The sequence below is a fragment of the Lactuca sativa genome, chromosome 3 (assembly GCF_002870075.4).
Source record: "Lactuca sativa cultivar Salinas chromosome 3, Lsat_Salinas_v11, whole genome shotgun sequence".
NCBI classification, from domain to species: domain Eukaryota; kingdom Viridiplantae; phylum Streptophyta; class Magnoliopsida; order Asterales; family Asteraceae; genus Lactuca; species Lactuca sativa.
Window position 1 is genome coordinate 36179641 of NC_056625.2, and position 144179 is coordinate 36323819.

At 36.5% G+C, this 144179-nt stretch overlaps 6 protein-coding genes across 11 annotated transcripts; 5 read left to right on the forward strand and 1 right to left on the reverse strand.

The window, feature by feature from the left end:
• Positions 1-27573: 27573 nt before the first annotated feature.
• Positions 27574-29716, forward strand: LOC111917184 (serine--tRNA ligase). Of its 4 annotated transcripts, none has more exons than XM_052769209.1 (4): positions 27574-28056; positions 28139-28906; positions 28980-29220; positions 29378-29716. In XM_052769209.1, the coding sequence occupies exons 1-3, from the start codon at positions 27703-27705 to the stop codon at positions 29187-29189; spliced, it is 1332 nt and encodes a 443-aa protein (XP_052625169.1). In that variant the 5' UTR covers positions 27574-27702; the 3' UTR covers positions 29190-29220; positions 29378-29716. The 4 variants fall into 4 exon arrangements, with proteins under 4 accessions (XP_052625169.1, XP_023768607.1, XP_023768604.1 ...); XM_023912839.3 differs by having other exon boundaries at positions 29390-29716; XM_023912836.3 differs by having other exon boundaries at positions 27575-28056; positions 28980-29232.
• A 3417-nt stretch (positions 29717-33133) lies between these two features.
• LOC111917181 (pentatricopeptide repeat-containing protein At1g11290, chloroplastic) lies at positions 33134-35963 on the forward strand. The gene has a single exon (XM_023912834.3). It carries the CDS (start codon positions 33289-33291, stop codon positions 35731-35733), a length of 2445 nt encoding a protein of 814 aa, XP_023768602.1. The 5' UTR covers positions 33134-33288; the 3' UTR covers positions 35734-35963.
• A 2642-nt stretch (positions 35964-38605) lies between these two features.
• Positions 38606-41886, forward strand: LOC111917182 (tryptophan--tRNA ligase, chloroplastic/mitochondrial). Its single transcript, XM_023912835.3, has 14 exons — positions 38606-38764; positions 39396-39548; positions 39642-39729; positions 39827-39868; positions 39974-40063; positions 40146-40268; positions 40425-40496; positions 40573-40685; positions 40771-40858; positions 40958-41014; positions 41095-41141; positions 41244-41325; positions 41424-41513; positions 41578-41886. Exons 1-14 carry the CDS (start codon positions 38706-38708, stop codon positions 41710-41712), a joined length of 1239 nt encoding a protein of 412 aa, XP_023768603.1. The 5' UTR covers positions 38606-38705; the 3' UTR covers positions 41713-41886.
• Positions 41887-45674: 3788 nt separating this feature from the next.
• LOC111917179 (vacuolar protein sorting-associated protein 36) lies at positions 45675-48443 on the forward strand. Of its 2 annotated transcripts, none has more exons than XM_023912830.3 (9): positions 45675-46404; positions 46494-46712; positions 46813-46906; positions 46986-47043; positions 47149-47218; positions 47314-47449; positions 47532-47616; positions 47843-47900; positions 48000-48443. In XM_023912830.3, exons 1-8 carry the CDS (start codon positions 45754-45756, stop codon positions 47898-47900), a joined length of 1371 nt encoding a protein of 456 aa, XP_023768598.1. In that variant the 5' UTR covers positions 45675-45753; the 3' UTR covers positions 48000-48443. The 2 variants fall into 2 exon arrangements, with proteins under 2 accessions (XP_023768598.1, XP_023768599.1); XM_023912831.3 differs by having other exon boundaries at positions 47843-47896.
• A 476-nt stretch (positions 48444-48919) lies between these two features.
• On the reverse strand, positions 48920-51670 carry LOC111917180 (lipase). 2 transcript variants are annotated; one of them, XM_042900048.2, is made up of 10 exons: positions 51330-51670; positions 51088-51159; positions 50563-50642; positions 50419-50484; positions 50216-50331; positions 50069-50141; positions 49838-49999; positions 49522-49671; positions 49350-49438; positions 48920-49277 (listed from the first exon to the last, which is right to left on the reverse strand). In XM_042900048.2, exons 2-10 carry the CDS (start codon positions 51152-51154, stop codon positions 49070-49072), a joined length of 1011 nt encoding a protein of 336 aa, XP_042755982.1. In that variant the 5' UTR covers positions 51155-51159; positions 51330-51670; the 3' UTR covers positions 48920-49069. The 2 variants fall into 2 exon arrangements, with proteins under 2 accessions (XP_042755982.1, XP_023768600.1); XM_023912832.3 differs by having other exon boundaries at positions 49522-49716; positions 51330-51667.
• A 5963-nt stretch (positions 51671-57633) lies between these two features.
• Positions 57634-62319, forward strand: LOC111917178 (serine/threonine-protein kinase PBL27). The gene is made up of 5 exons (XM_023912829.3): positions 57634-58231; positions 58459-58658; positions 58763-58952; positions 60557-60948; positions 61213-62319. The coding sequence occupies exons 1-5, from the start codon at positions 58102-58104 to the stop codon at positions 61876-61878; spliced, it is 1578 nt and encodes a 525-aa protein (XP_023768597.1). The 5' UTR covers positions 57634-58101; the 3' UTR covers positions 61879-62319.
• The last annotated feature ends 81860 nt before the right edge of the window (positions 62320-144179 follow it).

Genomic DNA, 144179 nt, shown 5'->3' on the forward strand with positions numbered 1-144179 from the left:
TGTGAATTCGCGGCTATGGTGTTGAAAAGTTGTCTTGTTTGTTGTGGGGTTTTACTAAAGACATCTCCACCACTTGAGGCATCAACTAGTCTTCTCTCCATTGGCAACAATCCCTCGTAGAAGTGTTGAATGAGGAGTTGTTCCGGAATTTGGTGTTGTGGGCAACTATAGCACAAGTTGTTGAACCTCTCCCAATAATCATGGAAAGTCTCATTTTGACCTTGGCGGATTCCACAAATCTCATTTCGAAGACTTGAGACTCTTGAGGCGGGATAGAACTTATCGAGGAAAGCTCTTGCCATGTCGGTCCATGAGTTGATCGACCCCGGTGGAAGATAGAATAACCAATCTTTTGCTCTATCGGCCAATGAAAAGGGGAATGCCCTTAGCTTGATTTGGTCATCGGTTGACCCTTGTGGCTTCATGCTAGTGCAAATAATGTGGAACATCTTCAAGTGCTTATGAGGGTCTTCGTTCTCCAATCCATGAAAAGTTGGTAGGTGGTGGACTAAACTTGACTTCAATTCCGAACCTCCTTCCAAAACCGGGTAATTGATACCGGTTGGAGTTTGTGTAACATCGGTCTCCATCATTTGCCTCAAGGTTCTCTCGGGAACTTCTCCTCCGTCCGCCATTACAATTGGTTCAATAATGGGTGGATTTTGTTGTAGGGGTGGTGTTTCGGGAATTTCTTGGCGAGGGTCGGGACTAGAATCGGGTTCTATATCACTTAATGAAGCGGTTTCAACCTCCGGGTCCCCGTGGGGGTTAGAAGTTTGACCACGTTCAACTCGTTTTTCCTTAGCCAAACGCCTTGCTTCTTTTTCGATTTCGGGGTTGTAAATCAAGTCACCTGTACGCTGAGATCTGGGCATAGAGAAACAAATTGATTAAAAATAAACCAATCCCCGGCAACGGCGCCAAAAATTTGGTGGTTGTCGAGGCCAACACAAATAATAACCCTAAATATTACACACTAAAATAGTGTATAGTGGTAAAGGGATCGAATCCACGGAGATTGGTTCAATTTATAACTCTATGAAAAATCTCTTTGTAAAAGTACTTGTAAAATGACAATAAAAATAAAATGGGGGGTTTTGGTGTTTTGAAATACTTGAAACAAACTAGAATCAACTATGATTTAAATAGACAAATGCAACAAAAATAAGAGTTTGATGTAAAATCAATAAGGGAGAGATGGTTGACTTAAAGTTTCCTCACTTTGACTTTTGATGAACATATCATTAGAATCCAATGGTGCAATACTTTGATTTAAATCCTTAATTTGGCTATAGTAATCCAAGGAGCTTGAGATTACCTAGACTTTTCTTAATTGTTGAAATGGCTAGAGAAGCTCATAACAATTTCCTTAGTCAAAGTCACTAATTCCAAATAGCATGTAATTAGTGAAAGTCAACTAGCATTAAGAACCAAAAAGTCACCAAATCCAAGAGGGGTCAAATGCTTTCACCACCATGTTGGAGGAAATGTTTTTATGATTGTGTGAAGCAAAAACAACACAAAAATCATTTGTTGCTTGCTAATTTGAAGATCCTTTACTTAATCAAGAAATTAGCCAACTAATCACCACAAACATATTTAAACTCATGAACTAAAACATACAAGTAGTGATAAGATGTTAAAACACAAAACATTCCCATAAAGATTTAAGAACATGTTCATGGATTCTTCAACATTCAACAAAAGTTCAAAGGATTAACCAAAAGTCAACCAAGATTAGTTTAGCCAAACATGGCTAAACCCAAAGAAACAAAGTTAGAGAAAATTGTACCAAACATTAAGCAAGAATCAAGAGGTAAAAATATGATGTTCTTCAAGTGTTCTTGGCCTTCAAAAGTCTTCAAAACTCCAGAGAGAATCTCCAAAAATCGGATGTTCAAAAGTATGCAAAAGATGGGCACCAACCTTCCTCAAATAGCTCAAAAGAAGGATTCCCGAAATTGCCCCTGCAGGGCCTTGCGCGACCCGCGTGCTACTGCGCGGGTGGGTTGCGCGGGTGGTACCTGACATGGGCTCCTTTGAGATTTTGGGCCTCTAAAGCATATCCCACTAGCCCAGATCGAATCCAATCACCTCCTAGCCCATTTTCTTCAAGTTTTTCTTCATTTAAAGCCCAATTTGACCTCTCTAAATCCTCCAATGCTCGTGAACTCGTCCGATTAATAATTTTCATACGCTTGAATGTTCCCCCGCATCTTTCAAATTTAAAGCTCAATTCTTCCAAGCCTTCAAGCAATTGACAAGTCCACCCCATGAATCACCTTCATAGCCATCAAGCATGAAACCTCCAATTCCCTTCAAGCCCAATCGCCTCGCAAAAGTGCCGCCCCGCTAGTTTCCAAGAAAATCTGCAATAATGCTCAAGAAACTAGAAAGTACCCCGAAATGGTCATAAAAATAACAAAAAGGGAAAATATGCATGAAAGTTAACTAAAATGCGAATTAAATGTACTAAAATAAACTATAAAAATAAGTAAATAAAATGAAGCTATCACTCATCCACCAAACACTTCCTCAACTGAGACACATGGAAAGTGTTGTGGATCTGGCTAAGCTCTGCTGGAAGATCCAACCGATAAGCAACCCGACCCACTTTGGCCAAAACCCTGAAAGGACCAATGAACCTGGGGCCCAGCTTGCCCCTCTTCCGAAACCTGATGACACCCTTCCAAGGTGAGACCTTCAGAAAGACCATATCGCCCACCCGGAACTCCAAGTCTGAACGCCTCCTGTCGGCGTAGCTCTTCTACCGACTCTGCGCAGTCTGCAGTCTACTACAAACCTGTTGAATCAACTCGGTCGTCTTGAGCACCATCTCTGTGCTCCCAATGACCCGCTGACCGACCTCGCCCCAACAAATCGGGGTCCTACACTTCCTCCCATATAGCATCTCAAAGGGAGGTCGATCAATGCTCGCATGATAACTCTTGTTATACGAAAATTCCGCTAACGGAAGATACGTATCCCAACTGCCACCGAAGTCTAGGACACATGCCCTGAGCATGTCCTCGAGAGTCTGAATCGTCCTCTCGCTCTGCCCGTCCGTCTGAGGGTGGAAAGCGGTACTGAAATGGAGACGAGTACCCATCTCGTCATGAAACCGCTTCCAGAATCTGGATGTAAAACGGATGTCTCGGTCTGACACCACCGTTACCGGCACTCCATGACGTGTCACTACCTCACGCACATAGATATCGGCTAACTTTTCCGCCGATATGCTCTCCTGGATCGGTATGAAATGCGCACTCTTCGTCAATCGATCCACTATTACCCAAATCGAATATATCCCACGTGCGGTCCTGGGAAGCTTGGTGATAAAATCCATGGTGATGTCCTACCATTTCCACACGGAAATGTCTAACAGCTGCATCTTGCCGTGAGGCCTCTGGTGTTCTGCCTTGACCTTCCTGCAGGTCAGGTACCTCTCTACATACCATGCGACATCCCGCTTCATGCAGGGCCACCAGTAATCGGGTCGAAGATGTCTATACATCTTCGTCGCCCCTGGGTGGATAGAAAATCGAGACTTATGAGCCTCGTCCATCAAAACCTTTCGTACTCCGCCCCATTACGGTACCCACACTCTCCCATGAAGGGTCAACAACCCTCGACTATCATAATCAAATGAAGCTACTCGGCCCACTATCCTCTCACACTTCTGTCTCTCCTCCTTGAGGCCCTCAACCCGAGCCTCCCTGATCCGTTCCAACAATGGAGTAATCACTGTCATCCTCAGACATAAGTCTCTGATAGGGGCTGCTGACGCCTTGCGGCTCAGGGCGTCGGCCACTATGTTGGCCTTCCCTGGATGGTAAAGGATTTCACAATCATAATCCTTCAGCACATCCAACCACCCCCTCTGTCTCATGTTCAGATTCGGCTGATCCATAAGGTACCTCAAACTCTTGTGATCCGTGTAGATGGTACAACGGACCCCATAAAGGTAATGTCTCCAAATCTTGAGGGCAAACACAACCGCCCCCAACTCTAAATCATGAGTAGGATAGTTAGCCTCGTGAGGCTTCAACTGTCTCGAGGCGTAAGCTATCACATGGCCTCGCTGCATCAATACTTCTCCCATACCTGTGATTGAGGCATCACAGTAGACTACAAAATCCTCTACTCCCTTTGGCAGGGTAAGGATCGGAGCCTCGCACAACCTCCGCCTGAGGGTCTCAATTGCTGCCTGCTGCTCCGGCCCCTAACGAAACACCACCGACTTCTTGGTCAGTCGGGTGAGCGGCACTGCTATCTTGGAGAAATCCTGAATGAATCTTCGGTAATACCCTGCCAACCCTAGGAAGCTCCGAATCTCGGATGGAGACTTCGGGACCTGCCACTTTATCACGGCCTCTATCTTGGCCGGATCTACTAAAATGCCTTTCTGGTTGACGAGGTGACCAAGGAACTGCACCTCACACAACCAGAACTCGCACTTGGAGAACCTTTGCGCAAAGTCTCTCCCTCCTCAGAACTTCTAGCACCTCTCTCAGGTGCTCCTCATGCTGCTCCTGCGTCTTGGAATACACCAAGATATCATCTATGAATACTATCACAGACCGATCCAGCATCGGCCTACACACGCGATTCATGAGATCCATGAACGCGGCTGGAGCGTTGGTGAGCCCAAATGGCATCACCACAAACTCATAATGACCATACCTGGTCCTGAAAGCAGTCTTCTGCACATCCTCATTTCTGACTCGCATCTGATGATACCCGGAACGTAAATCGATCTCAGAAAACCAAGACGCTCCCTGAAGCTGGTCAAACAAATCATCTATCCTCAGGAGTGGGTAACGGTTCTTCACCGTTACCTTATTCAACTCCCGGTAATCTATACACATGCGGTGCGACCCGTCCTTTTTCTTCACAAACAAAATCGGAGCTCCCCAAGGCGAACTACTCGGTCTGATGAAACCTTTGTCTAGCAGCTCCTGCAACTGCGTAGACAACTCCTGCATCTCAGGGGGAGCTAACCGATACGGGGCCTTAGCTATCGGTGCCGCACCCGGAATCAGATCGATCCCGAACTCGACCTGTTTCTCTGGAGGTATTCCAGGCAAATCCTCTGGGAATACATCAGGGTAGTCTCACACTACCGGAACATCATCTACTGCCACCTTACCCTTTTCCTGGGCGTCTACAACATAAGCTATATATCCGGCGCAACCCTGCTGAAAATAGCGCCTCGCTCTCACGGCTGAACAAAAAGCTGGTCCGCGCTGTGGCCTCTCGCCCTGAATCACTAACTCTCCCCCACTGGGAGTGCGAACCCTCACTAGCTGCATCTTACAATCAATCACCGCCCCGTTGGGACTCAACCAATCCATGCCTACTATAACCTTATTCCCTCGCAGGGAAATAGGGACCAAGTCCACCGAAAACTGCTCGTCGAACAACTGAAAAGAACACCCTCTATGCACTCTGGCGACCCTCACGGTCCTGTCATCTGCTATCTCAACCTCTAGTGGACAATCCAGCTCCCCTGGAGCTTTACTAAATCTCTTGCTAAGCGCTAGCGATACAAACAATCGGGTAGCCCCCGAATCAAATAATACTGTAGCAGAAATGCCGTTCACAGAGAACGACCCCGTCACCACATCAGGAGTCGCTCGTGCCTCCTCTGCTGTCATCTGAAAAGCTCTACTCTTCGCCACTGGCGCCTCGGCTCGGCCCTGCCGGCCATCTGTAATCCTCAAAGTAGCAGGGGCAGGTGCAACCACCTTCCCTACTGCAGCTAAACTCAGACACTGGGACCTTTTATGTCCCCTCTGATTGCACTGGAAGCAAATCAGATCTGATGCTGCAATGGCGGTAGCAGGGGCCGTACAATCCCTGCTCAAATGCCCAGTCCGACCGCACTTGTAGCAGTCGGAACTCCCTGCCTTGCACACCCCATCGTGCAATCTCCCACACTTGCCACATCGACCGTGGCTCTGCTGACTCCTGGATCTGTGATCTGAAACCTTGGGCTTTTTGCCCGAACTACCTGTACCCGAAACCGCCTCCGGTTTCCTCTTCTTCTCCATCTCAAGGTCAATCTCCCTCTCCCGAGCCCTAGCAATCATGTCATCCAGCGTTTTATAGCTGGACCGGCTCACAAACTGGCGGATATCGCTCCGCAACATCTCATGATAACGGTCCTTCTTCATCTCCTCATCGGCTGCATACTGAGGAACGAGAAGAGCCCTCTCCCTGAACTTGGCGGTGATCTCCGCCACGGTCTCTGTAGTCTAGGTGAGGTCCTGAAACTCTCTAGCTAACTATTGCACCTCAATAACCGGTGCAAACTCCGCCCTGAACCTGGTAGAGAAATCAGCCCAGGTCATGGCATCTAGCGCTGCATCATCTCCAAAGGTATGTCCGACCTCTTCCCACCAATCCCGTGCCCTGTCCTTCAGAAGATAGGACGCCAATCTAACCTTGTCCCCCTCGGGAAACCTGCTCGTGCGGAAAGCATTGGCCACATCCGCCAACCATCTAGTACTCGCTATGGGGTCCCGCGACCTGTGGTGATCTGGAGCTCCACATGCCCTGAACTCCCTGAACGTAAGTGTGCGCGACCCCATCATGGCCGCCACCTCGGCACGGAAGGTGCCCAACCTCTCATCCATCAGCTCTAGGATACCCTCCTTGATCGAACCGAACATCACAGGAGTCTGCTCCAGTATGATACGAGTAATCTCTGGAGAAAGAAACTCTCTGGTCTACTCATCCATACGCTCGGCCCCCGAACCTGATCCTGATCCCTCCCCGGCACCGATACTGCCGTCAGAAAACTGAAATATCTCAAGGGATCATTGATACTACTACTAGCTTCCTGGTCTTGCCTCAGCCTTCCTTGATTCGAGTACGGATCCTCTGCTTTCAGTAGTACGGGCCCATACTACCTTCCACATCTATCCGTACTTTCCTCAAGAACTGCCTTGACTCCACCAAGTCACTACTACTACTACTGATCTCTGCTACTCTCATCCTAGGCTTGCCCTAGGGAAATCTCTGACTCCACTCAAACCAGTCCTCAACTGCTGAAGGTCTCCTTATAATGCTAATTAGCCATCACCTAAATACCATCACATGTGATGAGGCTTAGATAATCCTTCGAGTAAAAGGCTCGTCCCTACAACGGTTGGACTCAAACAAGAGCTGCGCAATAGTGTCAAATCCAACACTCTGAGATTATTCAACCCTGATCACATGTGATGTGACGTATTCACCTAATGGCTAAGTCCCATCACTTGGAGTCCCACCAAGCACAAAGCAAGCAGCATTCGGACACAAGAAACTACTCAAGCAATTCTATCCTCATAACGAGAAAACTGTACTAGCATACAATGCTAAACCTATGATATCAGGCATAACCTAAACAGGCTATCCTACTGCTGTCTACTTAATACTAGCATGCAATTCTCTTAAAGTTGAACACATATAGCAGGCACATAAGGCATCCTCCTAGATCCTTAGTTCTATACTAGCATGCTGTTCTACTGAAACTGAAACTAAAACTGAAACTGAACTAATAAACTTGTATGGGTAATTTAGGAGTACTTACTTGAGCTCAGCTGATCGCATGCACCACACCCTTATCTCGTTTAAAAATTCTTTTCTTTCTAAGTGCTTTTCAAAATTCTTTCGAAAACATTTTCCTTTTGAAAATCTTTTTGTTTTTCCCTTAGTTTGAGTTCAGATACACCCGGAAGTGTATCCAAATCCCTCAAACCAAGGCTCTGATACCAACTTGAAACATCCCAAAAATACGACCCGAAAATTTCATTTTAAATATAACAAAAATCATAAAACTGAGTATCACATAATGAAACCATGCATTGCGTATCCCAAAACCATACTAAAATACTGTGAGAAAAACTGTGTCACAACTGTATCAAACATATCTAAGAAACTGAATCAACTCCCAAGACAAAAACTGAAGCTGTGGTGTGTGCGATGCCATCACCCCGAGCTCTTCCCATTACTTGCGGAAGTACCTGAAACCAAAAACTGAAACCGTAAGCACGAAGCTTAGTGAGCTCCCCCAAACTACCACATACCACACAATAACAAATAAAGCACATATTGGGCCTTGCCCGCTACATCAGACCGAAGTCCGGAACTAACTGCATCGGATCGAAGTCCGGATCTGACTGCATCGGACCGAAGTCCGGAACTGACTGGGACCTTGTCCCCTGCATCGGACCGGAGTCCGGAACTAACTGCATAGGACCAAAGTCCGGAACTGTCTGAACATAGCATAACATAAACACGTATTTGCTAACATAACACACATACTGCATCGGACCGAAGTCCGGAACACATAGCACAAAACATGCTTGAATCACAAAGACATCAAACACTCTAACTACTGCATCGGACTGAAGTCCGGAACTACTGTTAACTAAACGGGCCGGCATTGTGGCCGTAGACCCGTTCTTACTGGAAGGGAACTCACCTCGTGAACTGGCTGCTGTGTGTATGGCTCTGGAAGCTATCTGCTGCTGCTCTGGTATCTCCCCGGCTACAATTCCATAAACACACTCAATCAAATACTAATCATTGCATTGGGGTAAACTGACTCTTTTACCCCTGCTCAAAGTCAACTCTCCCGGTCAAAGTCAACCTACAGTTGACCTGACTCGCCGAGTTGGGCCGCCAACTCGCCTAGTCTCTATTCTCACTTCTCAACCCTACTCGCTGCTACTCGTCGAGTATGGCATCGACTCGACGAGTTCCCTTTCGATTCAAAAACTCAGGCAATCTGCATCTGACTCGCCGAGTCGTATAAACAACTCGACGAGTTGTTCTTGAGCTAAGAAGATTGCCTTGGACTCGCCGAGTTGTATGAACAACTCGTCGAGTCCCTCCATCACTGAGTCTGACCTTCAACTCACTGAGTCCACTCTACTACTCACTGGTCCCCACTCGTCATCACTCAAAAGGGGAAAATCGAGGACTCGCGACTCGACTCGCCGAGTCGTTCTTCCGACTCGCCGAGTCGCATGCATGCAGCTACTCTAAACTCGATTCTGCTTGAATCCAGCGTTTAAAACTTATAGATTTGGGCTCCCTTAGCTCGATTAACACGTAAAGATTCTATCTTTACGTGCCCATAAGCATCCTTGAAGATTATAAGGCTCAAAAAGCATAATAAAGGCTAGATCTAGGGTTCTCATGCAAAGCAACTTCAAAAAGGCAATAGATTTGTGCTCTACAACTCCTAAATGAACAGATCTAGGGATATCTCGACCTATTAAGGCATCCATACAACTATAAGGTTTGGAAAATACATCAAACTAGCCCTAGAAATGTTCTAATGGAGGTTTAAAGCATAAAACAGAAGGAATCCGAGAAATACCTCAATGAACTTTGATTTTAACCTTGGATCTTTGCTCTACACCTCTTCTCTTTGGTCCTTTCTTCTTTTTCTTCTTCAAGCCTTCAAGAATTCACACAAAAACACTTTAATCAATCAAGGGATGGGTTAAGGGTTCCTCACAGCTCTCTGGGGGTGAAGGAGGCGAGTTTGGGGCACATAACACTGCTTAAATAGTGAGCAAACCCGGGGATTTAGGGTTTCTTCCTGGCAGGCAGACTCGCCGAGTCCCGAATATGGACTCGCTAGGGGTTGACTATGATGAGACCTTTTGTAACACCTAAAAATTTCAAGACAAATTTGAACTTTTCAAAACATTTAAAACCCACAGTTATTACAGACTTGTTTTCATAATAGTCTATATCATAGTTTTTCCCAGAAACATAAATAAAACATGAGGAGCTGTACGATCATGCATTCTCCTTGCCACGATCCCCCGATGTACCTGAAACAATAACTAAAATTGTAAGCCTGAAAGCTTAGCGAGTTCCCCCAAAATACCGATACACTACACACATAACACGTATACAAATAACAACATATATTGGGTCCACAGCTTTACAGACTTGGTTACCCCCTGGACCCATAGTGTGAGTCTGGATTGCCTTACGGTACACAACTCGCATCGGGATCGCCATGGAGCCCATAGTACGAGTCTCCCTCAGCTCGTATCTGGAATGCTCCCCGGTTTGCTGATTAGCGCACAGAGCAGTGTCTCCTCAACCCATCTCACATAATATGTCGACATATAGCATAACTAATGCACATACAGATAATCATACAAAATCACAGGTAGTTCTATAGATCTACCAGACTAGCATACCACTGTCATACATTAATAGCTCAAAATCAACATATCAATAACTACTAGGAATCAAATCCAATGGGCCGGCCTTGGTGCCTTAGACCCCTTAGCATGGTGAGGGTAACTCACCTCACAAGAAGCTCGGAAGATAGTTTCAAACTCCACCGAATGTAACTCCAACTCCAACACCTATATTCACCAATGTCCTTTGCTATAATATCCAATTTACCAAAAATACCCTCAGAAGTCAACTGGTCAACCCTTGGTCAAAGTCAAAGACAACTGCCAAGGTCAACAGTCCATGTTGACCTCAACTCGTCGAGTACCCTCACTACTCCCCGAGTTCCATGCATATCTTGCCAACTCACCGAGTCACTCGTCTGACACGTCGAGCCCAATGCAATCTTCATCGGACTCGCCGAGTCATTCTATTGACTCGTCGGGTCTACGACAATCTTCATTGGACTCACCGAGCCGACCATGCCACTTGCCGAGTCCCTTCGGTCCTTCATCCATACAGATATTTTTTAAGCCATGCTAAGGCTCCATACTGCATATCCAAGCTTCTAGGGCATGTTTATCATGTAAAGTTGCAAACTTTACGTGCATGCAAGGTGCTAATGACTTAAATCAAGATAAAGAAGAGGTTCTAGGCAAAAGAGCTTCACCAACATGCTAAAGACTGAGACTTTATGATGATAAGAGCAAAGATGAGCATAGATATGAAGTTGCAACTTCATATCTTGGTTCATCACTCGAAATGCAACACCAAATGCCCCCAAAATGGACCCAAAACTCAAATATAAAAGGGATATAGCTAGAAGAAGCTCAAGGTGATGACTTGATACCTTCAAATGATGATAAACTGAGGTAGACGTCAGATCCTTAATTGTTCCTTACTCAAAGCTTCTTGATCTTCAAGCCTTTCCTCACCAAGATCCACCTTTCAAGATTAAACACACACAAGTATGGAGAGAAATGGAGATTTAGGGTTTCTGGACTCACAGGGGCTGTAAGGGACTTAGGGAGGCTAATGATTCCTTAAATAGGGTGCAAAGCCCTAAAAATTAGGGTTTCACCCTCCAGCTCCAACTCGTCGAGTCACTCTTCCGACTCAACGAGTTGGTCACTTAACACATGACCCCAAACCCGCTGCTACTCGATGAGTCAGGGCATCCAACTCGTCAAGTAGACCTTGAAACTTGAAAATTAAAGCCATAATATTTATAATTGAGAATCGGGGCGTTACACCTTTTCACTAGTAGCTAAGATTAAATCTATTAGGGTGATGCTAGCCATAGTTGTGTTTCATAACTGTGAAATCTTGCAAATGGATGTCAAAACCACTTTCCTTAATGGGAACTTGGTTGACGATGTTTACATGAGTCAGCCAGAGGGTTTTGTGGATGCTAAGTACCCCAATAGAGTGTGTAAGCTTGAGAAATCAATCTATGGATTAAAACAAGCTTCTCGTAGATGGAATATTTTCTTTGACGACTAAGTTAAAGAGTTTGGCTTCTCTAGAAGTGAGGATGAATCACGTGTATATGTCAAATCTAGTGGGAGTATAGTAACCTTCCTGTTATTGTATGTTGATGAGATACTTCTTATAGGAAATGACATTCCAACTTTGCAGGAAGTTAAGTCTTGGCTTGGAAAATGTTTCGCTATGAAGGATCTAAGAGAGGCTGCTTATATTCTGGGGATATAGATTTTGAGAAACATGAGTAAAAGAATGATTGGACTTTGTCAAAGTACATACTTGGATAAAGTACTAAAACGTTTTAGTATGGAGAATTTCAAGAAAGGAGAGTTGCCTATCCAGAGTAATACCAAACTGAGTAAGACTCAGAGCCCGAGTACTGATGCAGAAATAGTAGAAATGAGTAGAGTTCCATATGCTTCCGTCGTTGGATCTATCATGTATGTTATGTCATGTACTTGTCCTGATGTGGCTTTCGCTTTGAGCATGTCGTTATCAGGGGAATCCGGGTAGAGCTCATTGGATATCGGTCAAGAATATTCTTAAGTATCTGCGAAGAACTAAGGACTGGGTCCTTGTGCTTGGTGGCAATGACGACTTAATAGTAACTGGGTATAGTGACGCCAACTTTCAAACAGAAAGAGATAACTTTCATTCTCAATTTGGTTGGGTGTTTACCCTTAATGGAGGAGCGATAACCTGGAAAAGTTCCAAACAAGAGACAATGGCTGATTCTACCTGTGAATCAGAGTACATAGCAGCAAGTGAAGCATCGAAGGAGGCTATATGGTTGAAGAAATTGATTGGAGACATTAGAGCTGTTCCAACCATCAAGGAGCCAATGAAGATTGTTTGTGATAATGAAGGGGCGGTTGCCTTAACAAAGGAGCCAAGATATCATGGCAGATCAAGGCATATCGACAAAAAATAGCATTTCATTAGACATAGAATATAAGAAGGTTACCTCGTCGTTAATAGGGTATCATCTGAAGCGAATCCAGCAGATCCCCTTACTAAGGGTCTGAGTAGAATTAAGCACGTTCAACATGCTAGGAGCATGGGCCTGAAGGATGATATTAGTTTTAGTAGTTAGATAGTTGTTTAGAAACTTGTGACAAATAAATTTAATTGACATTTGTTGATTAAATAATGGAGAATTATTTATGAGTATTGTTTACTATCTTTTGTCAATTGTTTATTATTGTGTTTCAATTTTTCACGATTTACTTCCAGAATAACCAGATTATTCAAACATCCACAGTCGATCATAGTTTTGGAAGTAGGTAGTGAATAAAGACTGTCATGAATTGGATTGTAGATTGTCTAAGGAGTTTAGACATAGAAATGGTTTGTTGCAACATTCATGAGTAATTTGAAATAAAGATTTAAGTATTGGATTAACTAACTCTTAGAGAATTACTTCATGGAATTTATCACGAGTAATTCTGATATGACAATATCTTATAATCTTTAAACGGAGATATATGCGTTGTTGTTTACAAGTTGGTTGTGCATTAATAATACATAAACGCATCAGTAACTTGATGTTATAAAACGTATTGTTGTGCGTGATTTGATGAGTAAATAGTGCAAGAATATAAGTCAAAGTTTATCTGTTCCTTTTTCCGTAACGGGAAAAGTGATATCTTGGGCCCCTCGATGATTTGGTGTTGACTTATAGTGTCAGGCCCGACCATGACTAAATTGATGTGTTTGATTAATAGTTTTTTGTCAATACAAATTAGAAATCGGGAAACAAAGTATTGGACAATGAAATTGATTCAGTTCCATGTCATTTATTCACATGATATCTTGCAGAACGGAGGATTATATGATCACTTATCTTAGGACACATAGTTGACTAGGTCAGTTTCGACAACGGATTTGAGAGCTACAATTTACTGATCAATTTAGAAGGATATACTGGCAATTGTAGTTATTAGACTTATCCAAGTGGGAGACTGTTGGATTAGGTGTCTAAGCCCATAACTATAATTGATATATACTTGAATTGATAATAGCATAATCATTTTGGGTTTCCCTCAAGACTAGCAACTGGGAAGGATGATTTTGGAGAAAGAGGTTGATTTATTAATCTGATTAATAAATTGAAATAAGTAATTTATTAATAAATTATGAGAATAATATATTAATTAGAAATTGTAATATTAAATTAATATTTAATCAAAAATTAATTGAAATTAATTTTGGGATTAAAAGAATTAATTAAAAGTTCATGGACTGCGTTGTAATTGTTTAATAGTTGAGCAAGAGGCAATCTAGAACCCTCCATAGGCTATGGACGGTTTCTAGAGCCTTAGGGTTTCTAGAATAGTCTCTTATGGATAATTAGGAAAGTGGATAATTACCTGGTTTAAGATTATCTTGGACGCGGGCTTATCTAGGTTTCCTATCTGCATTATAAATAAGGTAATAACCCTAGCATTTTCGGCCACTTCTTCCTAGAGAACTCCAACCAAAAATTTGCCTCCTATATCCTTCTCTATAATCTTCTTTAATTGCTAGTGTTGGGTGTGAGCCATAGAGGCGTGACAATTGTGACGCTTGTTCTTAAAGTCTTAATAACATTAAAGGATTTAGATTGTTATTACTATATAACAATCAAAGGTATGTTTTGTAACCATTATTATGTAATTTTGATTATATAATATTGTTCTATGATTTCTACAATGTTGTTCACATGGTATGTTCAATTAGAGAAAATGTAAATCAATTTTAGGGTTGCATGCACACATAAGATTGTTTGTAATGCACAAAATCCATCGGTGGTATCAGAGCGTAGGTTTAGTTTTCTATTAAATTGATATTAATGTGAACTTGAACAAGGAGGAGAAAACAGAATCGTCATTCTGTTCCTTCAACACGTTGTGGAGTTCTTCCAACACGGCATGTTAGGCTGTGAATCGTCCCAACACGGTGTGGTGATTGCTCACCACAGCGTGTTGAGTTGTTAGATCCTAAGAATTCAATTTTTTCAATTATCACATGGATTGATTATGATAGTTACCTTAATATTGTTTTAATCAAATAAAATCGAATATTTAAAAATTTAATTTGATATCCTTATCTTGAATTCATGATAAGTTTTATTTTTAATTTAACTAATTGAATATTAACTTTGAAATTTTAAAATATAACCTAGTACTTTTGAAAAGTTTTAAAAACACACCCTTATATTATATGTAACATTAAAAGTCTAATATTACTATATATATATATATATATATATATATATATATATATATATATATATATATATATATATATATATATGTGTGTGTGTGTATATATATATATATATATATATATATATATATATATATATATATATATATATATAAAGACAAGTCACTCGAACCGCTAGTACACCTCATTCACGAAGTCGATCTATAACGGGAGTTTAAGGAAGTGACTTATAAAATGACCGTCATTGGGTATTCACTCTTACCCACCGCTCCCTTGATTGGTGGAGGGTCGTTAGCCGAACGGGTTTGATAGGACACTTAATCCTCATTAATAAGTTTAATGATCTATAAAATAACTAAAAACATGTTTTATAAAATTCTCAATCTTAGTTACTTTAGGGTCTCCAGCTCCGATGACCCATATGTCAAATAGAAGATGAACTAATGAATGATTGAAGGGTGGGGTGGGGGGGGGGGGGGTTTCGGGTATATGATTATGGTGGTGAGCCAATTTTTTATTTTATTCTTTTAATTCTTAATAACAAATAAATCAAAAATATATCAAAAATGAAATGAAAAGGGAAAAGTAATGTAACATACACGTTTTGAAATCGTGTTTTGTAATTGTAAAAGTGAATAATATTATGAAATATTATATATATATATATATATATATATATATATATATATATATATATATATATATATATATATGAGTATTGATTTCTAACGGATATGTTTTACTAGATTTGAAGTAAAACTATGTTTGGAATCACTCAGAACGTATTGGAAGTCTTATGGGATTCCAATCAAATGTCAAATAGTAAAATTAACGAAAATATAAATTTTGAAATAAGTAAAATTTTATTATTGAAAGTTATAGATAATTTCGTTAGAAACATTTAGGCGAAAACCTCATCGAAATCCAAGTTATAACGAAGAAGTTATGACCAATCGAAGATCCGCGACAAAACCGGCACGACTTTTAATGACGTAAAAAGTGAGTTTCTGATCAACTACTTTTTAGCCTTGGTGATCTAAATGAAAGTCTTAGTATTTGTTAAACCAAGAATTTTTATAAAAAGAACGCCCAAATATGACTTCGTATGAGGAAGTTATGATTTTTCTAAGTTTTTTAATAGCAGTAGACAGCTAAAAACTCGAAATAAAGATCGAGTGATTTTTAGCCGACACAACCTAAACGAGAATGGAAGATCTCGTCAATAGTAGTACAACGGTAAAAAGTCAAACGAAACCGGACGTCGGATGAAGAAGTTATGAATTTTTAACGGATTTTCCTGACTCGGTCTGTTAAAAATAATAATATTAAAAATAAATTCAAAATCAGCCGACGAAGTCTAAACGAAAGTTGTAGAGCATAATTTCACCTACGCATGCATATAAAGAACGTCAAAAACGGAGCTCGTATGCGAAAGTTATGGATTTTTGAAGATAGGGGCTTAAAAACTGAGAAATCTCGCATGGATAAGATCAAATTTCCGACACATCACCCGGATTCTCGCAAATTGCCCCGTGTCCGACCCGCGTGTCGCAACCTCTCGCATCCGATGACGCAGCCCAATCCGAGACCGACGCGTGTCTTCGCGGTGGAGGCTTCTTAACCTAGCCACCTATCCTCGCCTCGCATCCGACGCCTGGCACCCTCGCATGCGAGCCACGTGCCCCCCCTCAGTCCGAAGTTCACCCTATAAAAGGGAGGTCCAAGACCTCCCAGGTAATTTTGGAAAATTCTCATCTTTCACTCCTAAATTCATATTTTTACCATTTCAAATTCCCCCGAAGACTCGAGATCATACCCAACACCCGAAACATGTTCCGAAGTGCTCGAAGAGCCCGATAAATTTATCTTTTCGGTTTGAAGCTCGACCCTCGTAAGGCCTGGTTTTCAAGAAAGCTCTCGGTTTTCATCGAAGAAAGCTAATCATAGTAACGAAGTGCTGCCCAAATTACTATTTTAACCTTTAGTTAATTCACAGTGAGTTCAATATATAGGAACAATTGTATGTTATGTGTTATATGTGCTATGTGCTTTCCTGTGTTATCTTGATTTTTATATTATAGATCATGTAGAGCGTGTCTCGTATTATTCTGGTATCGGATTTATGCCTTTGGCCATGTAGAACATGTCTCGTATTATTCTGGTATTGGCTTTGTGCTTTTGGCCATGTAGAGCATGACTCGTATAACTTCTGGTATTGACATATATAGGGCTATGTAGGGCTGAAAGCCTGTCTATTCTAGCAAAGTGATGATCCGAAATTGTTATGTCTTATTGATTGTATATCTTTGAATGAAGTCATTGATTGATATGGAAAGCTTGTCACGTGATTCACATATGCCTTTGTTGTTCCTTGTTCCTCTTTGCTTCTGTCATATTAAAGTATATATATAGCATAACGTTATATTGTATCTATTATTGAACTCACTAAGCGTCACCGTTACCCCTCTCAATGTTTAACAAATTGCAGGAGATAAGTAACCAGTATAATCGTTATTGTTGGAAGATTTTGAATAGTTTGAAACTATTGTATTTCGTACTCATGTATGTATTAATTATAGTATCTTGGGAAATTATGTAATATACTAAAACTTAGTTGGTTTGTATCCAGTCTTTTGTAATCACACTATCAATGTAAGATATTATTTATGAATATGCATGTAGCATGTCTTGGAGTAATAATGTTTCAAGTATGAAAGTTTAGGGTCTTTCAAGTACTCATTTTATGTTCGTCAGGGACAGTCCGAGTGAGAAATAAGCATTATAAGGATGGTCCGAGTTATTTTTTGAAATTAGAGACTAAACGTATAATATGATACCAAAACCAGGGATGAATCGTGTAATTTACTCTTAAAAAGAAATTGGTAAGATCACTGGTAAGATCCATTTCATTCTCACCTATGCACAAATTTAGGGGGAGAAATAAACAAAAACCAAACAAAATTCAAAAAAAAAATCCAAAAACAATAAAAAATCAGAAATTGGGAAATGATATTATCAAGTGATAACGGGCAATCTGAATCTGCGTAACGTACTAGAATTGAATTGTCTACGCTCTATGCTCGATGCGTCGGTAGGCACGAAAGATTCTAAATGGACTTGACTAGGAAGATTTGAACTTAAGGAATTCAAGGACTTGACAAATGTTGAACTAGTTAGATCCGTTTAGCCTGACAATACGACTCTCGGATAGGTTGAGCAGGGAGATATACATGGGAATTTACTAGTCACACCAAAAGAACCCGTATCTAGAACTATGGATTCACTTTTCCTCGATGTGCAGATTCTGTCCTTAATTCTGGTATTGATGGGGTGACTGGGGAATTCCAATAAATTAGGTCTGTATAAAGTTATTTTCTTTCTTTCTGTCTGTTATCCATATGTTGCCTCCTCTGCGTGATCGAGAGATCCGACCTGGACTGTAACATATGCAATTCTATCTCTGTGCATCTTCTTTCTATGCAATTTTTTCTATCTGTTAGCCATATACTGTCTCCTCTACGTGACTCAAAATCTGACCTGGTACATAGTATATGCATCATTCTTTTTCTCAATCCCTCTAAAACTTTAGTTAGTCATATGTTTCATCCTCTGCGTGATTGGAAGAGATCCGACCTGGGTGTATAGCATATGCATTCTAAATCTATCTTTTATCTTAATAATTGTCTGATGACCCGGTGTAAGGAGTATTCTGGAAATTCTTGATTACTGGAGCATATCAGGAAGCGGGAAACATATTCTGGTACAATTAAAATTGAACACATACAGATTGTCTGTAGATCTCGCTGCTCAATTTAGGTGGACAACAATATCCCTGGTCGTTGTAAGCTAAATGGTCCCTAGGAAATATATCTACGAGTATAGGATCAATCTACATACTCAAGCTTTTCCTGTTACCATGCCAACCGTTCAGACTTCACAGGTTGTTAATCGTTTTGATGAGGAACCCGCCCATGCTCCCCATGTTGAGGCAATTATACGTGATAGACAATTTGAAGCTGCTGAAAAAGGACAACTCTTGTTTAAGAGGAATTCTGACAAGAATGCACCTGCAGATCAAACATCAATCACCATTACGGATCTTGGAGCTGTTCGCTTTAGAGACACGTATGGTGATAGATCTTAGATCATTTCTTGGGTATTTCATGATCCTCTTAACATGTGGATAGTATGATGAAAGAGCGGCGACACCGAGCTCTACAAAGACCATCATGATTTCAATTCATGGACTAGGGTGGATTTATAAGAGTTGTCACGATCTCCTTTTTCAAATCCCTCGGATAATCCACAAGCAACTCAATTCAAGAATTTTCTAGAAGACCGGGTGAAAAGGAGTTTTCCTTCGATGAAGACTATTGAGTCTATTATCAAGAATTATCTTGATGTCATAGATCCCAAGACTGGTCATCCTCTTCAGGTGGTGATGTGGCCTGCAACCAATTAGGTCAAACAAATCCATGTGCTTCAAAGTTACCCAGATGGATCTCTAAGCTCCATGGAGTACTGGGTTTTCGACGAGACTACAACATCTGCTGTTATCAAGCTTAAAAATGGATGCATATGTCTTTATGATCGAAGGGATTTGCTCCAGTTCAGGAGGTGGGATATTCATCATTTGAGTCTTCATCAAATTATAGTTGCTGAGGAGATTTTTGAGCAAGCAGCAAAAGAGTACACGTCTATGGTTGTCGAGATCATTAATAAACGTATGTGGAACGGGGCGATAGGGCAGGCAAATGTGATGGTGGTCGATAAATATTAACTTCAAGCTAGCACCAAACCAAGGGGGAGATTGAAGGGTCCAATTAATGATTTGGTCTAGGCTTTCGTTGTAATAGGTTCTTTTGGGTCAATATGCAATTTTAGTAGTTTACTTGTAGTTTATGACCATGTCATGAGTGTACGGCCGTAAGCCTGTTTACGGCCGTAAACCCAAGGTCGACCCAAGTCCACTATATATAGTTGCTAGCTAGGTCATTTAATGGTTGTTGATGCCACAGAGTTCGCGGTTGCTATTCACAAGTTGTACCAGACGTTTTCATTAATAGAAGTGTGTTCAAGCTTGTTCTGATTTCTGTTTCTACTTCATTCTTATTATTATTGATTGTCTTGCTTGTTTGATCATAGGTAAGATCCGTTTTAGGACCTTACACTCGGAAGACCGGGAACAATAAATTGTTCCTGATTTAACAGTTGATTGGCTTGAAGAACGATGATGGAAATCCTATTAGTGATCATTTGAAATTCTTCCCAGGGAATTATTAATTAGCTTCCAGGAATGGGTATCAAGTTTGAAGATGAGTTACAAGGTTTATGGCTCCTTGGCACTTTATCGGGTTCTTGGGAAAATTTTAGGACATCCTTGTCCAACTCTGCACCAGATGGCATTATCACCATGGAATTGACTAAAGGAGGTGTTTTAAATGAAGAGATGAGAAGAAAGTCACAATGTTCCTCTTCACATTCATATATATTGGTCACAGAAAACAGGGGAGAAGTCAAAGTAGAGGTCCGGATAACAAAGGGAAGCATCACAGTAAATCTAAAGGAAAGTTTGCTGACTATGAGTGCAATCATTGTGGTAGGAAAGGGCACACAATACGATTTTGCATACAGTTGAAAAGGGAGAACAAGAAGGCAAATTACAACAATCAAAAGAACAGCCACAAGAAAGATGATGGTGGTAATGATACTGTTGAAGTTAACACTGCTACCGAAGAGTTCTTTATTTGTTGTGATTATGATATGGTTAATCTTGCACATGATGATTCGAGTTGGGTTGTTGACAATGGTGCTACTTGTCATGTGACATCACAAAGGGATTTTTACACATCTTACACTCTTGGTGATTTTGGGAATGTTAAGATGGGTAATATTGGGTTATCAAGGATTATTGGAGTCGGAGATATTTGTTTGAAGTTTGAGACTGGGATGGAGTTGGTTTTACACAATGTAAAACATGTTCTAGATATTAGACTTAGTTTTATCTCTGCTGGCTTACTTGATGATAACGGTTACCATAGTACCTTTGGTGGTGGCATTTGGAAACTCACTCGTGGTTCTTTGATCGTGGCAAGAGTTAAAATAAGCTCAAAGTTATACATGACACATCTGAAGATCTCCAAAGAATCGATCCATGCATTGATACATTATAACATGAACGATGTGTGGCTTAAGAGACTTGGTCACATGAGTGAAAAGGGGATGTCTTTATTGTTGAAGAAAAATGTGTTGACCAATGTGCATGATGTGAATTTGAAGAGATGTTCTCGTTGTCTGACAGGTAAGCAAAGTAGAGTTTCCTTTAAGAGCCATCCTGTAACGCCCATAGATCAGGGCTAGTCAATTTAGAGACAATAAGAGTCAAAAATGACTTTTTGATAGAAGATTATTTAGGGTGAATAATCCTAACTAAGTTGTAGTATATGTTACAAGGTTTCCGTGCATATAAAGAACGCCAAAATCCGAGTTATAACGAAGAAGTTATGACCTGTCGAAGTTTCGCGACAGAACCGGCACGACACAGCGCGACGTAAAAAGTGAATTTACGTTAGAGCGATAGTTAGCCTTAGCAATCTAAACGAGAATCGAAGATCTCGTTGTTGGTATCGAAGCGATAAAAAGTTAGGCGAGAACGGACGTCAAACGAAGAAGTTATGAATTTATAACGAAGTTTTCTGTCGCGGCCTATTAAAAATAAATAATAAAAATAAAAGTCAAAATTAGCCGACGGAGTCTAAACGAAAGTTGTAGAGCGTAGTCTCACCTTCGCGTGGATATAAAGAACGTCGAAAACGGAGTTCGTATGAAGAAGATATGAATTTCCGAAGTTTATTAATCATTTTGTATTTAAATTTAAAAGGAAATTCGGAAGCATTATCCGAAGGAGTCACCGGTCTGATCCGAGGTACGCCCCGCGTACTCCGAAGTGTCGACATTCGCAGCAAGTGGCTTCGGATGACGAACGCAGTGACGTTTTTCGGACCAGTACGCCCCGCGAGGCTCCAGCCTCCTATAAATAGGATGCGAGGGCAGCCGACCCAATTGCCAATTTCTTCTCTTCTCTCTCCCGTTTTGCATCGTTTTGCGTGCCAGAAATACCCCGACGCCCCGGTATTATTCTCTAGCCCCGAGGCAAGTCCCGAGGTCCCGAAGATCCCGAGAAGTGCGGTTCCCGAGCCGAAGCTCTGCCCGCGAGAAGTTCGATTTTTGTGGAGATCTTCCAGATCTGCGGTGGATTACTACTTCTGCAAGTCGTAGTGTTGTCCGATCATCGTCTGATCAAGTGAGTGTATACTACCTTTCATAAACACGATAATAATACAAGTATGGTTTGAGTGTATTAAGTATATTGTTGTTTATATGTGTGGGTGTGTAGTTGCTTTCTTCTAACACATCAATATGAAGTATTTGTTATGAAATACGTGCTATGTGTTTATATGTTATTTGTCTATTTGAGATGGACATGGAAATTGGAGTTTTATACAGGTGTTAAATGATTTAAACTGTGTAAGTATTTATATCTACAAAATTTGTTGGGTAGAACAAGGGTAGATGGGATAGTTGGTGACTATGGAGTTAGCGCCTGCTGTTAGATAAACCTTGGTGACTATGGAGTTAGCGCCTGCTGTTAGATAAACCTTGGTGACTATGGAGTTAGCGCCTATTATTAGATAAACCTTGGTGACTATGGAGTTAGCGCCTATTGTATAAACCTTGGCGACGATGTGACTTCGTGCCTATTTGATGAACCTTGGCGACTATGGAGTTAGCGCTTGTTAAGTAAACCTTGGCGACTATGGAGTTAGCGCTTGTTAAGTGAACCTTGGTGACTATGGATTTAGCATCGCTTGAGTAAACCCCGACGACTATGGAGTTAGCGTCTGATAACTATGGATTTAGTACTCGATAGATAAACTTTGGCAGCAATGGATTTCGTGCCGATTCCTTAGGAATAAGTGAATGAAGGATAGTTGGTTCCTAGGGTGAAACCTTAAGAAGATAATGGGGATGGGTATTTGGGTTGATTGTTTGATAATTGAATATAACAAATGTATTATTGTGGGTTGAAAACCCTATATGCTCACCAGGCTCCCAAGCCTGACCCACTCAGTTTTCTTTTCATTACAGGTAATGACACAAGAGTATAAGTCGGCGGACTTGACGAGAGATTTTGGATTATAGATCAGTAGTTGAATAACTATTGTAAGGTCTATTTTATGTTGTTTATGCTTTTGGTATGTAACGAACATGACATCCCGAGGTTTTATTATTTAATAAAAATACATTCTTTTCGAGAACAAATTCCGCAACCGTTTTCTTTAAACGATCACTCTGATTTTGAAAACAAAGCATAAACAAATCGGTCTTTTGTGGCCGTGAAATTGGGGATGTCACACATCCTCCTTCCAGGAAGGAGAATATACTTGATCGGGGTGCATTCCGATGTATGTGGTCCCATGAATACTAGGACACTTGGGGGTTGCTTGTATTTTGTCACATTCATCGATGACTATTCAAGGAAGGTATGGGTTTATACTTTGAAGACTAAAGATCAAGTATTGGATGTGTTTAAGCAGTTTCATGCCTTGGTTGAGAGACAAACTGGGAAGAAATTGAAGTGTGTTCGGATAGATAATGGCGGTGAATACATTGGTCCTTTTGATGCTTATTGTAGAGAGCGAGGTATTCGACACCAAAAGACTCCTCCAAAGACACCACAGTTAAACGGTTTAGCAGAACGGATGAATAGAACATTGGGAGAAAGAGTTAGATGTTTGCTTTCACATGCAAGATTACCTGATTCTTTTTGGGGAGAAGCTTTGAATACAAAGGTACATGTTATTAATCCTACTCCTTGTGTTCCTTTGTCTTTTGATGTTCCTGACAAGGTTTGGAGTGGAAAAAATGTTTCGTATCGTCATTTACGAGTCTTTGGATGCAAGGCTTTTGTGCATATTACCAAAGATGAAAGATCAAAGCTTGAAGTGAAGAAGAATCCATGTATATTCCTTGGTTATGGCCAAGATGAATTCGGTTACAGGTTATATGATCCAGTTATGAAGAAACTCGTAAGAAGTCGTGATGTTGTATTTGTTAAAGATCAGAGTTTAAAAGATATTGAGAAGACAAAGATAGTTCCTCAATATATTGATGACCGTGTTGATTTGGATCCGGTTCCCCCTCAACATTTTGAGCCAATTAATGAAGATGTTCAGACTGATGAACAACATGGTACTGATGACAAAGATGTTCCAGAGCAGTAAGAGTTGGATGAGAATCTTCATTCAGAGTTACCGGTACTTGATATACCACTATTTGCCCCACTTAGGCAGTCTACGAGAGATCGTCATCCTTCCACCCGTTATTTTGTTGATGAGTATGTTTTATTCACTGATGGGGGAGAACCTGATTGTTATGCAGAAGTTATGGAGATGATCATAAAAGAGAGTGGGTTGAAGCTATGCAAGATGAGATGAATTCCTTGCATGAAAACAATACCTTTGAGTTGGTGAAGTTGCCTAAAGGTAAGAGAGCTTTGAAGAACAAGTGGGTATATAAAGTGAAGACTGAAGAACATACCTCACGACCTAGGTACAAGGTTAGATTGGTGGTTAAAGGGTTCCGCCAAAGAAAGGGTATTGATTTTGATGAGATTTTCTCTCCGGTCGTGAAGATGGGTTCCATTCGGGTGATTCTTGGTTTGGCTGCTAGCCTTGATCTTGAGGTTGAGCAAATGGATGTCAAGACAACTTTCCTTCATGGTGACTTGGACAAGGAAATCTATATGGAGCAACCCGAAGGTTTTCAGGTTTAAGGCAAAGAATACTATGTGTGTAGGCTTCAAAAAAGTCTTTATAGGTTGAAGCAAGCACCAAGACAGTGGTACAAGAAATTTGAGTCAGTCATGGGTGAGCAAGGCTACCACAAGACTACTTCAGATCACTGTGTTTTCTTCCAGAGGATTGGTGATGATGATTTCATAATTTTATTGCTTTATGTTGATAATATGTTGATTGTTGGCAAGAATGCAGAGAGAATTATTCAGCTGAAGAAACAACCGAGCAAGTCTTTTGCTATGAAAGACTTGGGGTCAACAAAACAGATTATTGGCATTCAGATTACTAGAGATAGAGCTTCAACGAAGTTGTGTATGTCACAAGAGCAATACATTGAGAAGGTGCTTTGCAGATTCAACATGGATAAAGCTAAAGTGGTTAGTTCGCCTCTAACTACCAACTTTAAGCTGACTAATAGAGATTGCCCTTCTACTAAGAAGGAGATTGAAGAGATGGATAGAGTTCCATATGCATTAGCCGTTGGGTGTCTGATGTATGCCATGGTGTGTACAAGACTAGATATTGACCATGCAGTTGGTTTTGTTAGTCAGTTTCTGTCAAATCCGGGAAAGAAGCATTGGGAAGCAGTTAAGTGGATTTTCAGATATATACGCGGTACTTCCGAATTGGGTATAACATTTGGAAATGGAGCACCTATTCTTATTGGTTATACAGATTCTGATATGGCATGAAATAAGGACAACATGAAATCCACTTATGGATATTTGATGACTTTTGCGGGGGGAGCTGTGTCATGGCAGTCACGACTGCAAAAATGTGTTGCCTTGTCCACCATTGAGGCTGTGTATATGGCAGCAATAGAAGCATGCAAAGAGCTATTATGGCTAGAAAGATTTATACAAGAGCTTGGATTTATACAAAAACACTATGTGGTTCTTTGTGATAATCAAAGTGCCATTCACCTTGCTAAGAAATCTATGTTACACAAAAGAACAAAGCATATCAATGTGAGGTATCATTGGATTAGAGATGCTCTTGAAGACAAATTGTTTGAACTTGAAAAAGTGCATACTGATGATAATGGTTCCGATATGTTGACTAAAGCTTTAGCAAGGGAAAAGTTGAAGATATGTTGCTCGATCGTCGGGATGACGAACTCTTCCTCATAGGCCAAAAAGGGGGAGATTTGTTGGGTTTTCTATTGGGTTTTTTAGCCCATGAGGAAAGCCCACTTATTTAGCTCATGTGTATGTGTGTGTATATATATATATATATATATATATATATATATATATATATATATATATGTGTGTGTGTGTGTGTGTGTGTGTGTGTGTGTGTTACATGCCCTAATTTCACTAACACACACAAATTTTTTTTCAACCACCAAAAGAGTTAGAGAGAGTAAGAAGCAAAATAGGGTTTTTTTTTCTCAATTCCCATTTTTGAACAATAGCTTCCTAACATCGAGACCTTCAGATCCGACGGTTGAATTGTCGACATTTGCTCCAGAGACTCGGGAAGCGTCACTTCTGTTTGCTGCTGGAAATCAGGAACGTTTTTGATGATATTCTTCTTTGTCTTTGCTTATTTGATTCCATATGCTTGATGTGATTTAGTTCCAAGTATATGATGATTATTGTATGCCTATAGTACATCTAGAGAAGACTTTGTATTGCTCTAATATTTGTGATAGTGGATTTGAAGCGGCTCTAGTAGTCTTGTGGTTTTATTCTCCTTTCTTGAGAGATTTCTCCGCTAAAATTCCAGTGTCGTTATTGGTTGATTATTTATAGTTTTGGGTTGATTATTTGATCATATAACTTGCATTGGGGTTGTTTTGTTGCAAGTAAAAAATATCCTATTTGTTTGCATCCTAAAAAGGTTCATTCAAGAAGTGAATAGTTTAGTCAAATGAAGTATTATTCCGCATTGTTGTTTACCGTTGTGGCTGCGTTTTTCCCATAAGACTTGTTTGGGTTCGTGGGTCAACCTGTCAACTTATATATATATATATATATATATATATATATATATATATATATATATATATATAGCAATTAAAAAATAGATATATTTAATTATTAATGAAATATGATTTCCTTCCGTATTCGTAATACTTCAATTCATTGTATTACTTCCGTATTCGTATGTGGCTAATATGCGTTTGTGGTTCCCTAATCAAAAAAGAAAAAAATAAATGTCGTCATTTTTAGATACTCACGTGTCACAAACGAAAAACACATCTACTTATGTTTTCATTTTTCAATTTTATTTGGATGTTAATGACTTTATAATTTTATGAATTTATGTTAATTACTTTAATTATTTTATAATTTATGTTGAAAAAACATTCTTTTTGAAAATGTGTTGCTTATTTATTAAATGGGTTATATGGGTTGGATTCGACACAATAACTTGTAAACCTACGAACCTATAAACTTAAACGGGTTATATAGGTTGGGTTGGGTTGAGATTTCCAACCCACTAACCCTTGACTCGTCAACCCATATATTTTATGAGTTTGATTGAGTTTATGTTTTTTGACACGCGAGCCCGTCAATCCATAACCTACCAACCCAAACTCAACCCGATTACCAACCTACTAATAAGCTAAGCCAACCACTAACTTTTTCATTTGCCCCAAAATATAAACTACTAAAAATAAGCTAAAACAAAAACCCTCTAAGAATAAATACTAAGAGGGTGTTTGACTTAACTTTTCAAACCCCAAAAGTCCTTTTTGGAAAAGTTACAAAAAGTAGGATTTCCTGACTTTTCCAAAAAGTTCATTTTTCTTATATAAAAACTATTTTGACAATTTTTTTTTTTTTTTCTTTTCAAAAAAGAATTTTGGCTGTCTAAGCCAAACACCCTAACATTGGTTGCTAGGAGCTAACATCCTCCGGCCTAAAGCAGTCTCTGTTCTTGGTTCAGCTCTGCTTCTTCTTGTTCTTCTTCGATCTCCATATATGCAAACAAGAGAGACACTTAAATAATGTTGGGAATAAATCTTTTCAGGCGCAATCCAGAGATTATACGCGAATCTCAGCGACGGCGGTTTGCTAATGTTGAACTTGTTGATAAAATCATTCACCTTTATGAAGAATGGAAAAGCCGTCAATTCGAGCTGGAACAGTTTCGAAAGGATTTCAACAAGATCAACAAAGAAGTCGCCAAACTCAGAATTGCAGGACAAGATGCGACTTCATTGATTAAAGATACCGAGGAAAACAAGCAATTGACTGCGAAGAAAGAAGCACAGGTTCAGGAGGCCCAAAGAGCATTGCATTCAAATCTGAATCTGGTTGGAAATATTGTTCATGACTCTGTTCCCGTTAGCAACGATGAGGTGCGTATTCTTTCAATATACATTATGCTTGTTTGACGTCTTGATATTGGAACCCTAGATGTTAACCAAAGAACAAATTTAGGCAGATAACGAGATAGTTAGGAGTTGGGGAGAGAAGAGGGATGAAGCAAAACTGAGAAATCACGTGGATCTTGTCGGTCTTCTTGGAATTGCAGACCTGAAAAGAGGTGCTAGTGTTGCTGGTGGTAGAGGATATTATCTAAAAGGAGATGGTGTGCGTCTCAATCAAGCTCTAGTGAATTTTGGCCTTGATTTCTTGGAGAAGAAGGGTTACACACTGTTGCAGACTCCATTCTTCATGAGAAAAGATATCATGGCCAAATGTGCTCAATTATCACAATTTGATGAAGAACTCTACAAGGTAACAGGTGAAGGAGATGACAAGTACTTGATTGCTACTGCTGAACAACCACTTTGTGCATATCACATGGATGATTGGATCCATCCAACACAGCTGCCATTAAAATATGCAGCATATTCATCTTGCTTTCGTAAAGAAGCTGGATCACATGGGCGTGACACTCTTGGGATTTTTCGTGTTCATCAGTTTGAGAAACTAGAACAGTTCTGCATCACCAGCCCTAATGATAATGATTCATGGGACATGCATGAAGAAATGATGAAAAACTCAGAGGAGTTTTATCAGATGTTGAAACTTCCATATCAGGTAGTGTCTGTTGTTTCTGGTGCTTTAAACGATGCTGCTGCAAAGAAGTATGATTTAGAAGCATGGTTTCCTGCATCCAGTACTTACAGAGAGCTTGTTTCGTGCTCAAACTGCACTGATTATCAATCAAGAAAACTGGAGATTAGATATGGGCAAAAGAAGGTTGGTTTTAATTGTATTTGTAACTTGGAAAATATGTTCTGTTGACTTTGAGGTGTGTGTTTGACTTGTGCAGAGTAATGAGGAGACAAAGCAATATTGTCATTTATTAAATTCTACCCTCACAGCAACAGAGAGGACTATATGCTGTATACTTGAGAACTACCAGAAAGAAGATGGTGTTGAAGTGCCAACAGTGCTACAAGGGTTCATGGGTGGCAAGACTTTCTTGCCTTTTCAATCCACTGTTATCAAAGAAACAAAAGGAAAGAAATCAAAGGCATAAGTTGTTTCATTTTTCAAGCTTACAATTGAAGGTTAGATACTTGGTAAGTTATTTGATTCGGTTAATCTTTAGGTCAATGCTTCTGCTATTTCTTCATGAGATTGGTACTGAAAAGACTTGAATAGGGTTCTTTTAAATGTCCATCTTGATTCATATCTGTGTTGTTAAGTCTGAATACAAGTTTTTAGTTCAACATGCAGATTGGAGGATTGTTGGGAAGACACAAATGGTAACATAGGCAATGAGGACGGATCATAGGAGATAGTTCAATGGCTGCAAGGTTTTCCATGATCTAATTGGAGTCCAAACCACATAACATGAATAAACCACTTTTCTGATATGATATGTTGAAAGCTATATTATTCTTTATGTCTAGTCTATTTATATCAAACTCGGACCAAGTAAGAGATAGTTTTGCTAGTTAAATAGCTGTTACGATTGTTTTAATAGAAACTTTGATTTGGTGTAAACACAATTTTAAACCTTATTTTTAAAGAAAGTTATCTCCGCATGTTGAGGATGAGAAATGCTGTAAATGATGTTTTGGATTCCGCATCAGGCCATCAAGGAGACATTATGACTGACTTTCATCTAATTCAACCTAAACTTGATGAATCACAACATCAACACAACATTTATAATTTTATATGAACTTAGTCCCCATGATGGAGGTGAGAAATTCCACAAAAGAGGCCCACTGTTTAAACCATGACACACCCCCAAAATAGTGATAATGTTCTCTGATTTACCCCCACTCCATGGGCCTTGAATTTGACATGGACTGCCTAGAGTTGACATGGACTGCCTAGAGGATGCATGTACCCCTTTTTTTATATAAACTTGTTACAGTCTTCTTTTACGTCCTTCAACATCATATGTATATTTTAGAATAATATAATTATTCTCTGAGACTTTCTATTGCAAACCATTGTTAAGAAACTAACTATTTTTGTATAGTTGCATATTTGAGTAAAATGATTTAGTGGTTGATTTATAACATAAGGATGATGGAAGAATAATATAACGGGAAATGGATTTATTAAGGTAATTAACTTTTCGGTTTATTCACATCTGGGTAATTTTTTTTTTTGTACACATCTAGGTAACAAACTTTTTGGAAGTGTTCACATATGACCATTATGACCTGCTGTAGCAAGTTACATCCGATCATAATGGTCATATGTGAACACATCTAAAAAGTTCGTTACCTAGACGTATAAAAAAAAAAGATAGTTACCCAGATTTGAACAAACCGAAAATATAAAAGTAAATTACACGAATGGTCCCTGTGGTTTGGGTAATTTGTGTGTTTGGTATCTAACTTATTTTTAACTTATATGACCCCTAATGTTTATTTTTGTTATGCATTTGGTCTTTGTCTTACCTCAAAAGACTATTGTGTCATTTTTAATTTATTTTTTAATTAATTTTCTTATTTATGTATTTATTTTTTATATATTTAAAAAAATTAATAAACCCCACATATCTGTATCTCCTCACCTCAAACTTGAAATTACATTTGAAAATTTTAAGTTGGGTCCCACCAGTCACTATCCCATCTCTCATCCTCATCAACTTCTATTTCCTTTCCATTTTTAATGACATTGACGTCTTTACCATCCCTTCTTTTTTCGGTCCTTCAACTCCGGCGAACCAACACCACAACCCTTCTATTGGGTTGTGGTGATGGAAAATTCAATGGAGAGACAGTGGGTTGTGGTTTCAGGTTTAAGGTGAGGAGATACACATATGTGGTTTCAGGTTTAAGGTGAGGAGACACAGATATGTGGGGTCTATTATTTTTTTTAAATATATAAAAAATAAATACATAAATAAGAAAATTAATTAAAAAATAAATTAAAAAGGGCACCATAGTCTTTTGAGGTAAGATAGAGACCAAACGCACAATAAAAATAAACAATATGGATCATCCGAGTTAAACAAATAAGTTAAGTACCAAACACAAAAATTATCCAAACCACAAGGACCATTGGTGTAATTTACTTTCACCTTTTCAGTTTGTTCACATCTGGGTAACTACCTTTTTTGTACACATCTAGGTAACAACTTTTTAGAAGTGTTCACATATGACCATTATGACCGATTATAACCCGATGTAACCTACTACAGCAGGTCATAATGGTCATATGTGAACACTTCCAAAAAGTTTGTTACCTAGATGTGTACAAAAAAAAGATAGTTACCCATATGTGAACAAACCAAAAAACTTAATTACCTTCATAAGTCCATTTCCTAATATAACTATGCCCAATTATGATATTGTCATGGGTAAAGAAGAGGCAAGATGTAGATAGTTTTACTTCCATGCAAAGAAAAGAAGTTAACAATGATAGAGAACTTGGTTCCATGCTTAGACCTTGGACATTAAGAAGTGTGCATGATTCAATATTAATACTAAGAATAATATCTAATAGTAATAAGTGAACGTTAGGGGTTCTATTCCTGGCGAGCACATGTGGCAGATTTTTCCTAGAACGGTAGCTGAGTTCGGATCCCAGTTAATCCGTGAAGCCCCACAAAGAAAACTGGGTGCAAAGACCGGGGTGGTTATTCTCCTTGGAGAGGTTTTGATCTCGAGTCTTCATGACTAGGTGCCATGGTGGCACGGAGATACTCCGTTGCACCATTGTCGTTTAAAAAAAATTGAAATGAATTATAAAGATAGTTACTAAATTACACACAACAATAGTATAAGTAACTAAGACATACATTACTTAATTATTTTAATTATATGTCTTCATTCCCTCATGTCTTGGAAAGTGTCAACCTTTTCATGCGATAACCTCAAACTATCTTCTCTTCTTCTTAGTCCTATTAGCCATAACAATATGCATCGTCTTTATCGTGGCCGTTAGTTGTCTCTTTTTGATATGTCAAAACCATCACAATCTTTCTTCCCTCAATTTCCGGTGGCAAACATAATTCCTAACTTATTGTTAATTACCACACTCGGTCAACATTGTTCTATTGCATGTACACCATAACATCCTTATTTCCGTAACTTACATTCTCTCTTGTGTTTTTATTTATTTATTAGCCAACATTCAAAGCCATACGACATAGTTGACGTAACTGTCATTCTATGGATTTTCCATTTGGTCTAAAAGATGACCTTCTCACATAATATTCTTATAGTTGGCGTACACTTTAACCATCTCACATTTATGCGTTGAGTAATGTCAATCATTTACTTATTTCTTAACTTTACTAATCTATTATCATTTTCCGACTTCTAAATATCCAACCAACATTTAGTTTCACCCTTGTTTATGCCACAACAAAATATCATCGATAAAAAAACATACACCATGACAAACTTCCTTGAATCCCACGAAAAATATCATGGGCTAAGTGTTATCCATGGCATCACCTTTTTTCCATACTAGAATTCAATCACAAATCCTTGACAACCAATATATAACCACGGCATATTTCCTTGGAATCCATCTATTTGGGTCCTCCAAATCATCTCACATGGTATGTTATCATATGCATTCCCAATATCAACAAACACCGTATGAAAGTGCCTGCTTATTCTTTATATTTATCTATATGACATTGAAAATATGAATTACCTCAGTTTTTTACCCCTTGCTTATGAAGCCGAATTGGTTCTTTATCAGATATTAATCATCACAACCATTATTGATTCAATATATCAAATGATTGGGAGGAAAGGGTTTGTATCCAAGTGGTATCAGTTGTTGGTGAATGTTTCTCGACTATTATAGACTGTGTGTTTAAGTGTCAGGGACAATTATAGATGTAGTGAAGTAGAATAAAACGTGTGTGTTTGCCATACCAAAAAAATCTAAACTTCACGAAATGTTGTAATTGATATAATTTTGAAATATAAATATATAGTGTTACATTTTTTTATATAACTATTTACTTGAAAAAAAAATATAAAACGTACAATGACAAGTTGCTTGAAGATTTGTAAAAATTGGGAAATTGCTTTTGCGGCCTTTCAAATTCCCGTTTCCGGGTAAGATTTTTGTTTTCTGATGATATCTTTGTCTGTGAAGAACAATCAACTGTTCTTGCAATTCAAAGTGAAAATTAACCAAAAGTCGTGATGAGTTCACAGCTACTTCCCGTCGCATCACTCTCTACGACACCGCGATCTTCCTTATCACCGTCATCTTCTCGCATCCAACACACACTCGCTCAAAGAACCCACATTCCAGCTCATGTTTACAAACATCCAGCAGCAATTCTCCTGGAACTCTGCACTTCCATGGAAGAACTTCACCAAATCATCCCTCTTATTATTAAAAATGGTCTCTATGAAGAACATCTCTTTCAAACGAAACTGGTCAGCTTGTTCTGCAAATACGGCAGCTTAACCGAAGCCACCCGTGTTTTCGAACCAATCGAAAATAAAAACGATGCTCTTTATCACACAATGCTTAAAGGGTATGCTCAGAATTCTTCCATTTTTGACGGGCTTTCATTCTATTGTCGTATGATAGAAGACGGCGTGCAGCCGGTGGTGTACAATTTTACGTATTTGTTAAAGGGTTGTGGCGAAAACTGTCTCGTTAAGAACGGGAAACAGGTTCATGCGCAATTGATTTTGAACGGACACGAAGGCGATGTTTATGCCATGACATGTGTCGTCAACATGTATGCAAAGTGTAGGTTGATTGATGATGCCCACAAGGTGTTTGTTAGATTGCCTGAGAGAGACTTGGTGTCTTGGAACACCATTATTGCTGGATACGCTCAAAACGGTTTTGCAGGGAGAGCAATTGAATTGGTCTCACAGATGCAAGATGAACAACTGAAGCCAGACCCCATCACCATAATCTCAGTACTCCCTGCTGTTGGTAATCTTGGCTATTCAACAATCGGAAAATCAATTCATGGCTACATTTTTAGGTCAGGATACGAACGCCTTTCAAATGTTTTAACAGCATTACTTGATATGTATCTAAAATGCGGGTCTTTAAGTATTGCACGCGTTATATTCAACAAGATGAGTGTTAGAAACGTGGTCTCATGGAATATAATGATCGATGGCTATGCAGAAAGTGGTGATTCCATGGAATCACTGATTCTTTTCCAGAAGATGTTGGACGATGGAATCAAACCAACCGGCGTCACCATCATGGCAGCTCTCCATGCATGTGCTGATTCCGGTGATCTTTCCCGTGGCCAATTCCTTCATCGGTTGGCCAATGAACTTGGCTTACAAAACGACATTCCCCTCACAAACTCATTAATCTCCATGTATTCCAAGTGTAAACAAATCGAAATTGCAGGTAAACTATTCAAAAACATGAAAGAAAAAACTAGAGTTTCATGGAACACAATGATACTCGGGTACGCCCAAAATGGTCGTGTAATCGAAGCTTTAAATCATTTTCGTGACATGAAACTTGAAAACATAGAGCCTGATTCTTTCACCATGGTGAGCATCATTTCAGCCATTTCAGAATCATCAATCTTACTACAAGCAAAGTGGATCCATGGAATTGTGACAAGATCTTTTCTTGACAGAAATGTTTTTGTCAAGACTGCTCTTGTTGACATGTATGCTAAATGTGGAGCCATTACTATTGCTAGAAAGCTATTTGATTTGATGGATGAAAAGCATATAACTACATGGAATGCTATGATCGATGGGTATGGGACACATGGATGTGGAAAAGAAGCTATAGAATTGTTCAACAAAATGGAAAATGAAAACATAAAGCCAAATAATATAACATTTTTGTGTATTATTTCAGCTTGTAGCCATTCAGGGTTTATCAAAGAAGGGGTTCGATATTTTTCCATTATGAAAGAAAAATACGCGATTGACCCTACAATGGATCACTATGGAGCCATGGTGGATTTGTTGGGCAGATCGGGCAGGCTTCAGGAAGCATGGGATTTCATTCTAAAGATGCCCGTTGAGCCCGGGGTTAATGTTTTTGGTGCAATGTTGGGTGCTTGCAGGATTCATAAAAATGTAAAATTTGGGGAAATGGCAGCAGAAAGATTGTTTAAATTAAACCCAAATGATGGTGGGTATTACGTGCTTCTTGCAAATTTATACGCATCTGTTTCAATGTGGGACAAAGTGAATGAAATCAGGACAAAAATGGAAAGAAAAGGGATTGTTAAAACGCCTGGTTTTAGCTCTGTTGATTTGGGGAATGAGGTTCATAGTTTCTATTCTGGGAGTTCGTGGCATTCTGATAGTAAAAAGATATATGATTTTCTTGAAACATTGATAGAGAAGATTAAGGGTGCTGGATATGTGGCTGATGTGGATTTGATGCGTGATGTAGAAGATGATGTTGAAGAACACATGGTGAGTGTTCATAGTGAGAAGCTTGCTATTGCTTATGGGCTTTTGAATACACGTCCAGGTAAGACTATTCATATTAGAAAAAACCTTCGTGTTTGTGGTGATTGTCATAATGCCACCAAATTTATATCGCTTGTGGAGAAAAGAGAGATTATAGTTCGGGATTTGCATCGGTTTCATCATTTCAAGGATGGGATTTGTTCTTGTGGGGATTATTGGTAGCTTGGTTTTTGTAGCAACAAAAGTTTCAGAGTTGCTTCACATAAAGACTGTAAAAATGTTAGCATGGTTAAAGACAATCAAATTAGAGTATTTTAGTTTTGTATCTTGGCAAATTTGTACTTGATCTTTCTTTCTTTGATGAACACTGTAAATGGCATTGAGCTATAACTATTCACTCTAATAAAGCTCCATATATACATTCCAAATTCACAATATGGATACTTATTACATTTCAGAACTTGGGTAGTTCTATGTTTGTATAGTGATTATTGCTGAGTACAAGAATAAAAGATTGGAACAAGTTACCTTCTTTTTAATATGACTATTTTGACCCTAAAAATCAAAATCATGATCAATTTTGTAGGCAGCAATAATGAATTCAACAATAGCAATACACAAGTCCCATAAGAATATGGTGAGGATAAGATGTAGGCAACCTCTACCATTGCTATCTCAGGCATAAGGAAAACCCTGAACTCTCACTCAATGATTTCATGCAAATGAAACGTGGGGGAACAGTGGAAAATAAACAGTGGTTTGTGGCATAAGAAAAAAAACCGATACAAACAATAAATCTGAAAGTAAATTGGGACAAAGGTAAGGAGGTAAATAATATACAGATAAACTAGTGTGGATACAAACAAGTTAAGATAAGTCTGAACTCGCCTCAGTGATCTTAAGATGAACTTGAACTTGATTTGATGACTCAAGGAATCTTCAATAACTTAAGGGCTCTCCCTAAAATTTTGAGCTTGGCTCTAGAAAAATTCAAGCTAAATCTGAGAGCTTAAATGAGTCAAAACAAAAACTTGATTTGAAGGTTTGGAAATATTTTTAAGAGCCACATTTAGTAAAACATGTTTAATTCGAGTTTGACAAAAAAAATACCAACATATAAGATTTAGTTCGACTCGTGGTAAGGCAGTCCCCAATGGAGATTTAATGGAGCTTTCAATGAGCAAAATGTTGATGATGTGACATTCAATACATTAAACCTATTATTAATACATTAAACCTATTATTGTGGATCAAGTTCAATGAATCAGAGTTTAATCCCATTAAAGTGTGGTATGAGATTTTGTATTTTTTTTTTTTACCCAATCTAACATAACACATTTGTCATAGAAAAGCAAACATTTTTTTTGTCATAAAGAAACTATATATTATTATTATTATTTGATATAGATATTATATTTATAATTTGATTTATTTTATATTCAAAAATTTATTTTATTAAGTTAATTAATATTACAATTCTAAACAATATATATATATATATATATATATATATATATATATATATATATATATATATATATATATATATATATATATATATCTTAAAACGATAATATCTTATTTATCATAATATGACATAGTGAAATTACATATTAATAAAGCGTTACCAAATATGTTTCATTAAATTATGTCGAAAAACATGATATACTACATTATCACGTAGATTTTAAATTCTAACTTGTATGATTAAATCATCTCGATAACATAGTATTTTTTTATTTAATTTATTATTTGTAACTTTGAATTTCTAACTTGTTATCTTTTATTAATAAATTGTAATTTGTAACTTTTAATTTCTAATTAATATAAAATTCTAGTTTTACGTGTTAATATTATTTATAAAATGATATAATAAAATGCTGATGACAGTCTATTGAACTTTAAGACTATCATCATTGACAATCCGCCGAACTTTAAAACCAACCTAATTCAACTCAACCCAAATATCTATTAAAAACTATTTTCTTTATCTTCCACATACATAACCTAAGTACCTAACTAACCATAAATTTTTATCCACATTAGCAACCTAACCCAACCCAATCCAGTATCTTATTTTTAAAAATGATCAACAATAGTCTCATTTTGTGTGGAATTTTTATTTATGTATTTTAGGAGTATATTTTATTTATTTTTAAAATTAGTACAACATCTATTTTTTTATAACATAAATTAAATATAAAAAAGAAAAAAAAAAAGAAAAAGAGATATAGTGAACTAGGTTGCGGGGGCAAATCGTTCACATCATTTCATTTCTTTCTTTCTTTTTTTTTTTTTTTTTTTTTTTTTAGGGTGACACACAGTGAGTTGTTCACTAAGGCTATCCGGTGTGGGGGTTTCAAACAAGAACAAAAAGCATCCCTACATGGAAGAAACACTGTTCATGGAAGATTAACATAGATTAACGTAAATACGTTAGCCATAACACAAACAAAATTATTCACACAAAAATATCTGTCCTTTTGATGGCAAGAGGATTGACGCACGCAATGACGCATGAAACCATTATTATTAAAGACATTATTGAAGACACATGTCCTTTCGTTGTGGAAGGATTTGTAATTTATTTATTATTTGTCGTTATCGGTAGATTAAATATCAAGTGTCGGTAGATTATCTGTCATTATCGGTAGATAAAATGTAATATGTAGAATGTGACGTAAAGTAGGTAAGATGTAACATAACCCGGTGTCCGGTGGCTTGGCTATGGAATGGTCATGAAGACGATAAATTTGATTGGTTATGAATCTGGTCCTTCACATTCTCTCCTTCTCTCTTCTTCTTTTTGCCCCTTCACTACCAATCCATCGGTAAACACTATTTCCACAACCTAGTGGGTTGGTTGTGGAATGGTAAAATACCTATGTGGCGCCGAGTTGATGTGCTTTTCTGATGGTTTGGGTGTAACCACTCTCCATAGCTCATAGCTGGGGATAGTCTAAGAGTTGGAGCATAAACTTCAATGAATTGGAGATAAGCTAACAAGCTCATTTTCTAGAAATCTTTAAAATAAAAAGGGACTGGAATGTAAAATAACAAACTTCAGGGCTGCAAATGTTCACACCCTCAAACTTTAGTCACACCTCCAGGCTCCAGCAGTACCCTCTTTGGTCTTCATCTTCACCATATCTGTAAACTGAACTCTCGACAGGGAGAGTCTCGAGCGAAAAAAGATGGGCCGCTCCCTTCTTTCTCAGTTCGTCAATATCTCCAGCACTTGTCCACGCTTCATGTATTTCACCTCTCTTTATCTCTCTTTATTGTACCGACTTGGTTACATGCAACGAGTTTCATTCTTAATCGCAAAATAGATATGATTTCTGTCATGAATGTTTCTACTTGTAAACTTTCTATGGACAAGTTAGAATGTATGCTAAATTCGAATTTTTGATGGGTTTATTGCCACATTCCTGATTTTGATGAGGTTTAAAATTAAATTGGGGATATTAAACCGTGAATTTCTGTCTGTTCCGTTTACGAGTAGCCACTCATTGTTCTTGAATATAGAAAGTACAATTGGAGTAGGGCAATGGCTAATTGCTGATAGATTAGAATGTTTCTACTCCTAAGGTGAACATCACTTTGTGTAGCTCAATTAACCATTTCTTGATAAATATATCTCTCTACCCACATGTGTCATTTTTTGTATCATCTTTGCCAGTGAAGTTTTATTCTGAACATTGAAACAATGATGAGCTGAATAGGGCATGTACAGTGAGTTAGTTCTGAAATTTAGTCTAATGCCTTCCATGTGTTTGACATATTGTCTCTGAGAGATGAAGATGTTTGAAAAAGTCTAAAGGTGACTTTTGAACATAACCATTACACAAAAAATGATCCAATAAACTGATTTTTTGAAACAGGTCCTATAGCACTTCAAGTAAATTACAACGAAGACTACATTTGACTCAAGAGAATCATATTCCAATTGTTGGAGGTGTTAGCAGCCAAAGATGCTATTGCAGTGTTGCAACCCCTGAACCTGTTATTTCAGAAACTTCCTCCACATCTATAAAGTAACTATATTAAATCTCCATAAATTGCTGTTTTATATTTTCTTCCCAGATATCCTTAACTAAATCTATGAATCAAAAAAATGTATTTTACAGAAAGAGAATCGTGTCTGGTGTCCAGCCAACAGGATCTATACACCTCGGGAATTATCTTGGTGCAATAAAAAATTGGGTATCACTACAGGTACCAGTTTCATTAATTTATAAATGTTTCTATATGATTTAAAGAATTAATTAACCGATCATTTATTTAAAAAAAAATGTTTTCTTTTTTCTTTCAGGATAAGTATGAGACGCTATTCTTTATTGTGGATCTCCATGCGGTATGTGCACTAAGCATTTTAGGAAATCTGATCTATGCATACTAATCATAATTTATATATTCATCACTTTGTGCTTTTTCATTTGTTTTTGTAACAAAAACACAGATAACTCTACCTTATGATGTCCAACAACTGTCTAAAGCAACTAAAGAAACCGCAGCACTTTATTTGGCATGTGGTGTGGACACCTCAAAGGTCTTTTTTTTTTTTTTTTAATAATTATAATAATAATAATTTAATGTTGCAAACTGAATTTAAAATGTGTGTATACATACAGGCTTCTGTATTTGTTCAATCTCATGTTCGTGCTCATGTAGAGCTGATGTGGCTGCTGAGTGCTGCCACACCAATCGGTTGGCTCAACAGAATGATTCAGTTCAAAGAGAAATCGCGTAAGGCGGTGCGTCTTTATTGTATGCAACAGCTCATTCTCTACAATTCATAATCATATTCTTCATGCCAATTATCCAAAATTAAGGGGCTGATGAAAATAATATTTGCTAATTCAAGATTGTTTTTTGAAATTAATGATTGGTTGTTTTGTTATTGTTTTTAGGGGGATGAAAATGTTGGGGTTGGACTTTTGACATATCCGGTGTTGATGGCTTCTGATATTCTTCTTTATCAGGTTTGACTCATCATTGACCTTACCATTTTCCATTATCCAATATTCATTCCTATAAACACTTAATATATTTTTACAGTCTGATTTAGTCCCAGTTGGTGAGGATCAAAAGCAGCATTTAGAATTGACACGAGAATTGGCTGAACGGATTAATCATTTATATGGTGGTAGGAAATGGAAAAAATTAGGAGGGTAAGTATGACATAATTATCCAGATAGTTGACTTGATGCCATTGACTTATTGACTAAAATTATTATTTTTTTATTGATTTTGCAGGCGGGGTGGTTCGATCTTTAAGGTTCCTGAGCCCTTAATTCCACCAACCGGAGCACGTGTCATGTCCCTTACTGATGGTCTTTCTAAGGTATTTCTTAAACCCTAAACCCTAAACCCAAATATATATATCTTGCAATGATTTAAGTATATATTTGTATTACCTTTGATGTTTTTTTTTTTTATATAGATGTCGAAATCTGCTACTTCAGATCAATCTCGAATTAATTTACTCGACTCAAAAGATGTGAGTGGCCAGACTTTATTGCTACAGTTGTTAATTAGAAACGTTTTATTATATAATTTTTGGTTTTGATATTTTTATAGGCAATTGCAAACAAGATTAAGCGTTGCAAGACAGATTCTTTTCCTGGGTGAGGGATCTAGATCTTTTTCGAGAAAAAATTTATTATTATTATTATTATTATTATTTTATTTTGGATGTGACAAGTGACAAGATCGTTATGGTAAATTAGGTTGGAGTTTGATAATGGTGATAGGCCTGAATGCAATAATCTTCTTTCCATATACCAAATCATTACAAACAGGACAAAGGAGGTAACTAAACTAATTCCTTTTATTTTCATATTCTTAAAAAAAAAAAAAAAAGAAGAAGAGTGTTATCTGTTATGTTTGTTGATGATTTTGTATTGCAGGAAGTTGCACAGGAATGTCATGACATGAATTGGGGGACTTTTAAACCTGTTCTTACTGATGCTTTAATTGATCATCTCCATCCAATCCAGGTTCCTATTCCATTACTAGCTTTTACTTTATGCTTCAAAGATTAAAATGTTTGTTTTTTTGCAGACTCGGTATGAGGAAATCATGTCAGATAGAGGTTATTTGGATGAGGTTTTAGCAGAAGGTGCAAGCAAAGCTGCAGAGATAGCAGATTCTACTCTAAGTAATGTGTATCAGGCAATGGGATTTTTAAAGAGATGAACAAACAATATATATAATAAATTGACCAGTTTTATTTTTTTAATTTTTATACGTTCTTGGTGATTGAAAATGCAAATTAACAAACAGGTTCACATTCTTTTGATGCAATTATATTTGATGTATCATGCAACCTACATTTGGTTCTCTCTGGTTAATTCTATGAAACTTTAGTTACTTTTTTGTATAACATTGAAGTTTTTTTTGTTTGATTGTATCTTGAAAATAGCTAAACATGTGATTTTAATTAGTTGGGATAAACTAAAACCTGCAATTTTACTTAGTTGGGATGCGATTCAAGGTTTTAAGAAATTCAATACTACTATTTTATGCAAGATTCTTCGAGTCCCTTCCTATAAATTTTAAATGACCTGCAATTTTTATTAACTGCCATTTTTACATGAACTATGTTGTAGTTTATTAGTATTTTGAGTTATTTTACATTTAATAGGAGTGCTTTTAGAAGCGCCATCATTCTTGTGTATAGGAGTGGTTTTTCTAATGGTGGGGGAATGTGTGGTTTTTTCTAGGGTGGATGGAGTGTTTGTAGAATTGTAGTATATTGAGTTCACATAATAAGACTTGCGATTTAAAAACAACAAATTTTTAATCTACTATTTTTATTTCAACTAAGCTAGTAAAGCTACTAGCGAGGGAGAATACATTCCAATATTCCATATAGATTTTTTTATTTCACTATTGATGGCCCTAGGTTGCATTTGGAAAGAGACGATGAATGTGTGTTTGTTGAGAACTTCTTTCGTTTTGAATTGATGCTGATTTTTTTTTTTTTTGGTTTTAGAATTTATTTGAAGTTTTTCTAAAAGTTCTGTGTGAAAAACTTGATTAGATGAAGTAATGTCAATTACATTTGTTTTTAGTATTATTTTTGTAAAAAGATAATATGGTAATTTTGTTAGTCATTATATTACATTTCTATTTATATGCACTTGTATATATTAGGGCCATCAGATAGTCCATGTATTATTCTATTTAAAGTCATCAATGTAAAAATATTAGTTATGAAAAAATACTTGGTATCATAGCAAATCATGTTATCTTATCCAAAATATTTCCTTTTTTTCTTCCTTCCCTCCCTCGCACCACCACGCTTCAATCAAGCGTTAAACTACTACTTATGGCTTCGGTCGAGAAAGGTATGAGCTATGGGTCGGTAGGATAATGTTAGGTCAATTCCAACACCCGAAGTAGAGCATACATACGACGATCTTCATGCGTGAATAACGGGAAGGAAAGAAATGGCGGTAGATAATAATGAGAAAAGGCGCCGCGTCTGGGCGGGCGGAATGGATGAGCGAAAGGTGTCATGCCATGGAGTGGGTAATATCCCGAGTCTCATGTAAGACAACTAAATGCACCTCGAGGTGCTGCCAATGAACTGAGGGACCTTCTCGAGCATAGGATAGGTAATTGAGAGATAGAGCTAGCCTATTCGTTATGGGGAATCAATGCTCCGGGCCGAATAGAGCTTACCTACGGCACCTGACTTGCTTTCTCAGGCGCATATTAGCTTAGCTACGCTTAATAGGCCGATTTGCCTTCCTCTTTGTCTCTGGCGGCCTCCTTACCTTACCCCCGCTACACTCTCACTCCAAGCTATGCCTGCTAAGCAAGATGCGACTATAAACGATAGTAGTTACAGTCACTCAATGGATATGCTCGCCTTTGGAATGAAGATGGATGAACAGGCACTTGAGCTTGGAATTGATGAAATTTTACTGTTGATAACAACTCTCTTCCGATCTTTCTCCTTCTTTCATTCTTCTAATTTCTACAACCATATAAAAACCCTACTGAATTACGAACATCAAAGCATATATTTTTTATCTTGGCCGTCTTAATTATGATGTTTGGAGAGAATTATTTGAAACCAATTGCAACAGTTTCGGGGTCTGTGATCATCTTTCTGAACCAAACAACAAAACCTACTCCATCGGACAAATCAAATGGAACCGCATTGACTATGAAGTCATGATGATCTTAAAGAAAAATGGCCCCTCTCCTAATAATGATCTTAAAGGAAAACGCAATGGGTTTTTAAGTGTGGAAAAACTGAGACACTCTTTTGTGATAATAAAGACGTCAAATCTATTTAACTTGACAATGAACCCCACAAAATTTACTAATATGCTTGACAACATCGATGTTATTATCCCCAAGAAGAACCTTGTGAAGAAAACTATAAATGACTTGTCTCCTATGTTCGATTATGTTTCAAGCCTTATTGTAATTGATCGTCTCTTCCTTTGTTTATGGAGACTAGATCCATGTTATTGCTCGAGGAGCAACGAATTAATCAAGTACAAAGTCAAATGGGTAGGTAAACCACTCGGATCACTCATCATCCTAAATTATTCTTGCCACCAATTTCATGGAGGATACTTTGGTGGTCGTTCAGGTGTTGAAAAAACTATGGTGGTCATGGTCATGGGTGTGGCGGTTGCGGTTATGGTGGTGATCATCCAACAAATCAAAAAGAATAAGGAAGTGGTTGGGACATCGTCGAATATTCGACCCACCCTACCAATGTTTGTTGATGGGCCTCGCCACAACCCAACAATAGCTGCCTTAACGCACAACAACAACACTTCGACCACCAATCGACCCATTACGGGTAGCAACAACCTCACAACTAGTCCTTAGGTTCATCTAGTCAAGCTTATTTCTCGAGTTAATCAAACGTACCACCTTTATAGACTTGGTTTGGTGTTCAAGGTTCAAACCCAAATGTTCAAACATCTTTACCGCCACTATTTAACGCCATGTCCTTGAATGATCCTTCAAACTGTTGGGGTACATGGATTTCAATGTCACTTCATACCTAATTGCAACTCTTTTTATGTATTGGTCGGTGACGGATCCACAATACTTGTGATTAAAAAATGACATTCCAATCTTCCATCTGATTCTCATCGTCCTCTTCATTTAAATAAATTTTTTGTTACTCTTCAAATTGTTAAAAATCGTATCTATGTTCATCGTTTTACTCGTGATAACAAATACTATATAAGATTTGAAGAATTTAGCTTTTCTTGAAAGATTATTGAACTCGCCAACTCCTCCACCAATGTGACAATAGTGGAGAACTCTGCCAAGTCACCACCTCCACTTATCAAGCTTGTACTACTCGTGGACCTTTGCTTTGGCATCAAAGACTCGATAATCTCAGCAACCCAATTTTTCAGCATTTGTTATTGAGTCATTCAATTTGATGCAATAATAATATGTCTAATGTTATTTGTCGACCATGTTAGCTAGAAAAACATGTTAGACTTTTTTTTCTTTATCCTAGTATGCCGTTCATTTTCCTTTTGAAATTGTTCACTATGATTATATAGACATCCCCCGATTCATAGTCATAATGGAATAAAATATTATGTCGTATTTTTGGATAAGTTCGCTCGTTTTATGTGAGTGTATTCGATTCCTTAAAACCGGATGCTTTTTTCAAGTTTCTTCATCTCCATGTTTATGTTCAAAATCAATTCAAACGTGACATTAAAACCTTTTAACATGATATATTTCCAATTCTCTTATCCCACAAATTATTTTGCTCCTTATATAAGGATGTCTTATAAATGGTGATTTTTTCAAAATTATAAAACGGCACAAAATCATTAAGAAAAGGGCCACTTTTTTTTTTTATCAAAGGACTTTAAAATTTTAATTAAATAAGAAATGCGTTGTCTAAAATAAAGATTGATTTATGATGAATTAAATTTATTGTTTAGTAATCTGATTTTAAACGTATAGCATAACATCTTAATATTGATTTTAAAGATGTATTTCTTGAAATATAAATACATTTAGAATACGTTGATATTACAAATAAATTATAATATATGTGAATTTTGATTATAAATCTTTAATATGAGATCATAAATGGTTTTAAAATTATATTTTATAAATAGATATTTTCTAAATCATAGAATTTAAAGGAACAGTCTGATCTGATTTATGGAATGCAGTCTCGTGGTTAAATGGTTTGACTCGCGACCCCTGAGACCGACTGTTTAATTGAAGATGGCCGGAAACTGGTTGCTGCCGGCGGAAACCACCAGTAGCGGTCGCCCAGTTCTTCAGCCTGGCGAGGTCGAGTCCTCCCTACAACCCACCGTCGACTTAGTCAATGAAGAAAACCCCAATTTGCCGATTTTCAAGTCCGGTCTTCTCATTCTGACCACCTACCGTCTCCTCTGGCTCCCTAACCCTGAATCAACTACATCCGCTCCGACATCAAAAGCGGTGGCAGTTCCTCTTGCTGCCATCACTCACATATTTCAGTCTAAGAAGTCCATTAAGGGGATGTTTGCCAGTCCTAGGGTTAGGTTCCAGGTATCGGTTACGCCTGATGGAAGAGTACAGGAGAGGGGGTCTAAATCCGCTGTAATTACATTAGTTTTTCGAGGGAAATCGGATCCTGATTCCTTTGTGGGGAAATTCTACGAGGCCTGGAGGGGAAGAGCATGGGTAGGTGCAGTTTCGGCTTCTAGCCAAGGTGAATCGATGCCAGTTGTGTTGGGTGATGGTGGTGGATCAAGTAGCAGCGATACAGGATTCGCGTTGAAAATGCCGGTGGTTGGGGTTTCCGGAATACTGAGAAAGGAGCAAGAAATGTGGGAGAGTACTGATAAGAGCTTGCAGGATGCATTTCAGGACTTGAATGCTCTCATGGTATGTAACGACATCTCATGGTTTTGCACAGATAACTATCGTGAGTGCATATAAGTTGAGTTTGAATTGTTTGTTACTTTGTTCTTCAGACTAAAGCTAAAGACATGGTGATACTGGCTGAAAAGATGAGGCAAAAACTTCTTTCTTCCTCTTCCTCTTCCTCCTCAAGTACTCAAACCAATGCCACAAACGATGAAGAGATGAGTTCCAAAGAAGAGATGCAGGAGTGGTTGTTAAGTGTTGGTATTATCTCCCCTGTTACAAAAGAGTCAGCTGGGGCTTTGTACCACCAACAGTTATCTCGTCAGGTTTTACATCTTCTTTAATTCGTCAGAAAAACATATAATTTCATTACAGAGGATAACTTCCAAATTTGACAGTGCTTCATCTTCTTCATTATAAACTCAGTTGGCTGATTTCGTGAAAATTCCATTAGAGAAAGCTGGGGGAATAATGAATCTCATAGATATCTACTGTCTCTTCAATCGTGCCCGTGGAACAGGTTCTTTACTGTCTGGTATTTCAATCTCTTCATATCATAGAACAACACACTTCTGATTCCTTGTTTTCTTTCGTTACAGAGTTGATTTCACCTGATGATTTGCTTCGTGCATGTTCACTATGGGAAAAGTTTAATGTGTATGTACAAACTACCAATAGCCTTGCATCTCATTCTGCTTTAGAATCAAGACTTATCAAGCTATATTTATCTAAGTCCAGTTACTATGTTGATTTTTATTGCAGTCCAGTTATGCTTAAGAAGTTTGAAAGTGGGGTGATGGTGATCCAGAATAAGTCACACAGTGATGAAGAGGTAAAGAAGTTGTTTTACATGTTACATTGGTTATAAAGGATATGTGGCTTGTGAGGGTTTACTTGAGAATTATACTTGTGGAAAAATGAATGTAGGTATTTTCTAGAATAAGAACACTGGTACAAAAGCCTGATGCCCTGCAAACTGGGATCAGTGCCACTGATGCTGCAAGGATGCTTGGAATTGCTCCAGCTATGGCCAAGGAGCATCTGCTTGCTGCTGAGAGCAAAGGTATTTTATTGGTTTGGATTTTGGAAACAAGTCAGTTTGTTAGATTTTAGTAACAATAGCATAAAAAAAATGCTCTTGTCAGGTTTTCTATGCAGAGATGTGAGCCCTGATGGTTTTCGTTTCTACATCAACATATTTCAAGACATTGATCCCAATGACTTATACTTGTAAGTCAATAACTACACACTTTTATCTTGAATCTACAACAACACATATAGATATAGATATTTTAGTAAACCTGATGTCAAAATTGATATAAACCAATCATGATATAATATAACCTGATGGGAAAATTGGTTAAATTATGGAGACAATTGATAAACATTATGCCTTTCTTTTGTTAACACACCTTATTTGTTTCATGAGTTGTTAAAATTTTTGGTGGTTGTGTAGGGTGAAAGAGTACGGTATATATGATGCATGGAATCGTGCTGCAATTGCTTCCAGGTAGGTAGGTCCCATTTGGTTTTCACTCAAACTCAAATTTATTTAGGAGGTTGTGAGTGACTTAACATAGTTTCTTTACACCTACACAATTGTTATGTTACAGGTAAAAGGCTGGACAATAGGTACAATCACTAAAAGTTCCTCGTGGGGACATTTGTTATGATACAACAGCTTGATATTTCTAGAAGAGTTACATCTGCATTTTGCACTCAATTCAAAGATCCTTCTAGGAGGTTAGAGGTAGGTAGGGAAGAACACCTTTCAAATTTCAATGTTCATCAAGAATCAAGCTTGGCATGTTTTCAAGGACAAAAGAATAAAGTGGTGAAAGATGGTGGATGTAAAAGCATCTTAAGATGATGTTATACTTTTTTTATTTTTTATTATTATTTAATTGAAACAGAATTACAGAAAGGAACATCATTTAACCAGTTGAGTTGAGTGAGTAAATAGTTTTTTTTTTTGGTCAAGTGTTATCTGGGACAAATTGTATGTATTAACAACATTTGGTTTGGTTTTACTTTTTACCGAATGAGTTGACATATCACATATACAGACCATGTTATCAGAAGCGTCATTAAAATCAAACCTTAATGAAGACTATGAGGTGAGGTGTTGTACTATTTTTGAACAAAATAAAGATACTTACTTTTTGCCCCTTGACATATATGACTATATTTAATACAATAACATTGTATTAAATGCTCTGAGGATTTCATTTAATGCGTTCAATATTGTAGTAGTTAAAGGGTTAAAAAGTCCAACTCATCAAGTCAAATTACAACCGGACGAATTAAAGGTCTATCTTTGGAGTTTGAAGACAATTTTTATAAATACAAATACCATTAAAGTTCTCATTGATGATGTCTTTAGACATTTATTCCAAGAAAACCATTTGACTACCATTTTAGACTTGCAGACATTCAAGTCTAGTTCTCAATGCGATAACAATTGCATCAAAGATCATTTATGTGATCTTTGCATTCTCATTATTTATATTTTAGAGAGAGAGAGAGAGAGAGATTTACAATTGTGTCAATAACATCAAAGATTATCAAGAACTGTACATAGATAGATATTTACAATGAATGTCCAAACAAAAACTCACACATAACACAGCACAGCAATTGCCTTGTTAATAATATGCAATGCAATCCCTCTGATGAGCAAATGCTAATCAATCATTTGTGATTGTGTTTTGGTTTTCAAGATCGACTTGGAAGGAGGAGATCTGGACAAGGCAAAATTCCCTTTGTCATCCACTTTCCCATAAGAAGACAGACTAGGGGCCATCACTATCCTGCATTTGCTTGATGTATCACACCCCATTTCAACACCAAAGTATGACAAATGGTCTGATATACTGTTTCCAGATACTGATCTGAAATATTCATTTCTTCATCAAAACATATCCACCAAAAAAATATGTATCAATGAGGGGTTAAATTACTACCTGCTACAATCAGGGTCTTCACCAGAACCATCACATATCTTCTCAACTTCATAAATAAGAAATCCAAATCCAAGATTATACAGCCACACCTGCAAGAATCAGAATATGCATTAGTTATTTAGCCATAACACTAGTCACTAGGGAAGGAAAACAAGTCAAGAATTAACATCACCTCTCTTGGAAAGTGATGATAGGTCTTATGTGGTAAGTGCTGATAATAAGGGGGCAGATGTGGTACCAAATCATGTTCATGTGTCACTCTAAATGTATTTGGTACAACTTCACTATAATAAGATGCAAATGCAGCATTCCCAATTCTTGGCTGCCCAAATGTCATCACCTCAACATTATTCCCTCCATAAATCAGCTGCATTTATTTATTTATTTTTTTTTAAAAAAAAATATATATATATATTCTTCAATTTACCTTCAAAAGATAAAACATATTATATAATCACCAACAAAAAAATATATATTATTATTACTACCGCAAGATCAAGCCCACAAAAAGCAGCCATGGCCCCACCCATTGAATGCCCTGTCACCATAATCTTCAGGTCTCCATACATCTCTTTTGCTCTACTAACACCATCTAAAATTCCAGACCTCACAATTGTATTGTTGTAAGCATTAAAAAACCCATGATGCACCTGAAACAATAAAAGATGAACCAATAAATTATCACAATAGCATAAAAATTATTAAAATAAAACACCCACCTTCCCATCTGTGCATCCAGGATAATCAAAATCAAGCTGTTTCCAGAATAAGTCCTCAATCCAATTCTGTATACTGTAACCATGCCAGTCTTCATGAGAAACGATAATCTATAAATAAAAGACCATGAAATAACAATAAACAAACACCTGGTTTCTTGAGTGCCTCTGAATGCAATAACAATTGCATCAAGATCATCTGCAACCCCAACAAAGGCCTGAAGACAGTTCTCAACATCAACTATCAGCTCTAAAACTTCAAAACCCTGATTCAAGATAACATCAAAATCAGCATAATTTGAAGAGTACTGTTTATCAGTTTTCATATGTTATAATTATAAACTGCCAAGTACCGTGGTCAGGCCATCACATCTTGAACAAGTCCAAGTAAAAAGCTGTGTTAAATCTGACATATATACCTGCATTTTGGTTTATTGTTAATTGTTCTACTTAACTTAATTACTCCATAATGTCTCATAGTGTCATGTTGAGCTTACTGCAGAAGCATATTCCACTAGAATTGTGGCGAGTGTGTGATTGTAAAGTAGTGAGGGAACCTTATTCTTGATTTCAAGTCCTGTGTCCATAAAAAAAACTTGATGAATAAGTAAATTCGTGGTACTTTCTGAGCAAAAAGAAACCCCAACACAGAGATGTAGACATCTACAGATCAAAAAAAGATTCTAAATACATAATCAATGGTGGTTGCTCTTATGTTATCGACTCTCATTCACCAATATTCAATTGAATAAAGTTTTAACCCTAGTGTACTCAAAAAGGGTAAAAACATGGAGAAGAATAATTGAGGTTACAAAAAGTCTTCGTACTGTCACATACATGGCCCCTCACCAAAAGGCAAATGAAAGTTAGTGTATAAAGGCTCCCTACCCCATCTCTAAAGAAGCAAAGAACCTTGGTGAGGTAGCTTTTTGTGTCATTATAAACCAATAATGAACAGGCTAGAAACACGAACACTAGGGCACCGAGAAATCAGAACCTAAGTAAGGTACATCAATTATTACCTCTGCCAGTTGAACCAGCAAATAAGCACATGATAATCAGCAACGTCACCCACCGTCTTCGCTCCATATAAACTGCAAACAAGTTCCAGAACCGTCAAACAAGTGTTGGATTGACCTAAAATCCAAAACCCTCGTTGTAGACAGAAAACAAACGAACAAACCAAACAAGAACAAAAGGTTGAAGATTATGAAATATAACAAGAATTAAATACGCCGCTTCAGGGCAAAATACAAATACAAACCTAATTCCCAGATCGCCTTGGCAACCCTCGAGATATGGGGATGAATTCCAATGACAAATTGGTGATTATGTTGCCCCAATTGTAGTCTTGGATTAAAATTTTTAGTTTTCCGAGAATTTTCAATCTTCCTTCAATTGCTAACGTAAAAACGGAAGATTAATATTGGAAGCTTTGGAGTGATAAGGACGAGAATCAATGGCGTGTGCTTGGTGTTCATCTACCAGATGACTTCTAATAGGGCGGTTTTGAACGGTGAATTGTATTTATAAGCGGTACTATATTCGGTATTTGGTCTTTATGATCGTAACAAATTTTTTTTTTTGGGCTCGTCACAACTTGCAAACAATACCAAAGTACAAATTATTGCATCATACCATAACCTTTTTATAAGTTCGTCATAACATAACCGTTTGTTGTAGACAAATTTTAAAAATGGTCCTTGTTGTTTCTAAAAGGTATCAATTCCAACACAAGGTTTGCTAAGCTAAGCTATTCTGTTGATTGTTAGGCTTGAGGGATTGGTGTTACATATGCCACACCAACTTTTTGCTAGCCCCCTAAGCTTTTGCCAAAAAATTGTTTACCTTGTAATTATAATTATTAGAGCTTGTAATTATTAGAGAGCTGTGGTGTGTTATTTAAATAGATTTGATTTTAAAAAAAAAAAACAAGTTAGAGAGCACCAATCACATCTCTCTCTCTCTCTCTCTCTCTCTCTCTCTCTCTCTCTCTCTCTCTCTCTCTCTCTCTCAACAACGAGTTGAAGTTTGACGAGCCCTTTGGCATGTTTAAGGGAGTGGTTAAGAACCACTTTGTCTAGTCTTATGGTTTCTAAATCTTGCATTGTTAGTCGTTTCGATTGATTAACATTGTTCAAAACATATAAAATGAGCATTTTACCATTTTTTGTATTTTTTTTTGCTTTTACAAGGACCATATGTGTAACATCATCCAAATAAAATATAACCCGCCCCCTTCCTCTGCATATCACCGCCTTTCTCCTTCCCATCCCCCTTTGATCACCTCATTTCTCCTCCGCTACGACGGTTCCTCCACGTCGACGACGACCATGAACTTATTTCTCAAAATCGCAATGACATCGCCAAAAACAACATTTGATCCATCTAGTTCATCATCGATGCTCCCGAAAAACATCACCATCCTTCACCAAAACCATGTTATGACAAATACCTAACGACTTCCAATCATCATTCCTTGCATTGAATCGATGGTGTAATGGTAACAAATAAAGCTCAAAACGAAGTATAGACACTAGTTATGAGCTAACAACGAGTCCTGTCATTGAGGAATTTAGTCACATGTGACATTCTATATGGGGCGCCGACGATGAATGTCATCAAGAAAATCCATATTGTCGATATCTCACTCTTGTTTTTAACACCGACACAGTTAATGAAGGTAGTTCCCCATTATGATTTCTTTTACTTCCTCTGAATCCATCTCGTCATCAATAGTTTGGTCAAAATGCCTAAGTTTTTAGTATGAACAGATATGTACTACAACAAAACCACGTTTCTAATTTAAATCTAAAACTTTTTTTTTTTTAAATCTAATATTATTTTTTTAGTCGATTGATTGGTCGTTAAAGAAAGAATAATGAGATAACCAAATGGAAGGGGGGGGGGGGGGGGGGCAAAAACGTTGATAGGTGGCGATGGGGAGGTGACAAGTTAGATACTATTTAGAGGATGTTATACAAATTGTCTTTATAAAAAGCAAAAAAAAAAAAAATACAAAAAAATGGTAAATTTCTTATTTTGTGTGTTTTTAACAGTGTTAGTCAAGAAGACCAACCATGCAAATTTCAGAAACCATAATAACTAATGGTGTAGTATTTTGTAATGTCCTGAAGTTGGTACCTTTTGAAAACTACAATAATCAGTTCGTGAAATATTGTCTTTATTATATAAAAATGTCTATAAAACTACTTGTCCGACAAAAAAACATATATGTGTTGTCAGCAAAGAGATCATCTATACTTCAACTGTTGTGCAATCTCAAATTGTATTAAATGTCATTATCAAATCTGATTTGAATATTATATTTTATATTTAACTACATATTTAGCTTATAAAAGCAAGTAAAATCTATAAATTATGTAATTTGTAGTTAATTATACCATATGTATAAAACCTCAATAGGATTATCGTTATACCTACACAATCTCCCGATAACTTCATGATTAATCTTTTGTGTTTTAACAAACTCAATCAATCTCAAACCATTCATGAGTAATTATTTAACCATTTAATATATAACAATCTAAGTGTCTAAACTTGCCAAAGTTACAAGACTATCACAAATTGATAATATGTGCAATTAGGTTTTAGCATGATGGAACCTCGTAATCTAAATTCATTAGCCATTATACCTCTTCACCCACAACAATTATTGCGACAACCCCATATTCTATTCTTGCGTTTGTAATACAAACACTAGCATTGCTTCCACGATCCGTTCTTACGAGTATGCTGCGCGTACCCACATATACGCCGAACATACGGCTTGCAATGTGAAACCCAACCACATGGAACCAAATGTGCAAACTTCAATTAGGTTAAGCACTAAAATGGAAATACATGATAATCGAATATTACATGGATTTATGTACGTTTCAAAGATTTAGAAAAGATGAATGAGAACTCATTACCTCTTAAAATCAGACATTGATTTAAGCTCTAATGTTTCTTTCAAATGTGTCATTCTCTATCTCTCTATAACCTCAATCTCGTTCAAATGAAAATAAGAAAAAAAATGTTTGGGGCTTATCTTCAAAAATTTGACATTTAATCATATTTAGTCTTTTTAGTTATCTTTTTTCATTTGACCACCATTGAATTCACTGCATATAATCATTCTCAAATTCCTTTATCTTAGCACATATCCATATTAGAATCGGATTTGTGTATGTTTCATAGATTTAGAAAAGGTGAATAAGAATTTATTACCTCTTAAAATTAGGCATGTATTTAGTGCTTCTTTCAAATTTATCATTCTTTCTCCTTACAACCTCAATCTCTTTCAAATAAAAAAAAAAGATGGTTGAGGCTCATCTTCAAAACTTTGACATTTGATCATATTTAGTCCATATAGGGTCCTTTTCCTTTTTTTTTTTTTCATCATTGCCCACAAACACTTATTCAACATCCTCAAGTTACTAGATTAACCCTAACCACAAATTCCCTAACCCAGGTTCTCCTTTTAGGGTGTTAGTTGGGTAAAATCATGATCAACTATAGAATTTTCACAACATATTAAAGCATCTCCAACTCACCCCGAAACTTCATTTTTTCTCTATTTCTTTTCCTATTCTTCTCCAACCCTACCCCATTTCCACCTCCATTTTTGGAGATACGAATAGTATTCCCCCATATATGGAGGAATTCTATTCATATCTCCAAAAATAGAGGTGAAGTTTGGTTGTAAATTTTAGTCCCTCTCATTTTTATTTTATATATTACTAGTTTATTTTATCTATTAGTTATAATTTAAATGCAATATTTAATATTTATAATATCATGTTATATACAATTTATATTATGTTAAAATATAATATATATTTGTTAAAATCTAATTAGTAAAATGGTGTATTTGACAATATATATAAGTTATAAAAATAGAATATTTTAGGAATATACTTTTTGAGATAAAAAACAGGGTAGAAAATGGAGTAGGGTTGGAGATGAAACACTATTTACACCATTTTTACTCCATTTATGGGGGACAAATGAAGATGAGTTGGAGATGGTCTAAGTGAACCGTTAAGTTCTCAACATTTACCTTTAAATATAAAACTAATTCATAAAATTATTAAATTAACTTTTATTATGACTATTTTGTTCTTTATTTATTTTTATTAAATTTAAAATTTACCTTAAAACTGGTGTTATAGTTTCTTTTAACAAAAATAGATGGTTTAATTAAAATTCTGGGCATTCTCAATCCTATCAAATTTGTTCAAATAAAGACAACAAAACATCCTTGTTTAATATTAGCACTTTCATTTAAACAAAACCAATAACTGTCATTCCCTGGGAATAATCTTTATAATTTGCAAAGTATACATCATTATCTGCGTAATTAGCAAAGAAGACATCATCATATCAATTTAAAATATACCAAGCAAAACAACTAAGCGAAAATGAGGAATGAAATTAGTAAATGGTCGTAACACGTACATATGGAATAAATGGGCTAAAAATACAAATGATGGTACAAGTGAAATAATGTTGAAGTTGGTTGAAACAAAAGTGGAAAGAAGGAATGTAATCTAGAATGAAGAAAAAAATCAAAGCATCAAGCAAATTACATATCAAAGGTAATGGCCTAACCGTCTAGCCATATGGAGTGACTTTCATATGAGAAGTCATGAGCTTAAATATCGATGAAAACATATGTGATTATTTAAAAATAAGTTAGTTACTTTGCCGTTTTACAAAATAAATCAAACAAATTACATAAACAATTTTTATTGCATTTTTCTTCTTCTTTTTCTTATTTTTTTTTTCAAATTTGGTCTAAATGCAAAATGATTATTAAAAAAAAATAGGTCAAAAATTAGATTTAACGACAGAAAGACTAACCATGTAACAAAATAAAACCATAAGCTAACACGATTGATGTAATAGTTCATGTGCTTTACCAAAATTTATACTGTTGGTCTAACTATTGAATTTTTTATATTATTCATCTCTATGGTTTGCATTTATTTACCGATGGTCCTTAAATCGTTAAAATTAAAAACAAAGTTGTTAGTTTTTTTTAGAATGCAAGTATTTTCCTTCTATTCAATATTTTTGTTATTTTTTTGTTTCCGATTTATTTGCTACCATGTTTGTTCATCACCATCCAACATACTATCGTCACCGCTAACCATCAACCACCAACCGCCACTAATCACTATCACCATCCAACATCATTTACAACCACCACCATCACTAATTATCATCATTTCTAACAAACATCAACTCCACCACCACAACCACTGAATTCATGAATGTCGCCACCATCCCCACCACCATAACCACTAATCACCACCACCACCATAGTTTTCTATTTAAATTTATAAAAATCATAAAATATAAACTATAGTTACCGATCAGTTTGACATTTAAGATTCAATCATCACCAACATCACCACCGTCACCACTATCACAAATACCACCACTAGTATTGTGTTCATTTGACCACCACAATCGTTCACCATTTTTAGCTCTAAAACAAAGAAAAAACTGAAAAATATACCTAAAAAATATGAAAACAACCAATTATCAAATTATGAACACCACCATCTTTCAGCGTCACGAGTCCCACCACCATAACCACCAATTACCCAAATATGAATATGAAAACCATAAATTAAATTATTTACAACCTAACACTCATGAACAAACTTGAAAACCAAAACCGATTTATCCGTAAATTGCAACCCAAAATTGAAAACCTACCAACCTGAAGTCGAAAGAAGAAAGAAAGAGATATGGGAGGTAGGTTTTGGTGACCAGAGTCGCAGTTATAGGAGGTGAAAGATACATAGATAATCGACAAGTTTTAATGGGAGAGGAAGACAAATTTGCTTCAAGATGTTGGTGGTTAAAGAGGGTGTGGATTCCAGGGCGGTGCCGAAGCGTTGGAGCTATAACTGCCAACCACAGAGATGTTGAAAGCTAGAGAGAAAAAAATATAGTGATGTGGTTTCCTCCAATTTGATGGGAGTCAGTGACTAGAATAATATTTTTTTAGTGTTTCTTTAAACTATTTTAGAAATGGTCCCCGCATTAGTATTAATAGAAATTGTCAATAAAATAGAGAAAAAAAAAGAAGAGGTATAAAAGTCATTGTACTGGCCTTTAATAGACCAATACAGACAGAATTTTGCAACAATTGCAAATCACATGGATAGTCATGTTAAAAATTCAATAATAAGATCGATAGGATAAACTTGGGAAAAACATAAGGACCAAATATGTAATTTACTTTAAAATATAAAATTATATTAAAATTATGACTTTTTTGAAACGAGACGGACCATTCCTACAATTTTGTCAAATGAAATTTAAACGGAACGAGATAAGGTTTGAAGCATGGTTAAAACTAAAGTGAATGTATGGTGAGCAATACAAAGTGTGAAAGCACATACCGTGTGGGACCCACCCCACCACCCAACACAAAGACCATCGGACCGGAGCCGTTAATGATGACCCGAACCCGTAATTTGCTCGTATTCCGAGAGACAAAAAGAGATGCGAAAGAAATACCCAAAAACAAAACCACACTCCACACTGTTTATGTCCGTAGATTTCGACAACATTACACCAAAATCAACCTCACCTAATTCTCTCTTAACCGCTCCAAATTTACAAAAAACCCATCCTTTTCAGTTTTCACTTACAAGATGATTCTATTTCCACCCCTTTCTTCTTTCTTCACAGCCCATATACAGGATATTATTATTATATTTCTTTAATTTATTTTTCTTTCCCTTCTTTTTCCTCAGTTTCTTCGATTTGTTGATCTGCTTTTTTTGGGTGAGAAATAAGTTACTGTTGATCGGTCACTCATGAGTTAGCTCATGGCCTCCAATCTTTCATTCGCAATCCTAGTGAGAGAGAAGAGAGAGAACGTTTTCGATTTCGATTTCGATTCCTCTAGGCTGAAAGATAGTTAATTTGTATAATTTCCTATGTATAGATTATAGGCTGGGGATATAGAAACCCATCAGATATAATTTGTGGGTTCGTTTGTTTTTGGCATGGGGTGTTTTCCATGCTTTGATTCATCAAACAAAGAAGGAAATGGTGTAAAGGAAGTGTCTAAAAAGGATATTGGGAAAGAAGGTTCGGCTCCTCATCAATCTCATCATGTCAGTAGGGTTAGTTCAGGTAATAAAACACTTTCCCATCTTCGAATTCTCCTTCTTTATGTATTCTTTCTTCTTCTATTCATCTTCAATTTCTAGTCTGATCTGTTGAGTCGATTAGTTTTTTGATTCGATGAGCTGGGTCTCAACAAGATTCTGAATTGGTTCGAAACAATGGTTCTGTTTAAGAATGTATCTCCAAAGATCTGCTTGAAAATTTGGGGATGTCTAATTCCATCATTGTTATAGGAAAATCAAAATCCCGTGTTAGTTTGGATCCTAAGAAGGACCAGATGGTTACAAAAGATGGACAAACAGCAAACATTGCAGCACAAACGTTTACTTTTCGTGAGCTTGCTGCAGCAACAAAGAACTTTCGCCCTGAGTCTATGTTAGGAGAAGGTGGTTTTGGGCGTGTTTACAAAGGTCGTTTGGATAGCACAGGACAGGTGATTTTGAAAAAAAAAAATCATGTCTTTTTTATAACATGTTTAAATGTTGAATGGTTTGTTCTTGTTGTCGGCATTCTGAAAAGAAGTTGTTTACTTTGCAGGTAGTTGCTGTGAAGCAGCTTGATAGAAATGGTCTTCAAGGGAATAGAGAGTTTTTGGTGGAGGTTCTTATGCTTAGCCTGTTACATCACCCAAATCTTGTGAATTTGATAGGTTATTGTGCAGATGGAGATCAACGCCTCCTAGTTTATGAGTTTATGCCTTTGGGATCACTTGAAGATCATTTACACGGTTAGATTTCTCATTTCTCTCACTATTTTGAAATCCATCAATGTTAGTACCTTTATCAAGTGTTTCCCTTTGATCTTGGCTTTCACAAATCACAGTAGGTTGAATGGATGGATTAATGGAAACTGAAAATTCCAGTTACAAGGGTTTGGAATGTTGATCACATTGTAGCTTTTCTAGAATCACTCTTTACATTGTATTAGAGCCTAAAGCCTTAATAATAAGAAGGAAAAGCCTGTTCAAGTGTTGTTCCTTTTTGACTTAATGGAATCGATGGGGACAGGTGGACTTAGTCCTGTATAAGCTATATATGTTTCTTTTTTTACTTAATGCAGAAATAATGAAAAGTTAGAAAAAGAGGTTTTTTCCCATTTGTCCCTTACTTTTTACAAAGTTGCCTTTCTTTTTTTCTTCCATTTCCCCAAATTTGCCGTGATTTTCTCACAAAATTTAAAGCATATTTTTATCTATACAACACTTAATTGGAAAAAATAGAAACAGGGCCTTGCACCATAATCAGACCACTAGCAATCATTTTAGGCAACATAGAACTATTTAAGGATTTACCAAATCTATTGCACTCTTCCACAAAAAGCTCACCTTTGACAAAAATAGCCATCAACCAGTTGTTGTTCTGTTTGACCAACTGAAGATATATATGTTTTGTTGACCCTTGATTTCCATTTGTCAATTATTGTTGTTTTTGTGAGTTGCTTGTGTTAGGCTATCTCATTGCTTAGGTAATAAGTACCTCACTTGTTATGTATGCATATTCTCATTGATGACTTAATCGGCTACTAAAGTTGCTGATTTCGTAATTTTCTTTCCTTTATTTAGAGACTATATATGATAATCCGATTCCATTGCTTTTCCTTGAGTTCATGGTGATTTTGACTATTTTTAAAGATCTTTTGGTTTCATTTAGTTGAATAGCAGACCTAGAGAAGAAACTAGCTCTACCCTAAGTCTTATTTAAGTTATATATTGATAATCATTTTTCTGTTAATAAATTACCAAACAATCAAACTGTTGTTCACTTTATAGACATGTGTGAGAGTATTGTACTATTTACAAGAATTATATATTGAATAGTCATATGTGGTCTGCTTTTGAGGACATATGTTACCATGACTTGCTTTTTGCAGCTTCTCTTCTTCATATTCATCCTAAAATTTTCTATTTGTCAGCCTTAGTTTCTGGAGATATGGTCATGAAATAGCAACATACTTTTCTATTTGTCTCACTTATCTCAAAGTAGAAAGTACCCCACTTTTTTCTTTAGTTAATTACACTTTGACTTTCTTGAGCATCTCATCAATATTTATGTTTAACACAACAACATTCCTAAACCATGTGCTAATGTTAGTTCAAAACATCAACGATACTAAATCATTTGCAAAGTATATCTGTAAATGTTTTGGGATGATTGTTGTATCTTGTTAACTTTTGAACTTTTGCAGATAGTTTAATATTGTTGCATAAAACCAAAATGTTGATCAAAAAGACCATGTTTGATTATTCTCATTAAGCTTCATCAATAATGATCATATGCATATAATAAACATACTTACTTAGAACTTACAGTTATGTTTTTTTTTTTTCTCTAGATCTTCCACCAGACAAAGAACCTTTAGACTGGAACACAAGAATGAAAATTGCTGCTGGTGCAGCAAAAGGTTTAGAATATCTACATGACAAAGCAAATCCTCCAGTCATATACAGAGACTTAAAATCATCCAACATTCTTCTTGATGAAGGATACCACCCTAAATTATCTGATTTTGGTCTTGCAAAACTCGGTCCAGTTGGCGATAAAACACATGTCTCCACCAGGGTGATGGGCACATATGGCTACTGTGCTCCTGAATATGCCATGACAGGTCAGCTCACCTTGAAATCCGATGTTTACAGCTTCGGTGTTGTCTTCCTTGAACTTATAACTGGAAGAAAAGCCATCGACAATACCCGTGCTCCTGGAGAACACAATCTTGTTGCTTGGGTAAGTCATAACTCATATTACTCTCCTTCCTGTGGGCCCCGTTTGTTACATGACATGACATGACAAAACAGGTTGTACTGCATGGGACTTTGAGAGGTTATTTCTTTTTTGCTTAATGGGTTAAGCACTTAATTTGGTTGGCTATAGAAGGATGTTTCTTTTTTACTTAATCTGGATAGAACAACTTAATTGGTTAAGCCAAAAAAAACCTGGCTTAATGTATTAAGAATTAATGTGTTTGACGTATTTATCCAAAAATTGTAGGCACGACCACTTTTCAAGGATAGGAGGAAGTTTCCAAAAATGGCGGATCCATTATTGCAAGGGCGTTATCCAGTGAGGGGACTTTACCAAGCACTTGCAGTTGCAGCAATGTGTTTACAAGAACAAGCTGCAACAAGACCTCTGATTGGTGATGTTGTGACTGCTTTAACATACTTAGCCTCTCAACCCTACGACCCTGAAGCGGCTCGAGCCGAGAGAAGTGCCAGAGGCAGCGGCTCCGGTACACCCAGGAGCCGAGCTGACCGGAGGAACCCCAGTGATGGTGGTCTTGATGACTCCATGCCTCGGGCCCATGGTTCACCTTCCACTTACAAGAACTCACCTGATTACAGAAAGAGGGAGTCTTTGAGAGAGATCAACACCCGTGGTGCTGATCTTGCGGATGGTGAAAGCAGTAATGGTGGTGGTGGCTCTGGCCGGAAATGGGGGGTGGTGGAGGATTCTGATTCTCAGAGGAACAGTCCGGCGAATACCAGTAGCAGAGGCCGGAATCGGGATCTTGAGAGGGAGCGGGCGGTGGCCGAGGCTAAAGTTTGGGGGGAGAATTGGAGAGACAGAAAGAGAACAAACACAACTAGTGGTGGTGGTAGTGGTAGCGGCGGCGGTGGCGGTGGTGGTGGTAGTTTTGATGCTACAAATGAGTGATGGGGTTGAAGGTTGGTGGTTACATGTGTTTTTTTTTTTTTCTGTTTTCTTTTTTTCCTGGCAAATAAGAGTGAGTTCTTATGATCAACTTTAGCTCTACTTGCTGATTGTTCTTCGTATGTTGGTTTAACGATATTGTGGTGGCAGATAAGAGAGGGGAAGTGCAGTTGGGAGGGGTGTTGACTTTTGTAAAAAAAAAAAAATTAAGATTTGCTTTGACTGTTTATGCAACCTTCGTAATTATATCATGGATTTGAGTTAAAAAAAAAAAAAGCTTGGTGGCTCGTGGGTGGGATTTTTTGTTTGTGTTTTTGCGTATCTATGTATGTATCCTCTTGTATCAGATGTCCGTATGGGTACAATTTGAATCGAATTCTGATGTTTCATGTACACTTATCAGTTTTTTTATGTATCTATTATCGGTGATTTTAGTCTCACAAAGTATTTTGTGTTATTGAAATTAATATGTGAGCTAAGGGTTTATAATTTGTACTCGATATATTATATGTTTGGCATGTGCATAGTGTACATATATAAGATCGAATTATAAACCGGTACGGCAAAATGACGGTAGGTCAAGGGGACTGTGCCCCCTTGTGTGCCCCCTTGCAGGGTCCTAGGGGCAGCGCCTCTAGCAGAGTCTATGGGGTGGTGCTGTTGGCGGTGGATGATTATGGTAAGATTGACAAATCTTGTTAGTTTTAGAAACAATTGTTTATGCATTTAAATATAGGATTTACTTAACTAATTCTAAAGAAGGAAATCCTAATTGTCAAACATAAATACGACTCCTCTTTAGGTCGTGATATACCCTTCTCGGCCCTCCTTCTCAAGCAATCTTAGAATTTTTCTAGCAATCCGGCTTACGTTTTTGTGCCAAGATTCGTAAGTGTCTATTTGGATTATTCTAGACTAAATTTCTTGTAACCCGTACATATGGTAGATATATTTCCCGAACCTGTACGATCCACAGGGAATCCATATCTCCACCACAACCCTTCTAAAGCCTTAACATCTATGCCTATATACAAGTATCAATGAGCCTCAAGACCCAAGATCATACCTAAGTTGGTTTTTGAGATAGTATGCAAGAGTTTTAACTTTTAATTGTATTGTGGATTGGACTCCTTATTGATAGTGCCTCTACTTGATGCATAGTGAATGCTTAGTCTCTTGGTTTCTTGAACATCCATGAAGTGTGAGAGATCCTTGTGTTTATTAATGTTGGAGTATTCTTTTGGTTGACTGTGAGATTGACGTATCATAGGCACAAGTCTTCCTTTTCTTTATTAACAGGTGCATTCGCCAATCCTCATAAGCATTGCATCTTACGGATGTTCACTTGGGATTCATTGTCCTTTTTGTTTCCCATTTTTGCTATTAAGGCATTCATGGATTTCATTAGCCGACAATTTTGTGTCCAAGTAATGCATTTTGATACATATAAAGCACAACTTTGATGATTTTGAGTTGTATTTGTCACAATTTGTTTCTTTGTTTGCCTTCCTTATTGTGACATTCATCTTTTCCCGCACTTGTATCATTGTGGTGTAAAAGAAACTTGATTTGGTAGTCGTGACTTGTGATAACATCATCGAGGGTATGCACTTAACGTCGGTCCAACTCCATATGTGTTGAATTTTCTAGTCTATCATTGAAAAATAATAAGGCATGATATCCCTATCAAACAAATCACTGAGCTCCGTATAATATTAGCAAACTCTTTAATGGACTCATAAATGGTAAAAAATCCTACATAGTCGAAAAAGTTTTTATCTTGATTATAACCTGACATTTTGGGCACAAAGTATTTTCCTAACTCCAACTTGAATTTCCCCAACATATTGATAATGCATGTACCTTTCACTCGCTTGGTATGCTACTTTCTTCATTATAGTTGGAGTGCATTCCATAGGTATGTGGGGCTTTGTCCATCTTAGTGGCGAGCTATCCAAGATCAGAAAATGATTCACCTTTGTAAGGTTTACGAGGGCAGAAGACCAAGAGATGTTGATTCGAAACCTGAGAAGTAAGTAGATTGGCAATTTTAATCTATTTGCATCTGTTGCATGGTTTAATAAAGATGAAGGCAAAAGAAAAACAATTAATGGGGAATGGTAAATGGAGAAAACTAAGCATCAATAAAGAATGATGGTAATTAAGATAAACAAGAATGCCCATTCATATGCTTCATTTTTGCAAATAGGGCTGGTTCGAAAAGAATGTAACACCCCATATGAATAAAAAAAAATATTACAACTGAAGGAAATGAAGGATCTATATGCCCAAAAGTCATTATAGAATGATATTTTCTTTTTAATGACATATAATCCTATATGTTCACACCTTATAACAAGTTACTACTTATTGATAATTCAATAAAGTAATGTGATTATTAATAAATATTATCAACACTTGTATTTAATTGGAAAATTATTATTTTATGAAAATAATATTTTAATAACTAATTGAGAAATTATTATTTATGGAAATAATATTTCTTTTAGAAAAATAAGAACTAGTAAGTCATAATGTATGATTTTATAAGTTGTATACATTTTATTGGATTAGTTAGAGTTTATTTTTATAAAGTTAGTTAATTATATAAAAGATGTACATACTAGTTAGGAGATGAAGTAAAACACACTCATGGCCCACATGAAAGCTAGTCAAAACCATGACCATGCTTCCCATGTGGAAGGTTGAGTGTTTTCCAACGTCTTGCAACACTCATGCTTGTCATATGTCTCATGCTTTCCTTTAATGCAAGTAAGATGCAACATATCTAAGAGTTAATATATAAATGAATGCATGGCTAGTTTTTTTGGTTGATTATTTCCTTTTTTTTGCTCCTAAAATCCGAGAGTTCTCTCTCTCTCTCTCCCTCTCTCTCTCTCTCTCTCGCAATTTGGTGCATGCGTTGAGTGTTCTAAGTTTCTTATCTTTAAAAGTTTATTTGCTATAAACTTTTAAGGCATAAGAATAAATAATTATAAGGGAAGACTTGTAACATCTATTTCAGGTAAATGTTTCATTATGTTTTGGGCAATTTAAAGTGTTAAAATATGGATTTTATGATGGCCACGATGTGGTGAAGGGTATGTCACGACATGACCACGACAAAAAACACATATCATTCCTCGTGTGCCACGACGTGATGAGATTGTGGTCACAACATGGTGGTCGCTGAGTGCTTAACCCTAATTTTTGGGGTTTGTGCCCCTATTTAAGGGAAGTGAGGGCTAGGGTTTGCACACCCTCAACCTCCATCACCTCCCTTCACCCTCAAGGAAAACCATATCCTACATTGTTAATTTGTGAAGCTCTCGGTGGTGTTTTAGTGCTTTGAAGAAGAAGAAGTTGTCTTTGGTGCTTTGTTCAAGTAAGAAAATCTCCCCTCATCATCTTGTGTTATTTCTGGACTCTTGTAAGTCCTTAAGATCTTATCTTTCTCATCATATCATGCTAGATCTAGGTTTCTACCCACTTTTTTTCCCCATATTTGGGTTGAGTTGAGTGCATGGATTCCATAAACTTATCAAATTTATGGATTATTGAGGTCCCTTGGTGGGCATATGTTTTAGATCTGAAGTTAGTTGGTGTAAAGAGCTTCATGTATGAGATTTTAGTGTTATTTCTCCATTTTGACCTAGTTTGAGTATTAGTCTTGCATTAGACATGCATGACTGAAAAATGTCAAATTTTTATGTTGTATTAGACCTTAGAAGTTTTCTGGAAAGTTTGAAAGGGTGGCTTAATGGATTGAGAGCTTAATCCATTAGGATGTGAAAGCTAAATTTCCACAACATGACAGTTTAATCGTCACGATGTGGCGACTGGGGGGTTGCCTGACTGTTTTGTCAAGAAGCTGCCACGACGTGGCCTATGGGTGGCCACGACATAGAGACCTGTTGAGGTTGATGTTGACTGTTGACTTTGACCATAGTTGACTTTTGGTTAATTTAAGGGTTTTAGGGTGTAGACTGAGAGGGTGCTTCTTTATTGCTGTTAGGTGTCTTGTTGTACTGGTCTTCACAGTGTGAGAGCTGATGTGTTTAGCTGCTATCTGTGAGGCTTGTCTTCTCACTATATTACCTATGTCATATTGGTGTGCATGCTAGACTAGTTGAGTCTTATTTGTTGATTGCTATTATATGTGTATCTCCGTTGCTGATAACTCCAGGACTGCTAATAACCTACAAGGTTGTTGATAACCCATAGGGTTGCTGTGACCCATAGGACTGGATATAGTCCCAGGGTTGCTGATAACCCATATCTATTTATATTGTTGTGATGTATGTGATATTTAGGACTACTGATAGTCCCAAGGTTGCTGACAACCCATAACTGATTGTTATGTTGTGATGTATGTGATATTTTGGGGGACTCACTAAGCCTCGTGCTTATAGCGTGGATTTAAATGTGCTTTAGGTACTTTATATGATCATGGGAAAACGAATGCTTGACTATACACTCTCCTCGATAACTTTCATGATTTCGCATTTTGTGATACTCTGAATTTTGGGATGATTGTATTTTAATACTTATGATCTTCTTGACTTGTTTTCCTGGAAACTTTTTATATAACTTAAAAAAAATATTAGTTATGGTTTTTGGGACGTTACAAGTTTGTATCAAAGTCCTGGTTTGAGAAATTTGGATGAACACTCCTGTGATTCCAGACTCAAACTAAGGATTTGAGAAATTTTCATAAAAACTTTTCGAAAAAGATTGATCTTAAACAGGAAGATGAGGATGCGAAGTGTACAGCCAGCTGTAGCTCAAAAAATAATTTCCCAAAATATCCATACTTGTCATATATGTTGTGTTTGAGTTGCTATTATAAGGTAACAACTTTTTCTTTGAAATAAAATATTCTTATAGCATACTTAATTGTTATGTCCATCATCATTCTATATAAAAGATACATTTCTATGTATGTTGGGCTAATCTAATTCAAAGCGTCTTGATAATAACTACCTATTAAAACATCAAACATCAATGGAAGAACCGTTTCAAGAAAACTTCGTTTCCTAATAACAAATAGGTCATAAATGCAAAGATTTATGAAACCTAAAAATATTAGATAAATGAAACCTATAGACTACCTATATATAAACATCATTTCATAGTAATTCTTATTAAAAACACATTTGGTTGCAAAGATGGAGATAATTCTCAAGAAAATGACTTTCGTCATTATGTTGATTTATGCTGCTGGTTAATTATTCTTTTTTTAGAAATAATAAACTTATGCATATGACACACAAACATGTGTGTATATATATATATATATATATATATATATATATATATATATATATATATATATATGTGTGTGTGTGTGTGTGTGTGTTATGAATACTCATTGTTTTAGATGTTAATTACATAATATTTTTTTTGTTATAATAGGTATGACGAGCTTCCCACAAGTCGCACATGGTTCTTGTAGTAAAGATTCTGACTGTGATTTTATTGAACCTCCTTGTCCTTTTGATGCATATGCTGTATGCATTTGGAAAACCTGTTATTGTATTGGGTATGATCAAGCAATGCCACCAACTATTCCTGCCATTCAACTTAATGATGTTAAAGCTCAAGAAAAACACTATTAATCTTAGGTTTTATGCTTTGCGGATTTATACATAGTCGTGAGTAACACAAGTGTAAATATATTGAAGCATTCAAGTGATGTTTTGAAATAAAAGATGTGTGATCTTATTTAAATATCAAATTAATCCAATTGCTACATTGGTAAATCAAATGGTCTTTTAGATCAATAGTTAGTTGGTAATAATGTACTTCGTTGAACTTGATAGTCAGATATCTTATTATAAATATAGTCATATTAATAATAATAATACAAGGAATGTTATTTTAAAAACTAGTTGGATTATATAGCATGCGAAACTGTAACTCCCTAAATTTTCAATGAGATTTTTGATTTGAAAATAGATTAACTGATTACAACCTTCAACTTAAAATAACATATCTGACATTCATTAATTTGAAACCATTATGTTATCAGAGTTGAATTACAAGAAAGCGGAAATCATTATCGTCAATGCGTGTGTAAGCGACTCGAAGAAGTTGAATTAATCCTCAAATAAAAAGTACGCGACTCGAAGAAGAAACGAACACCATCACACTGCAACTAATCGACCTCAAGAGGCACTCAACCCTTAATCACAATTTGAAGACTTCTAGATCATAACTGATTTCAAGGAAAACAAGGCCACTCCACACATCAATGATGTTGACAGAATGTTCACAAAATCAGTACTTCCAAGGTTTTCCAGGTCTCACGCCGTCTCAATGATAATTGAGTACATCATCCATAATCCACAGTCGATCTCGATAACCTCACATACAGACTCAAGAAAAAATATGAACCAATAAAGGCTAAACTAGCCTACACATCCCCTTGGTTCAAAAGCCCTGCATCTAGACATGAAGATAAATAAACAAAACAACAACAATTTTGATCAACCCATCCCAAATTCAGATATCATGACTGAGGTACTCAAATACAAACACAACTTCCTGAAAAGTCGTAACTAACTAATTGCTCCCACAAACATAACCATGGTCAATACCTAAACTCGCATGACACTCAAGTTCCCAAAATAGCTCAGGTGTATAATCATTTGTCGAAAGTCAAAACACCGAAGAGACTTATAACTACTCGCATCACCAGTAACATAACTCACATGAAAACATATCATAAAACAAACATGAATCCACTAAGAAGAATCCCAATAATGAGCTGCTAATATACCACAATGACTTTTCCAGCAAGTCTGTAACAACTTGTTATTTCAGGTCAACAAAAGTCAGTAGAAGTCAACAAAGATTAACGAATGTCAATCAATGGGAAAATAGTTAGAACAATTTGATTTAAATATGTTAAATTATATTTATTAATGTATTTTGGTTAAGAAATCAAATACATCAAAATCCGAGAAATCTCGCATAAGACAAAACCCTCGGACCGAAAACGGTTTACGGTGTGGACCGAAATCAACACCGCAAACCCTCGCATACGCCAAGTGCTTCGGACCGAAATCATTCCCACTAAAATCGCCTTTGGACCGCAATCGTCTTTGGACAACAAACCCTCACCTCGTTCTCGGTGGACCCAAGACCGAAATCCCTCGGTATTATCCTTTGGCACGCAATTCTAGAGGATAAAATACATATTCCAATGCATGTGTCACATCATATTTCTTCCATATTTATATATTAGACCGAAAACACATCCTCATTCTCACATATCTTAGCCAAAAACACCACCTTTTCTCTCAAAAACTCATGTGAAATCACCCTCTTTCCTCTCAAGTATCATACAAAAACTCACTTGAATCTTCATAAGATCTTGTCAAAGATCTTCAAGTGTTCTTAATATCCTTAGAAATTACCATCCAATCTTCTTATTACCAACCGAAAACACCCTAATCTCCTTATTTCCACCAAGAACACCGAGAATACACAAGCAACCGAAAACACCTATTTTCGGATAAATCTAACGCTTTTTGTAAGTGTTTCTTACATGATTCTAGTGTTATTTATCACTTAAATTGATATCTTATTAGTTTGAGTTCTATATAGGGGATAATTATTGTTAGGACACGACTACTCGCTCTGGTCTTAACTTAAGGATCATTACTACTACACCGTATCTCCACATGAACACCCACTTAAGGTGAGTTCATACCCCTATGTTTTTACTATTTTTAAATGTTTTAGGGGGGGGGGGGGGGGGGGAAGGGGAGGGGAATACAAGTACAACACAAGATATAAATGATTTCTAAATATTTCCAAACTGTTTCAAATTATTTAAATTATTTCAAATAATGTCAAACCCATTTAACTGTTTAAAACTCCTTTTAAACTAATATTTTTACTCAAATCATATATATATATATATATATATATATATATATATATATATATATATATATATGTATATATATATATATATATATATATATATATATATATATATATATATATATATATATTGTCACACCCCCGAACCAGACGACGGAAATGTCCGATGGCTCGTGTGACTAAAATTGAATATCATCACAATGAATATACATGAAACATAACATAAACATCACCATCCATTAATACTTTACAACTGACCTTGTTCACATCAAGTACATTGTCTAAATATTACATTTCCAAAACATAAATTGTTTGAGAGTTTTCAAAACATAACATCCTAACACACTTGGTAATGTTCTTCAACTTATCTGTTACCTGAGAATACAAGTTATTTTGAAAACGTCAACATATGGAATGTTGGTGAGTTCATAAGCAGGTTTGTTATGAAAATGTTTTGTGCAGTTTATAAAACCCAGAAAATCCGATATTTTCTGAAACGACCATTGTTTATACAAAAGTGTGAAGATCCATAGGTTTATGCATGAATGATTTCAAAGAGTGTATAAATGAGAAGTTTTTGCATTATAGTTATTGAAAATACAAGTGAATAGTGTTGATTTCCCCCAAAATCTGATGTTTTTCGATAAAATAGTATGATTGTTTCGAATTATTATACCGCTACAACAAATGATTATGAATTCCCTTGATTACTTAGATAGTATTGGATTTATTATGTGAGTCGTTATAACCATGCATGATAATGACTAGTTCGTCTGTCTTGGCATTCTGTTGAACGCCTGAATTGATCTTAAGATTTTGTCACCCTAGACTGGCCGAGTCTAACTGTAGCGGACAACCGAGGTGTGGGGGAGTCACCCCCGTATAGATCTATACACAAACTCTCGCTCTCCCTCCAGGAGACTTTGATTATAACTACAGACTATGACCGACACTTAAAGGTGTCGCCCATTATTACTCACTTAACCCAAACGAATTTGATTACCATTGATTAACGACCTGAATTTGTTTACTTGAATTGAATGTAAGCCTAACAGACGAGGAGAAGAGGATTACGAGGTCCTACTAATTACATATGTTATTTAAGGCTGTTGGGTATTACGAAGGACGCGTTGGCCCATTTCGCATATGATTTATTTGGACCTTACTAGCAATGTTAATGGGCCACTGAGGCCCAATAGCACGTAAAAGCCATTGAGGGTCCCTTAAGCATGTAATTGGGTCACAGGAGGCCTAATAGACATGTATTATTATTGTTAGGCCCAAAAGTTATGTTAATGGGTTACGAAAGCCCAATAAGCATGATTAGAATCTTTTAAGCCCAACAATTTGAATATTTACTTGTTTTAGGTATAGTATAATTGGCGGAAGTTTGATTGTACAATTGTTAAATCGTAAAGACACGAGGTTTGTCGATTGTTTATAACGATATTTGAAAATATATGTATATTCTTCATTCTATTTTCATAAGTTATAATTTGGTATTTTTGACCAAAATATCTTAATAATAAAACAATTGACTCAAAAATATTGGTTTGACCTATTCAGCCATTCTTTAATAAAAATGAAAATCTTAGTCCCTTTTTATAAAAAAAATGACATTTTAGGCCCTTAAACTATTTTCTTGACCTTTTTGGCCCATACACTTATTTGAATAATGTTTTTAACCCAAAATTTACTCTTTGGCAGTTTCAGCCCCTTTAGTAAAGAATTTTCATTTAAAGTCCAAACTTTTCGCAAATTTTACAATTTTGACCCAAAATCCAAAAACTTTGCATTTTTGATCCTTTTTGGCAAAAAGGTCATTTTAACCCCTGAAATAGATTTATTTACCTTTTTACCCACTTTTTTGAGAAATTTACCATTTCAACCCCTTAAAACACATTTTTTCGCAATTTTGGGCCTATGGGCCGAAAAGCCCAAAAATTGGCCCATTAGGCTACAATTTACATTTCTAGTCCTTCGAAGAGCATAATATTCATAAAAACATCTATTTTAACTGTTTTGACCCTTTTGGTCCTTTTGAAACCATGAATGACAACCTTTAACCCAACTTTTGTTTATTTGACAATTATAGCCCAAAAATGAGCTTTATGTTGTAATATGTTTAATATAACCTTAGAGGGTTATTTTTCTTGACTTGTTTAATGTAATATATCTTTGATCGCGTTTATTTTCCTCCTTGAGCTATAGATCTCAAAATTTCTTTCCTCTTTGGCACATATACCACATAAACACATGAAATCACACATAACATACACATACACATAGATCTATACATTTTACTTGTATTCTCCCCCATAAAACTTGTGAAAACCGAAAATAAAGGGGTATGAACTCACCTTTGCTTGTTGTTTTTGGTTTTGAAGAAAGAATGGAAGAGTTTGATGTTGTTTTCGGCCCTAGAAAGCTTCTTGAGAAGACTTTGGCTTAGATAGGTTCTAAGAAGCATGATCATGAACTTTCATGAGTTATAAGGAGATTTATAAAAGATTCAAGAAGCTAAACCATGGATCTAAGCATCAACTTACCTAGAATGATGATTTTTGTGGAAGAACCTCCTTGAAATGCCCTAGATCTCGAAATTTTGATGGAGGGAAGGAAAGTGTTCTTGAATGTATACTTAGAAAGAGTTTTGAGTTATGTGTGTGTGTGCCTCTTGTCTTTCGGCCGAGAGATGATAAGAAAAGGGAAGAAGAAAGAGAGTGATGCTTGAAATGATGGTGCATGGGAAAATGAGAGTTCATGGGTGTATGTTGTGTATTAGGCATGTAGGACTAATGGTTATTAGTGAGGTGGCACCTCACTAATTACTCTTATCACAATTCTTTTTTTTCCTACTTAGGCCGAGAGAGAGGGAGAAGAGAAAGAATTTTGGGCCTTTAATGCTTGAGTCCATAATATGGGTCCAATTTGATGGTTTTTGCCTTTTAGAGAATTTCACGGCCTAATACACATCAAGGGATGAGTTTTATGACCTATTAGGGCTAATTAGAGTTGTTATGGCCCAATAATGCCCATTTAGGTAAACTATTTTATTTTAGGCCCATTATGGCCTAAATGTTAAATTTTGTGAAAGTGGGTCCAATTAGAGCCCATTTAAGGGTTCTAAGCCTAAAATAGTCAATTTGGAAGCTTATTAGTCCATTAGGCCCAATAAGGAAGTCCTAGTCCAAAATGGACTTACTCCGGGATTTTTAGGGTTTCCAAGCTTTTGTTGACTATTTGAATGTTTGTATAGAGTATTTGATGGAATTTTTTTTGTCATTGAATAAGCACCATACATGTTTTCAAGTTTTAGCTATAATGTTATCTTGGTTAAGGGTTTTACAAAGCATCAGAATTCCTAGTTGTGACATATATATATATATATATATATATATATATATATATATATATATATATATATATATATATATATAGGATTTAAAGGGCTTAGGACTAATAATTTCACTTTATTTCCTTATCCTTGTTTGGATGTGGGCTTAGGGTAGAATTATTTGTCCGACTGCTGTTTCAATTTTAATTATATATATATATATATATATATATATATATATATATATATATAAATCACTTCAATCAATTTAATACCCTTTGTAACATGCCGAGCAAATGGGTATTCTCATGAATATTTCATTTCAAACAAAATAAACATATAAACTATAATAGGTATAATTTATGGAACACTTACACTATTTTACCAAGTCAAGATACGATACTAAACTAAACACTCTCGTACAATTACTTTACACAACGAGTATACTAGAAAAGGACCATACTTTCAGTTCATTTATTACAAAATGACTTTTCATTATTCTTCACGTAACCGTCGATATGGTTTTTGTGAGATAACGTTCACGTCCTTATTTAAGTACTATTAAAGTCCTGATGGTAATAACCAGAATCTCCCAATAAAGAACGAGACAAATGTGTATAGATCCATACGGGACTGAAAATCCCACACCTAAACTGTTCGCTACAGTTAGGCCGGCAGGCCTGGGGTGACAAATGTCATTACAATTTTGGACGCTTGAAAAATGTCGTATCAGGCCTTCCTGGTCTTAGTATGGTTATAATGACTCGCAAAAAGATATTAGCAATACGATTAGTGTATGAATACTTTAACAAAGGGTTTTATTAAATAATAAAACTACAACATAACGATTTACAAGTACAATACTATGACTTACAATTACAGCTGGTGGATCCAGGCACATACACAATTACAGAGAACATACTAGTTTACAATATAGGGAAACATAACAATGTAGAAAATAGTCTTTATATAGTTTTATTGTGAATTAAAACTACGTTACACTATAACATAGTACAACAACAAATACACCGTTTCGTTTTATGGTATTAACACTACTTTTTCAGTTATATTAGAAAATATTGGATTTTCTGGTACAACATACTTACACCTTCAAGAATCAATTAACAAACTTCTATTACAAATGTTTATGAACTCACCAACTTAAATGTTGATACTCTATTTTCAAAACACTTGTATTCTTAGGGAACCAGTAGACATGTACACCCACAAGTTTTGAGAAGACAGAGCAATATATATTCACGTCTTTTAGTTTTTGCTATACATTTTGGTGTCTATATACAATGATTTGAACACTTGTGTAATAACTTATACTCTATTAATACAATGGTTGTTGTGCTTTGATTAGTATTATGCAATTGTTGTGATACTTAAACATGAAGTCATCCACCCTCGAACGTTTCCGCCGTTCAGGTTTGGGGGTGTGACAGATTGGTATCAGAGCATTGTTTATAGTGAACTCAGTATATCAAACCACAAAAGATATACAAATATAAATACAATGGGGCTGAAACATTCTTAATAAAAGTATACTTTTCAAATATAAGTATTTTACAAGAAGTACACTAACATGCATACATACCAGAAACAATATCACAGTCAGAACTACATAAAAATATTTGGATGTTGGACACTGTAGTTAAACTTAGACAGTTATGTAATCATATCTGGGATAAATATAGCTTGATCAACTATATTTATTTGAGATACGACCAACATGTGTTTGGGAGTGATGGTAGTGTTGCAACAAGTCTAAAACTTACCAACTCTATATACAGAAAAACTCTAGAACCAAACATAAAGTGAAAATACTATAGGATTATTTTAAGGCACTACAATACTAGAACCAACTATGTGAAAACCAAGGACCCTTGCTAGTAGATATATAAGTGCTAAGTGTATACATTACAATTATATATAATTAAGGTTTTATAGACTTATAATTTGTGGTTTAGCTTTACTTCATTTTCCTTGTTTGGATGTGGATATAGAGTAGGATCATTTATTCGAAGGTCTACTTGACCCGAGTTATATATAATTAGAATACACTATTTAGTTATATGGGGACCCAGTATGGGTCATACTGTACATAATTCATTAACAATATAACTATAGGTTTCTTATATTGAAACTTGAAATTTTTTACTTGCTTTAGTAAACTGCTACTCATCAATGGAACATTATTAAAGTCAGGATAATATTCTTTAGGAACTAAGATATATCTTGTTCAATATCACTTGACTCATAAACACTGTAGGGGGCTTATCATTAATTCCTCTTTAAACCATATAGCGAAAGATGCCGCCAAGAAGAAATTTAAGGCGTATCAATACCACTGCAGCATCACCTCCACCTCCATTACCACCACCACCTCCACAATTTGACTCTGCTATATTCCAAGCAGTAGTCACAACCGCCGTGGCAGCCGCCATGACGCACATTAATACAACTGGTATTAGTGGATCGGGTAGTGGTGCTCATCCTTCTAACCAAGGAGAAAGTCATGGACACCCAAGGTAGTGTTCTTAGAAAGACTTCACCAATGGCAAAGCCAAATCTTTTGATGGAACCAGGGGAGTCAATGCCTTAACACAATGGATCGAGAAAACAGAAGCAGTCTTTGAAATCTGCTCGTGCCCTGAAGGGAGCAAAGTGAAGTTTGCTGCTTGCACCTTCTTTGACCTAGCCCTCACATGGTGGAATGGCCATGTCAAGTCACTGACTCTTATATTGGCTAACTCAATGGGCTGGGAAAATTTGAAAACAATGATGATGCAAGAGTACTACCCGAGGGGTGAAGTACAAAAGCTTGAGCAAGAACTTTGGGGCCTTACCATGACAGGTTCTGACATAGCAACTTATACCACTAGATTTAGCGATCTAGCAACTCTATGTCCTGGGATGGTTACCCGGGAGAGTAAGAAAATTGAGAGGTACATCTGGGGACTATCATATCAGATCCAAGGAAATGTGCTAGTGTAACACCCCATTTATTTATTTAATAAATAAATAAATTACTGAAGGAATAGTAGCCTAAAATCCATAATAATTGAGCAAGGCGTTGTTCTCAAGGAGTTAAAAAGGTTATAATTGGAAGTTTAAGGGGTTAAAATATAATTTTCGGATTAGTTTGTAAAGAATTTTGGAGGTTGGGGGCTTTGTAGTAAATTATGGGCTTATTATGAAAAGGAATACTGGAATAAAGGGCCAAATAGTAATTTCTCACTTCATTTGAAAATAAATGTTGAGAGAGGAGCTACTTGGTAAAAGTTGGACTTAAATTGTAAAGGTTTTAAGAGGCAGGGTCCAAATGGTAATTTATGGGTTCATTTTGAAAGAAAAAGGGAAAGGAGGGGCTAGACTTGTCATTATGAATGTATGTTTGGGGGATCAGGGTATATAAACCGTCACCCCACCCGCTTCAAACCCTAACCCTAAAGGAAGTCCCAGCCGCCACCTTATGCCTCTCTCATCGGCCGCCACCTTACCTCCTTGCTTCTCTGACCAACCAAGTCACCGGCAAACCATGGATGTGAAGATCAATGAGGTTGCAATATCGTGTTCCTACGGTGCCACCGTTGTTGATGAGGTCACAAATCTACCCCCACGGCTGTTGTAGCTGTTCCAAATCGCTGCCATTCTTCTTCTCTTCTTTTATTTATCCCGTTACCTGCCGCCTTCTAGGTGGAGGAACTCTTGGCGTTTCCTGCTATCATCGGTGAATGGTGGTATGGTTCAAGTCTCGTGTGCGACGTGAGTGCGTTGTGGGGGAAGTTATGTCGAGAAGGGTCACGGAGAACCACCATGGCAGCCGGCCATGGTGACTGTCATCGCAATCCCGCCGTTGTGGCTGGATCCGTTTGCAAACTAGAAAGCGTGTGGGTGTTTGTTTTTGCTATGGTGTGTGTGTTGTGTGTGTAGTTGTTTGGCTGGAAAAACTAATAACCACCACCACCACCACCACCGTGAGGTGGTGGTTCCCACCATGCACCACCGTGTGTTTATTTGAGATTTAGCATTGTAAAGTGTAATTACAAATTAGAATAATGAAAGGAAAATTGAAAACCACCACCGTGAAGTGGTGGCTGCCGCCTCCTGCTGCCACCGGCCGCCGTGTCGGGTGGCGGTGTGCTTTGATGGTGTTTTGACTCGTTTGGATGGTTGGACAAAGGGAGTAAGGGGCTAAGAAACCGTAATGGGCCCAATGAGGCTTAATGGGCTTAATAAACCCTAATGGGCCCAATGAAGCTTAATGGACCTAAAAGCCCAAACACATGACTAATGGGCCTAGTGAAACCTTAATAAGTCTAATGAACCTTAATCGATCAAAAGACATATCAATTGGGCCTATTGGGCTAAGATGGGGTTGGAAACCCTAATTAGATTTTAGAAAACCCTAATATTGGATTTATTGGGACCCACTTTTGGGCCATTGGAATGGAACTGTGTGATTAAGCCCAATCACACCCTATGACTTATTTAGAAGAATGATGGACTTAATGGATTAAGTCCTTAATGGGTTAAGTGAGAAAGACTTAACCCTAATCGTCATTTTATGTGAAAAACCCTAATTTCACTTGGGTTTATTGTTGGGCCTTTTATTGGTCCTTGATGATTGGATAATTAATGGGATTTGAGGTAAGGCCTGTCTGAGGAGTTGGGCCCAATTTGGAAAATTGGGCCATAGATGGGCCCTGGTTTGGGCCTTTGTGATTATGTGATATTGGGCCATTAGAATGTCGAATGTTGGACGGGACTAAATGGTTGGGCCTTATGGTAAGACATTATAAAGGTTTGGGTCCAATTTGGAAAATTGGGTCATGTGTCGGGCTTTGACTCATAGTTGACTTTTAGGCCTTTGGATTGGGCCTTGGGCTTGAATAAAGCTAAGTTAGGGGTAAAGTAGTATTTAACCCCAAGTATTTATTTATGTGTTGGAACCCAATTATTAATTGGGTGATGTTTTGATGTTGACAGATTGGGAATCTGTCATCCAGCAGCTGGGGGCTATGTCTACGGGACTTCAACAGTGTGAGGTGAGTTATCTTCCAGTAGGGGTGGGTCTAAGGCACCAATGCCGACCCACTAGCAGGTGATTATGTTGGAGATGATTGTATTTGTGATAATTATCTGGTTGCCATTATTTGATATGCTTATTGTGCTGGGATGCTATGAGATATGTGTTAGTAGTAGTAGGGGTGCAATAGTCCCCAGTTACCGGTTGAAAGATACCGAAGACGGTTACCGGTTGAAAGATACCGAAGGGGTGGACAAAACCTATGCATGCCTAGTAGTATGTTTATGATATGTTTTTATGTGACCTGTATGGTTATGATATGCCAATATGTGAGCAGTATGTTTATGATATGATATTATGTGACTAGTATGGTTATGATATGCCATTATGTGATTCAATTTGTTTATGTTATGTTATCATGGAACTAATATGTTTATGACCTGTTATTATGTGATAGTGATAGGGGTGAAATAGTCCCCGGATACCGGTTGAAAGAGACCGAAGGGGAGGTTAGTTCCCGAGTATCGGTTGAAAGATATCGAAGGGGAGTCTAGCTCCCAGTTATGCCAGACAGATACCAGTTGAAAGATACCGAGGGATAGGTTTTATGTGGTATGATGGGGGAACTCACTAAGCTTTTTTTCTTACATTTTTTAGTTTTTGTTTCAGGTACTTCGTTTTCAAGAGAAAGGAGCTGGCTCGATCGCAACGCATGACACTATGGTTTTCCGCACATGAGATCTTTGGGATTACACTATGATATTGTTTATGATAACATGTTTTGGTTAGTTCTACTTTGGTTTTGACATGACATGATATTATGGATGTTTTCTTAGACTTTTGGTTTTATAATAACCTATTTGAAAATGAAAATTTTGGCCTTGAATTTTAGGATGTTACAGCTAGCATCGAATCCTGTTACATTCGATAGTGCCAAACGTCTGGCAGAGTCACTAGTAGACCATGGAGTTCGTCAAGGCTTCATGATTGTCGTTCCAGAGCAACCCAAAGAAAGCAACAACAACAAGAAAAAGTTTTGGAACAAAAGGAAGGGCCAATCTTTGCAAGATCCCTCAAAGAAGCAACAGATAGTGGCAGTCCATGCTGCTACTGTTCCTACTGCTGTTCCTATTACCCCTTCACCATCAAAACATTATGCTGGAAATCTGCCAAAGTGCAACAAATGTAATTTCCATCACATTGGAAATTGCCGTGAAATACACTGCAAGAACTGCAACAGAAAGGGGCACACCGCCCGTTTCTGTAGGTCACCAGCACAACCAATCACCCAAGTTCCTGGCGTTGGAGTAAGCCAGGCTTGTTATGGGTGTGGTGAAACTGGACACTTCAAAAGAGATTGTCCAAAGGCGAGGAATGCGGGTGGTGTTGGAAGAATACTGGCTATAGGTCACGAAGAAGCCATTGCAGATCCTACTGTGGTCACGGGTACGTTTCTCCTCAACAATTCATACGCATGCCTTCTATTTGATAGTGGTGCGGAGAGAAGCTTTGTGAGCCATAAATTTGAACACTTAAACAAAATTCCCAACCATTAAAAGATACCTTAACCGTAGAAATGGCAAACGAAAGGACAGAGAACACTAACGACATATACATAGGATGTACCCTTACTCTAAATAACTTTTCCTTCCCAATTGACCTTATGCCGGTTTCCATAAAAAGTTTTGACATCATCATTGGTATGGATTGGTTAAGTCCTAATCATGCTGATATCCTATGTTACGAAAAAGCCATTCACCTTAACCTGCCAAGTAATGAAACCCTCATTATTTACGGTGACAAACCCAGTACAAACCTACAAATCATTTCCTACGTCAAAGCCCAAAAGCATATTCACAAAGAGTACTGTGCCTTTCTAGCTCACTTAGTAGACAAGAAACAAGAAGTAAAAGACATCGAGAGCATTCCCGAAGTCTATAATTTCTCCAACATATTTACCGAAGATCTTCCAGGAGTAACACCAGAGCGACAAGTCGAGTTCAGAATCAACTTGATTCCCGGAGCTACCCCCATAGCTAGATCCCCGTACCGTTTAGCACCGTCAGAGATGCAGGAACTATCCAGCCAATTGAATGAACTTCCCAGCAAAGGATTCATCAGACCGAGCTTCTCACTCTGGGGAGCACCGGTCTTGTTCGTGAAGAAGAAGGATGGATCTTTCTGTATGTGCATAGACTACTGCGAGCTAAACAAACTCACTATCAAGAACCGACATCCCTTGCCTCATATTGATGATCTATTCGACCAACTCTTAGGAGCAAGTTATTTTTCAAAGATTGACTTAAGATAAGGGTATCACCAGTTACAAGTTCTAGAAGAGGATGTTCCCAAAACAACATTCAGAACTCGTTATGGTCACTATGAGTTTGTAGTAATGCCCTTCAGACTAACGAATGCACCCGTAGTGTTCATGGACTTAATGAACAGGGTATGCCGTCCTTACTTGGACAAATTCGTGATAGTCTTCAGAGATGATATCCTTATCTACTCACGAAGTAAGGAGGAGCATATTCAACACCTCTAACATGTATTGGAAACATTGAGAGCGGAGTATTTATATGCGAAGTTCTCAAAGTGGGAGTTTTGGATTCAGAAAGTAGATTTCTTAGGTCACGTGGTCAGCGAAGAAGGAATACACGTGGACCCTTCCAAAATAAAGGAAATCAAGAACTGGTCAGCACCCAGAACACCGATAGAAATCCGCCAATTCTTAGGCCTTGCTGGATATTATCGCAGATTCATTAAGAACTTCTCCCGAGTCGCTAAGCCACTTACCACTTCGACACAAAAGGGTGTAACTTTTAGCTGGGGAGAAAAACAAGAAACTGCGTTCCAAACGCTGAAGCAAGCCCTGTGCAACGCACCTATTTTGTCTCTCCCAGAAAGGACAACAGACTTTGTAGTATACTGCGATAGGTCTAACCAAGGGCTAGGCTGTATTCTTATGCAGCAAGGAAAGGTCATATCCTATGCCCCAAGACAGATTAAGACACACGAGGTCAACTATACCACTCACAACCTCGAATTGGGAGTAATAATATTTGCTCTGAAGATCTGGAGACATTACCTTTATGGCACGAAATGCATAATATTCATGGACCATAAAAGTCTTCAGCATATCTTCAACCAGAAAGAACTAAACATGAGACAACGACATTGGGTGGAGCTAGTAAACGATTACAAATGCGAGATTCGTTATCATCCTGACAAAGCCAATGTAGTAGTTGATGACCTCAATAGAAAAGAATACCCGGGTCGTCGAGTAAATTCGTTGACCATGACTATCCATTCACACCTGTCCACATAGATCCATGAGGCCCAATTGGAAGCTTTGAAACCTGAGAATGTGGCAGGTGAAACCTTAAGAGGAATGGATAAAAACTTAGAAGTCAAAAGTGATGGAGTCCGTTATCTCATTAACCGAATCTGGACACCAAAGTTTGGTGGTTACAGAGAGGTTGTCATGAACGAAGCACACAAGACTCGATACTCCGTTCACCCAGGTTCAGACAAGATGTATCTGCACCTTATGAAACTTTATTGGTGGCCGAACATGAAAGCTGAAATTGCTACCGATGTGGGCAAGTGTCTGACTTGCACCAAAGTCAATGTGGAATATCAAAAGCCTTTGAGTCTACTACAACAACTAGAAATCCCCGAATGGAAGTGAGATCAGATTACAATGGATTTTATAACTATGTTACCTAAGACAACGGGTGGTCATGACACCATTTGTGTAATTGTCGAAAGATTAACCAAGTCCGCGCACTTCCTCCCAATAAAGGAAAAAGCCGAGATGGAGAAAATGACTAGATCATACATCAGGGAGATAGTATGACTGCACGATGTACCAATATCCATTATCTCTGACCGAGATAGTAGATTGTGACAACCGTCAAAATTCAAGTCGGTTCTAGATTTGACCAAACTTAGTTGTATGTATTGGCACGACACATACTAGACTTAGTAACTAGAAGCTATGTTATAACCTACTAGAAGCTTGGAAACAAGTAGAATTGAAGGATAGTGTACTTAGACTTCGCATTGATATGTGAATTCTACAACTACTTAACTGTAGTGACTATCATATTCGGGTCACTCTTCGAATCGAACAACTTTTCATAAATCATATACACACATCATGCACTTGACCTAGAAGTAGAAATTAGGTTAAAGTCTCATAGAAACTTAAGTCAAAGTTAAAGACTAGGACTAGTATACTTGATTCCCCAATTTCGCTTGAATCTCAGAATCACTACATAGAATGTCAATAAACCGGTAAAAAATTAAATTACAAACATTATTTCTAATTTGAATAAGAGTTATGAAACTCAAAAATAATATAAAGTCTCAAAGATTCAATTTATTTTTATATCCAAAGATTTATCAAACTCCAAAACCCTTAAATTCCCTAAACACCTAATTTTATAAACCTTAACCTCAAAAACTCTATGAAAATAATTATGAAACTTATAATATTATCTTATAATAATTAATATTATGAAAATGCATTCAAAGAAAATAAAATTTAACTCATTAACATTTACCCTTAAATTATAAATCAAAAATCAAGGTTTTATGAATAAAAAAATGATTTTAGTGCATATTTTATATAAAAATTGAGATATCTTATAAAATAATTTAAATTTTAAAAAAATAAATGACAGAGAAAGGGATATTACACCTCAAAAATCGGCCCACTATCTCTCCTCCTTCAAAGATTATCTTCCCAACACACACTAAATGATTTCCTTTCTCCCACACTCCACCTCGTCCCTCATTCTCTCTCATTTCTCTCTCACACTCCCACACACATTTTCTCTTTTCCTCTCTCTATGAACCATAGAATTTTCCAGCAAACAAGTCCCAGAACACTCAAGATACTCAAAATCTTCTTCATCTAGTGGTGTTCATTAAGGTAGAACATGATTTTCTTTCGTGTTCCTTCAAGTTTTCATGGATTTTCTTGCATTTCCTTCTTCTTCTACACCTTTATCTTAGAAAATTTGTATGCATGTTCATTCACTTCAGTTTTGATGATGATGGTGGTAGGATTTAACCCGAAAGCAACATGCATGTTGCTAATGGTGAAGTCTCATGACCAAAACCTAAGTCAAAATCAACATAATGCACTTTTCTACATGTTTTGGTGGAAAATCACCACATGTATCCTAAGTATATTTTCAAAAATGACTTTTGAACATTTCAAACTCATGAATGGTCTTCAAACCAACATGCATGTGATGATCTTCAAGCTCAGATGCTAGATGATCAAAGTTTGTTGTTAAAAGCTTTCAAATATGTTCATAAAGGATTTATTCCCAAATAAATATCTAAAGCTCCTTTTCTGATCAAATCCTATTTTTCCCAGAATCCCACCAACAAAATAAGATGATTTATAAATTTTCAAAAAATAATTCACTACTCTCGAATTATTATAATTATTTCAAGAAAAAAGAGCAATAATTCATATAAAATACTTTCCAAGGTCTATAAATCCTAGATAAATTCTTGGATGACCCCTAAAGTAAATAATGACATCTCATTTCATCGATTTTTGCTACTGTTTAGTATGGTTTTGAATTTTCTTTTTGTTTAGTTCCAGTAAATCATGAAACCACTTTAGGAAATGTGAAAATATTATCTTTTTTAATCACAACTCCTACCCTATGTGGAAGACTTTGAAAAATATTTTGGGAATTTTTCAAAATGTATATCTATTTTTCCATGATTTTTGTGTTTATAATGGACTAAAAAAAGGGAAAAATAGTTATACTCATCCAAAATTCATGAAAATTTACCAGAAAACCTTATAATATAATAGGGTGCTAAGTAAAAATTTGGATAATTTTTCTCTTCTGTATGCTATTTTTCTTCTATTTTTCTAAGATTAAATGCACTTAAATCCGCAAAATCATACTCTAATATATAAAAATCACCTTTGGTATTTTTCTCAAGTTATGTACACTGTAAATGAAGTTTACAAAAGTTTTTGTAATTTAATTTAACTGTTTAATACTTATTCACCAATTAATAATTATTTAAGAGAATAAAACAAAGAAAAATAGCCAAACTAATTGAAAAATATCTTTTATAAATTTTCACAGCTTCTATATGTTTAATGATAGTGCTACAAAAAGTTTGGGTAATTTTGGAAACTGTTTTCTATTTATCTCCATTTTTATTAGAATAAATGCACAAAAATCATATAATCAGGTTATACTGAGTAAGACTCAGAACCCGAGTACAGTGGCTGAGATAGCTGAGATGAGTCGAGTACCGTATGCTTCTGCTGTAGGCTCGATCATGTATGCTATGACTTGTACTCGTCCTGATGTGGCCTTTACTATGAGCATGGTCAGCGGATATCAGGGGAACCCTGGTAAGGCTCACTGGACTGCGGTAAAGAACATTCTCAAGTACCTGTGGAGGACTAAGGACTGGGTCCTTACCCTTGGTGGGAGTGATGACTTGAGAGTAGTTGGGTATAATGATGCCAACTTTTAGACTGACATGGATAATTTTTGCTCTCAGTCAGGCTGCGTCTTTACCCTAAATGGAGGAGCAATTACTTGGAAAAGTTCCAAGCAGGAGATAGTAGCTGATTCAACTTGAGAATCAAAGTACATAGCAGCAAGCGAGGCGGCGAAGGAGGCAATATGGCTGAAGAACTTCATTGGAGACCTTGGAGTTGTACCAACTATTAAGGAGTCTATGGAGATTTTCTGTGATAACGAGAGTGCAGTTGCCTTAGCCAAGAAACCAAGGGATCATGGTAGATTCGGGCACATCGACAGAAAATACCACTTCATTAGACAACGGATTGAAGAAGGAATCCTCGTGGCAAAGAGGGTATCATCAGATGAGAACTCAACAGATCCCCTCACGAAGGGACTGTGTAGGGTTAAGCATTTACAGCATGCGAGGCGCATTGGGATGAAGGATGATATTAGTTTTAGTAATTAGATAGCTTTCGAAACTTGTAATAGTTGAAATGTAATTAACATTTGATGTTCAAATAAAAGGTGTTTTTATTTACTAGTATGGTACTGTCTTGTGTCAATCATTTACTATTGTTTCATTTTGCATGTTTTGACTTCCATAATAATCATGTTATGGTATATCATATTATTCAAACTATCCACTGTCGATCATACTTTGGAAGTAGGTATTGAAATAAGACTGTCATGGATTGGGCTTGTAGATTTGTCTGAATTGTATTAGACATAGCAATTGTTGCTGCAACATTCATGAGTACTCATAAGTTATGAGTATTGAATTCAACCTACGCTCACTTGTATCACTTCATGGAATTTATCTCGAGTGATCGTGAGATGGTAATATCATATAATTCTTGAAACCAAGAGCTATGAGTTGTTGACTATGAGTTGGTTGTACATTGATAGTACGAAAACGCATTAGTAACTTGATGTTATAAAACGTGCTGTTGTGTACAATTTGACGATTAGTTAGTACAAGCATATGATTCGAAGTTTATCTATTCCTTTTAGTCCTTGGAGGATTAAAAGCGATATCTTGGGCCCCTCGATGATTTTTTTGACCTATGTACCGGGCCTGGTCAAAACTAAATTGATGTGTTCGATTAAGTTCTACGTCAAACAAATAGGAAATTGGGAAACAAACTGCTGGACAATAAGTACGACATTGTTCCATGTATTTGTCCGGCTGAGATCTTAAACAGAGGATTATATGATCACTTATCTTAAATGGCAGGTCATCTAAGTTCCGCGAGACTTTGAAAGATCTACGATTGCTGATCGGATCCTGAAGTCATACTTGCAGCTATAGTTATTAGACTTATCCAAGTGGGAGTCTGTTGGATAAGGTGTCTAAGTCCATAACTATATCTGGTATGTACTTGACCCGATTTGGCAGGGTCCATTTGGGTTGCATGGCATCGTAACAATTGGATAGACAAAATGAGAAAAAGGACACTTATGATTTGTTAATATATTATACACTCTAATATATTAATATGAAATCATATTATTTAATTAGTATTGATAAATAATTAATTTGGAATTAATTTTGTGATCAAAAGAGACTAATTAAATATATGGGGATAGATTGTGTAAATCATTCATTCTTATATAGTGGGCTTATGATCCATGGTTGATTGGATTGGGCTAAAACCCATAGGGTGCTCCATGGAGGTTAAAACCCATGGATCATGGAGGAAATGAAAAGCCATGCACATTAGGGTTTGCATGGTGTAACCCTACATGTGACACACTATATAAAGACGCCATAGGCTAGCAAAATCAGCACTAAGACTAGAACAAGGATGGATAGCCGATTTTGTGGTGAAGTGTTCTTCTCTCAAGTTATTCCAAGAGTTTTGGTTTTGTGTGAAACACTTGAGGCATCATGTTTGGGGTGCTAGGATCACAAGGTGTTAAGGAATCAAAGCTACAAGAAAGGTATGTCATTCTACTAGATTTTTGTATTACATATACACCATGATATGCTAGTAGGATGAAACCTTGGAAAAATCAAAGTTTTGATGTATAATAGAAAAAACATAAACCCAAGGATTATAGGGTTGCATGCACACCATAGGAGTGTTAGAATGCTCAAAACCCATCAATAAATGTATCACCTTTAGCTGTTGTATGAAAACCATATAACACAAGTGGAGCACTAACTCTATTGGAATGCCTCAGGGGTACGGACTCGTCAATTGGCTCAACCAGAGTTTCCTCCTCGGGTTGAGTGCTAGTTTTTGAGGTTCCTTCATCGTTTAACTCTTAAAGCTCTTCATGGTCAACTTGCCTCCTACTGTCCTCTTGGCATATGAGTTCTCTCTCGCGAAGGAATCCTCTCCTTGCAATGAAGACATCATTGTCACTCGATCTATAAAAGAGATATCCAAAGGACTTCTGCAGGTAGCCAATGAAAATACATCGCTCACTCCGAGGTTCGAGCTTTTTGTGAGTCTTGCATCTCACGAAAGCCTCGCAACTCTAAACCTTGATGTTGTCTAACGAGGGAACCTTCCCTGTCCACATCTCGTGAGGTGTTTTGGAAATCTTTTTGGTAGGGACTAGATTAAGGATATGGGCGGCAGTCTCTAAGGCATACTCCTAGAATGAGATAGGTAACAAAGCTCGACTCATCATGGAACGAACCATGTCTAGCAAGGTTCGATTGCGCCTCTCAGCCACACCATTAAGCTGTGGTGTCCTAGGTGGCGTTAGTTGTGAAACAACTCCACATTCCTTTAGATAGTCTAGGAACTCGATACTAAGATACTCTACTCCATGATCAGATCACAACATCTTTATCTTCTTGCCCAATTGATTATCCACTTCTTGCTTAAAACTCCTTGAACTTTTCAAAAGTTTCTGACTTATGTTTGATGAAGTAGATATAGCCATATCTATTGTATTCATCAGTGAAAGTCACATAGAAGCAGTTAGCATCCCTTGTGGCGGTTCTGAATGGTCCACACACATAAGTGTGTATGAGATCCAACTAACCTTCACCCCTTTCACAAGTACCGGTGAAGGGTGACTTGGTCATCTTACCAAGTAAACAAGATTCGCAAGTGTCATTCGACTTCAAGTCGAATGACTCCAAGACTCCATCCTTTTGGAGTTGGGCTATGCGCTTTTTTTTGACATGTCCAAGACGACAATGCCACTTGCATGCCTTGTCCAAAACATTGGAAGAATCAATATTCAACACATTATTTCCTAAGTTATCTACAACCATCACAGTTTCATATATACCATTACAAGGTAACGCTTCAAAATAAAAACACCATTATAATAAGCATTAATACTACCAACTTCATTATTAAAAGAAAAGGTAAAACCTTGTTTATACAAACTATGAAAGGAAATAATGTTTCTCGCCATATCGGCCAAGTTACAACAATTATTCAAATCTAAATTTAAACCATTACTAAGCAATTAAGAATAAACTCCAATCTTGGTCACAAATAACACTTTCCTGTTTCCCATGATTAAGTTTATCTTCCCGTGCTCAAAATCCCTACTTTTTTTTTAGTCTCTGCAAATCAGAACAAATGTGAAATCCGCAACCTGTATCAAGGACCCAAGAATTTGCATGTGATGAATTATTAGATTGAATAGTGTAAATAAATGAAAATGAGGGCTTGATCTTTCCATCCTTTATATCTTGCAAGTACTTGGGGCAGCTTCATTTCCAGTGCCCTTTTTCATGACAGTGGAAGAACTCTGCATCCTTTGGATTGGAATAGGGATTAGTAGAACCAGCTTTGGTCCCACTGGAAGAGGATCCATCAAGAGACTTTCCCTTGCGGCTCTTGTACGGAGCCTTTCTCTTCTTTCCCTTCCCATGTCCAATTACCAGAACAGGGGCATAAGTAGTAGTAGTAGGAGTACACACAACCGACTTGCCTTTCAAGTTTCTTTCTGTAGTTCTTAAAAGGCCTTGAAGCTTGCTAAGAGTGACCAATTCCTTATTCATATGATAGGTTATACGAAACTGATCATAACAAGAAGGTAAAGAGTGTAGAATAATATATGTGGCTAACTCTTCATCAAAATTAACATTCAATTTAAGCAAGAGGTCCACATATCTCTGCATCTTTTGCAAGTGGGACGTGATGGGCTCTCCATCCTTTGTTTTGGTTGTGATCATGGAGGCAATGATCTCATACGTATCCTACCAGCACTTTGATGGTATCTTTCCATCAAATCTTGATACATTTCAAAAGGATAGTAGTCATCATAGGACTTCTGTAGCTTAGCAGTCATGGTAGCAATCACTAGACACAACACCTTTGTTGCATCCCTCTCATGAGTAGTGTGTTCAACGATCTGTTCGGGGGTAGCAGTGGTTACATCAATCTCCTTAATCTCTTTATCTAGGAAATCTTCTTTGTCCTCATAGCGAATAGCCATTAAGATGTTTCGAATCCAGTCATTGAAGTTCGAGCCATCAAAAATGACCCTCCCACATAGGTTTGTGAGGAGAAAGAGCCTGGAGGGATTGGGTTGGAAGCATTGTTTGGGATACACATCTGAAAAAGAATAAGAACAAAGTTTAGATTAGATGAGAATCCTTAATATTACACCCAAATGAAATATTAAGGCTAGGACCCAACACAATAATCTACAATTGCGAAGAGGGATGCCGTAATCCAATTGTAAAACATTTGAAGGTAGGTAAATGACGATTTACCAATTTCCACCATGAAAAACGAAATTGATTATTAAGTTTTAATTGGATTGAAATTCCTAGATCGTTTGAGATTCATTGAACTTTTCAATGGCATGTTTAAATCTCGATTGTGCCCTTCAAGTTTGTGACTGGGATGCTGAGGATCACAAAGAAGGTGTGAATAACCATGCAAATTAGCTTGGTACACTCAATGTTACAAATCACCTAATTAATGTGCCGGTCAACCACACACGCTCCAATAATAATTTAACAAGGTGCAAAGTGTAATTTTATGGATTAACACCATTTTACATTTTCCTAAAGTAACTAAGATTGGGAATTTAATAAAAGTTTAGCTACTTTATATTTATCATTATAGTTTTAATGAGAATTAATGTCTTATCCTACCCGTTCGGCTAACCACTCTCCACCAATCAAGGAAGCGGTGGGTGAGAGTGGACACCCATTAAACCACCATTTTATAGGCAGTAACCATATACCCCCTTATAGACCGACTTCGTGAATGAGGCCTACTAACGGTAAGACTGACTTGTCTTATATATATATATATATATATATATATATATATATATATATATATATTATAAAACTTATGATATTGTAAAGTATAAGGGTTAAATTTCAACTTTTAAAACTCTAGGGTCTGGAATTAAAGTTTCATTAGTGAGACTCCACAAATTCCAGAACTTGAGGGCAAGTTTTGAAACTTGTCAAAACTCTTCGTATTCATAACTTATGAGTTTAATGCATTTTTAAAGATGAGACTATTCATTTTTCATAACTTGAAGAAAAGTTATGGAAGACATTAAAGACATTAAGATCAACATTTTAATTAACTAACAAAAATTATCAAGTAATTTACCTATGATCTAGTTAAACTCATAAGTCAAGATAATTCATATCAACAATTTTACAGGAAATTAGCCTATCACATAAACTAATACAAATCTTCAAATTTTGACAATTATCTTTTAATTGGATGAGCATGATCACTACCATATAAAAGAAAATAGATTTTATGATTCAAAACAGTTTGTGGCCGCAAATTGAGTTTACGGTCGTAAGCTCTTCACGACCGTAAGCTTGGGCCGTAAATTCCGACAAACCATTTTTCGTCGATTTTAGGCTCAAAAATCGTTTAATTGCTGAAACAAACACATATTCATGGTCGAAAACATGATACCTTCGAAGCTATCCGAGCAATTTCACTAAAAAACGATTTTTTGAGGAGAGAGAGAGAAGGAGAGTTTGCGGCTGGAAATCATAAAGTGAGGATGATCCCGACTGTAAACTCCTTAAATATCCAAGATTCCTTTACCTGCTGGCCACACAGTGTAAGACACAGTCCAAGTGTTTCAAAAATTTAAAAAATAAAACTTTTGAGGATTAAAATTGAAACTTAAAATTAAAATTAAAACTTAAAATTAAAAATAAAAATAAAATAAAGTAAAATAAAATTAATTTGTAAAATTTAAAATTAAAAATTAACAGTTAAATTTTAACAATTAACAAAAAGAAAAATTAATAATAAAATAAAAATAAAAATAAAATAAAATAAAATCAAATCAAATAAAATACACAACAAAACAAAAGAATTTAATTACTGAGAATAAATTTTTGACTCTGGGATCAAAGTTGTTGAACAACCCTATTCCACTCGTCGGTACCTTTAAGCACGAAACATTTGTGACAAAATTTGGACAATTTACCAATAACATGACATTTTTAGCCCTTATTCTTATATATATATATATATATATATATATATATATATATATATATATATATATATATATATATATATATTTCCTTGAGGCCATTTAACTGACTACAACCAAGCATATTGTTGTCCACCTAAATTGAGTAGCGAAATCTACAGACAATCTATATGAGCTCAATTTTAATTGTATTAGAACGTGTTTCCCACTTCCTTATATGCTCTAGCCATCAAGGACTTCCATAATACTCCTTACACCGAGTGAGCAGACAATTATTAAGAAAGAAAATAGATTTAGAATGCATATGCTATACATCCAGTTCGGATCTCTTCCAATCACGCAGAGGATGAAACATATGACTAACTGAATTTTAGAGGGTTTGAGAAGAGAATGTTGCATATACTGTGTACCAGGTCGGATTTTGAGTCACGCAGAGGAGACAGTATATGACTAACAGATAGAAAGAATTGCATAGGGAGAAGATGCAGAGAGATAGAATTGCATATGTTATAGTCCAGGTCGGATCTCTCGATCACGCAGAGGAGGTAACATATGATTAACAAACAGAAAGCAAGAAAATAACCATCTACAGACCCAGTTTATCGGAATTCCCCAGTCACCCCATCAAAACCGGAATTAAGGACAGAATCCACACATCAAGGAAAAGTTAGTCCACAGTTCTAGATACGGGTTCTTCTAATGTGACCGTTAGATTCTCATGTATATTTCCCTGCTCTACCTATCCGAGCGTCGTAATGTCAGGCTAAACGGATCTAACTAGGTCAATATTTGTCAAGTCTTTGAATTTCTTAAGTTCAACTCTCCCTAGTCAAGTCCATTTAAAATATTTCGTGCCTACCAACGCATCGAGCATAGAGCGTAGACAATTCAATTTAGGTACGTTACACAGATTCAGATTGCCCGTTATCACTTGCTAATATCATTTCCGTCACAACACCTACAAACAAAACTATCAACAATATTTTTAAATTTCTGGATTTTTATTGTTTTTGGATTTTTGAATTTTTTTTATTGTTTTTGGATTTTTGAAATTTTGATTGTTTTTGGATTTTTGAATATTTCTCCCCCTAAATTTGTGCATGGGTGAGAATAAAAATAAAAGAAAATAAAATGCGCAAATTTAAACCAACCTACCTAAAAAAACAAAAATAAATTAAAAAAAATTAAGAAGAATTAAGAAAAAAAAACAGAAAAACTTAATCCTCAAAACGAATCATTTTCAGAAATCCCACAAGCACATCGAAACGAGCTTTGTTAAAAGGCTTAGTGAACAGATCCGCCACATTATTAGCAGTGGAAACCTGTTCCAGCCGGATTAGTGAATGTTCATAACAATCTCTGATGAAATGAATTTTAATATCGATGTGCTTGGTTTTAGAATGTTGGACTGGATTTTTGGCAATTTGAATTGCGGCCTCATTATCATAGTAAATGGGGGTTTCTAAGTAATTCAAACCATAGTCCAACAACTGATATTGGATCCAAATAACTTGAGAACAACAGGCAGATGCAACAACATATTCCGCCTCCGCTGTTGAGGTTGAGACAACGTGTTGCTTCTTGCATTGCCATGACACTAGTCTGTCACCAAGATATTGACACCCTCTTGAAGTAGATTTCCTGTCAAGCTCACAACCTCCATAATTACCGTCAGCAAAAGCATATAAATCAAATTCAGAATTCTTCGGATACCAATGACCCAATTTTGGGCTACCTTTGATATACCGAAAAATTCTTTTGACAGCAATAAGATGTGAAAGTTTAGGATTAGCCTGATAACGTGCGCATTGACAAACTGCAAACATAATGTTTAGACGGCTTGCAGTAAGATACATCAACGATCCGATCATCGATCTGTAGAGAGTCTAATCTACGGAGTCGCCATCAGTATCTAGAGTCAGAAGAGGTCTTTCAGACATTGGCGTCGATGTAGATTTAGCGTCGTGAAACCCGAACTTCTCAAGAATATCCTCCACATACTTGGCTTGATGTAGCAGGATTCCGATTGAATTTTGTTTGAATTGAAGCCCCAAAAACATGGCCATTTCCCCCAACGAACTCATTTCGAACCTCTTTTTCATAACACCTTCGAATTCCTTGCAAAGCTACAGACTGGTCGACCCAAAGATAATGTCGTCAACATAGAATTGAACCAGAATCTGATCATTACCGACATGCTTGATAAACAAAGTTTGATCGATAGTGCCATGAGCGTATCCATGCTCGAGCAAATGCTTTGTTAGAGTCGCACACCACGCTCGAGGAGCTTGATGCAACCCATACAATGCCTTGTCCAACTTGTAGACATGATTAGGAAACATTGAGTCAACGAACCTAGGAAACATTGAGTCAACGTAGATTTCTTCCTTCACCTTTCCATACAAGAAGGCAGTCTTGACGTCCATTTGGTAAACGGTGAAGTTCATGTAAGAAGCATTTGCCAAAATCTCCAGTTCAGAATGATACTCCTGATGCTGAAACAACACCACTCACTCCTATAGAAAGAGAGTTGATGTCTAAAGATGCTTCCGCTGTTACTTCAACCTTTATGGAACTTCTCTTTCCTGAAAACATTTCAAATGAGTTTGTAGCAGAGTCGTCTGGCGCGGCTCAATCAGCAAATGAAGGAGGTGTCAATATTCACAATTTTCCTGTCTCGCTTAATGATATCAGCCAAGAAATACCCTCAAGGATTCAATGTGATCATCCGATCGAAAACATCATTGGTCAGCTGGGCGACGACGTTAAAACCAGAAGTCAGAGTGGAGATGTCAATACCTGTCTTTACTCTTGCTTTATCTCTCAAATAGAGCCCAAGAATGTTGAAATGGCTCTGAATGAGCCCAGCTGGGCAGATGCAATGCATGAAGAATTACATCAAATTGAAAAACTCGGCGTTTGGAAGTTGGTTGAATGCCAAAGGGCATAAAGTCTCTTGACACACGATGGGTCTATCGAAACAAGTAGGATGATTCAGGGGTTATAGTGCGAAAATATGGTTTATACTTTGCTTTTCTAGGAAAATGTATTTTTGTGTCTTGGATCATAAACAACTTGGTGTGTACGGCCGTATACGTGTTTATGGTTGAGTTTACGGCCGTAAACCCATTTACGGCCCATGTTCCCCTTGTATATATATAGGTGTTAGGGTGAGGAGTAGGGATTAATGAACAAGGAGTGTACGGCCTAGAGAGAGAGAGAGAGAGAGAGAGAGAGAGAGAGAGAGAGAGAGAGAGAGAGAGAGAGAGAGAGAAGAACAAGTGTGTATTAGTATGTGTGAATCTCTTGTATCCGGATCATCATTCTATTTATCAATACATTGAGATTCATATTATTCTTCTTCTCCTTCTCTTCTATTTGATCTGACATCTCCCGTTTGATTGGGATTCCGCACCATTAAATGGACCTGATTGATACACAAGAAACTTAGGGACTTACAATGATGCTAATCCAATTTTGGCCAAAAACCTCGAATTTCTGCACCCAAAGCCATGAACTCGACGAGCGCATGAACCTGACTCGCCGAGTAACCCTTTTACTGTGCGGACTCGTCGAGTTAGCCAGTGGACTCAACGAGTTCATCAGTCAGAGGCCAGAAAATCGATTTTTTTCAACTTTGAAAACTAACAAGCATAAAGTATAATAGAAAACAATCCTAGGCTTTGATACCACTGTTGGGTTTTGAGCACTATAACACTCCTATGGTGCACATGCAACCCTAGATGCTTTGGATCTATGTTTTCTCTAATTATACATGTATTTTCATTTTTCCAAAGCATTCACCCTAGCTAGCATACAATTGAAGCTATACAATATAAAAACTAGTTTAGATGGTTACCTCTTATATGTAGGGTGTAGTTCTTGACCTTTGAAGGCTCGAGCACCTCAAGTGTGATGCCTCTAATGGTTCACAAACACCAAATGCAAGAGGAGGCTTGAGAGAATAATTTACTTAGCACAAAATCAATATCACTCTCTTAGAATGAATGGTGCAACCGATTTTGGCTCTAGGGGTGTGCTTTTATAGTGATACAAATGCTAGGGTTACATCGATGCAAACCCTAATACACCATGACCTTTCACATTCTTAGGCTCCATGGGTTAAACCTCCATGGACTATCCATAGATTATCTCATTAGTTTAGCCCATCCTAAATAACCATGGATCATTGGCCCACACTATGATAATCATTGATTTACACAATCAATCCTAATATATTTAATTAGTCTCTTTTGATCACAAAATTAATTCCAAATTAATTCTTGATCAACACTAATTAAATAACATGATTTTTCAATTAATATATTATACTTATAATATATTAATAAATCACAAATAACCTTATTCTCAAAAGTCCATCCAATCAAATTGCACTGATGAAGGCAACCCAAAAGGACCATGCTACAATCAGGTCAAGTACATCCCAATTATAGTTATGAGCTTAGACACCTAATCCGTTATATATATATATATATATATATATATATATATATATATATATATATATATATATATATATATATATATATATATATATATATATATAGGGTTAGGATCAAATGTGAATCATAATTATTGTGTGAATGTATGACCAAATTATAACCATTAGATTAAAAGAACGAATGTATATAATTTTAAGGTGCATGCTATTAATATGGACTAGCGTTTACTGTGTAACTACAATTAATTAATTATATGAGTAAATATATCACTTTATTAAGAGAGAGAATGAAAAAATTACCTACATTTTAGGCAACTAAGTCAAATTAATTAATATAAATTAAAATTTAAAAATACAAATTAAGATTAGTTAAAAGTTTCCAAAATTCAATTTTTCTTATTATCATTCTCATTCAGGAAAAATAATTTTTTAATTCAATTTCCATTCTTTTCATGAGCATTCTGGATTATTTAGGAATATGGTATACTAAATTTTGCATATTTGAAATTCTTTTGGATGATTTTGTTGATTATTCTCCACTCTTTAAGAATACAAACTAATAGTTTTGAAAATAACTTTTGAGGTCGATTTTCTTGGAGATTGTTTTGAACATTCTCAAATGGCACAATTAAATTTTCATTCCTATCATTCTTATTCTTGGAGAATAAGACATGAATTACAAGTTTATAATCGATATTCTTTAAGCATAATATTAACAATCTTGAAAAAAAAACATATTCTTGAAGAATAAGAAACTAATTACAAGTGCATAACTTACATTCTTGAATAATAATTTAACATTCTTGAAAGAAATATAACATGAAATAAATAAAGAAGGTAAATAGCAAGTATAAAAATATGACATTCTTGTAAGAATGAACATAATTTACAACTCCAAATATGATATTCTCTTAAGAATGAATTTAAATTATGTTGGGTTTATGAAAATCTGGTGAGCATATGAAGAAAAAACTTCACGATTAAAGAAAGGACCCCATTTTTTCCTCTACAATTATCCCTTGCTTGTGTGTTTAAAAAAATCAAAAACCTACGCTTTAGAAAAGCCATCACTTTTTAATTGAGTCCATATACTTTGTTAATTGATGCTCCTCAATTATGTTAGAGTACCTAAACACAAAAAAACCATTAATTTTAAGGCTATATGAAATAAATGTTTAAAAAGGACAAGATGAAAATAAAAATCACCAAAATAGAGCTAATAATTTTTATCAAACACTTAAAATCATCTACCGCCAGAAATTAATTATATTAAAAAAAAGTTTAGATTATAATTTTATAGAAAAAGAAAACAATATTCAAAGCCGTTTACATGAAACAAGTCATAACACGAGCATAGTCACATGGAACACATAATGTTTCTGTAAGTGGAACAAAAAAGAAATGAGCATTGAGCATTTCTAAAATTCTGTACAATAAAGATAGATTCATTCGAAACACGATCTTGATACACGAAACAATATACCACATAATCTACTAATAAAAACAGTATAATTAAAACACAATATATTTAAACTAGCTTCGCTTCATAAGGTTGATGCTCAACAAAAGAAATTCACCATCCGAATAGTTTAACCCAATGAATTGAATTGTATATTAAATCAAATGTGTATACGAATGAATAAAGTGAGTGAGTAAAATCAATTTATTAATATTAAAGAATCGGCAGCTTATTTCCCATCGGCGATAGAAACTTCGAACAATTTTAGTGCATTGAGTTAAATCAATTATTTGCACCCTCCTTATTTAATTGATACAACTAGAAGTAAAAAAAAAACAATTGATCCAAAGGAAAGAAAACAATCGGTGTTTGAAATTAATTTTGTGAAATACATAACCGATCCCATTGGTATTCCAAATCAATAGTGGAATCGGTACAAAATTGAAGACGTTTGCACTAAAGTGGTGATTTTGAACCATGCACATGATAATGAAAAGCACTGATGATGAATTGAAATGAATAGTGCTTAGAAAACGATAAATATATAAAATCTGTAACTGGTCCATGATTTAAGGAAAAATATGTATAAATATAGAATTAATTTTTTTTTTGTTATCAAAATAAGTGATTGGTCCAAAATTGGTTATACATTCACACAATAATTAGAGTTTATATATGAACCTAACTCTATATATATACACAATCGGGTCAAGTACATCGTAATTATAGTTATGAGCTTAGACACCTAATCCGTTATATGTATGTATATATATATATATATATATATATATATATATATAAGGTAACAACTTTTTCATTGAAATAAAATATTCTTATAGAATTATTAATTGTTATGTCCATCATCATTCTATATAAAAGATACATTTCTATATATGCTGTCTAGTCCAATTCAAAGTGTCTCAATAATAACTACCAATTAAAACATCAAACATCAATGGAAGAACCGTTTCAAGAATAAATCGTTTTCCAAATAACAAATAGGTAATAAATGCAAATATTTATGAAACCTAAGAATATTAGATAAATGAAACCTATAGAATACCTATATATAAACATCATTTCATAGTAAATCTTATTAAAAACATATTTGCTTGCAAAGATGGAGAGAATTCTCAAGAAAATGACTTTCATCATTATGTTGATTTATGTTGCGGGTTAATTATTCTTTTCTTAGAAATAATAAACTTATACATACGACACACAACATGTATATATATATATATATATATATATATATATATATACATCTATATATATGTATATGTATATGTTATCAATACTCAAAAGTTTTAGATGGTAAATATATAATATTTGTTGTTATAATAGGTATGACGAGCTTCCCACAAGTCGCACATGGTTCTTGTAGTAAAGATTCTGACTGTGATTTTATTGAACCTCCTTGTCCTTTTGATGCATATGCTGTATGCATTTGGAAAACCTGTTATTGTATTGGGTATGATCAAGCAAGGCCTCCTGCTATTCCTACCATTAACCATAATGATGTTAAAGCTCAAGAGAAACATTATTAATCTTAGGTTTTATGCTTTGCCGATTTATACATAGTCGCGAATAACACAAGTGTAAATATATTGAAGTGTTCAACTGATGTGTTGAAATAAAATATGTGTGATCTTATTTAAATACTAAATAAATACAATTGCTACATTGGTACATCAAATGTTCTTTTAGATCAATAGTTAGTTGGTAATAATATACTTTGTTGAACTTGATAGCCGAATATCTTATTATAATTATAGTCATATTAATAATAATAACTAGTAGGTGAACCCATGCTACGGATGGGACAAAGTTGCTAGATGGCGTTTGTTTTATTTCGTATATAATTTTTCTTTTTTGTTATCTATAAGTTTAGGGTCAATTCTTTTTAGAAGATACATATATTTTGTTTTAGTCCCAAGCAGTTTTGGTCCGACTAAGTTTTGTGCTGCCACTTGAGTTCTTTTGAAGTTTTCTAACACTTTTGGTCCTAATGACTACATAACCGATAACCCACACCCCAAAAACATTCGTTTTATTTGTAATTGGGTTGAAAAGTTTTTTTTAATAAGCTTTAAAACAATGAGTAAAATTGCAAAGCAACTCTTTTTGAAACCAAAACCACAAAATTCAATTGAATTGAAGGACCAACCTATCAAAAATAAATGAGATTCCCCAACTTGTGCTTCATATAAAATTAAATTCATGTTAATTTTTTTATGCTAATAAAATGTTCTATAAATCACATATTGCTTTTGTTGAAGCAAAAGCTTATTAGTTGTTGGCTTCTTAACCTCACCAACTGCCTAAGACGCTTGATTATCCTGTAAAAATTAAAATTTAAAAACAAAAAAAATGTTTCTTTTAAAGAAATTATTCATGTATAACTGGGTAAAGGTAAGAACCTACTCTTTAATAATACCATTAACAGTTCAGGCAAGAATTGCATGTGACTTAATATCCCTTTTAGATTGTTGAGTTTATTTAGGCTCAACTCGATAGTCTCTTCTATTCTTCTATAGCCAAATACCACTGATAAGCATTTTGCATGAAATCACACGTTTTTATAGTGATTAACATTAACAAATTGCATTCAAGTGTCAAAAAAACATTGTTATAAACAAAATGCATGCTGGTAATTGAACACAAAAATTAAAGTTGGTGCCGATGTTTGAGATCCAAGGCGTTTCCAAAAGGATGGGTTATTAAAACTAAATACAGATTTTTTTTTTCTTATTAAAGCATTGTACTTTGATTTTACAATGCTATAATTAGGTGTGTGTGTGTGCATGTGGATCAAACTACAATGCTTTAATTGAAAGATTTAGTTTTTAAAGTTTAGCTTTTTCACATGTGCAACTAAAATTCCACAAGTTATGTTTTGCAATATTTGACTTTTTCAATTTAATTATTTTAAAATCCCAACTTATAAGCATCCTACTTTAGAGTTATTGACAACCAGATCATGCAGATCTATGCATGTAGAAGTAGTACAAAAGGTTTTACATCCAACAAGGTTGCACATGTTAAACGTTTACCATCAAAAGGTTCCATATAATCAAGATTACTGTCAATAAACATACCTTAACTTTTAACAGATTTCACTAGAGCTGGTAAGGATACAGGAAGGGTTGTGGAAGCTACAAAGTCATAAAAAAATAAAAATAATATAAAAAACTCATTAGTTCTATGTATAATTATAAAAGGATTCTTTAACAAACTAATTACAATGTTAATGCATGTTATAGTTCATTACCTCCACCAATATGTCTAATTCTCCATCGTTCTTAGCCAAGTGGTTGCATTGGAACCATCCAATAATTCACTTTTCCAGTTGTTGTTACCACTAAATAATGGGGAAAGCAAAATATTAGAATGGTAATAGAAAGAAAATAATAATAAAAAACAATATAAACAACTTTATGAAAATTAATGGTTAAAGACTAACATTACAATAAAGCTTTCGTTTACCCACTGAATGTTAAAAATCATGACTATTCAGACAACTTCAGTCCTCATGATACCTAAAAAAAGAAAGATGAAATCAATTAAGTGTATTATTGGAGCACAGTAACTTTAAACCTTATTATTTAGGTTTATATAATCAAATGATAGAATAGTTTTTTTTAAATGACTTTACAATTACTTGGAAAAGTCGACGATTAAAGTCCCCTTTCTAGTTATCCTTCCTCCTCTCTCTCTGTCTCTCTCTCCAGGCATGATCTGCAATATAAGATTGAATCCATCCAATCTTTATCCAAATATTTATGGCAGAAACATAAGTTTTTGTATATTGAACAACTATACATAAAAAGTTATAACTTTCCTCTACCAACATACTCATTAAAAAATGAACTTTAAGCTAATTTTGATGTGGCGCTTTTATAAAAGAGCGAAGATGATAGGGATGAGACGGATGAGATTGACACATACCTTCTCCCTTAGTCGAGGTATAAGGAAATAAGGCCTCCAAAAAAACGATAAAAGGGTACAAACGACATTTACACCTAAAAACCAACATAATTTGAAAGTTTACCTGCATCTTGGAGTTGGATTATCATTGGGTTAGGTTCTTCAAATTCTAAAAGTCATGATCCACCAAACAATTTCCCTCTTGATTGTTCAGTTTCATTCCTTCATTTACGGTTTATCCACTCCTTTGAGTTTCGTTCCTGCTTTCGTTCATAATCAAATAAAATTAAAAAAACTTCTTTATAAAGTCATCTACCATACTACCATCTAATCATTTGTATTTTTGAACAAAAGAATTAAACAAATGTGGATATAATTAGGATAAAATAATCGACGTAAAACTGAAGAGGATAGAAAAGTCACATACGATGCAAGACAGATGAACGAAAACTGAGATACCCAAAAGTTTCGATTGTGCTTCTGCGATGTAGTTGAATATTTAGGAAACAAAAAATCAAGGGTTATATAAGCCCAAAAAAGCTACACTTGTCGATGCTGCACTATAGGAAATTGGAAGCCAACTAGGGTTTTCAATTGACGCACTGGATATGGGTCAGCTGCTGCGGCGGAGAGAGTGACAATCGGTGATGGCGGTGGTGAGAAGGTGTCTGGTTACAACATCTTGGTAATGCGAAGGAAAGGAGTTCAAAGATTTTGGAGAAAAATATGAAAACTGTTGGCGGTGGGAAAATACGATTGGGTAAGACGGGTGTTGAAAATCTAGATTCTAGAAGGATGAACAAAGTCATTTGGTACAAATTAACGTGGTTAAAATCTTAAACGGGTAAAATGTACTGTTATTAGGAACGATGGTTTTTAATATATGTATATAATAATACATGGAATATTATTCTAAAAACTAGTTAGATTATATAGCATGCGAAACTGTAACTCCCTAAATTTCAAAGAGATTTTTGATTTGAAAATGGATTAACCAATTACAACCTTCAACTTAAAAAAACATAAGTGACATTCATTAATTTCAAACCATTATGTTATCAGATTTGAATTGCAAGAAAGTGGAAATCATTATTTTCAATGCGTGTGTAAGCGAATCGAAGAAGTTGTATTAATCCTCAAATAAGAAGCACACAGCTCGAAGAGGAAATGGACACCATCACAGTGCAACTAGTCGACCTGAAGAGGTACTCAACCCTTAATGTTAATTTGAAGACTTCTAGATCATTCCAGATTTACTGGAAAAAAAGTGGTGGGTTTTAAGTACTATAACAGTCCTATGGTGCACATACAACCCTAATGCTTTGGATCTAAGTTTTCTCCAGTTATACATGCAATAAATAATTATCCGAAGCATGAAACCTATAACTAGCATACAATATTAATATTTGAAACATAAAATCTAGTTAGAAGAATACCTCTTTGTTGTAGCTTGTTGAAGTTGGCCTTTCAAGAGCTTAGCACCCCAAGTGTGATGCCTCAAATGGTTCACTAGACACCAAGAGCAAATGGAGGAACTTGAGAATGAGGCTAGGAGCATACAAAAATGGATAGGGTTTTCCTTGGAAGCCTAGTGTGTAACTTGTGCCAATTTTTGGAGCTTAAGGGTAACATATATAATGTAGAATTCCAAGGGTCACTTGTAAACCCTAATCCATACACTTAGGCTTATGATCAAATAACTCATATGGACTAACTCTGTATGGACTCTCACATAAAATTAGCACATCATGGATCAATAGCTCGAACCATATGTATCACTGATTTACATAATCGGTCCCTGTTAATTTAATTAGTCTCTTTCGATTACTAAATTAATTCCAAATTAATTCTTTATCAATACCAATTAAATAATATGATTTCTCAATTACTATATTATACTTATAATATATTAATAAATCACAAATAACCTTTTTCTCAAAATCCATCCTATCAAATTGCTTCGGTGAAAGCAACCCAAAATGGACCATGCTACTATTGTGTAACATCCGGACTTTTAGGTGCATTATCATGTGTGAACTTTGAGATTCATGGAATGAATCGACGAGTTTTGAGTCCAACTCGTCGATCTGTCTACATGGAATTAATGTGTGGACTCAAAGAGTCAAAGAACTGACTCGCCGAGTAGGTGCTGGGCAGAGAAACCCAAATTTCCTGGGGTTGGGGGCCAATATAAGGGAACCTACAGCCTCAATTGCGGCTCACTAACCATTCTTCCACTCTGAGAGAAACCCTAAACAACAATAAAGCTTAAAGGGAGAGTTTGAGCTTGCATTTGAGTGTTTGGTGCATTACTTATTGAAGTAAAGGGTCAGATTCAAGCAAGAAACATGAAGGAGGCCAGTAGATCTGAGGTTATCTTGTTGAGAAGCTTTTGAAAAAGGTAAAAAGTGCTCACCTTTCTCCTTATGGAGACTAGATCTCATGTTGGTGGTAGTTAGGGCTTTTTACCACCTATTGTTGGGGCTTTGAGTGCATAAGGTCCTTTTTGTGGTCTAGACTTTAGATTTGGACCTTGTGAGGTCCAGAGAGTCCCAAAGTTACAAGCTTTACCCAGCCATATAAGAGTTATAGTGTGCAAGCACCTTGTTGGAATTGTTTTGGGAAATTAGAGCACCATATGCCATGCACGGACATAAAGATCAGAGCTTGACATGACTTTTGGACCCTAGGAGGCTAGAGCTAGGGTTTGGAATGATAGATATGGATTTGGACGTCTGAATGGGAAATCAGAGCGAAGGAACTCGCCGAGTCCATAGGCTGACTCGACGAGTTGGTGAGGGTTTGTCCCAATGAGCTTGATCATGCGATAGCTCGACGAGTTGGGGGATCAACTGGACGAGCTGACTTGGACCTTCACGAGACTTTTGAGGATGTGAGTGGACTCGATGAGTTGCACAAGTGCACTCGACGAGACGGGTCAAACTCGGACTGTTGACTCGAGTTTGACTTCTGTTGACTCAGGGGTTTGGTCAACATGAGTAATAGAGACCATGGAGGGTTAAAATGGTCTTTTACCCTATTAGAGAGTTAGAGAGAGAAAGAATAGCCTTCAATTATTAGGGTCGTGTAAAAGTGTATTGATTATAGATATTCATTCCTTGTGTTAGGCGAAGGCTAGTTCGAGATTCGGTTGCGAGGTTATTTACTTGCTACTTGCCAGGTGAGTTTTCTCACTAAATTGTACCTAGAGTGGTAGCTATGTATGACCAGAGGGTCTTATGTGCTTACTTGAGTTGTGCATTGTCTGTGTGATATATATTTATGCTATATTTTGTGATGCTAAGACCGGACCAGAGGGTCCAATGAGCTATGAGACCGGAGGGTTCTCACTGAGACTGGACCAGAGGGTCCAACGAGCCATGGGATTGGAGGGTCCCAACCAGACCAGACCGGAGGGTCCAACGAACCGTGGGACTAGAAGGGCCCACTGAGACGCATAGACCGGAGGGTCTTACAGTGTTATAGCCTCGAGTGGCTAATGTGATATATGTGGTATTTTGGGGAACTCACTAAGCTTCGTGCTTACCGTGTTATGTGTTATGTGTTTCAGGTTGTTCTCAGGATCGCGAGAAGGCACCGGCTTGATTGTACACACCAGTGAAGGAGTTATGTTTTTGAGGATCCTAGATTTTAACCAAACAATTATGGAGTTTTGAATTGTAAACTTAACAAATGAGATTCTTGTGAAATGCAGTATGAGAATTATGTGATTTTAAATGAAATTTTTTTTTTCGAAAATTTACGGTGTTACAAGTTGGTATCAGAGCCTTGGTTTGAGGGATTCAAATGCACTTCCGGGCGTGTTTGAACTCAAACTGAGGATTTGAGAAGGATTTTTTAAAAGAGATAAAATTTTATAAAAATGAGAAAGAGTTTAAGAGAAAATGAGTTGGAGAAGTGTGTACAATTAGCCAGAGCCTGAACGGTGATTTCCCAAAATACCCTACTTTTGTGTTATGAGATATTTTGTGATATTCTGCAAGATAGAGGATAGTCTAGGTATTTCATATTTTTGGACTAGAGTGGCCTGATTTGTGATGCCTTAGCCTAGGAGTTGCTGTTATCTGTGATGTGCTTTCGAGTATGTGCTGAGTAAGAGTATCCAGCCTGAATATTTTAGAGATGTAGCTTCTAGTAGAGGAGTAATCTAGGAGAGGTACCTAGATGAGCATCAGAGGAGCCTACTGAGAGAGTAGTTAGATGCCCATGTGGGGTAGAGTTGCTTTATTTCGGTGACACTTGTTGAGTGTTAGTAGAGCAAATAGTGTTGTAACCTAGAGTGATTTTACGTGATGGTGGAGATTATTCGATGCCGGAATGCTGCTTGATTAGTGATTTGTGGAGCTCTCGATGATGGGAGTCAGCTACCAAGAGAATATGACGATATTCAGGAGGTAGATGGCTGGCATCATAAGGAGTTCTTCAACAGCTGATGGCGGAGAAGTGTGAGAACCTAGAAAGAGCCTAGGGGTGACCTTAGTCAGATGAGTATGCTGACAAAGTAGAGCATTTCGTTGGGAAGCGAACACGCATGATGGGATTGGTGATCGAGAAGGTTGAGCAGCTACTTAGGCACTCTGGGATGGTCGGTGTAGAAAGTATGGTTAGATGTGGCAAGTAGTATGTGCCCGTACTACTTAAAGAAGAGAACCCATACTTGATGCAGGGAGCATTCCGAAGGTTTTAAGTAGCAGATCGAGAGGTGATGTCATGGTTCGAGTACCATGATTTGTAGTAGATCGAGAGGTGATGTCATGGTTCGAGTACCATGATTTGTAGCAAATCGAGGGGGTGATGTCATGGTTCAAGTACAATGATTTGTGGCAGATTGAGAAGAGATAACATGGGTTGAGTACCATGATTTATACATGATACTGCTTGTGCCTTTTTTCTAGTTACCCCATCGTGATTGATTTGACTGAGATCAGATGCGATAGAGTATGGGGCCAGAGGGCCATGTTGAACGAGTTTCAACGGAGCATACCTTGAGGGGGAGACCGAGTTAGTTCCGATGGATTCTTGGTGAAGTGTCAATTGGAGTCGCAAGACTCAGGGATGAGTAGAGATAATGCTTATTGGAGAGTCGCGGTCTGAGTTGAGCAATCGACCGATGGATGAGACGTCACCTTCTGTGACAAGAGTTGTGTTGTCCTCATTTTCTGGGGGAAGCAAAAGAGGTAACGAGCTTCCAGGTTCAGAGTTGGGAGGTAAACCCCATGAGGTAGCATAGAGTTGCAACCTTTTCGCCAAAGCATTTGGGTAGCACGATGTTGCGAGGTATTTTTATACCATGGGAGAGTCATCAGTGGGACTAAAATGGAAGAGAACAAGGAGATGCCTTATTGAGGGAGGCATACTCTTAGCAGCAGTTCCCGGTGAACGCGAGGAGTATATTGGGGCGGTGGCCCTTGAAGTCTGCATTGTGCATCGGCTGTGGGAGTAAGGCCTCTTACTTTTCTTGATTCCTGCAATAGGAGGCTAGTCGAGGAATCAGAGATGAGGAGTGTGGTAGTTCATTATTTTCGGACTGAGATCCATGGCTACTAAGGGACAGTTGAGATGTCTGACAGTGTGACAGTTTGAGATTTTGGATGGCCCGATGGGAAGTTTTCAAGGATTTTACCTGAGGTTCGGGATGTTTCGAGTTGCTTGGTCTCTATTGGAAGATCATCGAGTGTATGTGGTAAGTTTCAAGAGTCAAGTGTGGCATACCTAGTTAAACAGTCTGTGGAATAGATTGTTGGCATGCCTATCGGTGATGGTTCGAACCCTGAGTGGGGGAGAATTGGGTATTCTATTGAGGGGATCAGCGATCCGTTCAAGTGCGGTTAGAAAAACGATTATGGAGATCTACGGTTCGGATTCATGAGACCAGGGTTATTGGTGGTCGAGGCGAGGTGAAAAACGAGATAGTTCACGTTGTGTGTGTTCAGGAAAGGATGAGTGTCCCCTCTGTAGGTGGCCGTTGGTCGTAGATCTTAGGGTGGCTAGGAATTCCACAGGATTGTAATGACAAATTCTAGGTGGGAGGCTTGTAAGGATAGTTTCAGCGGATGGGAATTTTGGGTTCAATGTACGAATTGTTATATGCTCTCTGGGTTGGGTAGAAGTTGATTGGGCAACCAGCATTCGGGGTCGGTATGTGTATTCTTGCATGGGATTTTGAACAATAGAGGAGGGAGTTCCGGATGTTCGTCAAATATGTTCTGAGTCGTTGACGTTTCCTCCATGTTCAATTGAGAGTTCGAATATTCTGATGTTTCGATTGTGTTATGAGATTCTGGAAGGATGTATATCCGTATCTGAGTATGATGTCGTAAGTAGGAGATCAGTGGTTGAGGAAAGACATCGTGAGGATCTGTAATGGTGTACCGAGGTATCCGAGTATAATGCCCGAATTTTAGAATATCTTGAGACTGGATTTATGAAATGGCAAGTGGTGTATCAGGTGTTTTCGGTTCCAGTGGGAGCCCTTTCAGCTAATTGACATCAAGCGGGTTTATCTAAGAATATTAATTGCAGCGAGAAAAAGTGTTTTGTCCTGACGGTGGTCGTCAGGAGTAGTAATGCTTAGCCAGGGTGGGTGTGTGTGTACCTATCTATGTTGGGCCCCAAAGCGTGGGTTAGTGAACACAATAAAGTAATGACCTGAGAATGAGATTGTGGGGTGATAAGAGAGGGTGTTGTGATACTGTGGCGAGCCATAGTACTCACTAGTCAGCGAGAGGGTGTTGTGATACTGCGGGGAGCCGTAGTACTCACTAGTCAGCGAGAGTGTTGTGAAACTGCGGGGAGCCGTAGTACTCACTAGTCAGCGAGAGGGTGTTGTGATACTGCGGGGAGCCGTACTGCTCAATAGTCAGCGAGAGGGTGTTGTGATATTGTGGGGAGCCGTAGTAGTCAATAGTAAATGAGAGGGTGTTGTGATACTGCGGGGAGCTGTAGTACTCACTAGTCAGTGAAAGGGTGTTGTGATACTGCGGGGAGACATAGTACTCACTAGTCAACGAGAGGGTGTTGTGATACTGCGGGGAGCCGTAGTACTCACTAGCCAGGGAGAGAGTGTCGTGGTGCTGCGGGGAGCCGTGTTATTCGTTAGTCAGAGCATGACGCAGGAGAGTTCTTACTCTTGAGTAGCCTTATTGGATCGAGTCTTTGGGGACCCAATGGCCAGGCCAGGAGAGAGACAGAGGTCTCCCTAATTGTCGGGAATCATTATATTCTGAGTTCGGCTGCAGAGACCGCAATCAGGGGAATCAGAGAAGTGAGGTACGCGTGGGTTGCGGGTCGTGAATTTAATTTGAGGGGTATTGTGTGCCATCTGATTTCTTAGACCTAAGTGGGTTAGTTCGCTTGTATGGAAAGGACCGCGAGGCGCATGGAACTAATGAGTAGTAGACGACAGAGGTCGAGGGTGAGACGATTTCCGTATCTGCTTGAGGTAAAGTGAACTTCGTGACTTGTGTGTCATAATGGGCTGAGATAGTTGTTGTGAGAAGGAAGTCAGTGAGACGTTTGGGACATGAAAAGGGTAACCTTTGGAAGTTCAACTGTGGAGACGAGAGTTGACCTGGTGCTCAGTGTTGAAAGGGATAGCTGAGAGGGAGCTGAGGCTTACGACTGTTAGATGTCAGAGGATGCTTCTGAGCAAGCATGATCTTTTCTTGAGTTTGAGGGCAGGGTGTTGAGAGTTCTTTGTTTAGATTGGTTTTAGATGGCAGTTCAGTGGATGGGTCCCTGGTGTAGCGTGACCCCTTTCGCTCCTTTGAGTAGGATATGGAGCGCTTAGTATGCCTGGTGTGAGTGATCGGTGGCAAAATTTTGGGCTTTGTCTTGTCTGTATCAGTTGCAACGAGAGAATCAGAGGGGAAATGAGTTTCCAAGGTCGGTTATTCGAGGAGCGAATAACATGGAGATAGCTTGAGAGGGCGGTTTGGCAGTGTGACTGGCCGCTAGAGTTTTTAGATTCTGGTGAGTTAGAAGGGGGTATTGAAGCGGAAAAAGGGTATGTACTCTTCTTTGATTGGGAGTTCCTTTTTGGTTTCAGGTGTCCATGGGGAAGTGAGTTGTGTGGTATGCGATCCTCTCGGTGGTACCTTTTGGGTTTTTATGTTCCATCTATGTGACGTTGAGAAGCGATTTCGAGGGCGAAATCTAATTCAAGTGGGGGAGAATTGTAACATCCGGACTTTTAGGTGCATTATCATGTGTTAACTTTGAGATTCATGGAATGACTCGGCGAGTTGTGAGTCTAACTCGTCGAGTACGAGTTGTCCACGTGGAATTAATGAGTGGACTTGACGAGTCAAAGAGCTGACTCGCCGAGTAGGTGTTGGACAGAGAAACCCTAATTTCCCGGGGTTGGGGGCCTATATAAGGGAACCTGCAGCCTCAATTGCGGCTCACTAACCATTCTTTCAACCTGAGAGAAACCCTATACAACAATAAAGCTTAAAGAGAGTTTGAGCTAGCATTTGAGTGTTTGGTGCATTTCTTATTAAAGTAAAGGGTCGGATTCAATCAAGGAACATGAAGGAGGCCAGTAGATCTGAGGTTATCTTGTCTAGAAGCTTTCGAGAAAGGTAAAAAGTGCTCACCTTTCACCTTATGGTGACTAGATCTCATGTTGGTGGTAGTTAGGGATTTTTACCACCTATTGTTGGGGCTTTGAGTGCATAAGGTCCCTTTTGTGGTCTAGACTTTAGATTTGGACCTTGTGAGGTCCAGAGAGTCCCAAAGTTACAAGCTTTACCCAGCCATACAAGAGTTATAGTGTGCAAGCACCTTGTTGGAATTGTTTTGGGAAATTAGAGCACCATATGCCATGCATGGACATAAAGATCTGAGCTTGACATGACTTTTGGACCCTAGGGGGCTAGATCTAGGGTTTGGAATGATAGATATGGATTTGGACGTCTGAATGGGAAATCAGAGCGAAGGAACTCGCCGAGTTCATAGGATGACTCGACGAGTCGGTGAGGGTTTGTCCCAATGAGCTTGATCATGCGATAGCTCGGTGAGTTGGGGGTCAAATCGACGAGCTGAGTTGGACCTTCACGAGACTTCTGAGGATGTGAGTGGACTCGACAAGTTGCATAAGTAAGTGCACTCGACGAGTCGGGTCAAACTTGGACTGTTGACTCGAGTTTGACTTCTATTGACTCAGGGGTTTGGTCAACATGAGTAATAGAGACCATGGAGGGGTAAAATGGTATTTTACCCAATTAGTGAATTAGAGAAAGAAAGAATAGACTTCAATTATTAGGGTCGTGTAAAAGAGTATTGATTAGATATATTCATTCCTTGTGTTAGGCGAAGGCTAGTTCGAGATTCGGGTGCGAGGTTATTTACTTGGTGCTTGCCAGGTGAGTTTTCTCACTAAATTGTACCTAGAGTGGTAGTTATGTATGACCAGAGGGTCTTATGTGCTTATTTGAGTTGTGCATTGTCTGTGTGATATATATTTATGCTATATTATGTGATGCTGAGACCGGACCAGAGGGTACAATGAGCTATGAGACCGGAGAGTTCTCACTGAGACTGGACCAGAGGGTCCAACGAGCAATGGGACCGAAGGGTCCAATGAACCGTAGGATTGGAAGGTCCCACTGAGACACATAGACCAGAGGGTCTTACAGTGTTATAGGCTCGAGTGGCTAATCTGATATATGTGGTATTTTGGGGAACTCACTAAGCTTTGTGCTTATCGTGTTATGTGTTATGTGTTTTAGGTTCTTCTCAAGATCGCGGGAAGGCACCGGTTTGATTGTACACACCAGTGAAGGAGTTATGTTACTGAGGATCTTGGATTTTAACCAAATATTTATGGAGTTTTGAACTGTAAACTTAACAAATGAGATTCTTGTGAAATGCATTATCACAATTATGTGATTTTAAATGAAAATTTTGTTTTCGAAAATTTACGGTATTACATATTGGGTCAAGTACATACCAATTATAGTTATGAGTTTAGACACATAATCGAACAGTCTCCCACTTGGATAAGTCTAATAATTAATATTGCAAGTACGACTTAAAATCCGATTATCAATCGTAGCTCTCTAAAGACCGCTGTCAACTCTGATCAATAATGCATCCACTAGATAAGGGATCATATATTCCTCCATTCTAGATATCGTATGGACATGAGACATGGATTATAATCATTCTCTATGTCCATGTGTTGTTTCCCGATTTCCGATTTATGACGACCGGATAATTGAACAAATCAAATAAGTCCAGGCTTGGCCAAGCGCTTAGGGTTGTCATCACTAAATCATCGAGGGGCCCACATATATCGCTTTTATCCCTCTTAGGGAAAAAGGAAAAGATAAAATTTGACTCATATGCTTGCTCTATTTACTCATCAGATCACACACAACAATATGTTTTATAACACAAAGTTAATGGTGCGTTTACATATCATCATTGTGCAACCGACTTGTAAACTGCGACTCATATGTCTCAATTTCAAGAATATAAGATATTATCATCTCACAGTCATTCGTGATAAAATCCATGAAGTGGTTCATGTGAGCGTGGTTTTAATCCAATACTCAAATCTTTTTAAAGGAGTACTCATGAACACTGCATTAAACTTGTGCTATGTCTAAACACTTAGACAATCTACAGACGGATTCATGACAGTCTTACCTCATTACTTACTTCCAAAGTATGATTGACGGTGGATGTTCGAATAATCTTATTATTTGGGAAGTTAAAACATGCGAAGTGAAACACAAAAATAATCTAATCCAATATGGTCTCAAAACTTTTGAATATAAATAAAACACTTAATATTTAATCACCATATTGATTATACACTAGTTGTAATACCCGTATATTATACGGGTTGATTAGAACAAAATGTTGAATATGAACGATTAAATGAGAAGTTTATTTGAATTTGAAATTTGAAATAAATAAAAATTATGAGAAAAAAAACATGCAAAAAATAAATAAATTAAAATTGTATGTTTACTTATCATACCCGTGTACTAAACAGGATAATTATAATACAATGTTAAACACAAAGGTTTAAACTGTAAATTTATTTGAATTTGAAATTTAAATTTAAAATTTAAAATATAAAATTAATAGTCATTATGGTTTGTTTAATTTATGGAAACTAAATTAATGATATATTGGAAAAAAATGAGAAGTAGAAATTAAATATATCTCAAAATTATGACAAAATGACATGTGACCAATTGAATGAGAGAATGACATGTGGCAAAATCATTCTTATTTATTAGGGTAGATTATTCATTGCATAATGTTTTGATTAATCAACTTAATACTTGAATTATAACAATAGTTATGCCATGCACCAAGCATACACACTATGTTTGCCTATGGTCCTTTGTTTGTGAAATATATCAATTGAACCAATTTTCCAATGATACTCATTTCACAATCCCTAATCCTTATCACTAGTGTAAGAATAACTAATTATTGCCACTTCTAGAATCCGTTAGAGTCTAAACTTATATGTAATGACCCTTTTGTAATGTCAAGGCACCAAAGTCACAAAGACTTTGCCAATTACATCATAAAGCATTTCATTGGAGATTTTTACAAGACAATTCCATGGAAATGAAGTGTCACATTTAAAGTACATTCCTTTGAACATCCGTCTTGCACAAAAGTTTCTATCTTACACATAGATTCTTAATATCCATATCCCATTGTGGAAACATTTCCATATTTACCATATGACAATTCATTTTAAACAGAATCCTACCTATTTATAATAATGTCAATATATTCCATTCATTACTATACTTCCAACTTCAAGCGATCAATCCTTAGCGAACCATAGATCATCCTTGACAATTGTTTAATAACTTTAGTCATATCTGGTTCTAGTCCTCTTAATGCTCTAGGTATTTGGACAATTAGAACACGTGAGTATTATAACATATGCAATCGATCCTATACCCAAAGCATATGGGATACGATCCATAATGTCTTACATAAAGACATGAAACTAGACCAGTCTCTTGCTGTAATATTTCCATATAGAATTTTCAATGTGGAAACACTTCAACATGGTTTTCATATATGCTCACGACTAAGATTGATTAATATTTCAATCTAAGCCTTTAGATTCAAAATAAAGTATAAGTATCCTCTCCCTTACTATAGCGAAACAACTTTTCAAATTTTGCAACTTTGCAAAATTCTTAACCTTTGTTTCCTATAGCTAGTATTGCTATCCTGAAACACTTAACATAATAATCATGCTCCAACTATCATGATAATTATATTTTTACTAGCATAACATTTATGCTCCCGCTAGGTTTGACATGTAACCAGAAATCAGCTGGACTTCTAGAAATCAATAATTATTGACTTTCTTACCAAAGTTCAAATTTCTGATATGAGGTGCTTCGATAAGCCTTTATCTAAGCTCATACACCTTTCTAAAGGAAAACTCATATGTGTGTCTAAACTTTTCTAGAACTTACGACAGTAAGTCCCGAATGTTCAAACTATTTGCAATTTCTCACAATTCGAACTATGAAGAGGGATACCGTAATCATAATCGAATTTGAGAATGCAATTAACACAAATGCTATCTTCTCAAAATCTTCTTAGTAAATGATAGTATGACTGCACGGTGTACCAAAATCCATTATCTCTGACCGAGATAGTAGATTGTGACAACCGTCAAAATTCGAGTATGCAAAGTGAAACAACAGTAAATAACTGACACAAGACAGTAACTTTACTTATGAATAAACTCTATCATGATTATTTGCTTAAACACTAATTATATACATATATGTGTGTCATTATACGCCTAATAGGATCCGTTTGTGCTCGAGACTTCACTTGACACTTAGCATCCTCTATCTGTCTTTCTTGCTAGATCACTCACTACAGGTGAGTTCATACCCCTTAACTTATCTTTTACTGATTTTAAATGCTTTTATGGGGGGAATACAAGTAGAAAACATTATAGTTATGAAATCAATCACATGTGATTTAAAACTATCAAACAAAGGATTTCTTATACTTCAAACTGTGTTATCAAACAAACTGTTTCAAATCGTTTTATAAACTGACATCAAGTCATCAATATTTATTCAAATTGTTAAACTCTTCAAATGTATTTCAAAACTTCTTTTTAAAACTTATATATTGTTAAAATCATGACTACATAGATATAATTATGTAAATAATGTTTAAAGGACTTAGGACTGATAACTCGCTTTACTTCCTTTTCCTTGTTTGGATGTGGACTTAGACTATCGGTTATCTGTCAGAAGCTCATTTAAATCTTAGTTATATTGTAGCACCCGGTTCCTGGTACGCAAATCTTATTTGAGTATTTTCCATTTTTAGCCTTGGACTCGGCGAGTTATAGGTCCGACTCGCCGAGTAGAGACGGGACCCGGGACATGTTTAAGTTGGCGACTCGGCGAGTCCATATCCTGGACTCGGCGAGTCACCACTGTTGGATGAAACCCTAAGTTTCAGGGGGTTGCATCCTATTTAATCTCTCATTTCCGCCCCAAGCCAGCCCCCATTCACCCTCAGAGCCCTATACCTCGTTCTAAGCCCCGTTCTTGTGGATTTGAAGCTATTGGTGTGTCGTCTTGAAGCTTGGGGAGTGAGAAGGAGAGGAGATCAAGAAGAAGAAGAGGAGGTCAAGCATCCTTGAGCTATCTCAGAGTGTTCACTAAGGTATGGCTCGTTTTCCCCCATGTTTTCATGCTTATGGCCCCATTAGAGTCCTTCTTGACCCATTTCCAAGCTTGTGTATGTGGAGGGTTTGTTTTAGGCTGATTAGCCTCTAGATCTAGGTGGAATCGAGCTCCAGGAGCTTGGATCCACTGCCTTTATGGACCCATGTTGCTTGTACACCCTAGATCTACCCCTTTTGGTGCATTTTGAACCCTTAAACTCTCATTGAGGAATATTTACACGTAAAGAAACTTTACGTGCTATTCATGCTCTAGGAACCCAGATCTATGAATGGCATGGACTGGAATTGAGCAGCATCGCGTATATAGTGATTGCATGGTAACGACTCGGCGAGTCGTTCATCTGACTCGGCGAGTCTGCTCGCGAGTCTCCGAGTTGTCCCCTTTTCGTTGTGTCGAGTGTGAGTAGTGAGTCACAGGGTGTGACTCAGTGAGTTGGAAGCCGAACCCACCCATGAAGGAACTCGGCGAGTCAATGCCTTGACTCGGCGAGTCCAAGGCAATCTTCTTAGATCAAGAAGAGACTCGGCGAGTTGTTCATACAACTCGGCGAGTCGCATCATAAGTGTTCATCAGATAAAGATGAACTCGCCGAGTTGTTCATACAACTCGGCGTGTAGGATGAAGGACTTGAACAATCAGTTTGGAAGGAGAACTCGTCGAGTCAACGCCTAACTCGATGAGTAGAAACGGGACCCAGGTCAGTCGATTGAACAGGGACTCGGCGAGTTGGCGAGCCAACTCGGCGAGTCAGGTCAACTGAAAGTTGACTCTGACTTTGACTTAGGGCATGACCAGGGGTAAAATGGTCATTTTACCCAAAGGTCAGTTAGCAGTGATTGATTGAGTATGTTGTGGGAGTTGCAGCCGAAGGATTTCCGGAGCAGCAGCAACAGCAGTAGACAGTCAGTTCCCGATCAGATCAGCAGCTACTTCGAGATGAGTTACCTTGCAGTAGCGGTGGGTCTACGGCCACAATGTCGGCCCACCAGTAGGGTTCGTATGATAGATGATTGTCTTTGTGATATCATCTAGGATTGCTACTACCTGATATGTTATATGCTAGCATGATATGTTGTATGTGAAAGTAGTAGAGTTCGGTTGTTAGGACCGAAGGGTAGTCAGACACCCCAGATACGTCTGACAATATGTGATGATGTGTTTTCATGCTGGCTTGGTATGTTTTATGCGATAGAGGTAGTAGGAGGGGACCAGTCCCCGGGTTCGGTTGTTAGGACCGAAGGGTAGTTCAGGCACCCCAGATATGTCTGATAATATGTTTATGTTATGTTTAAATGTGATAGTAGTAGTAGGGGTGAAATAGTCCCTAAGGTTCGGTTGTTAGGACCGAAGGGTAGTCAACACCCCAGAATGGCTTGACATGGGTAGGTCAGCGCCCCAGAATGGCTTGACACGGGTAGGACGGCACCCCAGAATGGCCGCACGGGTAGTCGGCACCCCAGAATGGCCGTACCGGGTAGACAGGCACCCCAGAATAGCCTGGCAGTATGTATGTTATGTGTTTGTATGGTATGTGGTACGATGGGGGAACTCACTAAGCTTTGTGCTTACAGTTTACAGTTTTGGTTTCAGGTACCTCTTCATGAAAGGGGAAGGAGCCGGCGCGGTAGCGGCACATCATGCACACACACTGGTTTCCGCATTCACTAGATTTCTATGGGATTTATACTTTGATATTTCGATTGGTTGTATGATTTGGCTGTTAGACATGGTTTACGTTGTGTTGTGGTTTGATCAAACAATGTTTTTAATTATTAACATTTTCTAAAGTAATGTTTTAAAAACGAAAATTTTGGACGTGAAAATTGGGTCGTTACATATATATTATCTATTTTTTATGTAGATATAAAAGTACTATCAATCAGTTCAATACCTTTGGGTAACAAAGGTGTACATTCATTCATTCAAACTACAGAAATTACTAGTAAACTATAATAGGTATAGTTTAGGAGATTACTACACACTATCACTATACAAGTACATTAAGGGAACACTATCACGTTTGTTGTGTCACTACTTCATGACATGGCAACAAATTTTTTGTGTCACGTTTTGTAACCAGAATCTCCTGTAGGGAGAGCGTGAGTTTGTGTATTGATCTATACCGGACTGACTATCCTACACCGTGCTGTTCGCTACAGTGGGACTTGCAAGTCTACGGGTGACAAATGTCATATCTTTTCGACGTCTTACATCATCATGTTTCATTAGTCGATTAAGTATGGTTATAACTTCATCACATTTTACCTTAATTAAACAATTGGTTTAAGGTAGTTATTACTACAGTAGTTGCTATATACAATACTACTGTACAAATGCATTTTCCCATTACATTCAAATTGTGATCTTCTCACATAAACGATAATTGCAAACTATATTTTGGTAATGATAGTCATACTTGGGAAAAACACTCACTTTTACAGAGAAACAAACACACAAAATAGTCGGGTCTTGGTAGAAGACTACTTTTCTAATACTTGGGAAAAACACTCACTTTTACAGAGAACAAACACACAAAACAGTCGGGTCTTGGTACAAGACTACTTTTCATACTAGTAGAAAATATAGGATTTTCTAGGAGCTTTCAAAAGTATACAAACTTTTACATAAAGCATTTATAAACACTTTCAACAAACTTATACAAACATGGACACAAAATACTTATGAACTCACCAACTTAAATGCTAATCTAGGCTTTCAAAATAACTTGTATTCTCAGGTCGACAGTAGACAGGTACCGATGACCAGGTTTTAAGAAGACGGAGCAAATTCAAGACTCATCTTTATTTTGATACATGTTTTTGGTGTCTTATAAATATCAAAGAACACAGTTGTATTAAATTATACTATTAATGCAATGGATGATGTTGTTGCTTGTTTACTACTTTACATTGTTATGATACTGTACAAGACGTCCTCCGCCCCCGAACGTTTCCGCCGTTCCGGTTTTGGGGTGTGACATAGAATACTCAAAACCCATCAGTGGTATCAAAGCCTAGGCTTGTTTTCATTATACTTGATGCAAATTGCTGAAAAAAGTCGAAAATCTACAAACTGTTCAGTGAACTCGCCGAGTTCATGGGGGAATCGACGAGTCCAAGTGAAACTTCGTCCTACTCGTCGAGTAGGTTATTGCACTCGGCGAGTAGGAGGCCCAGAGTGCAGAATTTCGAGTTTTATTGCTGGTATTTGACTAGAATAATTACCTAAAACTATTTTGGACTTATAAAACCTGTTTTTGGTGTGGTAGTGATTATGCTAATCCAATTTCAAAGGTTATTATCAAAGTCTCAAGTTTTATATATGTTTATATGATTCTTAAATTTTTTTGATATGAATGTTCATGCTTATGAGTTTTGACAGATCATAGGAATTATTTTCAAATTGTTTGATGATGTAATTGTCGATCTAAATGTTATTAATGGAGTCCATAATTTGTCCTCAAGTTATAGATTACCAAAAGTCATTTCTTTAAAAGAGCCATTATAGAAACCATAGGTTACACAAAATGAAGAGTCTTCATTTTAATAAGATATTAAACTCATAAGTTATGAAGTTGAAAAGTTTTGAAGAGTTTCAAAACTTGCCCTCAAGTTTTGGGACTTGTAAAGTCACTTTAGAAAACTTTAGTTCCAACCCTTAGAATTTTAAAAGTTAAAATTCAACCCTTATACTTTATAATATTATAAGTTAATAATATAGATGTGTATAAGTTCAAGTCGGTCTTACCATTAGTAGGCCTCATTCACGAATCCGGTATGTAAGGGGGGTATAAGGTTGTTGCCTATAAAATGGCAGCTTAATGGGTGTCCACTCTGACCCACCGCTTCCTTGACTAATGGAGGGTTGTTAGCCGAACGGGTAGGACAAAGACTATAATTATCATTAAAAGTATAATGATAAATATAAAGTAACTAAATGTTTTATGAATTCCCAATCTTAGTTACTTTAGGAAAAATGTGAATTTGGTGCTAACCCATTAAATTACACTTCGCACCTTGCTATAGTCGTTAGTGGAGCGTGTGTGGTTAACCGACACACTAACTTGGACTTCCCGAGGGTGGCAAAGGGTGGCTTAAGGTTTATCAAAGATCGGTGGAGCGTGTGTGGTTAACCGGCACATCAATTAGGTAATAAAATGAAGAGTAACAAGTTAATTTGCATGGTTATTCACACCTTTTTTGTGATCCTCGGTATCCCAGTCACAAACTTGAAGGGCATAATCGAGATTTAAACATGCCATTGAATTGTTCAATTAACCTTAAAATATTTAGGAGTTTCAATCCAATTAAAACCTAATAATTATTTCGTTTTTCATGGTGGAAATTGGTAAATCGTCATTTACCTACCTTCAAATATTTTATGGCTTGGATTACGACATCCCTCTTCTAAGTTATAAAATATTGTGTTGGGTCCTAGCCTTAATATTACATTTGGGTGTCTTATTAAGGACTCTTTATCTAATATAAACTTGTCTCTCTTCCTTTTCAGATGTCCTCCAACAATGCTTCTGGCTCAAACCCTAACGGCTCCTTCTCTCTCATGAACCTTTGTAGGAGAGTCATCTTTGATGGCACCAACTTTAATGATTGGATCAGGAAGATCAGGATGGTCACTCACTACGAGGACAAGGAATATGTCCTCGACAAGGAGCTAAGGGAAATTGATGAGTCTTCTGCTACTCCACATGAGATCGCTAACTTTAGGACTTATATATATATATATATATATATATATATATATATATATATATATATATATATATATATATATATATAAGGTAACAACTTTTTCTTTGAAATAAAATATTCTTAAAGAATTATTAATTGTTATGTCCATCGTCATTATATATAAAAGATACATTTCTATACACGCTGTCTAGTCCAATTCAAAGTGTCTCTATAATAACTACCTATTAAAACAACAAACATCAATGGAAGAACTGTTTCAAGAATAAATCGTTTTCCAAATAACAAATAGGTCATAAATGCAAATATTTATGAAACCTAAGAATATTAGATAAATGAAACCTATAGAATTCCTATATATTACCATCATTTCATAGTAAATCTTATTAAAAACACATTTGCTTGCAAAGATGGAGAGAATTCTCAAGAAAATGACTTTCATCATTATGTTGATTTATGTTGCGGGTTAATTATTCTTTTCTTAGAAATAATAAACTTATACATACGACACACAACATGTATATATATATATATATATATATATATATATATATATATATATGTTATCAATACTCAAAAATTTTAGATGTTAAATATATAATATTTGTTGTTATAATAGGTATGACGAGCTTCCCACAAGTTGCACATGGTTCTTGTAGTAAAGATTCCGACTGTGATTTTATTGAACCTCCTTGTCCGTTTGATGCATATGCTGTATGCATTTGGAAAACCTGTTATTGTATTGGGTATGATCAAGCAAGGCCTCCTGCTATTCCTACCATTAACCATAATGATGTTAAAGCTCAAGAGAAACATTATTAATCTTAGGTTTTTTGCTTTGCCGATTTATACATAGTCGCAAATAACACAAGTGTAAATATATTGAAGTGTTCAACTGATGTGTTGAAATAAAATATGTGTGATCTTATTGAAATACTAAGTAAATCCAATTGCTACATTGGTACATCAAATGTTCTTTTAGATCAATAGTTAGTTGGTAATAATATACTTCGTTGAACTTGATAGCCGAATATCTTATTATAAATATAGTCATATTATAAACAATAACTAGTAGGTGAACCCATGCTACGGATGGGGCAAAGTTGCTAGATGGCGTTTGTTTTATTTCGTATATAATTTTTTTTAATCTATAAGTTTAAGGTCAATTCTTTTTAGAAGATACATATATTTCATTTTAGTCCCAAGCATTTTTGGTCTGACTAAGTTTTGTGCTGCCACTTGAGTTCTTTTGAAGTTTCCTAACAATTTTGGTCCTAATGAGTACATAACCGATAACCCACACCCCAAACACATTCGTTTTATTTTTAATTGGGTTCAAAAGTTTTTTAATAAGCTTGAAAACAATGAGTAAAATTGCAAAGCAACTCTTTTTGAAACCAAAACCACAAAATTCAATTGAATTGAAGGACCAACCTATCAAAAATAAATGAGATTCCCCAACTTGTGCTTCATATAAAATTAAATTTATGCTAATTTTTTTATGCTAATAAAATGTTCTATAAATCACATATTGCTTTTGTTGAAGCAAAAGCTTATTAGTTGTTGGCTTCTCAACCTCACCAACTGCCCAAGACGCTTGATTATCCTGTAAAAATTAAAATTTAAAAACAAAAAAATGTTTCTTTTAACGCAATTATTCATGTATTATTGGGTACAAGTAAGAACCTACTCTGTAACAATTCCATTAACAGTTCAGGCAAGAATTGCATGTGACTTAATATCCCTTTCAGATTGTGGAGTTTATTTAGGCTCAACTTGACAGTCTCTTCTATTCTTCTATCGCCAAATACCACTGATAAGCGTTTTGCATGAAATCACACATTTTCATAGTGGATAACATTAACAAATTGCATTCAAGTGTCAAAAAAACATTGTTATAAACAAAATGCATGCTGGTAATTGAACACAAAAATTAAAGTTAGTGCCAATGTTTGAGATCCAAGGCGTTTCCAAAAGGATGGGTTATTAAAACTAAATACAAATTTTTAATTTTTTTTTCTTATTAAAGCATTGTACTTTGATTTTACAATGCTATAATTAGGTGTGTGTGTGTGTGTGTGCATGTGGATCAAACTACAATGCTTTAATTGAAAGATTTAGTTTTTAAAGTTTAGCTTTTTCACATGTGCAACTAAAATTCCACAAGCTATGTTTTGCAATATTTGAAGTTTTCAATTTAATTATTTTAAACTCCCAACTTATAAGCATCATACTTTAGAGTTATTGACAACCAGATCATACAGATCTACGCATGTAGAAGTAATACAAAAGGTTTTACATCCAACAAGGTTGCACATGTTAAACGTTTACGTTGTGTTGTGGTTTGATCAAACAATGTTTTTAATTATTAACGTTTTCTAAAGTAATGTTTTAAAAACGAAAATTTTGGATGTGAAAATTGGGCCGTTACATATATATTATCTATTTTTATGTAGATATAAAAGTACTATCAATCAGTTCAATACCTTTGGGTAACAAAGGTGTAGATTCATTCATTCAAACTACAGAAATTACTAGTAAACTATAATAGGTATAGTTTAGGCGATTACTACACACTATCACTATACAAGTACATTAAGGGAACACTATCACGTTTGTTGTGTCACTACTTCATGACATGGCAACAAATTTTTTGTGTCACGTTTTGTAACCAGAATCTCCTGGAGGGAGAGCATGAGTTTGTGTATAGATCTATACGGGACTGACTATCCTACACCGTGCTGTTCGCTACAGTGGGACTTGCAAGTCTACGGGTGACAGATGTCATATCTTTTCGACGTCTTACATCGTCATGTTTCATTAGTCAATTAAGTATGGTTATAACTTCATCACATTTTACCTTAATTAAACAATTGGTTTAAGGTAGTTATTACTACAGTAGTTGCTATATACAATACTACTATACAAATGCATTTTCCCATTACATTCAAATTGTGATCTTCTCACATAAACGATAATTGCAAACTATATTTTGGTAATGATAGTCATACTTGGGAAAAACACTCACTTTTACAGAGAAACAAACACACAAAATAGTCGGGTCTTGGTAGAAGACTACTTTTCTAATACTTGGAAAAAACACTCACTTTTACAGAGAAACAAACACACAAAACAGTCGGGTCTTGGTACAAGACTACTTTTCATACTAGTAGAAAATATAGGATTTTCTAGGAGCTTTCAAACGTATACAAACTTTTACATCAAGCATTTACAAACACTTTCAACAAACTTATACAAACATGAACACAAAATACTTATGAACTCACCAACTTAAATGCTAATCTAGGCTTTCAAAATAACTTGTATTCTCAGGTCGACAGTAGACAGATACCGATGACCAGGTTTTGAGAAGACGGAGCATATTCAAGGCTCGTCTTTATTTTGATACATGTTTTTGGTGTCTTATAAATATCAAAGAACATAGTTGTATTAAATTATACTATTAATGCAATGGATGATGTTGTTGCTTGTTTACTACTTTACATTGTTATGATATTGTACAAGACGTCATCCGCCCCCGAACGTTTCGCCGTTCCGGTTTTGGGGTGTGACATAGAATACTCAAAACCCATCAGTGGTATCAAAGCCTAGGCTTGTTTTCATTATACTTGATGCAAATTGCTGAAAAAAGTCGAAAATCTACAAACTGTTCAGTGAACTCGCCGAGTCCATGGGGGAATCGACGAGTCCAAGTGAAACTTCGTCCTACTCGTCGAGTAGGTTATTGCACTCGGCGAGTAGGAGGCCCAGAGTGCAGAATTTCGAGTTTTATTGCTGGTATTTGACTAGAATAATTACCTAAAACTATTTTGGACTTATAAAACCTGTTTTTGGTGTGGTAGTGATTATGCTAATCCAATTTCAAAGGTTATTATCAAAGTTTCAAGTTTTATATATGTTTATATGATTCTTAAATTTTTTTGATATGAATGTTCATGCTTATGAGTTTTGACAGATCACAGGAATTATTTTCAAATTGTTTGATGATGTAATTGTCGATCTAAATGTTATTAATGGAGTCCATAATTTGTCCTCAAGTTATGGATTACCAAAAGTCATTTCTCTAAAAGAGCCATTATAGAGCCCATAGGTTACACAAAATGAAGAGTCTTCATTTTAATAAGATATTAAACTCATAAGTTATGAAGTCGAAAAGTTTTGAAGAGTTTCAAAACTTGCCCTCAAGTTTTGGGACTTGTAAAGTCACTTTAGAAAACTTTAGTTCCAACCCTTAGAATTTTAAAAGTTAAAATTCAACCCTTATACTTTATAATATTATAAGTTAATAATATAGATGTGTTTAAGTTCAAGTCGGTCTTACCATTAGTAGGCCTCATTCACGAAGCCGGTATGTAAGGGGGGTATAAGGTTGTTGCCTATAAAATGGCAGCTTAATGGGTGTCCACTCTGACCCACCGCTTCCTTGACTAATGGAGGGTTGTTAGCCGAACGGGTAGGACAAAGACTATAATTATCATTAAAAGTATAATGATAAATATAAAGTAACTAAATGTTTTATGAATTCCCAATCTTAGTTACTTTAGGAAAAATGTGAATTTGGTGCTAACCCATTAAATTACACTTCGCACCTTGCTATAGTCGTTAGTGGAGCGTGTGTGGTTAACCGGCACACTAACTTGGACTTCCCGAGGGTGGCAAAGGGTGGCTTAAGGTTTATCAAAGATCGGTGGAGCGTGTGTGATTAACCGGCACATCAATTAGGTAATAAAATGAAGAGTACCAAGTTAATTTGCATGGTTATTCACACCTTTTTTGTGATCCTCGGTATCCCAGTCACAAACTTGAAGGGCATAATCGAGATTTAAACATGCCATTGAATTGTTCAATGAACCTTAAAATATCTAGGAGTTTCAATCCAATTAAAACCTAATAATTATTTCGTTTTTCATGGTGGAAATTGGTAAATCGTCATTTACCTACCTTCAAATATTTTATGGCTTGGATTACGACATCCCTCTTCTAAGTTATAAAATATTGTGTTGGGTCCTAGCCTTAATATTACATTTGGGTGTCTTATTAAGGACTCTTTATCTAATATAAACTTGTCTCTCTTCCTTTTCAGATGTCCTCCAACAATGCTTCTGGCTCAAACCCTACCGGCTCTTTCTCTCTCATGAACCTTTGTAGGAGAGTCATCTTTGATGGCACCAACTTTAATGATTGGATCAGGAAGATCAGGATGGTCACTCACTACGAGGACAAGGAATATGTCCTCGACAAGGAGCTAAGGGAAATTGATGAGTCTTCTGCTACTCCACATGAGATCGCTAACTTTAGGACTTATATATATATATATATATATATATATATATATACATACATACATATATATATATATATATATATATATATATATATATATATATATATATATATATATATATATATATAAGGTAACAACTTTTTCTTTGAAATAAAATATTCTTAAAGAATTATTAATTGTTATGTCCATCGTCATTATATATAAAAGATACATTTCTATATACGCTGTCTAGTCCAATTCAAAGTGTCTCTATAATAACTACCTATTAAAACAACAAACATCAATGGAAGAACTGTTTCAAGAATAAATCGTTTTCCAAATAACAAATAGGTCATAAATGCAAATATTTATGAAATCTAAGAATATTAGATAAATGAAACCTATAGAATACCTATATATAACCATCATTTCATAGTAAATCTTATTAAAAACACATTTGCTTGCAAAGATGGAGAGAATTCTCAAGAAAATGAATTTCATCATTATGTTGATTTATGTTGCGGGTTAATTATTCTTTTCTTAGAAATAATAAACTTATACATACGACACACAACATGTATATATATATATACATATACATATATATATATATATATATATATATATATATATATATATATATATATATATATACATATATATATATATATATATATATATATATGTTATCAATACTCAAAAATTTTAGATGTTAAATATATAATATTTGTTGTTATAATAGGTATGACGAGCTTCCCACAAGTCGCACATGGTTCTTGTAGTAAAGATTCCGACTGTGATTTTATTGAACCTCCTTGTCCGTTTGATGCATATGATGTATGCATTTGGAAAACCTGTTCTTGTATTGGGTATGATCAAGCAAGGCCTCCTGCTATTCCTACCATTAACCATAATGATGTTAAAGCTCAAGAGAAACATTATTAATCTTAGGTTTTATGCTTTGCCGATTTATACATAGTCGCAAATAACACAAGTGTAAATATATTGAAGTGTTCAACTGATGTGTTGAAATAAAATATGTGTGATCTTATTTAAATACTAAATAAATCCAATTGCTACATTGGTACATCAAATGTTCTTTTAGATCAATAGTTAGTTGGTAATAATATACTTCGTTGAACTTGATAGACGAATATCTTATTATAAATATAATCATATTAATAATAATAACTAGTAGGTGAACCCATTCTACGGATGGGGCAAAGTTGCTAGATGGCGTTTGTTTTATTTCGTATATAATTTTTTTTTATCTATAAGTTTAGGGTCATTTATTTTTAGAAGATACATATATTTCATTTTAGTCCCAAGCAGTTTTGGTCGACTAAGTTTTGTGCTGCCACTTGAGGTCTTTTGAAGTTTCCTAACAATTTTGGTCCTAATGAGTACATAACCGATAACCCACACCCCAAACACATTCGTTTTATTTTTAATTGGGTTCAAAAGTTTTTTAATAAGCTTGAAAACAATGAGTAAAATTGCAAAGCAACTCTTTTTGAAACCAAAACCACAAAATTCAATTAAATTGAAGGACCAACCTATCAAAAATAAATGAGATTCCCCAACTTGTGCTTCATATAAAATTAAATTCATGTTAATTTTTTTTATGCTAATAAAATGTTCTATAAATCACATATTGCTTTTGTTGAAGCAAAAGCTTATTAGTTGTTGGCTTCTCAACCTCACCAACTGCCCAAGACGCTTGATTATCCTGTAAAAATTAAAATTTAAAGTTCAGGCAAGAATTGCATTAACAGTTCAGGCAAGAATTGCATGTGACTTAATATCCCTTTCAGATTGTGGAGTTTATTTAGGTTCAACTCGATAGTCTCTTCTATTCTTCTATAGCCAAATACCACTGATAAGCATTTTGCATGAAATCACACGTTTTTATAGTGATTAACATTAACAAATTGCATTCAAGTGTCAAAAAAACATTGTTATAAACAAAATTCATGCTGGTAATAGAACACAAAAATTAAAGTTGGTGCCAATGTTTGAGATCCAAGGAGTTTCCAAAAGGATGGGTTATTAAAACTAAATACAGATTTTTAATTTTTTTTCTTATTAAAGCATTGTACTTTGATTTTACAATGCTATAATTAGGTGTGTGTGTGTGTGTGTGTGCATGTGGATCAAACTACAATGCTTTAATCGAAAGATTTTGTTTTTAAAGTTTAGCTTTTTCACATGTGCAACTAAAATTCCACAAGCTATGTTTTGCAATATTTGAATTTTTCAATTTAATTATTTTAAACTCCCAACTTATAAGCATCATACTTTAGAGTTATTGACAACCAGATCATACAGATCTACGCATGTAGAAGTAGTACAAAAGGTTTAACATCCAACAAGGTTGCACATGTTAAACGTTTACCATCAAAAGGTTCCATATAATCAAGATTACTGTCAAAAAACATGCCTGAAGTTTTAACAGATTTCACCAGAGCTAGTAAGGATACAACAAGGGCTGTGGCAGCTAAAAAGTCATAAAAAAATAAAAATAATATAAAAAACTCATAAGTTCTATGTATAATTATAAAAGGATTCTTTAACAAACTAATTACAATGTTAATGCATGTTATAGTTCATTACCTCCACTAATATGTCTAATTCTCCATCGTTCTTAGCCAAGTGGTTGCATTGGAACCATCCAATAATTCACTTTTCCAGTTGTTGTTACCACTAAATAATGGGGAAAGCAAAATATTAGAATGGTAATAGAAAGAAAATAATAATAAAAAACAATATAAACAACTTTATGAAAATTAATGGTTAAAGACTAACATTACAATAAAGCTTTCGTTTACCCACTGAATGTTAAAAATCATGACTATTCAGACAACTTCAGTCCTCATGATACCTAAAAAAAGAAAGATGAAATCAATTAAGTGTATTATTGGAGCACAATAACTTTAAACCTTATTATTTAGGTTTATATAATCAAATGATAGAATAGTTTTTTTTAAATGACTTTACAATTACTTGGAAAAGTCGACGATTAATGTCCCCTTTCTAGTTATCCTTCCTCCTCTCTCTCTCTCTCTCTCTCTCTCTCTCTCTCTCTCTCCAGGCATGATCTGCAATATAAGATTGAATCCATCCAATCTTTAATCAAATATTTATGGCAGAAACATAAGTTTTTGTATATTGAACAACTATACATAAAAAGTTATAACTTTCCTCTACCAACATACTCATTAAAAAATGAACTTTAAGCTAATTTTGATGTCGCGCTTTTATAAAAGAGCGAAGATGATAGGGATGAGACGAATGAGATTGACACATACCTTCTCCCTTAGTCGAGGTATAAGGAAATAAGGCCTCCAAAAAAACGATAAAAGGGTACAAACGGCATTTACACCTAAAAACCAACATAATTTGAAATTTTACCTGCGTCTTGGAGTTGGATTATCATTGAGGTAGGTTCTTCAAATTCTAAAATTCATGATCCACCAAACAATTTCACCCTTGATTGTTCAGTTTCATTCCTTCATTTACGGTTTATCCACTCCTTTGAGTTCTGTTCCTGCTTTCGTTCATAATCAAATGAAATTAAAAAACTTCTTTATAAAGTCATCTACCATACTACCATCTAATCAGTTGTATTTGTGAACAAAAGAATTAAACAAATGTGGATATAATTAGGATAAATTAATCGACATAAACCTGAAGGGGCTAGAAAAGTCACATACGATGCAAGACAGATGAACGGAAATGAGACACCAGAAAGTGTCGATTGTGCTTTTGCGATGTAGTTGAATATTTAGGAAACAAAAAATCAAGGGTTATATAAGCCCAAAAAAACTACATTTCTCGATGCTGCGCTATTGGAAATTGGAAGATAACTAGGGTTTTCAATTGACTCACTGGATATGGGTCGGCGGCAGCGGCGGGGAGAGTGACAATCGATGATGGCGGTGGTGAGAAGGTGTCTGGTTGCAACATCTTGGTAATGCGAAGGAAAGGAGTTCAAAGATTTTGGAGAAAAATATGAAAACTGTTGGCGGTGGGAAAATACGATTGGGGAAGACGGGTGGTTGAAATCTAGATTCTAGAAGGATGAAAAGAGTCATTGGGTACAAATTAACGTGGTTAAAATCTTAAACAGGTAAAATGTATTGTTATTAGGAACGATGGTTTTTGATATATGTATATAATAATACATGGAATATTATTCTAAAAACTAGTTAGATTATATAGCATGCGAAACTGTAACTCCCCAAATTTCACAGAGATTTTTGATTTGGAAATGGATTAACCAATTACAACCTTCAACTTAAAAAAACATAAGTGACATTCATTAATTTCAAACCATTATGTTATCAGATTTGAATTGCAAGAAAGCGGAAATCATTATTTTCAATGCGTGTGTAAGCGAATCGAAGAAGTTGTATTAATCCTCAAACAAGAAGCACACGGCTTGAAGAGGAAATGGACACCATCACACTGCGACTATTCGACCTACGGGGACAAGGAATATGTCCTCGACAAGGAGCTAAAGGAAATGGATGAGTCTTCTGCTACTCCACAGGAGATCGCTAACTTTAGGACTTATATATATATATATATATATATATATATATATATATATATATATATATATATATATATGTATATATATATATATATATTTGTGTGTGTGTGTGTGTGTGACAACCCGAAACTTCTAACCCATGTAATTGATCTGTGTTTCAGCACTAAAACTTGAGTTCATTGTCTTTTACTAAATCTTGTGCTTCCATATGGGTGCTCTAGACTTAGTATAATCTAGATATGAGTCTTAGGAAGGGTTGGAGAGTGTTTAGTATCACAATATCGGGCCAAACACACCAAATAAGGTGTGTGCGGCCACACACCTGTGTGTATGACCACACACCCAACTGAAAACACCCTCAACCTCACACTTAATTCGATATATGGATGGATACCCCTTCATTCATTCATTTAGATGTTTCTTTTTCCTCTCTCTACTTTCTCTCTCTAAATCATCGACCAAGAACGCTTGGAAGGCTTCATAATCGTGATCTACTCCATCTTCAAGCTAAGTATAGTGGAAAACACTTGAATCCCAAGCTTAAAACTCATTATGTTCATCATATTCATCAACCCTTGAAGGTGTATGGCCGCACACCTTCATATGGGGGCAGCACACATTCAAAATCCCAAGTATGAAGAGCATACATTCTCAAAATCATCTTATGGACTCAAATGAGGAGTGTACGGCCGCACACACCCTCTGTATGGCCGCACACTCTGGTGTGCTGCCTCACACACACTCCTGGACGTACTCCCAAGCCGCACACTCATTTTCAAGACCATACACCCACTTTAATGCCCGTATTTAGCCCTAAACTTGCATAAATCATTAAGTTTGGATCATAGGACACTTATTCTTAGTAATTCCAAGCCCTAAGGATGTTTTCCATTCATGTTAGTCATGAAACACCTTAGTTCTAACTCATTTATGTGTCGTCACATGAATAATAGGGGCCATAAGCGTTCAGGGCATCCGTCGACACTCAAACCCTACATTAAGCGGTGAGTTCATACCCCTACCCTTTTTCAATGTTTTCACTGTTTTCAGGGGGGAATACAAGAAAAGTACAAGGGATTACTTGTACTCAAAACTTGATTTACATGTGTGTGTTTCATATCTTATATGCTTTTAACACTGATTGTTATAACTGATAACCGTTTGATCAAGCAGAACACGTAAACATTTTATGTGTGAAATGGGATATAAACTGTTATGTTTTATATATTTCACAGATGGTTTTCCATATTTTATTAGTTAAAAGCATGACATTTGAACTTTGAACATGAAAGTTAGTACACTGTTTTGTCCTCGGTAACACTCCACAGAGATACGCGAGTGGAGGATAATCGTATTATTACTAGGAAATTTGTTATTCCTATAAATTGGAGACACGTCCTCGGTGAACACTCCACAGAGATACGCGAGTGGAGGACTACACCCGTAACCAGAATCTCTTAGATAAGGAGCGTGACTTGAGTGTATAGATCTATACGGGGCTAACTAGCCCACACTTGGCTGCTAGCTACAGCCGAACCGAAATGGTTCAAGGGTGACGAAAGTCATAAGGTGATGTGGACTACTTATTGCCATATCTAGTCTATCGTAGGGTTATGGAACTCGCAAATTAGGATAATAGAGATTTACTTAATAGTAATAATGAATAAAGTAATTAATATACTTTGTAAATATTAGTTTTATATATGTGTTAAAACTAATACATTTCACAAGGACAACCGGGTTTCAGCATACATCTTTCACATTTGGTAACCAACATTTAGGAATATATCGGATTTTCCTAGGGAAACATTTGTACATAACCAGAAACGTGTAACAAACCAGATAACTAAACTTTACATTTCACAAGGGTAAACATGCTTTCAGTGTACATTTTTACATTACATTTTGGGATTCAATAACCAACTTTTAAGAAAATATGGTATTTTCTTGGTGTGTAACTTTTCAGAAACGGAAAGGAACTTGTACACTTTTCACAAAACAAAACCGCTTATGAACTCACCAGCATTATGCTGATTTTCAAACTGCTTGTATTCTCAGGTTCGTATTAGACAGGTACCCGATGACTCCTTTTGGCGAAGATGGAGCGCATTCAATACACGTCTTGCTTTTGTTTATATATACATATGTATAACAATGTACAACTTTACTTTTGAAAACAAATGTAAACTTTTAATATATGTAATGTAATGGTTGTTTACTTTACTTACTATGTGCATCGGATTTGATACTCAACGTGGAGTCAACCCCGAAAATGTTTCCGCCTTCGGTTTTCGTGGTGTGACAGATTGGTATCGGAACCCTTGTTTATAGTGAATAAAGTATACCAAACCTTACATGGTATAAGACTATAAACTCTAAGGGGCCTAAGTGCTCTGAACTAAAAGTATACTTCAAAATATAAGTATTTTCAAAAGTATACAAGTATACCGAACCGTCGAGATCCGTAACTACAAGTAGATCAAAACATAAGTAAATGGGTGTTGTGTACTGCGGTTAAACCTAGGCAGTTATGTAGTTATGTCTAGGATCAATATAATCTGGCCAACTATATTCATTCGAGACACGGCCAACATGTGCTTCTGTCACACCCCCAAACCTGAACGGCGGAAACGTTCGGGGGCGGATGACTTCATGTGGTAACGTAACAAATGAATACATAGTAAAGAAAGCAATACAACCATCATATATATAATTGAAAGTTTACATTTGTCAAAAGTTACATGTTCAAAACTTAATTACAATATGATGTCAAAAATACGAGATTAAACTGGCGCCGCAGCATCCCTTTATCAAAAGCGAAATGAATACCTGAAATTTACTGATTTCCTGGGACATACAAGAAATTTTGAAAGAGTAGATCAACATTTAAGCTGGTGAATTTCATAAGTATTTAAGTGACAACGTTTGAATGAAATGAAATGTTTCATCTTTGTTTGTTTGTGTTTAGAAAATCCTATATTTTCTACTAGTATAAAAGTAGCCTTCACTCAAGACCAATGTTTGTTTCCAAAATGTATGTAAATGTAAAATAACCAATGAGTTTGAAAACCTTGTAAATCAATGCATTTTTAATACCCCTTGTGAGTTTTATAACCATACTATTGACTCTGAATGCCTATACACAACGTTCTTCAGGCGTTGGAATGTTATGACGTTTGTCACCCCAAACGGTGGACTGCAGCTAACAGTCAGGGCGCGGGTTGTCAAGCCCGTATAGATCTATACACAAACACCATGCTCCCCCTCCAAGGGATTCTGGTATATAATACAGGACTTGAAATGTGTACTCGAACGTACATGAAGTTAGTGTCTCACAAAACCGTGGTATAAAAACAGATCTACTTGTTAAAATGTTACGTTTGTTTCTTGTATACGAAAGTAAACTTCTTGAAATATATGTTTCTAGTACATAAGAGTTAGAAATCTGTTCGTAAAACTATACCTATTATAGTTTTCTAAAAGTGTGTCTTGTTTGTTTAGAAATACCTAGAAAAGGAATCACTTGTTTATGAAAGCACAGATTTTTGGTGTAGAGTCTAAGATAGACAAGAATAATCTGAGAAAAGTTTAGTTTATACATGCATTACAACAATGTATATTTCAAAAGATAGAACGCTATTTTTAACATATTATATATATATATGAAAGTTCCTTATAAAGTTTGTAAATCGCATGTGATTTGGATATATAAAAGCATATAAACGAGTTTCTTTATGTAACACACGATAATACTCGTGTGTTTTACTTGTAATCCCCCCTTGAAAGCATATAAAAGAATTTAAAGAATATTTAAAAGGTAGATTAAGGGGTATGAAACTCACTTGAAAGTTTTGGAGATAGCGAGATGGAAAACCGGGTAGAGTTTCGTCTCAGGAAACGGATTTTCCTTGGGATTCTCGGGAATCTCGGGAGTATAATCGACCTTCGGGACTTGAGCCAAAACGACCAGAGCTTCGGGTTTGAACGGACACGGAAAACGAGGCAAAGTAGAGAGAGAGGAGAGAAATGAGCCCTTTCTTTGGAAACCCTCGCACCCTATTTATAGTAAGGCTGGTCTGCCTCGGTACGTGGGGCGTACGCTCGTACGCAGCGCGTACGCGTACGTCATGCATGACCGAAGCCTCGACTGCCTCGGCTTCGGATGGGACGGGTTGCTGGGTACGCGGGTCGGATGGGACGGCGGGTCGGACGGGTCGGGGCTTCGGACGGGTCGGTTTCTTCGGATAGCGCGACGTGGACGATCAGAGGCCAATCCTCTCGGTTACGCAGGGCGTACAGGAGTACGCAGCGCGTACCTCGGATGAGGACGCTGACTCCCCTTCGGATAATATCCGAATTTTGATTAAAATAAATAATTAATTTATTTAATAAACTTCAAAAATTCATATCTTCTTCATACGAACTCCGTTTTCGATGGTCTTTATATCCGCACGTAGGTGAGACTACGCTCTACAACTTTCGTTTAGACTCCGTCGGCAAATTCCAAAATTATTTTTTTATTATTTATTAAAAACCCAACGTGTTTAAGGAATTTCTTTGAAAATTCATAACTTCTTTATCTGATGTCGGTTTTTGCCAGACTTTTTACCGTTGGAATACCATTGTCGAGACCTTCGATTCTTGTTTAGGTCATTCCGGCCAAAAGTCGCTCGATCTCCGATTCGCTATATGAAGTCGGATTTGGGCGTTCTTTTCACGTACGATCATGGTTCAAAGACATTTAATCATAGGAGGAAATTAAATAGAACTTATTTATACATTTTATTATGAAAGTAAATTTTATTACTCAAAAGTGGTTACAATACTTGACCCATTTTGGTCGTTACAAAGAGTTGAAATATCGGGTTGTCACAGCTTCGGAGTTACTGCGGTATGCGACATGCCTTAAACTTACCCTAATACCACAAACATCGAGCCAGTGTCGTAAGCGAATCCTGAAATACTATGGGAGTATTTCTCGAGCCAATTCTTTGTAGAAATCCTCGCTCGCACGTTGTTCCTTGATCATTCCTTTAGCAATAATTTATCTGTTTCAATAACTCTACCCTGCTTTATCACTTATTCAGAATGTATATATCAGTCATATCTCTTGATTCAATTCAGAGGACTTACCATCCTCTCTTTCCTGATCTTATTAGATCAAGATGCCTCCAAGAAAGAGACCCAACTCCAAGACCAACAATCCTCCTCCGCCACCACCTCCTCTTCAATATGACCCTGTGATGTTCCAGGCAGCTGTTACTACTGCAGTAGCAGCCGCCATGCCTCAAATGAACCCCGGTGGTTCAGGAAGTGGTCCCCAGCCCCAAAATCAAGAAAATAGCCAGGGACACCGAAAGGAGGGTTCCTATAAAGATTTCATGAACGCAAAACCTACATCCTTCTGTTGGATAAGGCGTCTAAGTCCATAACTTATTTGGTATATACTTGACCCGACCGGCATGGTCCATTTGGGTTGCATCTCATCCAAACTATTTATGGATAATTTTATGAGATTTATACACATATGTTTATTAATATATTATAAGTTATAATATATTTATATGAAGTTATGTTATTTAATTAGTCTTAGTCTTAAATTAATTATGAATTAATCTAGAGATTAAAAGGAAGACTAATTAGATTATGGGCTATTGGTTTTATATGGTGTGGGCTAACACTCATTTGTTAATGGGCTAGGCTTATATGGAAGTCCATGGATGATCCATGGAGCTTTTAACCCATGGATCCTTGGAAAGGAAAGGTCATGGGTTATTAGGGTTTCACCCTAACCATGCACACTATATAAGCATGCTTATGGAGCATGAAATGGTGGCTAGTGCAACTAGTGGCAACTAGTGAACTAGTGTGTGTGTGCTTGTGTGTGGCCGAAAATACAAGTGTGTATTCTCTCTCAAAGTTTTCCAAGAGTTTGTGGTGTTTTTTGATTCCATTTGAGGCATTCACACTATTGGTACTTGGCCCTCAAACTCCTCAAGAACCAAACTCATCAAAAAGGTATGTAATCTCTTCTAACTCTTTTATGTTGAAATGTTCCACATGCCATGTTAGATAGGTTATGAACCTTGGAAAACTATTATTTTGCATGTATTTAGACAAACATAGATCCAAGGTTTATTAGGGTTGCATGCACACTTAGGAAGTGTTAGATTGCTCAAAACCCAACAGTGGTATCAGAGCCTAGGCTTGCTTGTTTGATACTTGATGCAAAATAGTAAAAAAAGTTGAATTTGTTGCTGTCTGGCTGATGGACTCGCCGAGTCCATGGGGGGACTCGCCGAGTACAAGGCAAAACTCATCCTACTCGCCGAGTAGGTTCGTGCACTCGGCGAGTAGAATGATCAGAATGCAGAATTTCGACTTTTGCTGCTGGAAATGGACTAGAAACATTACCCTAAACTGTTTTGATGTTTTAAAACTGATTTTAGTTGGTGTAATGGTTGTTCGAATCCATTTACAATAGCATATATCAAAATTCCATGATTTTTATGTGTTCATATAATTTTTGAAATTTTGATGATCATGTTCATGTTCTTATGAATTTAGAAGATGATAGGAATTATTTGCTGAATTGTTTAGAATTAATTCTTGACCATTTATGTGTTTTAATGGAGTCCATAATTTGTCCTCAAGCTATGGATATCCAAAGGTCACTTTTCTTCAACACACACTTAAAACACATAAGTTACATGAAAATGAAGAGTCTTCATTTTATGAAACTTTAATTCATAAGTTATGAAATGAAAAGTTTTGGATGGTTACAAAAGATGAAGAGTCTTGTCCTTAAGTTATGGAGGTTCAAGAGTCACTTCATTAATAAATATATAAATAAAGTGTAACCTTAATTAATTCCATAAGTTATAAAATAAAGAAAAGTAATTCTTTTATTAGTTTAAAGTCTTCCATAACTTGTCCTCAAGTTATGGAACTTGAAGAGTTTTTGGATTAAAACTACTTTAAACACATAAATCATGGAATTAATTAGTTTTGAATAGTTTCAAAACTTGCCCTCAAGTTTTGGAATTTGGAAAAGTTTCACACACTTTAATAAACTTTAATTCCAACACTTAGAATTTTAAAAGTTAAAATTCAACACTTATACTATTTATAACATTAATGGTTAATTATATATATATGTATAAGAACAAGTCGTTTTACCGTTAGTAGGCCTCATTCACGAAGCCGGTCTATAAGGTGGGTATAAGGTTGTTGCCTATAAAATGGCGACTTAATGGGTGTCCACTCTCACCCACCGCTTGCTTGATCGGTGGAGGGTCGTTAGCCGAACGGGTAGGACAATGACTTTAAATTCTCATTAAAAGTATAATGAATATTATAAAGTAACTAAATATTTTTTATTTAATTCCCAATCTTAGTTACTTTAGGAAAAATGTGAATTTGGTGCTAGCCCATGGAATTCACACTTTGTACCTTACCAAGTCGTTGGTGGAGCGTGTGTGGTTAACCGGCACACTAACTTGGACTAGTAAGGATCACGAAGGGTGACTTAATGTTTGTCATAGATCAATGGAGCGTGTGTGGTTAACCGACACATTGATTGGGTGATAATATTAAGGGTACCAAGTGAATTGGTATGGTTATTCACACCTTGTTTTGTGATCCTCGGCATCCCAGTCACAAAATTTGAGAGGGCACACTCGAGATTGAAACATGCCATTGAAAAGTTCAATGAATCTCAAAAGATCTAGGAATTTCAAATCCAATTAAAACCTAATAAATTATTTTGTTTTTCATGGTGGAAATTGGTGAATCATCATTCGCTTACCTTCAAATATTTTATAGCTTGGATTACGGCATCCCTCTTCCAAATTATAAAATATTGTGTTGGGTCCTAGCCTTAATATTTCATATTGGGTGTTATATTAAGGACTTTGAATCAACTAACTTGATTTTCTCCCATTATAGATGTCTGGTTCAGACAACTATGATCTTCCCAAATCTCTTGAAGATGGTGTCCCTCAACATCATGCTTCACTTATTCCACCTCCTCCAATTATTCTCCCTCACCCACAAGTTCTTGAAAAGTTTAAAGTCACTCAATCCCTATTGGCAAGCATAGTCTATGTGTGCTCACATCTTGGAGATAAAGTCACATATTGACAAGCCGGGAGAGTTGGGTGTCAAAGTCTCGTGAAAGTTGGATGTTCAATCACTTTCTTAGTAACATAGTGAGTCTCTTTGGGACTACTATGAGACAGACTATGACATGACCCTTAATGATCTTATCTATTTGCTTGGTGTTGTGGAATCAGCAATGATTTGGAACACCAGTAAAGCAAATTTGATTAAAATAACAACTTACCAAGTCTTAAATGGACATTGAAAATGGTAGCATTGGATATCTAGAAAAGCATTTCTCTTCCCAATGGAAAGGGATCGGCCATAGTAACTCGGTTGACCAAATGGTAAAGAGAAAGGCTAAGTCTGAGATAATCTCATGTGCCATTACCAAAGGGTCCATGTGTTTTGTTGCCAAAGGGAGGGACACTGATTGCGAAGCTGCCATATTTACCTGAAAGATCATAAGATTGATCAAGTCAAAAAGTTTGACTCTACTTCAGTTAAAGTCCACTGACTAACTCTATTAAGTTTCTATTTGGGGATTCTTATTACATAATGTGAATGGGTCACATGTTGATGTTTTAAGAATCAAAGAAAAGATAGGAAGCTTAAAGTAAGTATATGTTGATTCTGATTGCGAAGGTGGGTTTCGATCGCATGGTTCGGTAATCAGAATTTTGAGTTGTTGCTTAAGAGTTATAATATATTGCTTATGAATAAATAACAACAAGGTTTTCATGTGGATTGTAAGGATAAATTTTTCCGCAAAGTTTTAAAAAAAAAAAGAAAAAAAAGGGGTTTTAATTTTATTTATTTTAAAAATATCCTTACAATGGCATCTGTGGAAAATTGTTGCTTATATGTTTCCAATAATAGCAATATTGGAAAGTGGATTTGATTCTTTCATTTGTGGTAGTGTCTGAATTTACCAAATGAAGAAAGTTTTTCATCACCTAAGTTTCAATTGGACAAAAACTTGGAATCTTACAAGTTGTATTGTATGATGAATGAGAATTTTCATCTTTGAAAATTAAGACTAATTCTTTGATCACATGTATATGTGAGTCAATTGAAGGACTAAGGAATTAGGTACACTGGGTGTGCGCTGGTCACGATCCACCACAAAGATTGATTTGTCATGATTTGCTAAAGATTAGTAAATATGATTATACTTATGAGGTTAAGTATAATTTTGTAACATTGGAAAGGTTACAATGTATGACAAAACAAATGTGAAGAATCAAATTGGGCAAAAAGATAAAAGTTTCTCAAATCTGAAAGGATGGGAGAGTACTTTAGCATCGTATTTCATGATCATCTTAATGATTATGAAACCATATCACAAATTCATACTATAAGGACGTCTTAGTGAATTGTTATGGCTAAGAAGAGAGGTCATGAATTGTTGGATTGGTTAAAATCAAGAAGATGAGTCATACTTCGTTCCAAAACAATTCTTAGAGTCATACTCCAAGATTGTAACTTTGAGTGACATAAAGGAAGTTTTATTAACACTAGTCAAATGTAAGAGTAAAATGTTTTCTACTCTTGTACATTTGAGATTGGTAAGTTGTGATATCTTGGATGAGACAAAGACCAACTAAGACCAATTGTGTGAAGTGTTAGTCTTGATAAGAATCCGCATTGTCCCTTGAATATTTTTTTATCAAGGAATGGTCCTTGACTTGGAAAACTTATATGTCAAGGGGACAGTGGGAGCCTTAAAGATCCTGAAAGAGTTTCAAGATTTAATCAAGAGTAAAACCTATAATTTATCACTAGCACACGAATTAAGGTTTGCAACCTATCGTGTTGACATAATTCTTATTTCTGTACCTACTTCAAATAAGTTGAATTTGCATGTGAGTTATCAGAGTTCAACTTGGAAGCATTGGTGGGCCTTGTGCTACCAAGGTGACAAGAAACTAAGACTGAACAAGTTTAATCCATGTAAGGCTGAATTTGTCACTAACCTTATCTTGTGATTATGGTTTTGACAAATTCACATGGATAGGAACTCATACACTATAAAATCTAAGTGTCATAAGGTTTCTCTTCGATTCATGAAAATGATGGTGAGGAAACGCTTTCACTTAGTAGATTTTACGTAGATATCAATTGTGTTATTTGCATTTTCAAAAGTCGTTAGTGGAGCGCGTGTGGTTAACCGACACACTAACATGGACTTGTGAGAAATGGAAAATGCCTAAACAATTAAGACTATGATTACGATATCCCTTATCATAGTTCTGTGAATTGTTTAGACACACATGTGAGCTATCTAAGAAAGGGTGTATGAATCTAAATTTCAGAAGTCCAGCAGATTTCTGGATATATGTCAGAGCTAGTGGGAGCATAAGTGTTATGCTGATAATCATCATGTTAGTGGGAGCATGATTATTACGTTTAGTGTTGCTAGTTAGCAATGTTAATTATAGAAAACAAAGTTTCAATTCGTGAAGTTGCAGGGGTTGAAAAGTTGTTTTGCTATAATTAAGGGAGAGGAAATTATACTTCATTTCAATTCTAGAAGCTTAGATTGAGATTTTAATCATCTTTAGTCAAGGACATATATATGAATTTTTTGTCTGAATGGTTCGACTTAAGGAAATTCTATATATATTGCGTTCTCAAAATTCAATTATGACTACGGCATCCCTCTTCATAGTTAAATTTTGAAAACATGGCAAATAAAAAATACTGTAGCAAAAGACTGGTCTAGTATCATGTCTTTATGTCAAACATCATGAATCATGTCCCATATGCTTCGGATATAGGAGCGATTGCATGTGCTATAATATTCATCTTTTCTAAATTTTCCAAATGCTTAAGGCATTGAGAAGGGAAAAGTCTAGAACTGGATATGACTAAAGTGATTAAGCAATTGTCGAGGACAAATCTGAGGTTCGCCAAAGATTGGTTGCTCAGGGAAAGTTGGAAGTATGATGTAAGTTGCCGGAAAGGACCATATTGACATATTCTGAAAAGAAGTAACTCTTGTTCGGAAGTGATAGTCAAAATGGGACTATGGAAATGTCTCCATAGGTGGAAGTTATTCAATCCATGTAAGATTAGAAAACCTTAATGCAAGAAGGATGTTCAAAGCAATGTACTTTGAATATGAGACTTCCGTTCCATAGAAGTTGACCTTCTTTGGAATACTCTGTAATGACTGGTGACAAGGTTTTGGTGACTTTGTGCATAATCATTACAAGAGGAACATTGCATAAAAGTTTAAAATCTAACAGTTTTTTTGGTAAATGATAGGAATCGGGGATTCTCACATTTACAATAAGGATTTGGGATTGTGAAATGAGTATCATTGGAATCATGTTCAATTGATCTACATCACAATGTAAAGATCATAGACAAACATAGTGTGCATACTTGGAGTATGGCATAACTATTGTTTAGAAAAACAAAGTGTACATGCTAGGAGCATGGGACGACTGTTGTTTTATTCAAGTCTTAAGTTGATTGTTTGAAACATTATACAATGAATAATGTGTAATCAATATGGTGATAAATAAAAGGTGGTTCTATTTATATTCAAAAGGGTTCTGAGACCATATTGGATTCGATTATTATTGTGTTTCACTTTTCATGTTTTGACTTCCAAAATAGCTAGGTTATTCTTTCCGAATGACTAAGTTATTTAAACACTCCACAGTCGTTCATATGTTGGAAGTAGGTATGAATCAAGACTGTCATGAATCGAGTTTGTAGATGGCTAAATGGGTTTAGTCATAGCAATGGTTGCTACAACATTCATGAGTGCTCATAAGTTATGAGTATTGGAATAAACCCACACTCACTTGTACCACTTCATGGAATTTATCTCGAGTGATCGTGAGACGGTAATATCATATAAATCTTCAAACCTAGAGATATGAGTTGTTACCTATGAGTTGGTTGTGCATTGATTGCACGTAAACGCATCAGTAACTTGATGTTATAAAACGTGCCTTTGTGTACAATTCAACAAAAAGTAGAACAAGCATATGAGTCGAAGTTTATCTGTTCCTTCTAGAAATAGAAGCGATATTTGGGCCCCTGAATGATTTTGTTGTGACCTATGTACCGGCTGGTCAGAACTAAATTGATGTGTTCGATTAAGTTCTTTGTCAAACAAATCGGAAATCAGGAAACAAACTGCTGGACAATAAGTACGACGTTGTTCCATGTATTTGTCCGGCTGATATCATGAGAACAAAGGATTATACGATCACTTATCTAAAATGGCGCTTCATAGTTCAACGGAGTTTTCGAGAGCTACGATTGCTGGTTGGTTCCTGAAGTAACATACGCATATATAGTTATTAGACTTATCCAAGTGGGAGTCTGTTGGATAAGGTGTCTAAGTCCATAACTTATTTGGTATATACTTGACCCGACCGGCATGGTCCATTTGGGTTGCATCTCATCCAAACTATTTATGGATAATTTTATGAGAGTTATACACATATGTTTATTAATATATTATAAGTTATAATATATTTATATGAAGTTATGTTATTTAATTAGTCTTAGTCTTAAGTTAATTATGAATTAATTTAGAGATTAAAAGGAAGACTAATTAGATTATGGGCTATTGGTTTTATATGGTGTGGGCTAACACTCATTTGTTAATGGGCTAGGCTTATATGGAAGTCCATGGATGATCCATGGAGCTTTTAACCCATGGATCCTTGGAAAGGAAAGGTCATGGGTTATTAGGGTTTCACCCTAACCATGCACACTATATAAGCATGATTATGGAGCATGAAATGGTGGCTAGCGCAACTAGTGGAAACTAGTGAACTAGTGTGTGTGTGCTTGTGTGTGGCCGAAAATACAAGTGTGTATTCTCTCTCAAAGTTTTCCAAGAGTTTGTGGTGTTTTGTGATTCCATTTGAGGCATTCACACTATTGGTGCTTGGCCCTCAAACTCCTCAAGAACCAGACTCATCAAAAAGGTATGTAATCTCTTCTAACTCTTTTATGTTAAAATGTTCCCCATGCCATGTTAGATAGGTTATGAACCTTGGAAAACTATTATTTTGCATGTATTTAGACAAACATAGATCCAAGGTTTATTAGGGTTGCATGCACACTTAGGAAGTGTTAGATTGCTCAAAACCCAACACCTTCGATGACACTGGAGTTGTCATTTCCCTTTCCCGATGGTTCGATAAAATCGAATCCATCTTCGAAATCTATACTTGTTCGGAATCCAATAAAGTAAAGTTCGCAGCATGTACCTTCATTGATAAAGCTCTGACTTGGTGGAATGCCCGAGTCAAATCCTTGACCCTACCTGTAGCCAACGCCATGGGTTGGGAAGCCATGAAAGACTTCTCCTAGCTGAATATTGCCCTCGGGGCGAAATGTAGAAGTTAGAGCACGAGCTCTGGAACCTGAAGATGAAGGGTTCCGATATTGCTGCATACACTTCAAGATTTGATGACCTGGCACTACTCTGTTTGGGATTGGTTACCCCGGAGAGTAAGAAGATAGAAAGATTTATTTGGGGGCTGACCCAACTGACAAAAGGAAATGTCTTAGCTACACGGCCGGATACGTATGACAGCGCCAAGAGTTTTTCCCAGACCCTGATCGACCACAGCGATGATGTTAAGGAAACAACCGCCACCCCTGAACTGACCAAGAGTAGTGGTGAGAAAAGGAAGTTTTGGAAGAAGAAGAAGGGCCAATCTTCTCAAGGATCCTCAAAGAAACAGCAGACTGTAGCAGTCCATGCTGCTACTGTCCCCGTTGCTGCTGCTTCTGTTGTGGGATCTACCACTCAAACATCTACTAGTAGATATGCTGGTAACCTTCCCCTCTGTGACAAGTGCAAATACCATCACAACCCCAGCCCCTGCCGTGAACTGTCATGTACCAATTGTGGTAAGAAGGGGCACACAGTCCGATTCTGCAAAGCTCCAGTCCAATCAGCCAATCAATCTTCTGGAGCAGGCGTTGGTCAAGCCTGCTATAATTGTGGAGAGGTTGGGCATTTCAAGAGGAACTGCCCCAAAAAGACTACAACTGATAACACTGGAAGAGTCCTAGCCATGGGACAGGAGGAGGCAGTCGCTGATCCCATCGTTGTTTCGGGTACGTTCCTTCTCGACAACTCATATGCTAGTATTCTTTTCGATTCGGGTGCTGAAAGAAGCTTTGTTAGTCATACGTTCAAAGATAATCTAAAACCTAATTTTCAACCGTTAACCGAAACGTTTACCGTCGAGATGGCTAACGGTAAGAAGGAGAGCACTAGCGATGTATTCATAGGCTGTACCCTTACCCTGAATGACCATTCATTTCCTGTTGATCTTATGCCAGTTTCCATAAAGAGCTTTGATGTCATTATTGGCATGGATTGGTTGAGTCCCAATCATGCTGATATTCTCTGTTTAAAAAAAAACCATCCGTCTCAACCTTCCTTCGGGGCAGACTCTCATAATCTATGACGATAAACTTAGCTCCAACCTCCGCATCATTTCCTGCATCAAAGCTCAAAAACTCCTGCGTAAGGAGTGTCAAGCATTCCTAGCACATGTAATCAATGAGAAACAGGAAGTTAAAGACCTCACGAGCATCCCCAAATTCTGTAACTTTCCTGATGTGTTTCCCGAAGAACTTCCAGGAATCCCTCCCGAACATCAGGTCGAGTTCCGCATTGACCTAATTCCTGGAGCCACCCCCGTAGCGAAATCTCCGTATCGCTTAGCTCCAGCAGAAATGCAGGAGTTATCCAGTCAACTTAACGAATTACTCAGTAAGGGGTTCATCAGACCGAGTTCCTCACCCTGGGGAGCTCTGGTATTGTTTGTAAAGAAGAAAGATGGATCCTTCCGAATGTGTATCGACTACCGTGAGTTGAACAA

Excerpts from the sequence above, each read along its gene's own strand:
- LOC111917184 (XM_052769209.1), top strand. The coding sequence starts at position 27,703 with ATGTTGGGAATAAATCTTTTCAGGCGCAATCCAGAGATTATACGCGAA. Across the intron at positions 28,057-28,138 it reads TTCCCGTTAGCAACGATGAG|GCAGATAACGAGATAGTTAG; the intron begins GTGCGTATTCTT and ends GAACAAATTTAG. Across the intron at positions 28,907-28,979 it reads TTAGATATGGGCAAAAGAAG|AGTAATGAGGAGACAAAGCA; the intron begins GTTGGTTTTAAT and ends TGACTTGTGCAG.
- LOC111917181 (XM_023912834.3), top strand. The coding sequence starts at position 33,289 with ATGAGTTCACAGCTACTTCCCGTCGCATCACTCTCTACGACACCGCGA.
- LOC111917179 (XM_023912830.3), top strand. The coding sequence starts at position 45,754 with ATGGCCGGAAACTGGTTGCTGCCGGCGGAAACCACCAGTAGCGGTCGC. Across the intron at positions 46,713-46,812 it reads ACCAACAGTTATCTCGTCAG|TTGGCTGATTTCGTGAAAAT; the intron begins GTTTTACATCTT and ends TTATAAACTCAG. Across the intron at positions 47,450-47,531 it reads GCTTGCTGCTGAGAGCAAAG|GTTTTCTATGCAGAGATGTG; the intron begins GTATTTTATTGG and ends TGCTCTTGTCAG.
- LOC111917178 (XM_023912829.3), top strand. The coding sequence starts at position 58,102 with ATGGGGTGTTTTCCATGCTTTGATTCATCAAACAAAGAAGGAAATGGT. Across the intron at positions 58,232-58,458 it reads TGTCAGTAGGGTTAGTTCAG|GAAAATCAAAATCCCGTGTT; the intron begins GTAATAAAACAC and ends TCATTGTTATAG. Across the intron at positions 58,953-60,556 it reads ACTTGAAGATCATTTACACG|ATCTTCCACCAGACAAAGAA; the intron begins GTTAGATTTCTC and ends TTTTTTCTCTAG.
- LOC111917180 (XM_023912832.3), bottom strand. The coding sequence starts at position 51,154 with ATGGAGCGAAGACGGTGGGTGACGTTGCTGATTATCATGTGCTTATTT. Across the intron at positions 50,000-50,068 it reads CTGGATGCACAGATGGGAAG|GTGCATCATGGGTTTTTTAA; the intron begins GTGGGTGTTTTA and ends TTATTGTTTCAG. Across the intron at positions 49,439-49,521 it reads ATCATCACTTTCCAAGAGAG|GTGTGGCTGTATAATCTTGG; the intron begins GTGATGTTAATT and ends TGATTCTTGCAG.
- LOC111917182 (XM_023912835.3), top strand. The coding sequence starts at position 38,706 with ATGGGCCGCTCCCTTCTTTCTCAGTTCGTCAATATCTCCAGCACTTGT. Across the intron at positions 39,869-39,973 it reads TTATTGTGGATCTCCATGCG|ATAACTCTACCTTATGATGT; the intron begins GTATGTGCACTA and ends ACAAAAACACAG. Across the intron at positions 40,064-40,145 it reads GTGGTGTGGACACCTCAAAG|GCTTCTGTATTTGTTCAATC; the intron begins GTCTTTTTTTTT and ends GTATACATACAG.